General features: G+C 47.0%; 5 protein-coding genes and 1 long non-coding RNA gene across 9 annotated transcripts; 4 read left to right on the top strand and 2 right to left on the bottom strand.

Moving 5' to 3' along the window:
- The first annotated feature begins 9,541 nt into the window (after window positions 1–9,541).
- ZSCAN23 (zinc finger and SCAN domain containing 23) lies at window positions 9,542–11,988 on the top strand. Its single transcript, XM_032847834.1, has 3 exons — window positions 9,542–10,131; window positions 10,351–10,521; window positions 10,810–11,988. Exons 1-3 carry the CDS (start codon window positions 9,703–9,705, stop codon window positions 11,494–11,496), a joined length of 1,287 nt encoding a protein of 428 aa, XP_032703725.1. The 5' UTR covers window positions 9,542–9,702; the 3' UTR covers window positions 11,497–11,988.
- A 6,138-nt stretch (window positions 11,989–18,126) lies between these two features.
- On the top strand, window positions 18,127–20,812 carry LOC116861275. The gene is made up of 2 exons (XR_004381458.1): window positions 18,127–18,598; window positions 20,572–20,812. It is a non-coding gene; the product is annotated as an uncharacterized LOC116861275 (long non-coding RNA).
- A 4,167-nt stretch (window positions 20,813–24,979) lies between these two features.
- On the top strand, window positions 24,980–39,327 carry ZSCAN12 (zinc finger and SCAN domain containing 12). 2 transcript variants are annotated; one of them, XM_032847813.1, is made up of 4 exons: window positions 24,980–25,542; window positions 28,699–28,846; window positions 30,382–31,507; window positions 38,041–39,327. In XM_032847813.1, exons 1-4 carry the CDS (start codon window positions 25,138–25,140, stop codon window positions 38,168–38,170), a joined length of 1,809 nt encoding a protein of 602 aa, XP_032703704.1. In that variant the 5' UTR covers window positions 24,980–25,137; the 3' UTR covers window positions 38,171–39,327. The 2 variants fall into 2 exon arrangements, with proteins under 2 accessions (XP_032703704.1, XP_032703703.1); XM_032847812.1 differs by lacking the exon at window positions 38,041–39,327 and adding an exon at window positions 31,776–33,102 and having other exon boundaries at window positions 30,382–31,611.
- Window positions 39,328–65,003: 25,676 nt separating this feature from the next.
- ZSCAN31 (zinc finger and SCAN domain containing 31) lies at window positions 65,004–115,220 on the top strand. 3 transcript variants are annotated; one of them, XR_004381455.1, is made up of 5 exons: window positions 65,004–65,166; window positions 89,708–90,179; window positions 91,040–91,190; window positions 91,672–92,770; window positions 114,944–115,220. XR_004381455.1 is itself a non-coding variant. In XM_032847818.1 (4 exons), the coding sequence occupies exons 2-4, from the start codon at window positions 89,799–89,801 to the stop codon at window positions 92,469–92,471; spliced, it is 1,332 nt and encodes a 443-aa protein (XP_032703709.1). In that variant the 5' UTR covers window positions 79,280–79,465; window positions 89,708–89,798; the 3' UTR covers window positions 92,472–92,820. The 3 variants fall into 3 exon arrangements, 1 of the variants encoding a protein (XP_032703709.1); XR_004381456.1 differs by lacking the exon at window positions 65,004–65,166 and adding an exon at window positions 79,795–79,893; XM_032847818.1 differs by lacking the exons at window positions 65,004–65,166; window positions 114,944–115,220 and adding an exon at window positions 79,280–79,465 and having other exon boundaries at window positions 91,672–92,820.
- Window positions 68,119–72,657, bottom strand: LOC116861272 (zinc finger protein with KRAB and SCAN domains 3-like). Its single transcript, XM_032847825.1, has 3 exons — window positions 72,186–72,657; window positions 70,734–70,877; window positions 68,119–68,331 (listed from the first exon to the last, which is right to left on the bottom strand). The coding sequence occupies exons 1-2, from the start codon at window positions 72,594–72,596 to the stop codon at window positions 70,806–70,808; spliced, it is 483 nt and encodes a 160-aa protein (XP_032703716.1). The 5' UTR covers window positions 72,597–72,657; the 3' UTR covers window positions 68,119–68,331; window positions 70,734–70,805.
- On the bottom strand, window positions 112,560–131,592 carry PGBD1 (piggyBac transposable element derived 1). Its single transcript, XM_032847826.1, has 5 exons — window positions 131,552–131,592; window positions 130,249–130,650; window positions 118,127–118,256; window positions 117,298–117,394; window positions 112,560–114,267 (listed from the first exon to the last, which is right to left on the bottom strand). Exons 1-5 carry the CDS (start codon window positions 131,570–131,572, stop codon window positions 112,713–112,715), a joined length of 2,205 nt encoding a protein of 734 aa, XP_032703717.1. The 5' UTR covers window positions 131,573–131,592; the 3' UTR covers window positions 112,560–112,712.
- Window positions 131,593–141,035: the final 9,443 nt, after the last annotated feature.

Here is a 141,035-nt window from a genome sequence, read left to right as displayed (position 1 = left end):
ACTTGTGCTCCATCCCTCCTTCCTGTTGTGACTTCCAACACCAGATATTAGTCTTCCCAGTTTGAACTTTATGTAAATGAAGTCACGAAGCATGTGTCTTTTTGTGTCTGCCTTCTTTCGCTATTATGTTTGTGAAATTTATCACTGTGGCTTGTAGCTGTAGTCCATTTTGATTGTTGCATAGTATTCCATTGTATGAATAAACTTAATTTTTTTAGTTTTTTAAAGATTTTTAAAAAATCTTTTTAAAAAGATTTTATTTATTTGTGATTTTTTAAAGATTTAAAGATGTTTAAAGATTCTTTAAATCTTTTTTTTAAAGATTTTTTTTATTTATTTGACAGAGAGAGATATCACAAGTAGGCAGAGAGGCAGGCAGAGAGAGAGGGGGAAGCAGGCTCCCCACTGAGCAGGGAGCCCAATGTGGGGCTCAATCCCAGACCCTGAGATCATGACCTGAGCCGAAGGCAGAGGCTTAACCCACTGAGCCACGCAGGCACCCCTAAAGATTTTTTAAATCTTAAAAGATTTTCCTAATCTTTTAAAAAAGATTTTATTTATTTATTTGGGAGAGAGAGCGTGCACACAAGCAGGGGGAATGGCAGGCAGAGGGAGAAGCAGACTCCCCACTGAGCAAAGAGCCCGATGCGGGACTTGATCTGAGGACCCAGGGATCATGACCTAAGCTGAAGGCAGATGCTTAACTGAATGAGCCAACCAGGCATCCCTAAACTTAAGTTTTTGAATCTATCCTACTGTTAATGGTCATTTGGGTTGTTTCCACTTTAGAGCTATGAAAATGCTGTATGCACATGACTTTAGATGCAAATATATATTCATTTCTGATGGCTATCTCTAAAAGTAAAACTCCTGGTCGTAGAATACGCATGTGTTTAGCTTTGGAGATATGCCAAAGACTTTCCCCAAAATAATATTACCAATTTACACTCTCATCAACAACGTATGGAAGTTCTCATTGTTCCATAATCCTTGCTAACATGTGGCACTGTGGATCCATTTTTTAAATATCTATGAGTGAACACAGGCTGCTTCCGTATCTTGGCTGTTTTAAATAATGCTACAGTAAACATAACGGTGCATTTATCTTTTTGAATTAATGTTTTTGTTTTCTTTGGGAAGATATCCAAGTGTGGAAAACTGGGTCCTAAGGTAATTCTATTAATTTTTTGAGGAACTTCATGCTGTTTCCCACAGTGGTGGCACCAATTTACATTCCCACTGACAATGCATGGAGAGTTCCTCTTCCCTGCATCCTCACCAACAATTGTTACTTCTTTCTTTTTGGTCTTGGCCATTCTGACAGGTGTGACATGATATTGTGGTTTTGATGTGCATTTTCCTGATAATCAGTGATGTTGAGCATCTTTTCATGTGTTGTTGGCCATGGGTATGTCTTCTGTGGAAAAATGTCTATTCCTGTCTTCTGCCCTTTTTGGAATTGTATTATTTGGGGGCTCTTTGGTGCTGAGCTGTATAAATTCTTTATATATTTTGGATATTAGCCCCTTATTGGATACGTCACTTGCAAATATCTTCTCCCATTTAGTATTTTGTCTTGCTTTTTTTTTTTAAAGATTTTATTTATTTATTTGACAGAGAGAGAGAGACCACAATTAGGCAGAGAGGCAGGCAGAGAGAGAGGAGGAAGCAGGCTCCCCGCAGAGCAGAGAGCCCGATGCGGGGCTCAATCCCAGGACCCTGGGATCATGACCCGAGCTGAAGGCAGAGGCTTTAACCCACTGAGCCACCCAGGCGCCCCTTGTCTTGCTTTTTGTTGATGTTTTCCTTTCCTGTGCAAAAGCTGTTTATTTTGGTGTAGTCTTGGTAGTTTAATTTTGCTTTTATTTCCCTTGCCTGAGGAGGTATATCTAGAAAAATGTTGCTTGGTCCAATGTCAAGAAATTACTATGTTTTCTCCTAGGAGTTTTGTGGTATTGAGTCTCAAATTTAGGATTTTAACCCATTAGTTCATTTTTGTGTGTGGTGTGAGAATGCGGTCCAGTTTCATTCTTCTGCATGTAGCAGCTCCGTTTTCCCAGCACCATTCATTGAAGAGACTGTCTTTTCCCCATTGGATATTCTTGCCTCCTTCCTCAAAGATAAGTTGACGACATATGTGTGGGTTTATTTCTGGGTTGTGTATTCTGTTTCATTGATCTGTGTGTCCATCTTTGTGCCAGGACCATACCATTTTGATTACGAGACGTTTGTAGGATACCTTGAGATCTGTTGGATACCTCCAGCTTTGTTCTTTTTCAAGATTGCTTTGGCTATTCAAGGTCTGTTGTGGTTCCATACAAATTTTAGTACTATTTATTCTAATTTTATGAAAAATGTTGTTGGTATTTCGATAGAGATTGTATTGAATCAGTAGATTGCATTGGGTAGTATGGACATTTTAACAACATCAGTCCTTCCAATTCACAAGCATGGAATATCTGCATCTGTTTGTGCCATCTTCAATTTCTTCCACCAGTATTTTACAGTTTTTGAAATATACATGAATCCATTTTTAACAGGGATTTCAGCATTGGGGTTTTGGTTGCTTAAGAAATACCTAATGGCCTGTCCTATCGTCAACGTTCAAAAGCCTGAAAACGTAGAGCTGGGGAGGCTGTGTGAAAACAGGCATTCTCATACTCTGCTGTTGAGAGTGTAAAATAATACAATGCTTGCAAAGGTACTTTCCTTTCTCTCTTCCCTCCTCTTTCTTCATTGTTCATTGTAGCATTACTTGTTAAAACAAAATACTGGAAACAATCCAAATACCCTCCCTTACAGACTGGTTGGGAAAATTCTGGTATGGCCACATGTTGGAGTACTATGCCACGGCAAGCAAGCAAGCAATAAGTAGATAGATAGGTAGATAAATAGAAGGATATTCCAATGAACACATAATTTCCAGGTTATTTTAGTAAGTGATAAAGCAAGGTGCCAAAGAATGTATATAATATGATAATTCATAGCAGTAAAGAAGGTAAATGCTTAAATTTGTGAGAAAAGAGAGTAGAGAAGAAAGGAAAGACGGAAAAGAGGAAGGAAAGACAGGATAAATTAAAACTAATGAAAATGGGGCGTGAATATACAGTTGACCCTTGAACAATGCAGGGGTTGGAGTACTGACCCCCACGCAGTGAAAAATCCGTGTATAACTATTGATGCCTCCAAACTGAACTACTAACAGGTTACTCTTAACTGGAAGTCTTACCAATAACATAATTAGTAGATTTATAGACACTTGGTATGTTACATGTATCACATACTGTATTCTTTTTTTTTTAAGATTTTATTTATTTGACAGACAGAGATCACAAGTAGAGAGAGAGGAGGAAGCAGGCTCCCCACCGAGCAAAGAGCCCCATGTGGGGCTCGATCCCAAGACCCTGGGATCATGACCAGAGCCAAAGGCAGAGGCTTTAACCCACTGAGCCACCCAGGCGCCCCAATATACTGTATTCTTATAGTACAGTAAGCTAGAGAAAATAAAATGTTAAGGAAATTATAAGGAGGGGGCCTGGGTGGCTCAGTGGGTTAAGCCTCTACCTTCGGCTCAGGTCATGATCTCAGGGTCCTGGGATTGAACCCCGCATCAGGTTCTCTGCTCAATGGGGAGTCTGCTTCCCCTTCTCTCTCTGTCTGTCTCTCTGCCTACTTGTCATCTCTGTCTGTCAAATAAATAAATAAAATATTTTTAAGAAATAAATTAATTAAATAAATAAAACCTTTAAAAAAGGAAGTCATAAGGAAAATACATTTATAGAACTGTACTATATTTAATGAAAAAATCTGTGTATAAGTGAACCTGCACAGTTCAAACCCATGGTGTTCCAGGGTCAACCGTATATAGAGTAAAGGAGTTAGGGATGGAAACAGAACTCTGGATATATCCTTTTATATCATTTAGATTTTGAACTATGTGTTTTGCATGTTCATAAAGGAAATGAAAAGGGATGAAAGGAAAACAAACCCTGAAATAGAAAAACAAACAGAAACAAATGATCCTAACTGTATATCAAGCTTATAACAAAAAGAGAAAAGAATTCAAATTAATGTATGTATACAGTACTCCGACTGAACTCCCCCTAATGGGATATATTTCAAGAACCAATAAACAAGCAAAGCAAGCAAAGAAATTCTGAACTCCACACAGCAGGTATACTGTTGCTAGTGACACGGGCACTGAGAATTTGAAACTATTTTGTTTACATTGCAAGACAGAGCAAATTGGGGGAATATATATGGAGCTGTTAGGAACCAGGTTTTCGGGAAAAACAGAAAGGAAAAGGAAAAACAAACTGAATTTGTATTTGAATTGGAGACAATCTATACAATTCCGATGAAAATATAATTGTGGATAAGGCCTAAAGCAAAGCTGTATCCCGGTGCCAGTGAGAGGATCCGTTGGTTTCTGTACACCGTCCTCCGCTGAAAGGAACCCGAGCTTCGTGGAACAAGGGTGGGTTCTAGGTCTAGAGTAGGAAAAGCGTAAAAGGAGCCTGAAATATCTTGAATAAATGCACAAAAACTGTTTCTTTGCAGGAATGACACTAAGAAAGGCGGAAGGAATGCACGTCAGTTTCCTCATTTGTTGCATGGGGATAATTGCGCCGAACTTACAGCGTTGCTATTTAGAATGAATGAGTCAATCAATACGTGCAAAACTCTAAGTTGGCCGTTACTGCACTTGCCGGCCTGGGAGACACTACGCCTCCCCTCGCCTCACTCCACTGGGGAGGAGATTCGCGAGGCGATCACAGAGGCGTGAGACCTCCGGGCCTGCTAGAAGGAATGCTGTCGGAAGCGCTGTCCCCGGGAGGCGGTCCGCGTGACGCACTTCCGGCCTTTGTAGCCCAGCTCTCCTCAGCGGCGGTTGTCAAGGACTCGGAGGGGGTGCGGTCTGGCCGGGTGGCCTCCTCCTCCCACGGATGCCGGGTGAGCTTCGCAGTCCGGCTCCGCCGAGGGCCGTTAAAGGGGCTGGTGTGTGCGCGGCGCCCGGCCTGGGTGGGGGAGGCGGCCCGGACCCGCCCCCGTCACCCTGCCGGCCTCCGCCGACCTCTTCCGGCGTCCGGCGGCCGCTGCTGGGGGCCGATTGAGCGAGGAGCAGGAGTCGCGTTACAACGCGCCGCGGCCTCTCGTAGTCTGCTCCACCGACGGCGGAGGCTCTTGCCTTGTCTTGATTTTCCCCTTTTTAGCAAATGCTTAAATAGCCGTTGTTTTGTTCGGGCAGGCGTCGTGGAAGGCACTTTCCAAGTACTAACTTAGTCCCTTGTCAGGACTCTGGGAGGCCCGCGCTGCTGTCACGTGAGCTCCCCTCCTTCCCCCTTTTCTAACGTGGAGAGAGGAGGAGGTCAGGACCGTCCCAGGGCCAAGCAGCTGCCGTCGTAGGACGCGCCTCCGGGCTGCCCGGCTCCGGGGTCCGTCTGCCGTGCGGACTCTGCGTCAGCCTTACAGACTCAACCCAGGTCGGTTCTTCTCTCACTGGAGTCTCATCCTCCACTTTTCGGACCTCAGTTGTCCTGGGCTTCTAGTGAGGATTTGAGATGGGAGAAGAACAGACCTGATCGGGTGTGTGTCCGCTGTTTTAGTTGTGTGTTCACCTGTGCGTTGCATGTTTCCCCGCCCACTTACCCACCCTGTGCTTTGGGCCGCAGAAAACACGACCCTCTTGGCGCCGAGGGGAGGTAGCAGCGTTTCATTTAGCCACCTTAAGCCAAAAATTGCACATTATCTCTTGAGAAGGTGGTTAATTTGCAAGCTTAGTAAGTGCCAGGCTTCATGCAAAACCAGTTTATATACGTCGTCTCATTTACTGTCCTTGACAACTTTGCAAAGTAGCTGTCCTCGTTTCGTTAATTAGATTGAGGGTCAGGAAAATCAGGTAACTCGCCCAAGATCACACTGCTAGTAGGTCAGCATTCACAACTAGATCTGCCGCCTCATACTACCTTCTAGGTACTGCAGATTAATAGGGAGGGTAAGAGCTGGGTTTTGTGCATGTGGGTGAAGCGCACTCCTGTGCCTGAGATTAAAGATGGACAGAGAAAGTCTGAAAGGGTCCGTTCTAATCTTTAACAATGTCTACTTCTGATGAAGGAATTCTTTATCCTGTACGTTTTGGATTTTTTTTTTATATGAGAAGTAACCACAGGATAGATTGTGACTGAAGTAAAAGGTGGGGCTCGTGATCTAAGAGCTGGAAGGAGGAAGAGGGTGATGGAATGGATGAGGAAGACCTCAGAGGACGTGAGAGTCAATCAAGGTGCAGAGACTGGGTGGGGTTTGCATAAGTGCCGAAGGCAAGACCACAGGCATGGAACACGGATGAGGAAAGCCTGATGAAAGAATAGTGAGAAGAAAGGCCCAAGTGGAACTGGCAGTTTTTGCATGTGGAATAGAGGAAAACAAGAGTGGGGCCCCACAGTTGAAGCTGGAGATGTGACTAGCCCTGAACCAGGCTTGGGAATGTGGGGATGTGTCCGATAAGTCGTGGGGGGCCTTAGATGGTGACACCTGAGGAGAATGTGGGGATACATTATGATAAAGACACGTTTGTATCTCATGCTGCTTGGTCTTCCCCTACCTGCCTATCCTTGGTGAAGAGCATTTCTCCCTGAGTCATGGTAGATTTGGGGGTATTGAGCTTGCTGGGGTTCTAAGAGAATCCAGCTTTAAAATGCAAATTTTGTTTGTTTGTTTTCTAAGTGCAAGCGATTATTATGCTAATTATATACCTGGCATATTCAGATGGTCCCCAACAAGAAGGGATGATTTTTCAGCTTAACGATGATGGGAAGGTGATTCATGTTCAGTGCTACAAATTTCGAGTTTTGGTCTTTTCTCCAGAAAAACTTACAAGAAACAGCTGATATATATTGATATATACAGCCGTTCTGTGCCCATACAGCCGTTCTGCTTCTCACTTTAAGTACAATACGCAGTAAAGTACATGAGACTTTCAACACTTCACTACAAAATGGGATTTGTGTTAGGGGATTTTGCCCGACTGGAGCCTAGCATAAGTGTTCTGAGCATATTTAAGGTAGGTGAGGCTAATCCGTGATGTTTGGTGGGTGAGGTACATTCAGTGCACTTTCAGTGTGTGTTGTTTTCAACTTGTGATGGGTTGGTTCATGAGGCCATAACCCCAGTGTAAGTCGAGGAAGATCTTAGAGTGGGGTGGTGAACCTAAAAGAGCTTAAGAACTGTTTGTGAAGGGCACCTGGGTGGCTCAGTGGGTTAAAGCCTCTGCTTTCGGCTCAGGTCATGATCCCAGGGTCCTGGGATCGAGCCCCGCATCGGGCTCTCTGCTCAGCAGGAGGCCTGCTTCTCTTTCTCTGTCTCTGCCTGCCTCTTTGCCTACTTGTGATCTCTGTCTGTCAAATAAATAAATAAAATCTTTAAAAAAAAAAAAAAACTGTTTGTGACCGGGAGGGCAGAGTTGTAAAACACTTGGGAAGCATTTTACAGGCACTGGGTTCAAAGAGGAGCTACGATGTGCTGGCGTGAGGCCGTGGGATTTTAGGCCACCAGGCAGAAGAAGCAAGAGCAGGAGAGGAAAGCAAAAGGGAGCCCCTAGGCTATACAGAGAATAGAGGGGATTGATTGTAGTGAAACTGAGTGAAGATTTGAAACACCATATAGCAGAATGACTTTCTATGAGCAGAGCGCAAAGCTTCAGATTCATTTTCTGTGAATAGAAAATCTTTGACTTAAAACCAAAGTGGAAGGGCGCCTGGATGGCTCAGTTGGTTATGCCACTGCCTTTGGCTCAGGTCATGTTCCTGGATTCCCGGGATTGAGTCCCGCATTGGGCTCCCAGCTCTGGGAAGCCTGCGTCTCCTCTCTCATGCTCTCTCTTACTCTCCCTCAAATAAATAAATAAAATCTTTTAAAAATATATTTTTAATATATTATAATTAATATATAATATATACTATAATATAGTATTATATAATATATAATATATACACAATATTAATAATTGTTTTTAATAAAATTAATAATTGAATTATATAATTATATAAGTATTAAAATTATAAAATTATAAAATTATATAAGTATTATATAATATATATACACAATATTAATAATTGTTTTTTAATAAAATTAATAATTTAATAAAATCAATAATTTAACAAAATTAATAATTGCTTTTATATGATATTAATAATATTGTGTATATATTATATATTATAGTATAATATATAATTATATGATATACTATTTGTACATATTATATATAATATAAATATGTAATATACTGTAATTATAGTATAATTGTACAAAATTATATATAATATATAATATATAATTATACTATAATTATACCATAATTAATTATGGTATAATAATTATACCATATATACACACACTATAATATGTACTATTTTATGCTGTTTAACATCTATTTCATTATTGTCTGTGCCTGCTGGCTCCTTCCTTCATCCTTTTCCCTTCTTCCTGTCCACTTATAGGAGAGACAGTGGGGTGGTTGTTGAGCCTGTGAATTCTGAAGTAGATTTTTGGAAAGGCAGCTTCACTGTTTCCTGTGTGTGAGACCTTGGGCAAGTGACTCCAGCTCTTTGGGCCTCCGTTTTCTCATCTGTCCATATGTGGGTAGTAGCAAACCCTTAGGGTTGTTTCGAGGAGTCCGTGAGTTGACGCCTGTGAAACATCTAGTACAAAGCCTGGTACCTTGAAAGCAAGAGAAGTGTCAGCTGCTATCGGTACTGTGCTTAGAATGTGAGTTCCATCAAGGTGGGGACTTTGTTTTGTTAGGGCCCCTTGTCTAGTGCCGAGAGCAGTATTGGAATGAGTACTGCCAGATGTATGAGTGGCATGTGAGAAGTTTTGAAAGAAGATAATGTGGATCTCAAAGTGACAGTGAGTGAGCATCAAGAAAAGTGGGGGAGGGGGGAATAAAAGCTCAGGGATCCTTGTCTTTGGAGGGGGAAACCCTCTCGACTCTTCCTGGAGTGGTGACTCTAGAGAGGTCGGTGAAGCCAGAAGTGGTAGACATTTGTGGAGGGGGTTATGTTTGCATCCACAAGCATGCTTCCCCACCCCAGTGGTTCTTCCCTCCTTGAGAAGCAGAACTAATAGTGGCAATATGGATTTAACTTTTCTCCTAGTTGTAGTGTGAGCTGTGTTCAGAACTTAAATACACTGTTCCTAGTTTTTATTTTGCAATGCATGCCAATACCCAAGAATAGTGTTGGGTTACATTTACAGTGAATTGTAATTCTTTTACTTAAATTTAGAAACTTTTTAAAGCTATAGGTCATGATTCGTATGTGAATCATGAAGTCCTTATGGTAGGCTATGACCAGGGTTTTTTGTTTTGGGGTTTAAAAAGCAAGATTTTAAAAATAATAGTGTGTGTCACATAATTCAGGATACATAGTGTTTTGTGAAATTATTATTTCAGTTACTTGTGTAGGTGTGTATCTCACGCACAAACATAACATTCATACGTACATGTATATGCGTGTTCTGAGTCTCAATATAAAATGTGACAGTGACTGCTTTTGTTACAGATACTCCTGTGTCTGCCAGCAGAGAAGATTTTTAACATTTTAGTATTTTTTCTCTGCAATTACTTTTTAGATTTTGGGATTTCCAGAAGCAAAGATCAAAGAGGAATCATCGAGAATAGACTCTCTCTGAAGAGTTAAGTCTAAGATGGCCACAGCCTTGGTCCTACAGACTTCAGAGATGCAGGAAGGACTTCAGGCAGTAAAGGTAGAAGAGAAAGAGGGGGATTGTGGCTGTGGGCAGGAATCTGGCCTGCGGAGAGAGAACCCTCACACCAGAGAGATCTTTCGGAGACGCTTCCGGCAGTTCTGCTACCAGGAGACCCCGGGGCCCCGCGAAGCTCTTCGAAGACTCCGGGAGCTCTGCCGCCAGTGGCTGCGGCCCGAGACGCACAGCAAGGAGCAGATCGTGGAGCTGCTGGTGCTGGAGCAGTTCCTGACCATCCTGCCCGAGGAGCTGCAGGCCTGGGTGCGGGAGCGCCGCCCTGAGAGCGGGGAGCAGGCGGTGGCCGCGCTGGAGGACCTGGAGAGGGAGCTGGATGAGCCAGGAGAGCTGGTGGAAGATGGGAGCACAGAGGTTTGTACCTGCAGGAGCAAGCGTGGGGTTTTCATGTAGCAAGAGGTAGGGGAGGAAGGCCTTTTGTGCCTGATGTGGTGTGTTGTGGGCTCTCCATCCCTCTGCCTCTCTCTTGTTGCCAGTTTCTTGGGCCGCCTTTTCCTATACGGCGGACCAGGGGAGATCCCCTTACAGGGTGCCTCTCACATTTGATTCCTAACCATCCGTAATTTCCGCCAGGTCCCAAGCTATGCTTGTGAACAGGGAGAGTTTGCGAAGGAGAAAGCAGCTCGGGGACCAGCCCAGGAGTTGCCAGGTGGCCGGCTCCAGCCCTCGGAAGAGCTGCATTGGTGCGGTGCACGCGAGCTGTGCCCGGTTCCGATCGGTGAGGATCGGGATTTTTCTCAGGAGGCCTCCCTCACTCCCTAAGTGCCGCCCCCCCGTTCAGCACATCTGTTCCGCATCTGCTGGGCACCAGGTGCTGCGGTTGGTCCTGGGGAGACCATGCCAAGCGAGGTAGACGCGCCCCTGCCCTCAGGAAGACTGTGGCCCCCCGGGGCCGGCGGCAGCTGACCGCGCAGTTACAGTTCAGCCCGTCTTCTCCCTGAGGGCAAAGGAGAAGTGAACAGAAGCTGCGCTTGTTCGTCCCCTCCCACCCCCTCTCCTGGCTGGTTTCCCCCTTCCCCTTTGGACACCTGACACCCGCATGCTCCCCTTGCTGTTTCAGGTGGTGAGGCCGGGACTTGGAACGTGGAGTTAGGCCTAGAGAGGGAGCTTTCTACAGAGACGAGGCCTCTTGTGGAAGCACTGGAGAAACCGAACAGTGATGCTGCTCAGGTGACTGAGCGCGGAGACCCCTGTGAGCGGGACGGCAGGCTGGAGAGGCAGCGGCCAAGCTCTTCCGTGGAGAGACCCTATGTCTGTGGTGCATGTGGGAAGAGCTTCACCCAGAATTCCATCCTTATCGAGCACCAGAGGACGCACACGGGGGAGAAGCCCTACGAGTGCGAGGAGTGTGGGCGCGCCTTCGGCCAGCGCTCAGGCCTGTTCCAGCACCAGAGGCTCCACACCGGGGAGAAGCGCTACCAGTGCGGCATCTGCGGGAAGGCCTTCAGCCAGAACGCCGGGCTCTTCCATCACCTCCGGATCCACACAGGGGAGAAGCCCTTCCAGTGCGGCCAGTGCAGCAAGAGCTTTAGCCGACGCTCTGTCCTCATTAAGCATCAGAGAATTCACACCGGGGAGAGGCCTTACAAGTGTGAGGAGTGCGGCAAGAACTTCATTTACCACTGCAACCTCGTTCAGCATCGCAAGGTCCACTCCGGGCTCGGGCCGGCCGGCCCCCTGGAGCAGGTGGCGCCGCGTGTCCTGCCGTCGGACCACTAGCGCGGTCGCAGGGTAGGTTCTTACTTTGTCCCTGAGCAAGGTAATGGGAAAAACTAGTGTAATCCTCTTGAGGAGGAAGCTCCAAGGAGAGCCAGTGAAATTGTCCACGTTTTCATGCTGAGAGAAGCATATCTTAAGTTCATCTGTCAAGTTCTCTGGGGGTTCGGCATCCCCGCTGTGCGATACTGAATCTTGTGTTGACTTTATCTGCGTGGTCTCCAGCCTCACACACACCTGTGCAAAAAGTTTTCTACGTGTATTTCAGGGAAACTTCTTCATCCCAGTTTTAAGAAACTTTTAAAAAAGTTTTTAAAAATCATACGCTGCCTAAACACAAAATTATGTTAAATGCTGAGCTCACCGAGTATTTAAAAATTAATTTAAAAATAATCGCAGTAAAACCTGTAATGTAAACGATTTGACTCTTTTTGTTTTCGTAAGATATGATAATTTGCTTTTGATCTACAACAGGGGGCAGATGAATCCTCCCATAAATACACAAAGGCTTTTCCCTATGGGAGAACTCCGCAGGGTTCCAGTAACTCAGCCTCCGGTTTGGATCCAAGGAATTGAAGCAAGCTGAGGAATTGAAGCAAGCTCGTGTAGCTCAGTGGCTAGACGCGGTAGATACTGCTCAAGATTTTAAATTTGTCTAGGCCAAGAAATGTAGCTAAAAATCTGATATCTCACTTCTAATCTTTGTTATGAAAATATGGGCCTCTTTGCACTTCACCTGTGACTTAAAAGCATTTTCAGTTTTTTCTTTCTTTAACCCTTAGTTATGGAAATTTTCAAACACAAAAGTAGAAAAGTATGATCAGTCTTCATGTTGCTTTTGTAAGTGCCTTGCTTCTTGGCATTACCTGTTGATTACCGCCAAGGTCATGCGTAAAAAAAAGTTTCTTTCCCTCAACAGTAATTGAGTGTTTGCTTTATACTAAGCCCAGCACACACAGAAATGGAAAATGTCTGGTGTTGACAATCTGGATCAGAGTACACAATAGTAGAAACCCTGTAAGGGACCTTAAGGATCACTTCTCTGTCTCCTTCCGTAATTGATGCAGAAACGGAGGCTTTGGAAAGTAGCTGTAAGATCCCACAGACAGCTAGTTAATGGAGCTGGAGCTAGATCCCTGTCTTCTAATTCCGAGTTCTCTTTCTGGTAAGCCACTGAAAGCAGTTTATCTCCAAATAGAAATTACTAGCATATGGAACTTAGAAGATTTAGAAGGCCCTGAGGTTTTGCTTTTTAGCTCAACAGGGCCTCCTATCTATGTGCAATAAATGCACAGCTCAGGGCGCCTTGGTGGCTCAGTGGGTTAAAGCCTCTGCCTTCGGCTCAGGTCATGATCCCAGGGTCCTGGGATCAAGCCCCACATCGGGCTCTCTGCTCAGCAGGGAGCCTGCTTCCCCCTCCTTATCTGCCTGCTGCTCTGCCTACTTGTGATCTCTGTCAAATAAATAAATAAAATCTTTAAAAAAAAAAGAATATATGTAAAAAAATAAAAATAAAAATAAATAAATGCACAGCTCCTCTGTTCAATTTACAGTGGAGTTGCAGGAAAGACTCACCACTTATCCCTCATTTGGGGCATCTCATTTTATTTTTAAGCAATCTCTCCACCCAGCGTGGGGCTCGAACTCACAACCGCAAGATCAAGAGTTGCACGCTCCACCAACGGAGCCAGCCAGGCAACCCGGTTATTTTTAACCTTTAAATTTTAATTTACTTAGAGAGGCTTTTCAAGAAAGAGAACTCATTCTTCATCTGATTCAAGTATCAGAACAACCTTAAAAAGGGAGTCTATCTTTTTTTCCCCTTAGAGGTAGCCATTTTTCTACTATTTCATGTATCTTCGGTGTTTCTTTATGTAAATACAAGAAAACGTGAATACATGTCGCCTCATTTCCTGTGTTACACAGAAAGATGGCCTACTGCTTACACTCTTCTGCACCTGGCTGTGCTCCTGAAACAGTGCGGTCTTTAGAGTAACAGAGCTTCCTCGTTCTGTTTACAGGTGGACGGTATTTAATTTGGTGGTGCTCCACAGTCTTTAACACTCTCCTGTAGGTGCGCAGTCAGTACTTGAAAAGGTCATAAATTGTTTCATTCTTCTTCCAAGTGTGGTTCAAGCCAAATTCTATTTAAAATAATAACTTCCGCATGAGCTAGGAAACAGGGTTTGGGCAACTAGACTTGCACCTCATTCTTTCCCGGAGTAATGCAGAAGTGCTGGGGGTGGTTTTCAGTCTTGTGTATTTGGTTCTATTATACATCCTTAGTCATAACATTTCAAACCGTTTCCGTTACCATTTGTGGCAAATTGTAGGTCTTATCAAAACTCTTAAATTTTCTCAAGAGTGTATTGTCTTGAGGTTAAACTGTTTCCAAAAGAAATACATGCGGATTTTCAAGTGAAGTTAAGGAAAATATAGTAGACTCGAGTCTGAAATAAAATCAACTTCTCCAGTAAATATGTATTCCACATAGTAATGTAATACATATGCTCTTATAACCTGAGCCCATAAGTGTCTCAGACGCCTCTGCATGTGCCGAAGCAGCATGCTTGGATAATTCTGTATGTCGGCACTTGGAAGATTTAAAATACGAACAGATCAGGATTTTAAAGGATGTATTTCTAATGGACTGGTTTCACACCTGCAGTTGAAGATAGGATGTTTGTTTTGTGCTTGTCTTTTTGTTTTGTTTTGTTCACAGCTTCTCAAAAATTCTAAATTTTCTCAGCAACTGATGAAATGCCAAGGAACAAAAGATGTTATATATGCTGTAGAGACATATGCCACTTAGAGTGCAGTGATGGTTCACGTGATTAAACGACCTCCAGTTCACCGGACTGACTACTTGTTCTGTGATACTAACGGCTCTGCTTCGTTCAGCTAATTCTCTCATGTGCGACGAGCAGCTGTCATGGGTTGAGCAGTGCTGTTGCGCTGGCCTGTGGCCTGTGGGCTGTTTCTTCCTCAGTTGTTTCCCTTTCACATTCCTACATTACACTCACTTCTCTCTTTGCTGTTTCTACCCTGCCTCCTCTTATTCAACCCATGAAGTCTCTGGCATTGAGCTCCTTTCAGGTGCTCTGCAAACCAGTAATCATCCCTTTCTGTGCCTTTGAAAGTCTGGTTTGAAAGAGTAGTTCTTTTATGGCCCAGCAAGGTGTAAGAAATACTGATTCAAATCCAATTAAAAAGCTTTATTGGTTCTTGAGGGATAGTCCAACACCCCTCTGAGCACAGTTAGGAGATCTGTCAAGAAATGGCTGAGAATTTTGGAACCAAAACCTGTCTAGATCTGTATGTAAGAGCCCTGAAGACTGTCTTTCACTGTAATTTTTATTTGAAGGTCAGGACTCAAGGAGAACCAAGTCTCTGTCCACATTTTGTATTTGGAAATGACTCCTATTTTCTATATCTGACAATACCTTTTCTTTAAGAAATATAATTTTATTATATTATCATAAATATAAATATAATTTAATATATAAAATAATATAATTAATATAATTGATAATATGGTATCAATAATTATAATTGAGATATGATTCATAAAAATATAATTTATAGTGGAAGATTGTTTTATATTTTTCCTATAAGACAAAAATTATCTCTGAGGATATTTTATTTATTTATTTATTTTAGACATTTAAAAAATATTTATTTATTTGAAAGAGAATGTGAGAGAGAGAGAGAGAGAGAGAGAGCATGACAGTGGGGAGAGTCAGAGAGGGGAAACACTCTCTGGGGATATTTTAAAATAAAGGTATATCTAAAGTCCGGGTGCCTGGGTGGCTCAGTCAGTTAAACATCTGCCTTCAGCTCAGGCCATGAGTCTAGGATCCTGGGGTGAGCCCCGTGTTGGGCTTCTTGCTCTCCCTCTCCGACTACCCCTACCCCTACTCATGCTTGCTCACTTTCTCAAATAAATAAGATCTTTAAAAAAAAGTAATTCTGAAGTCAAAATATAAAATACTAAGTACTTTCTCAGGAGCAATTTTACAATATAAAATCTATACCAGTATACATGTGTGTTATTGGTTAAATGTTGGGTTAGAAGTTGAGAGAGAAGTAGATTACTTGTAGAAGGAGATGGAGGATAGAGGAAAGGGTTTTAGCAGAGGGATCAGGATGAGGATGTCCCAACTAAGATATGCTCAAGAGCCATGAGTTTTCCAGTTTGACAGGTTGTGGAACTCCTACAAGGAAGTGCAGGAGTGGGGGCCAGATTGAGAGGTCCTTGGACACTTTTCCTGTGGGTTTGGTCTTTGGTAAGGGATCATTGAAAGTATTTTGTTGTGCTATAGGGGCTTTTTAACACAGAGTAAGAGTGTTAGCTTTAGGAAGAAATTTTGAGTTTACCCATTTCATATGTACATGAGAAAAGCGAAGCCCAAAGTGCTTAAACACTTGTAGTGATCTATTTTTCCATTGCATTAAAATTTTTAAAAACAATGAACAAAGATCATTGTGAATTATATGTAGTTTCATAGACACTTAGACTTGGGGGCCGGGACACATTTTAGGCATCTGAAAACAGCAGCAACAAAATGGGAGGGAAAGAGAAAAGGGACGAACAAAGTGTGAGAACATAAAAAGGACTCAGACAGACAAAATTACATGTTAAGACTGTATTAGACCAAGAAATGGTGACCAAAGACAAGGAAAAATAAAAAGATGCAGAGACAGTTACCAAGAAATGTGCTTTATCTTTATAATAGCTGTTATTAGAGATCTGTCTCTCATTTGGTCCATGTGTCCTAGCAGTGGAAACAGTCCCACTGCTCTTCATTCCAAACCCATTTCATTGCTTTACATAAAAAGAAGAAGGAGAAGAGCACAGTATATACATTACTGATTTTTGTTTTTAGGTCTCTGTGGACCTGCACCCAGTTTTCCATGCGAACTTTTCCGCTCTATGATGAAGCCACTGTTTCTGAATATATACCTGTGTCAGAATCACCTGTGCTGTTTGAACGCCACGGCTTCCTGGGCACTACCCAGACTGGCTGGATGTTTCTGAGGGCAGAACCTGGGAATCTGCATTTTAGCCAGCTTGTCAGTGGTTCTCAGATAAAAGGTAACTATATAGAATTTATTGCCCAATCTGGGACACTTGAGCATAAAAGAGACTGGCATTAATAATTACACCCAGACTAGAGGCATCACAGGATGGGTGGTCTTCCACTTAGGACTTTTCCAGCTGAGGAGAGAGAAGACCAGATAGAGTAAGAAAGAATACAATGTTCTCATGAAAACTAAGGTAGGACATCTATGAAGGAAGCTGTGGGAGATTTAGTGTAGCCACCACCTGCCTGGTTTGAAATAATTCCTGTTAACTTGTCTATTGGATTAGCTCAGCAAGGGTGGGTTGTCTACAAAAACCACACTCCTCCTAAAAGGATCCCCCAAACCATGAAACAGTTAAGATAGTTACCGAATGTGAACCTGTTGAGATCATGGTTTACCAGACAAGATGAATGACCTATCAGAAGCTTAAGGAGCGGCTCCGTGTACCGGGACTGATGAACTAGTGTGGGATGCTCACTTGTAAAACTGTGGAGGAAAAGTGGGAGTATAGGGCACTAGAGGAGAAACTTAGGAGACTAAGGCAGAGTGTGAGCCATCTTAAGCAAGTAGGATGGATGAGGACCAGATCCGGTGCCAGGTAACTTTTACTGATCGAGCTACTTCACTGGCTGTGGAACCGGGGCTGTGTCCCCGCATTCCCGGAGCTTTCTGCTGACCCAGCGCAGGAGTGCGAGTGGTTTCCTTCCACAGAAGGACGGGACTTGAAACAGTGGAGAGCAAGCCCACGTGCCGCTTTGCTCAGGGTGGTGCTGGTTATTGCCTCTGACCGGGGGGGCCCAGCGCACAGCAGGATCTGCACGAGGGGGATCTGCAGGGACCCTGCAGGCTGGGACCCGGGACGACCAGGGTCCTGGGAAGCGGAGGGTTGCGCGGCATTGTGTGACAGCGGACAGGCGTCCTCGGTGCGATAGAGAGCTGGGGGCCCAGATAGAGTGCCCGGGGGCACCAGGAGGATCCGCCTGCACCAGGAGCACCCGCCTGCTTAAGCCGCTCACAGGCTGCGGCGCTCGCGGCGGCCTGCGGGAGGTTGGAGCCGACCCACCACCGAGATGATGGGTCTTCCAGGCTTCCTAGAGAGGCGGCGGGCTGCTGGTGGAGGCGCTCCCGGACGTCGTGACGCACTTTCGGCTGCGGTCGCGGGCGTTAGCGGCTGCCTCGTGCTTGCTCCGAAGCGAGGCTTCCCCGCCGGGCTCGGCGCCGCTTCCTTGCGTGGGTCCCCGGAATCCGCCCCCCCCCCCGTGTCGGCGCTCGCGGGCACAAGCGCTGCGCCGAGCGGGGGTCAGCGGGCGCGGTGTAGCCGCGGGGAGGCCCGCCGCATGGACGCGGCCTTGAGGCCGGCAGGTGGTGGTCTGTTCCCTGCGCGGGCCTTCTATGGTCGCGGCCTGGAGGCGTGTCCTTCTGAAATGCGGTAACGTGGTCCGCGCAAGCGCCGTGTGCGTTTCCGTGGCGAGGAAAACCGAAGTCAGCGCCTGGGTCAAGCACACACTGGGGCACGTGTGCGCCGGTGCCTAGGGCTTAGCGTGGGAGGAAGTCGGCCAGAAGGGGCGCCCTTCGCCGTGCAGACCCCTGCAGCACCGCGTAAGCGCCTCGGGAAGTCGGCTTCACCCTTGCGCGGGCCTTTGGAGGTGGGTGGCGAGTTAGAGGCGGTAGGAGGCTGAGCGAGTATGAGGCAGAGCGAGGAGGGAAGGGACCCTGGGACCGCAGAACACCGCGACGGAGGGGACGTGGGCAAGTCCGTAATTCCGGGGATGTTCCAAGGAACTTGGACATTAAAGGCGCTGTGCGTCTCCATTTTTAACGTAACAGCTCGTTCAGAAAATGACTGCGTGCACACTGCCTTGCAGAAGACACCGGCCGGCGCGGGCTTCGGCTCTCCCAGCTCTGCTTGCCCACGTCCGTAGCTGAGTTGGACAGGCTGGCACCTAGTGAACTGCGGCATCGCGCAGGAGACGGGAAGGGCTACTCCACAGAGCGGCGGTATCCGTCTTTAAGCAGGGAGGTAATGCAATCCTAGACTTCTGAAAAAATGGTAAATGCATGGGAAGGGGGCAAGAGTGGATGCAAGACAGAAGAGAGGTGCGGTTGTCACGGAAAGAACCAGTATTATAAGTTGGTGAAAGTAACGTGGTGGCTGTGGAAATGAAGAGGCGTGGAATGGAATTTTGTGGGAAAGGCAGATTGAACTAGGCTTGATGACTAAAGACTAAAAAGTGCTGAGTACAGGGGCGCCTGGGTGGCTCGGTGGGTTAAGCCGCTGCCTTCGGCTCAGGTCATGATCTCGGAGTCCTGGGATCGAGCCCCGCATCGGGCTCTCTGCTCAGCAGGGAGCCTGCTTCCTCCTCTCTCTCTGCCTGCCTCTCTGCCTGCTTGTGATCTCTCTATCAAATAAATAAATAACATCTTTAAAAAAAAAAGTGCTGAGTACAGGGCATGGCATATAGTAAGTACTACAGACTTCAAAAAAAATACATAGGGCAGGTCCCCTGGTTGGCTCAGTGGATTGAGCCTTGGAGCATCTGATGCTTGATTTCGGCTGAAGTCATGATCTCAGGGTTGTGGGGTCCAGCTTCGAGAAGAGCTCTGCGCTCAATGTGCAGTCCACTTGTCACTCTCCCTCTGCTCCTCCCCTACTCTCTCTCAAATAAAGAAAATTTTTTCAGGGGCGCCTGGGTGGCTCAGTGGGTTAAGCCTCTGCCTTCCACTCAGGTCATGATCTCAGGGTCCTGGGATTGAGCCCCGCATTGGGCTCTCTGCTCAACAGGGAGCCTTCTTCCTCCTCTCTCTCTGCCTGCCTCTCTGCCTACTTGTGATCTCTCAAATAAATAAAATCTTTTAAGAAAATCTTTTCAAAAAATAAAATATAGTCAGGGATAGGTTTTTGGATTAGATGATTAGATGAATGAATGTGCGGGGTTTTTTTGTTTGTTTGTTTTGTTTTTTGTTTTTTTAAGTAGGCTCCATGAACCCAGTGCAGGGCTTGAACTCACAACCCTGAAATCAATACCTGAGCTGAGATCAGAATTTGGATGCTTAACTGACTGAGCCAGGTGCCCCATAAATGTGCTATTTTAAAAGAAATGGGTTAAAAAAAAAAAAAAAACAACCAGGAAGTTTTGGAGGAGGCATTGATTGTGAGGGGAAAATGAGTTAATTTTTGGTGGTGTTGAGATGCTTTTAAGACATGCAGGTGGAAGGGTCCAATACACCATTGGACTATGTAATGGTCTGCAGCAGCTCCAAGTTAAAATTTGGATAAGAGAATCAGATTGAGGAGTTCTTGGGTGACAATATCTCAGTTCTCAGATGCTACTGAATGGACAAGGTTGCACAGAATGAATGTGGAATGAGAAGGCTGGGTCTCAGCTTAGGGTATCTAGACATTTCTTGACAAACTGAAGAAGAGCCATAAAGTAGACTTAAGAATGAGCTGTTTGACAAGCCCTCATATAATACTACCTGAGCATCAGGCATTGGTCTAAGCACTTTACAAAAACCAACTCATGGAAAACAGCCAGAAGATTGTAGTTCTTATAAGACTGGGAGTGGCTAGCAGTGTTAGATGCTGCAGGGACATCTGGTAAGCAAAGGACTGAAAAGTGCTCACTGGGTTTGCATACAAAGCAGACCTTGGTTAATGACTTGGGATCCCTGACTCAAAAATGGGACACACTGACCCACAGACTGTTCTTTTCTGAAATTAAAAACACCGTTGAAAGTATCTAGCACAATTCTTGGCACAGAGAAGTTGATTTGTAAATACAACTGACTTGATCTGTGACATGCAATTTAAGCAGGCAAAAGCTGTTTACATTGTTTTTCTTCATTATCTGAATATTTCACATTATCTGAATATGTCACTGAAGTTTCTAGATCTACAAGCTAATAGTATTGTTCTTTAATCCTAAAGTAACTGAATTGTGTTTTCCTTAATTTTATATTATCCTAATGACATTTTGTGTTTGTCTTTTACAGAGCATCCTTACCTTCAAATCATTGGCCTGGCCACAGCGATTCACTCTGACTAAATATGTTCTTAGTTTGGAATTGATCTCTGTTAATAGTGATGTGTTACGTGTTATCATGAGCCTTAAACTCTCCCTGCTGTTGTAACGAGCCAGTCTTCTGAGCTGTTGTGCCCAGGAATGGATTCAGTCCAGCCCTTTTGGGCTGCAGAACAGAAGGAATGTCAACTAGTTACAGAATCTAGGCTGCACAAAAATAGTGCTTCTGACAGGAGTTCTTCAGAAAAAACTTAAGGCAGTTCTGCTGGGAGGATTCCCTTGGGCCTCAGAAGTCCAACTCTAGGCTCTCTGTCGTCAGTGGCTGCGGCCCGAGACCCAACAAGGAGCAGATCGTGGAGCTGCTGGTACCCGAGCAGTTCCTGACCATCCTGCCCGAGGAGCTGCAGGCCCGGGTGCGGGAGCAGCCCAGAGTACAGGGAGGAGGCTGTTTCTGGACTTGGAGGGCTTGTCCAGGAAGCTGAATATCCCCGAGGAAAGGTGAGATGAGGAAGAAATGATCTATCCTCAGAAGGCAGGTGCTCTCTCTAGAGAGAGATAAGAGAGTTGAGATCTCCTCTCGTGTAGTGAGGGAAATGGCCAAGATATACTGGCCAGAGTTGTATCCCCTTCCCTGTCCTTTTTATTTCCTGCCCTTGCAGGTCAAGGGAAACTCTGCTTTCTGTCCAGCTGTTCTATGTTCCCCATTAATACTGGGATCGAAGTTCTAGACCTTTCAGCATATATCACCCTGGTCAAATTTATTTCATTGTCCGTGGGTCCTAGTCCTGCTATAGGGACAGGAAGGGCCCCAGGAGCAGATAGCTGATCTGGCAGCAGCACCTCTGCTGCTCCAGGGGTCCAGGACTCAACAGGGGTCCAGCTCCAGCCAGAATGGGTCAATTCAATTCTGAACCTTGGGAGCTGCCCTTTGTTCAGGAGAAAGGTGAGGAGATTCCACTGGGGGAAAAGACAGGAAATGTCTTCTTGTGTTTGTCCAAATGAACCTCATCACTAAAATTTTTGTCTACCTTTCCCTTGATCTTTTGTTCTACCTTTTAACCTAACTGAGCCACCCAGGTGCCCCAGGCATTGCAACCACTGTAAACATAATGATCTTTTCATACTTTTGAGTATCGTACCGTTGACCCTTGAACAACATGGGTGTTGGGCCACTGATCCCCTTCACAGTCAAAAATCTGAGTATAACTTGACTTAACCACTGACAGCCTACTGTTGAGCAGAGACTTACTGATAACAAACAGTTGATTAACACATATTCCATATGTTACATGCATCATATACTGTATACAAAGAAAATATATTTTTAGGATATTTTAAAAAGTAATCTCTACCCCCAATGTTGGGCTCAAACTCAACTACTCTGAGATCAAAAGTCACATACAAGGGGCCCCAAGAAAATGTAAAGAAAATCATAAAATACATTTACAGAGGGCCCCTGGGTGGCTCAGTCAGTTAAGTGTCCGACTTTTGATTTCAGCCCAGGTCATAACCTCAGGGTCCTAGGATCTAGCCCTGGGAAGGGCCGTGCTCAGTGTGGAGTCTGCTTGTCCCTCTCTGCTCCCTGCCACTCGCTCCGTCTCTTGTCTCTCAGGTAAATAAAATCTTAGAAGAGAAAATACATTTATGGTACTGTAGTGTATGGGAAAATGTCCATGTATAAGTAACTTGCAAAATTCAAGCCCTTTGTTGTTCAAGGATCCAGTGTATTCAGTAGTTAATCAGTTAGATACAAATTGGTTTAAAAAAACAAAACAAAAAAAACACCTGGTTGTGAACCTGAGGAACTCAGGAGCATTAGGCATTTTATCTTTTAAGTAACATTTTGTAGAACTATTTGTCGAAGTATTTGAGTTGCCCAGAGCCAACCCCCCCACCCCGACTTTCCTTACACCTCTCATTGCCTCTGCATTGGGTCTATAAACAGCCTTTGTCTCCTCTCCACCTTTGGTGGGAGGATGAGAGGCAGTCCTGGCTGAGACAGTCATGCCCTGGCAAGGTGGCCACCGCAGAATTTCACTGCTAACCCACCAGTTTCTTGTCCTTTTGGGGAGGTCAAAGTCGGCCCCCACTTGGCTTGAAGGGACATTTTCAGAATTTTCTTCTGTCACTGGGATATCTCTGCCTCTCTTAGTTCCCTTATAAACTCAACTTTTAAAAAAAATGTAGCGTGTCCTCAACACCACTTTCTGGTTAGAAGTCAAGAAATCAATTACAAATTTAAAATTCCTTGTAGACTATACCATCTAATCTAAGGAAATTTAGTATCTTCAGGGACTAGCGTAACCAAATTGTTACAGTAACATATATTGATGCATAAAAAGTTACCCAAAAATGAAGGCTTAGAATAACCATCCCATGATGTTTTCTGCCAGGAATCTGGGGAGGGCTCAGCCTAAAGGGTCTTCCATTTCATGTGGCATCTTCTGGATTTGCCTAGAAAATCCCAAGACAGCTGCCCTGCCATGCCCAGTGCCTTGGGGCAAAGATAGCTAGAGGGGTGGGCTTAGGGCTTCCTTATGTGATCTTTCCAGCAGGGCAGTCAGCCTGTTTCTGTGATGGCTCAGGGCTCCCAGAGCAGTTGTTCCAAAAAACAAAAAGTGAAAGCTGCTGCTCTCTAAAGGCTCAGGCTGGAAAACTCAAACAGCATCATTTTTGCTGTATTTTATCAGAGGAGTCATCAAATCCACTCAGACTCAAGGGGAAACGACATGGAACCCCACCTCGTAATGGGAAAAGTGCTAAAGAATTTGTAGCCATCTTTAGTTTTCCAAAACACCCTTGTCCACCCAGATTTAAAGCCTGGGTACACATAAAGTTCTTTTTGGATTTTCTTTTCCTAAATAATCGTTCAATTTTTTTTTTCTCCTTTCTTGCCTCCTTTTCAACTTCCCTAAATACACCCAACATTATTATAAGCTAATCAAGTGTATATATAGGTTTATTTTTTATACACAAAGTAACAGTGATCTTCTGACATTACAGTTTCAGCATGTCTTTCTTGAGTCCTGGCTCTCAAAGTCTTTTTTTTTTTTTTTCGCTTGATTTTAGAAGTACTTAGAAGGTTTATCAAAATATCACAAGAAAAAAAAAAGTCACATTCTTTTTTTAAAATGTTGGAGTTACCTGGTGTATAAAATGGCCAAGTGTTATCAATGAGCTTGGACAAAAAGTATGAGAAAGGAGTTTTCCAGAGATCCATGTTTACCTTTGCTGTCTGTTCCGTATCCCTACATCCCCGAGTTTCCCCCGAGCAGACGATGAGGCAAATGCCGTTCCTGGGCCTGCCCTGTGTCTTGGGTGCTCTGTGCTTGGATGCTCTTTTCTGTGGCTGCCTTGCACCTGTGACCGAGGCGGACTGCTTCCCCTTGGCCCGTTATTCTGGTGCTGGCTGACTCCTTCAACGTCAGCCTTCCGCAGGAAGCCGCGCGTCGTAGGGCCAACATTACCCGAAGACATTTCAGAAAGGAAAACTACCGGCCAGTGTGTCCCCCGAGCAGAGATGCAAAACCCCCAACAAAACACCGGCAAGTTGACGCTAATTACTTATAAAGAGACGTTCAGGACAAAGTGGCACCTACTGCAGGTGTTGCCAGGCCTCGCCCACAGTGGGGCGGGAACAGCGGGGGGGAGGGGGAGGCAGGAGCTGGGGATAGGGACCTACCGCACCTGCCCTCTCGCGCGTCTATTCCACCGCAGTGTCCAACTCCTCCCTGCGGCTGTGGCTGCAGCTACCGCAGCCGTGCGCGCCCGCGTACCCGCCTAACTCTCGCGACCTAGCGGAGCCGAGCGGGAACTGCCCGGCCAGCGTTCGGCCCTCCCTGCGGCTGCGGCGGAAGTGCGCGGGCGCCGAGCCCGCTCGCTTCCGGCCTTTGTGGGGCGCTGTCGGCGGGTCAGGCTGTGGGCGGTCTGCAGGCCGCGGCCTTTCGTACCTCCGGAGGGACCCTTATGCAGGCCTCCGCGGGCAGCGGGGGAGCGAGCGTGCGGCCCTGTGCCGCCTTCGGAGAGCCGTGGGACGCGGCGGGCCTGCCGCGGGGGAAGGAGCGGAGACAGCGCGCGAGGGGCTGGGGTCCTGCGGCGGCTGCGCCGCCGACGGCAGCGTTTCCGCCGGACGTGCGGCTGCTGCAGGAGAGGCGACCGAGCGAGGGTGTCCCGACGCCTTGAGACGATCCGTTTGCTCCAAGTGTTGGTGTATTCCTGTTGGTTGCCCTTCGTTCTAGGACTCCATGCGGGGGTTTCCTGCCGGGCGGTGCTGTTGGTTTGTAAAATCCTCAGGCCTCTTGGTACCTTTTACTCAGTCTCTTTAGATTAGTCTGTTCTTAACTCTTGTAATCGGAGTATTTCCCGGAGTAGTTCCTGGAGGTGGCTTGCAAAGCACGGAAGTAAATTCTTAGAATTTGCAATTTTTGCCTGTGGTGTAGCTTGTGTTAGAAGTGGCGGCTTCTCCCTCAGGTCCACCCAGGGAGATCTTAACGGGGAATCTTGCTTGCAGCACTGATAAAGCTTTTGCACAGCTATCATGGCATCTACTTGGGCTCTCCAGGCCCACGAGGACCAGGATGACCTTTTGGAGGTAAAGATTGAGGAGGAGGAGAAGGACACCCCCAGACAGCATCAGATCCTGCAAAAGAACAACACCCACAGTAGGGAGGTCTTCCGACAGTACTTCCGGCAGTTCTGCTATCAGGAGACCTCTGGACCCCGAGAGGCGCTGAGCCGGCTGCGGGAGCTCTGCCGCCAGTGGCTGCGGCCGGAGACGCACAGCAAGGAGCAGATCGTGGAGCTGCTGGTGCTGGAGCAGTTCCTGACCATCCTGCCCGAGGAGCTGCAGGCCTGGGTGCGGGAGCAGCAGCCGGAGAGCGGGGAGCAGGCGGTGGCCGCCCTGGAGGACCTGGAGAGGGAGCTGGATGAGCCAGGAGAACAGGTGAGAAAAAGAGATCTGTTTTGTGATGGAGAGAAAATGAATTATGGATTTCTAGGCCAGTGTGTTCTTGACACATGGGTGTATCAGGCTCTATCTAGCCTCATGGAAACTTGATTAATGTAGTCCTAACTTATTTACAGCTTCTCTGCGGAGGGATCATGTGCTTCTGTACTAGGCCTACAGAGTCCTGTTTGAGGAAATGCTGCTCAAAAACATTAGAAGATTCTAAGAGCAAATGTTAGGTCATGGTAAGGGAGTGGGCAGCAGTCTCTTCAAAGGGACATCGCTCTCTTGCACAACAGTGTGTCCACTGCCCTTTCTCCATTAAAGGATTAAACGAAGGAGAAATCACAGTGACCACCTTGGAGGGGTGGGAGGTATGAGCGGAGTGGACGGTTAGGAGGGAGGGGCCGGGCTGGGGTGGGAGTTACTGGGAGTAGTAGAAAGCTCAGGGTGGGTTGGACAGGTGAGTTGTGAATAGGGATTGAAAACAGAGTCCAGGACCTTGAATACCACCCCTGGAATTTAGATTTTATTCTGTAGGACACAAGCTTCCAACATTTGCTCTTTGAGTCTCAATGAGCTTCACTAACCCGAGGATGTAACAAGTATGTAGGATCTTGTTCTGTTCTGTTCTGTTTCAGGCCTGATACTGGTTCTCAACCAGTGGCTGTTTTGTGCCCTAGCGGCCTCGGGCGATGTCTTGGGACATTTTTGGTTGTCAGATGGGGCGAGGTGCTACCGACATCTAGTGGCTGATGGGCCAGGGACATTACCCGGGTAGGACAGCATCCTACAACAAAGAATTATCTGACCAGCTGGTCAGTAGAGGCAAGGCTGGGAAGTCTCTGTCGGAAGGCTGTAAAATGGAAAAACAAGAAGGGTAGCCCAGCACAGGGGGCATGAAACACTGGAGGGGAGGAACCTGTGGCAGAAAGACATGAGTTTGAGAGAGAGTTGTGACAGTGAGACTTCAAAGGAGGAAGCATGTCTTAGGTAAGTGTTCGTTGGAAATGACGACAGATGAGTGGATGAAAAAGGAAGGATGAAGGGAAAGCTCTGCAGGGAGCGATCTCTTCCAGGCTGAGCACTGGGGACTTCCGGCTTGAGAGACTGGCGGGATCCGGGTGCTCCTAACAGTTCAAAGGGGGTAGGGGAAGGTGGATTGGGGAAAGCTCATTTGTTCAGGAGACATTTACTAATGTGGGTTTTGGTACTAGGCACCATTCAGGGCACTGGAAACCTAGCCATGAACAAAGCGCAGAAGCTGCTGTTGTCTCCCAGCTGGAGTCTAGTCTAATAAGGAGGCAGACAATAAACGGGGTGCTGAGTCACCGGAGAGTTGAACAGAAGAGAGGTTTAACCTGACCTAAATTGTACAAATAATCACTCCAGCCACTCTGTTGGAAGAGTTGTACACGGGGCCTGGGTGGGGGCGCGGGGTAGGGAGGTCGAGAGGTCAAATGCAGAAGCCGGGAGACAGGCTCAGCACCGATCCAGGAAACAGGTGCTGGTGGCTTGGACTAGGGCAGTAGCTGTGGAAGTGGTGAGATGCGGTTGGATCCTGCCTGTTCTGGAGGTGACACTTGACAGGATTTATTTTTCTGTAGGATGTGGGATATGAGAGAAGGTTCAGGGTTCAGCTAAGGTTTTTGTTCTGAACGTTATGACTCATGGATTCATCATTCACAAAGATGGTAAAGGCTGGGAGAGAGGAAGGTTTTGGGTCAGGACAGGGATCAAGGGTTACTGGGTTTTTGGATGTGTCAATTTTGAGATTCCTATTAGAATCCACCTGGAAAAGTTGGGCAAGCAGCTGAATATAACAAGCTGGGATTCGATGGAGGGATCCGTGCTAGAGATGCAAAACTGGAACTTGTCAGGTTATGGATGATATTTAAGGCTTTGAGATGAAAGGAGGTCATCAGGGCAGTGGAAATGGAGGAGTGGCCAAGGAGACAGGAAGAGAACCAAAAGAAAGAAGGGATTCTCGAGTGCAGGCAGAAGTAATGTGGTTTTAAATGTGTTGAGTTTGTGCTTTCCCCTGATTAAAAAACAGAACAAAATGAAACATGTTGCATTTGTTTTGCAAGCCAACCCCTTCCCTTGAAGCATGCTGGGGGCAGCTAACAGAGTTTAAACTCGATTTCTGAGCCTTGCCAGAGATCCACAGATGGAAGACACAGACACTGTACTGGCTTTTTTCTCCCTCCACATTTGAAGTTGAAACATCTTTTTCTGTCCATCTCAGCATCCTTCTGATTCTGGCTCTTATTCTGGGGGCAGAGATTGCACAATGAAACTGTCAGAATAGAGGCAGTGTGCGGTGATTTCTTATTTACAGAGTGTAGCCACTGTAGGGGATTGGGGAGCAGTTTGAGGGCCTGCTGTGGCAATGCCCCCTGCAATGTGCTTTGTGTACACGGTGCCATGTAGTCGAGGTAACCAGCCCCTGCTCCCAGAGTTCCTGAACTAAGACACAGATTTAGGAACAAGAGTGGTCTCAGATCCCAGCATTTCACACCCTGCTGGGGAAACGTGGTATTTTCGAATACAAGGGGAATGCTTCCCTGCAGGCACAGAAATTACAGAATGGCTTAAACTGCTAAATAAATGAGTTCGTTGCTGGAGCAGGGGTCAGGGGTGCAGTAAGGGATGGGGTTGAAGGCAAGAGTGGAGACCTACGCACCTTGAAGAGAAAAGGCTTCTTCCTTTAAGTGGAAGGGAAGAAGGGGGGGCGCGGGGGTGATGAAATGAATGGTGGGTGGCCTCTCATGTGACCATGACCTTGGGCAAGGAGAAAATAAGGTCCTGTCTTGGAAGGAGGTGGAGTGGGGCCTGGGGAAGGCTGGCTGTAGGGAACAGCTTCCGGAGCCTATGGGGAAGAGATTTCTCCTCCGTCCTCCACCCTCTGTCACTCCTTCATTTCCTTCTGCCTTTCTCCAGGCATAAACAGTGAAGGTGACACAACCAGCAGTGTTTAGCTGTGAAGAACAGGAGCAGGGAAGGTTTCCCAGAGGAGGCGCCGTGGGGAGGGTTACAGCAGGCTGGTGTCTGGGAGAAAGTTGAGGTGTCAGAGAGCTGGACGTCACCGCCGCGGATCGTGTACTCTTATTTGCTGTTCACAGACTGTGTGAGCTGTTTATCTTGCCGCAGGTCTCAGTCCACACCGAGGAACAAGGCCAGCCCTTGCAGGAGATGGCCCCTCTGGGAACAGAACAGGAGCCCGGTGTGTCCCTCCCACCCCTGATGGCACAGCTCAAGTGTGAGTCTCCAGAACCTGAAGCCCCGCTGGAGGAGCCGGGTAAGGCAGACAGACCCGTCTGGGGGGAGAGGGAGGACGGGCCAGCACGGAGCAGCAGGACGCCCTAGTACTCCGCACTGTTCCTGATCATCAGAGTCACGAAGTCTCTCATGCACACTCTCAGCCACACTCTCAGCCACAACTGAAGAGTTTCTCGCTCTTCAGGTGTTCTCTTCTCTTTATATTTAAATATTTTTCGAATTCTTGCACTGTTTTATTTGAGATCACTTAATTTAGTCTTTCTGGTAGTTGTTTTCCATTGTACTGGTCTTGCTCTTTCTAGCCTTTATCCTGTCAGACGGTACTACTGTCTTCACTTCGGCTGTATCCTTCCTCCTTCATAAACAAGCCTCTGCCCCACGATGACCGCATTTTTCAGATGGTTCAGGAAAAAGTATACATATGTGTACGCTTACAAAGAGAGGAACAATAAAGCAGACGTGGCAGGATATTAAAAGTTGGTGATGGATGAAAGACTCCATTAACTTCCTTATCTCTGCTTCGTTTTATTTATTCTTTTTTTTTTTCTTTTTTAAAGGTTTTATTTATTTATTTGACACAGAGAGAGAGACAGCAAGAGAGAGAACACAAGCAGGGGGAGTGGGAGAGGGAGAAGCAGCTTCCCATGGAGCAGGGAGCCTGATTCGGGGCTCCATCCCATGATCTTGAGATCATGACTTGAGCCAATGGCAGATGCTTAATGACTGAGCCACCCAGGCGCCCCTATATTTATTCTTTTCCATTTAGTTTTTTAAAGTAGGTAAAAATTCATCTAGTTCAAAGACAAAAATTTTAAATTATCTAGTGAAAAGTTTTCATTCCACTTCATTCCCTCTGCCTTCTGGTCTTCCAGCCCTGAAATAGGTTGTCAGTGTTTTAAGTTCTTGTGTGTCCTTCCCTAGAAATATATATGTTTTCATATTCAAACAAGTACTTTTTCTTCTCTTTATCACTAAGATGGTAAAAGCTTGCATTTTTTATTTCTTAACAGCAACTTAGTAATAAAATGTATGGATGAACCACACAGTTACCTTACCCACCCCCCAAGTTGTCCCCAGTGTTTTATTCTAACAGGTGGTGCTGTGGTGAACTGCAGGATAAATTCCTATTTGTGGAATTACTAAGCCAAAGTTTAAGTACTTTTGTAATTTTGACGGATGTTGTCAAATTGCCCTCTATAAGGCCTGGGTCAGTTTACACTCCCACTGGCAATGTGTGACACTTATTTCATGAACATGGCAGGATGATGGGTGGAAATTGTGCCTCAGTATTGTTTAAATCTGCTTTTCCCTTATTTTGAGGTGGAGCATCTTACGTTTAAGAACTATTGTATTAATTTTTCTGGAGACAATTTTTCCTTTGCCCAGTTTCTATTGGGTTACTGGTCTTTTCCGTAACAATTTTTGGAGTTTTACGTATTATGTCCATCCTGTGTTCTTATGCCATTTCATAGTCCTTCAGAAACTCTAGGTTCTTAGTGTTTTTCACCAATGAATCTTAGGTTGGAAACTCGTTGACTCGGTGATCCATTGCAGTTTCAGGTGTTGAGACTGGGAACGAGTGCAGGAATTTAAAGCAAGAAATTTCTGAAGAAATGGAACCACATGAGAACATGTCTGCATTTAAACGTGAAGTGTTCTGGCCTGCTCAGTGCAGAGAAGCTGACAATCCTGAAGCAAAACCAGAAGAGTCTTCTGGACACTCCAGGGAAGGTGAACAACCTACAGGTGAAGAAAGCAGAGTCCGTCTGGGTGAACAGCAGAGGTTCTGTCCGGGAGGAAAACCTCACGAGTGCGAGGAGTGTGGGAAAGCCTTCAGTCAGCACTCGCGCCTTGTAGAACATCAGAGGGTCCATACTGGAGACAGGCCTTACAAGTGCGAGGAATGTGGAAAAACATTCCGTGGGAGAACTGTGCTTATCCGGCACAAAATAATCCACACTGGTGAGAAACCGTATAAGTGTAACGAGTGTGACAAAGCCTTTGGCCGGTGGTCAGCTCTTAACCAACATCAGAGACTTCACACAGGAGAGAAGCACTACCACTGTAATGAGTGCGGCAAAGCCTTCAGCCAGAAAGCAGGCCTCTTTCACCATCTCAAGATCCACACAAGAGACAAACCATACCATTGTACTCAGTGTAATAAGAGTTTCAGTCGGCGCTCGATACTTACTCAGCATCAAGGAGTTCACACTGGGGCAAAGCCCTATGAGTGCAGCGAGTGTGGAAAAGCCTTTGTGTATAACTCATCCCTGGTTTCCCACCAGGAGATCCATCACAAAGAAAAGTGCCATCAGTGTAAGGAATGTGGGAAATCCTTCAGCCAGAGCGGCCTTGTTCAGCACCAGAGGATCCACACTGGGGAAAAACCTTACAAGTGTGATGTATGTGGAAAAGCCTTTATTCAGAGGACGAGTCTTGTAGAACATCAGCGAATTCACACTGGGGAGAGACCTTATAAATGTGATGAGTGTGGGAAGGCTTTCACGCAGAGATCTGTCCTCACGGAACATCAGAGAATCCACACTGGAGAGAGGCCCTACAAGTGCGACGAGTGTGGGAATGCCTTCCGAGGAATCACGAGCCTCATCCAGCACCAGAGAATCCACACCGGGGAGAAACCCTACCAATGTGATGAATGTGGCAAAGCCTTCAGACAGAGGTCAGATCTTAGTAAACACCAGAGAACCCATGCTAGAGGTGGTCCTTGTACATGTAAAGAGTGTGGGGAGTCGTTCAGGCAGACCTCAGCTCTTACTCAACACCAGACTACCCACAGAGGAGAAAAACTGCAGGGCGGCTGTGTCCCAGAGTGCAAGCTTTGAAATCCTTTAGGGCAGAACGCCAGTCACTGTTGCTATAAGGAAGCCTCAGATATTGATAAAGAAGTCCCTGTGTGCCGCCCATTCTGTCAGGTGCTGTGGAGATCAAGAAGCAGAACAGCACATTCCTCTTCTCCGAAGTTGATGGTTTAGTTGGGGATAGCTAAGATCTGCATGTGAGGTTAGGTGAGACCGCAGCAGGACAGGAGAAATGACACAGGTCCTGGTCTTGGAAGTGGCTCGTGGCACACAGTAAGTGCTGTCCATCCGGGAGGACGGACCGCCGGTGCCTCGGGGGGTCAGGAAAGATCTTACTGACACTAAGGGTTGGGTGGGCGGAATTGGAGGGCAAAATGGAAAGGATTTAGGGTGAAGGAAATGTAGGCAGAGGCAAGAGTGCTCGTGGTTTGGAAGCACGTGAGTCGACCTGAGGTACAGGGTCTGTTCAGTTGGGCAGTTGTTGGCGGTACGTTGGCAACAGAGCTTGGGGACAGACTGGGAGGGCAAGAATGCCTCTTTGACTTCATTCCTAAAATATCTCTAAAATTATTGGCCGTTGGAAAGGTGAGGACACTCTTGCGTACAGAGACGGTGATGTAGCTACAGTGTCACAAGGGAAAGCCCAGCCACTGAAGTGTAGGTCTCTGACCTCAAGTCCTGTCTGTTGCTCTAGGGATCCCTCCACTTCACTGAGGAAAACGCCCGAGTCCCACTCACAGACCTTCTGCCTCACTGCATTGAATCCCAGCTGCCTTCATGGTTGCCTGTGGAGTGTGGACATGTGAACACTTTCCCGTAAGCAGGCACCGCTGCTGGTTCAGAGCATAAGGGAAGCCCAACAGCGGACAGGTGCCAGCAGGACCATAGAGAGCACAGGGAACCTGACCACCATCCCGCCGTAAGGGCTTCAGGCTGGCCTTTCCACTTCTTCAAATTTAAGGGCGTCAAAATAGGAGACTGACCTACATTCGAAGGCTCCTGGGGTCGTCTGAGCACAAGGCTTCGCGGTTAGTTAGGGCGCTAGGGTTCTCTGCCTCCTAACCTCTCTTTTCCCCAGTTATGTAGTTCTCATGTTCTCAGTTCCCTGACAACTGCTCCGCAGAACTGGTTTACAATTTCTTGGTTTGTATACCTTCTTGAGCACATCAAAGAGCCAAAGATTAGTGACTCTGTCCCTTGGGACTCGTGAGAACAGATGAGCTGGTTGGCTCTGCTCCTGTTCTACTGGGTGAGCAGTTCTGTCTGGGACGACTGCCTGGGGCCATTATTGGTGGTAGCCCGCAGCCACAGAGAGACACACGTGGCTCCTGGTCTGTTTGTCTTCTTTACAGAGGATTTTTGACCTTCACTGAGCTGTCCTTTGATTTCCTTCCCTTGCTACCTTGGCATGGCCGACTCTGCGGTTTCTGAGATTAACCCTTCACCCCGCCCACCTCACCCCACACAACTCCAGGGTCCTCTCACCCCTCACCTCTAGCCGGTGAGTGGGTCTGAAGTGGTGAGGAAAGGGGGAGGGGAGAAACAGATAATTACCCTCCTTTAACTACTCCTGACTGCCGTTGTACCTAGCCCCGAGTCTCCATCCCATCTCCTCCTGGCTCCTGTAATGCACTCTGCCGCCTCTCCCTACGGCCCCTATCTCTGGTCTCTCCATCTGTCGCCCTGTCCAGAACACAAGAGTATTATCACTGGTTTGGAACCAGAAGAGTCCCTGGGGAAATAGTGATGTCGCTTCTGAGCTGTAAATGGGAGCACATTTTCCCATAAAAATAACAATTGGTGTTAGTGCTGTAACAGGCATTTATGACATGTGTCAGATTTGCTTTGGGATTGGAATTTACATGACCATGGGAGAACATTCTGAGTTCACAACAGAGCAAAGCCCATGAACATGTGAAAACTCAGTCACAAGTTGAGGACTCTTTATTTAGGTGTTTTTCCTGAGACCAGCCTGGGAGCTGCACACATGAGACACTGAGGCAGCTGGGGTTGGGAACTAACGCTTTTTTACATCCAGGAAACAAGTTTGTTGCCCCGAGTGAGCCTGAGAGCTCCGAGCTGTGTGTGTTCCTATTCTCTTTCCCAGCTTGGCCTGCTTGGCATCTCTCACTCCCACAAGCTCCTTGGTGCTTAGTAACGAGAACCTGTAGGAGCATGTCTCGTCACCGGATCGGACTTCAGACATGGTGGCCAAACTGAAGTCACTCCTAGGAGTCCCGTTGAGTCTTTCGAAGCCTGCTGCTCATGGGAACACGGTTCTTTTTTATTTTTTTATTTTTAAAAGATTTTATTTATTTGACAGAGATCACAAGTAGGCAGAGAGGCAGGCAGTGACGGGGGAAGCAGGCTCCCCACTGAACAGAGACCCTGACGTGGGGCTCGATCCCAGGACCCTGAGATCATGACCTGAGCCAAAGGCAGAGGCTTAACCCACAGAGCCACCCAGGCGCCCCCATGATTCTTATTTTAAACTTGGCTTTCTGTTCACAGCGCTCTTATTTACATCCTCTGCTGAACACGTTCTCAGTGCAGACGCATTTGTCCATTTGCCTCTAACGCCTTTAATTGCCTAATACCAAGGAGCCATAGACAGAGACCCAGAACATCGGGATACGCCTGTGCCTAGCTTGCAGTTCATAACTCATCAAGGTGGGGTTTGTTCTGGCTGACTTGTACTTAAATTTTATCGTTGCAGTACCAAGAAGGGGGGGTGGCGTGGCGTTTCCACGTAGGCAGCAAAGGGGTCAAAGTATCCAGGATGAGGGGAAACCGTATAACAACTGCAGCCGAATTGGCAACATGGAAGTGGAAGACCCGGGGGCACGTGGAGGACAGGACAGGTTAGACACAGAATGGGGAGATGCGGCGAACAGAATGACGAAGTGATGAAGCCCAGAGTACATCTTTATGGATGAAAGGTAGATACGGTCTAACAGGGACAGGATCTAGGAGATCAGGGTCCTCTGAAGCAGCTAACCTTTGTGGATTTTGAAACCATCAGCGATAACAGGCAGCAGGATAGAAAAGAAAAACGTGAAATGGAAGCAAGTCCAAGGTAGAAATGATGTCAGTCAAGGGTAGTGACGAGCAGCCAGGTTGAGGCACTGGTGTAACACTCGATTCACAAAGCAGTTACTTAGAAATAATATTAAGGATGAGAGTGAGATCGAGCTTCTTCTCTCATTGATTCAAGGTGAACAAGATACTGAGTGTTTAAGACAAAAAGCTGGAGAGGTTGGGGGGAGAATCAAATTCCCTAAAGCGATAAAAAGTGAAGGGGGCTTTGAATGAAGAGTAACCTGACAAACGGGTTGCAGGGGTATAACGGACTGCAAAGGGAAGAAAGCCGGCCCCCCTCCAAAAAACCCCCAGGTGTATGAAGAGGTTCCTGGAATTTTCGGTGTGAGATAAAGTTATTGAGGAAAGAGAATGGGATTGAGCAGGCTCTGAATTGAGAACTGTCAGTTGCGGGGTGAGGCCAGCAGTGGAGAGCAGGTCCACACTACTATGCTCTGAACAGAAGTAGCCTCTTGTTATCTCCCCTAGATTATTTATTAGAGTTCTCATGCTCAAAGCCCTTATTGGCCATCTTTGGGAGTCGCGAATAAAATTTGTTAAAAATATGTAACATATATAGTTTACTAAGGGCCAGGCCTTACTAGGTGCATTATTTTATTTTTAGCATTGAAGCTGCCTGAGGTCACAAAGTTAGTATATGGGGCCCAGCTTTGAACCCAAGCAGCCCAATTCCAGAGCCCACACTTCCGGTTTCAGTTAAAGGAACCCTGTGTTGCAGTGGTGATTGATGTCTGTGGAAACTTTTCTACTCCTGTCACTCTTTTTTTAAAAGATACTTCAGAAACCTCAGAATCCTAGGTCCAAGCACCCAAGGTAATAATATCACCACCCTTTCTGCTCGCCCGATTGTGGATGAGGTTTGGTCAGTGGAATGTGAACCCTAATGCTTGTTGCTGACACAGGGAGGGTGTCCACAGGAGACATTCCACTAAAAATGGGCTCTTTATAGGAAAGGATCACCCTCCATTCTGACAGAATATGGGATTTTTGGCAGTCTTCAGTAAATCATAAAGATGTAGATTATAATGTCCCATTATAGATCTGTCCAGTAACCGATATGGATCTATTCTTGATGAGGGTTTTATATTTGTAGCTAGTAATCATGGCTAGGATTAAAGGAAACATAATTATATAAAATAGTTCTTTCAGGTGCCTGTCCTGACTCCACAAGCCCAGAATTTATTTGGGCAACAAATTGTCCTATTCAGCTTAGGGATAATCATCTGATAACCTTTAGTTAAATATTCTCAACTTCCATCCTTTCACACTTAGAAGTTCTCATATCACAATCCCTGTAGCAGTTCATTTTTTTTTTTTAAGATTTTATTCATTTATTTGACAGATCACAAGTAGGCAGAGAGGCAGGCAGCAGAGGGTGAGATGGGGGGAAGCAGGCTCCCCACCCAGCAGAGATCCCGATGCTGGGCTCAATTCCAGGACCCTGAGATCATGACTGGAGTGGAAGGCAGAGGCTCAACCCACTGAGCCACCCAGGCACCCGTAGCAGTTCATTTTATTGGAATTTCTTTGGGTCTTCTCTCATGCCAAATGTTTTTGGGTGTAATTGGTAAGGAGTCCTTCCACATTTTTATATATGTATAGTATTCTATATATATATATAGAGAGAGAGAGAGAGAATATATGTTTGACTGTATTCTATAAAAATGTGTTGTATGTAGGTTTTATTTTATACATATAATTTGATTTTGACAAAGCCATTCATGATAAGTAAACTCAGTTGAGTAGCTCCTTGGCTCACATTGTAAGACCATCGTGGAGAGCCAGTGGTTTTCCCTTGATTTCGTGGAAACCACTGACTCCTCGCTCACACTTCCAGGTCTGAAAGCCCATCGGTCAAGGCTCCCAGAGCTTTTTGCCCAGCTCAGCTGAAGGTGATCTTTGGGGGATACATGTTTGTTCCACGGATCAGCTTAGCCCAGATAGCCTGGTCCTGGGTATCCCCAGAAGGACCTCTTAAGTGGCCGTTATTTGTGCATGTGAATTACGACGGTTAGATCTTACTGATCCCTCTTGGGCTCGATACGCGGACCTGACTTTTTGATCTAGTGCCTCACTTGTGCCTACTCCAGTGATCTCATCATTTCACACCCTCCAAAAAACGTGAGTTTTCTGTAGTCAAACTGAATTCGGGCGAGTGATTTACCCTATGGGGTCTCGGTTTCCCCACAGGGTAAGTGGTAACAGGAGGAGCCACCGACTGGGCGTTCTGTGGGGTAGATGGGTTGTCTACACCACGCTTCGCGCCTGTGTGCAGCCCCGTGCGCGCCGCAGCCACAGGTCACTGGGATCGCGTGCAGTGTCCCCAGGACCTTTTCGTGGGGCGCCGCCGCGGTCCGCGGGAACTCCTCTTCCTCGGGGACAGACCTCGCCCCCGGCCTTATCTCAGCGCAGCCCAGGTTCGCGCGCTCTTTGTCCTGGGCGCCCGCTCAACTGCGGGCGCCGCCGGAGGCTGTGCGGGGCGGGGACGCAGCCAGGCAACCACAGAGAGGAGAACCTCCAGATTCCTAGAGGAGACGGAACGGCGCGGCGGCGGGGGCTGCAGCCGGCCCGGAAGCGCGAGCCCGCGAGACTCGGCGCGCACCTGTGCGGGGGCGGGGCTCGGCCTACGTTCCTGCACTCCGCCGCCTCTGCGGGTCGGGTGTGGGAGGGTGGGACCCGAGCTCCGAGAGTTGCAGGGGGAGTCAGGGACAGCTTCCGAGGTTTGGGTTGTGTTGGGCTACCTGGGCTCTTGGGAAGAGGAGAGTCTGGGGTCCCGGTTTTGTAAACGGAAGGTGGGGCTGGTCGGGGAGAGCATCTACGTCCTGACCCTTCCTGCAGTAGGGGAGGCGACGCTGCAGTGCGGAAGGTCAGAGGCCACTCATTGGTGGTAGCAAATGACTTATCTCTGTACCACGGAATCGTTCAACTGCCAGTGGGCTTATAACAGTACCCACTTAAACGAGTAAAGGTGTAGAACTTTAAATAAATATGAACTGTTATTTTCTCATTTCTGATGTTATTTTCTCTACGGTCTATTCGGCATTCTCTGAAGGGGGGAACACAAGGGAGGAGGGTCACGGCCTATCAAGTTTTATTAACAAACATTTAGGAAGTAAAAGATTTTAGCACATGGTGCTAATTAAGGATTTGCAAATTCCCTCCCACTTCCTTAATTTTTTTAGCTTCCTGACGAAGTTCCTTTTTCTTTCAGTGCCTTGTCTGGCTAGTGAGTTCTTGAGTCAAGGAGCTAAACAAAAATTAGAGTTTCTGTTAACAGTGTTCTTTTGTGTCACAGGAAGAAGACTAGCTACAAGGAAATACTTCTGAAAAACCGGTGTGGACCCCAGGCTGGTGTGAATCTTCTCCTGAGTGCGCTCATTCCAGAATGGCGGTCCTCCTGCAGGAAGGTCCCTGATGGTGACTGATGGCAGAGGGAGAGGGCCGTGCCTGGGACCACTCTGGCAAAGAAGTCGCAGATAGTCCCTCAGACTTTAAGTTGCTACTATCAGGTGATAGCTACCTGGGGCTCCCAGGGCTGTCAGAAGACTGAGAGAGCTTCGCCCACGGTTGCTGAGACCAGAAGCGGACCAAGGAGCAGGCGCTGAAGTCGGTCCTGACACCTCGCTGGGAAGCTGCAGATTCAGGCAGGGATAGTACCCAGAAGGTGGAGAAGAGGTATCACTTATGTTAGAAAAGTTGGAGACAGCTTGGAGGAAAACCATCAGTGGGAAGGGTTGGCATAATCACATATGTTATGGCTTGAGTAGTGAAAGTCTTCTGGAATAGCAGAGAAAGCAGTAAAACCAAACTTAGGATCCACCACATGTCTCTGCAGCCCAAACCCAGCACCTCCCTCATGGGCTTTAATTCCCCTTGGTATTCGTGTGCACCTCTGGGAAGTTTTTCTGTATTGGGTTGTTGTTTGGGCGACTTCAAATCCAGTTTTCCAAGACCACCTTCATCCCGTTGCCTTTAGGGCCCAGGCCAAAGAACAGCACAAGAAGTGCTTATAGCACAGACAGTGCGTTGGAATCCAGGGTTTTAAGTGCAGCCTGTTAAGCCCCTGTCATAGTTTGAGCATTATCGCCTTTTGGAATGGAAAGCTGATGAGAAAAGGTATCTGCGAGATCCTTGAAAGGAAGCATTTTAGAACTCTCAATAACGTCCTTTCCCTTGAATACTTGTCTCTACCCATCTCCTTATTATTTGCCCAATTCTTGAGGTAGAAGCTCTCAGCCATATCTGTGAGGAGTTTTGTTTGGTTTACTTTGACCTGTTCAACTCCTTTAACTTCAAAGTGCAGCTTTCTTCCTATGTTTTAGTCCTGACATTACTGAAAAAGTTATTTTCTCCATTTTAGTTTTTCCATTTCAAAACTGTGTGTATTTTGAAACAGTTCTAGCTGTTGCTTGACGTTAGCTGTTATCGTAGACCACTGTTCATTGATTGACTCAATAAATATTTACTTGTGGAGCATTTGCTTGTCTGTAGTAGTGGCCTAGGTACATATCAGTTGGTATAAATGGTCCTTTTTTCTTTTTTTAGATTTTACTTATTTATTTGACAGAGATCACAAGCAGGCAGAGAGGCAGACAGAGGGAGAGAGGGAAAGCAGGCTCCCCACTGAGCAGAGAGCCCGATGCGGGGCTCGATCCCAGGACCCTGAGATCAGGACCTGAGCCAAAGGCAGAGGCTTAACCCACTAAGCCACCTAGGCGCCCCTAAATGATCCTTTTAACTTGTACTGGCAAATTAAAATTTCTCTTGATTTCATGATACTCCATTTTTCATCTCTGGATTCAAACTTATCTCTTCTTAACTTTTTTGATTATACCTTCCTGATTCATTGTCTCATTTTGTGAGAAAATCCTCCATGTTCTTCCAAACTTTCCCCCCAGCTGTCTCTTCTCCCTCAAACTGGAACTTTGCGTGCCTTTTTGGGCACTTGGCCAAATTGAGATGACAGTTCAGATGCACAGTAATGGCATACACTTTAGGTAAAACTGGGTTTTATTTTTATCACTGTTCTTCATCTTAAGTCTCATCTCAGCAGAGAGACGACCGACATCTGAATTTTTTGCATTTTTTTTTAGATGGTGTTACTGGGAATGAAAATAAAGACTTGTCTCCAACACAAAAAATTATGAAGATGCTAAATCATGCAGTGGGGTCTCTGTAGAAATGCAGCACCTATGCAGTAAGCGCAGGAAAGGTTTTAGTCACTGGTGAGTCCTTATTCAGCTTTAGGGAGTCCAGAGACCGAAGAGAATCTCTTTGAGAACAAGTTTGGAAAGGCTTTGGTTTAGAGTGGGTTCCTCTTTTCCCACCGGAGATCCACCACATGGAAAAGTGCTCAGTGTAAGGAATGTGGGAAAGCTTTCAGTTACCATGGCCTCATTGTACATCAGAGAATCACATGAACGAGAGACTGCAGAGATGTAATGACCACGAGGAAGCCTTCGTGCAGCACTGACACCTTACAGAAACTTACGTGGAGGACAAAGGAGCGCCTTTACCCACAAGTCAGGATGACTGTGCACCAGAGAATCTGCACAGCAGAGGAATCGTATAAACGTGATGAATGTGGAAATGCTTTGCATGGAGTCACTGGCTGTATTCAGCCTTGGAGAGTTCTCACTATGGGAAACCCAGACAGTGCGATGAGTACAGACATGGTTGGACCTCGGTAACCATACTTGAATCCATATCACAGACGTTCTTATAAACGAGAGGATTATGGGAAGTTGAGTGGATGGAGACCAAGTCTCCACAACAGAATCTCCACAGTCCTGGGAAATTAAATAGTGTAAATGGGCAGGATTTATGGGGAATGGGTATTCTTGATTGCCCAGTTTAGCCAGTAAAAACATTGAAGGCCTCAGGTCAAGAAAAGAAAAGGCCAGCAGTTCTTTCTAGAGGAGTCTATAGATGTAAGCACACAGGACTTTTGAAATAAGTTGCTTCCCTGCACCCCAGGGCTTGTGATTTTGTCCCCTGGATGACTGTGCATCCATGTTTCCGCCAGGCCTGCTCCCATAGCTTTAATTCATTCAACAAGAGTAGATTATTGTCTGCGGTTACATTTTATTTTCTTTATGAGCTAAATAGGCTTGTCTGTACCAGGACACGAAAATCACATTTATGAAGTTTTAGTACATGTAATGAAAGAAACCCCATCATTCATTTGTTGGACACTTTCCTAAATTTGAGACTGCTTCCGTGTTCTCCAGCATAAGGTCATGTAAGTGTCCTTCGGAGAATATAGATTTCCCAGCTTTGGTTTGATTGTTTTTCTTAAGATAGTGAAAGATAATTAACATACAGTCTATTGATAGATAATGATGGAGATATTTTCCCTTACAGATAATACATAATATAATGTTGTGAAGGCTAAGACTTTAACTAACTTGCTTATTCTTTTAAGTTCTAAAACAGGTGAAAAGAATCTTTAGAAGCTCTTCAGCAAGTTGTTCTTATAGCCCAATCTCTGTGAGAGAGAATGAGGCTTACGTAATTTATGGTAGGTCACTGAATATAGGAAACACAGATTTTAAAACTTTGCAGTGATTATTCCTAAGTTTTTTTCCTAAGTTTTTTTGAGTCAGTATTACTGGGGTGCCTGGGTGGTTCAGCCAGTTAAGCATCTTGATTTCGGCTTAGGTCATGATCTCAGGGTGGTGAGATCGAGTCCCATGTCAAGCTCAGTGCTGGACACGGAGCCAGGTTAAGATTCTCTGTTCCTCTCTCTCTGCCGCTCCCCTGCCCTGTGTGCTCTCTTTCTCTCTCAAAGGGAAAAAAAAAAAAAAAAAAGAATAGGTATTACAGTCATTTTAGAAGATGGACTGCAGAGGTGCCTGGGTGGTTCAGTCAGTTAAGGATCTGCCTTTGGCTTAGGTCATGATCCCAGAGTCCTGGGATCAAGTCCCACATTGGGCTCCCTGCTCAGCGGGGAGTCTGCTTCTCCCTCTCCTTTAGCCTCTCCCCACAGCTCATGCTCTTTCTTGCTTGCTCTCTCTAATAAATAAAAATCTTTAAAAAATTATCTTTCTTAAAAAAAGAAGAAGATAGGCTGCATTCAGGGCACCGGCATGCCTCAGTTCAGCATTCGCCTTCTGCTTAGGTCATGATCCTGGGGTCCTGGGATTGAGCCTACGTCAGGCTCTGTACTCTTTGGGGAGTCTGCTCCCTCTCCCTCTGTGCCCCCTAACTTGTGCTCTCTCGCTCACGCTCTCAAAATCTTAACGAAAAGGAAGAATGACTGCATTCTGTAAAAGGCCTTTAGAGCATCTGTAGAAATCACAGGGGTTTTTTCCTTAACTTTATTACTATCTTGTAGTTATGGGGAAGGATTTTCTGATATCGAACCAGCCTTACATTCCTGCAATGAGTCTTGCTTAGACAGGGCATGTTCTGTTCTTAATATGATAATGAGTTTAACTGCTCATATTTTGTTTCATACATTTTTCTTCAATGTTTGTATGAAATTGTTCTGTAACTTTCTTTCTTTTTATTTTTTTGTACTATATTTTCCAGGTTTTAGGTTTCAACATTTTAATTGCATCGTGAAAGCAATTACATTTTTGTTCATTTTTAATACTCTAGAACAATTTATAGGATACTGGAATTAGCTGGTCTTTGAAGGTTGAATTCTGATGTAAAACCATCTGGGCTGGGTGCTTTCCTGTGATAGTTCTGTGGTAACTTTTTCTGTTTCTTCTACAAAACCAGTCTGTTTAGGCTTTCTGTTTATAATGGGGGTCAATTTTAGTAATATATTGTTTGCCTAGAAAATTACCCATTTCATCTAGATTTTTAAATTTATTTGCCTTGAATCTGTAATATAATCAGCTACGGTTTTTAAACAGTTTTACCGAAGGAAATTGATATGCAGTAAACTGCAGAAGTATACAGTTGTACATGTTTTAACATGTGCACACCTGTGAAATAATCACCACCATCAGTACAACGAACGTATCGATCCCCCCAAAATGGTAATGTGTGTGCCTCGATAATTCCTCCCTCCACACCGCTCTCATCTCCAGGCAACATCTGCTGGGCTTCCTGTTACTATAGACTTAGTTCGCATTTTTTAGGATTGGATACGAATGGAATACAGTATGTTCCATCCTTGTCTGGTCTGGCTTCTTTCATTCCGCACAATTATTTGGAGGTTCATGCATGTCTTCGCAAGTATCAGTAATCCCTTCTTTTTCTTGTCAAGTGTTCAAGAAACTGGATATACACGGTTTGTACATTTACCTGTGATAGACATTTGGGTTCTTTTCATTTGGAGTCTCTTAAAAATTAAGCTGGTGGGGCGCCTGGGTGGCTCAGTTGTTAAGCGTCTGCCTTTGGCTCAGGTTATGATCCCAGGGTCCCAGGATCGAGCCCCCGCATTGGGCTCCCTGCTCATCAGGAAGCCAGCTTCTCCCTCTCCCACTCCCCCTGTTTGTGTTCCTCTCTCACTGTGTCTCTGTCTGTGTGTGTCAATTAAATAAATAAAATCTTTTTTAAAAAAATGAAGTTGGTATGGACATTTGTGTACAAGTCTTCGTATAGACATACTTTCATTTCTCTTCAGTAAATACCTAAGAGTAGGATGGTTGGCTCTACCTGCTAAGACTATTTTTGACTTTTAAGAGACTCAGATTATTCTCTAATATTTCTTCTCTGTCACATCCCTACCAGCAGTGTATGAGCTTTCCTTCACTATGCATTCTTGCCAACATTTGGTAAGGTCAGTCTTTCATTTTAGACAACCTAATAGGTGTGTAACTTACTGTAATTTTAATTTACATTTCCTAATGACTAATGACATTGAGCATCTTTTTTGGGGATTATTTGTCATTCCTACAAAGCCTTTTGCTGAATTATCTGTTCAAGACTTTGCCCATTTTTTCCCTTGGGCTGTTTGTTTTCTATGCCAGTCCTTTATCAGTGCAATGATGTGTGAATATTTCTTCCAGTCTGTGGGCTGTCTTCACTTTCTTAATAGTGTACTTTGAAGATAGAATTTTAAATATTCATGAATTACAATTTTTTTTTTAATGGTCATGTTGGTGATATGGCTGAGAAATCTTTGTCTAAGCCAAGGTCACAAATGTTTTATAATTGCTTTTAGATGCTGTGTAATTTTTAGTTTTTTTTTCCTCCACTGAATTGCCTTCAAATGTTTGCTAAAACATTCATATTCACGTGAGTCTATTTCTGGACTTGGTGTTCTGTTCAAATGATCTATTTGTCTACCTTTACTCCAGTACCTTTCTCTTGATTACTAATATCTTTACAGTAATTCTTGAAATAAGGTGTATCAGCCCTTCAACCTTTACAAATTTGTTTTGGCTATTGTAGGTCATTTCCATTTCTATATGAATTTTGGAAACAGCTTGTCAATTTCTACCAAAAATTCTGGGATTTTACTTTGGATTCCATTGAATATATAAATCATTTTGGGGAGAACTGACATCCTAATATTACTGAATATTCTAATACATGACCGTGGTATATTTCTCCCACTTATTTAGATCTTTTTGAACTTATCTCAGCAGCATTCAGTGAATAGGGTACACATATAAACAGGTCTTAATTTGTAGCTTAACTAAAAAATCTTTTATTAGGTTCATTCACATTTTTTGATATGATTTGACATATTTTAATCCCAACTGTCAATTTATTTTTTAATGTTTATTATGTCATGTTTGCTATATTTATTTCTTGTGTATATTTTGCTCTTTAGAAGTATTCTTGGTATTTAGAAAGATATGCAGTTTTATTACAATGGTAACATTTATATTTATAATATTTTAATGCCCTTAGTCATCTATTTTCTTTTCCAGCCTTTTACTATTGATTTTGTCAGTTTTTGTTTCCTTCACCTTCAGTCCATTGCCTGTACAACAGTCAGTGAGCTTATTCTCCTTTCTCCCATTTTTTCTAAAGGTTTTTTTTTCCCCTAGTAATCTCTGTGCCCCGTGTGGAGCTCGAACTCAATACACCAAGAGTCTCATGCTTGGGGCGCCTGGGTGGCTCAGTGGGTTGAGCCTCTGCCTTCGGCTCAGGTCACGATCTCAGGGACCTGGGATCGAGCCCCGCGTCAGGCTCTCTGCTCATTGGGGAGCGTTCTTCCCTCTCTCTCTCTGCCTTCCTTTGCCTACTTGTGATCTCTGTCTGTCAAATAAATAAATAAAGTCTTTAAAAAAAAAAAAAAAGAGTCTCATACTTTTCTGACTGAGCCAGCCAGGCACCCCCTTCCTTTCTCCCATTTTATAGATGTATTATTTCTACTTCGTCACAATATACAGTATTTATGCATTTTTACTTCTATCCTTGATGCTCCTTTTGTTTTAATTTTAGATCTACAGTAACATATATTAAAATATTCTTGATTATTTTGGAGTATTCCAAGTCTTATGGTTGAATAAAGCCTGTTTCCAGGTGATTTCTCCAGAAAGACTCATGGATTCAGAAATCCCTAAGTTCTTCTAGATCTCAAACTATTTGTCTAATCTTGATACTTGAAGGACAGCTGAGCTGAAAATTAAATTCCTGAGTTGTACTTTAAAAAACATTTTTGTGGGGGGTGCTCCTAGGTGCTTAAGCCTCCTGGTTAAGCCGCTGCCTTTGGATCAGGTCATGATCTCAGGGTCCTGGGATCGAGCCCCACATCGGGCTCTGCTCAGCAGGGAGCCTGCTTCCCCCTGTCTCTCTGCCTGCTTCTCGGCCTACTTGTGATCTCTTTCTGTCAAATAAATAATTTAAAAAATTTTGTTTTAATTAAGCTTCACACCCAGCGAGTATCCAGCCTCAGGGATAGAACTCACGACCCTGAGATTAAGACATGAGCTGAGACAGGGTCGGACACTTAATGGACTGAGACACCCAGGCACCCCTTGGGTCACACATTTTTTTTTTAAGATTTTATTTATTTAATTTTCAGAGTATAAGCAGAGGGAGAAGGAGGCTCCTCGCTGAGCAGGGAGGCTGATGTGGGACTCGGTCCCAGGACCCTGGGATCTTCACCTGAGCCAAAAGCAGACATTTAATCGGCTGAGCCACCCAGAGGTCCCGGGTCATACCTTTCTTGATTGAATTAAATATATATATACACACAGGGAGAGAGTGTGTTTCCTGTCCCAGGATAATCTTCCCAGGTATCCTGTGAGCTCTTTGCATATGCAGGTCTTGTTTTCAGTGATTCAGTGTGAAGTTTTCTTGGATTATGGGTTTTAATACTAATTTTGTTTCATTGTTTTATTTATCAGGGACTTCATTGGCCTAGCTTCCATTTTAGTCACTCCTTCCCGCTACTTTCCTCTTTCTTCCTTTCTTTCACTTTCATTCTCTTTGTTTTCCTGCCACAGTGCACTGTTTACAGTTTACGATTTACTCTTCGGGTTTTCTTCCCTAGGGGTCTTTTAATACAGCGTTTGTTTCTGAGGTGACTCTCTTCCATTTCTTTCCCGAGTTCAATCAGCCCTCTTTTCATTTCCTTCTAGTTTTTTGATCCATCTTTGCTTTTAATTTTTGAGTTTCTTTTTTTTTTAAATTTTTTTAAAAATTTGTTAGAGGAGAGAGAGAGCACAGGCAGACAGAGTGGTAGGCAGAGGCAGAGGGAGAAGCAGGCTCCCTGCTGAGCAAGGAGCCCGATGTGGGACTTGATCCCAGGACGCTGGGATCATGACCTGAGCTGAAGGTAGCCGCTTAACCAACTGAGCCACCCAGGCGTCCCAATTTTTGAGTTTCTGATTCAAGGTGTTTTTCGTATCCCCGATGCTTGTTTGAGATGTTCAGTTTACTTTGCAGTGCTGTTTCATTTTTCTTTTTCTTCAAGGATTTTTGGGGGAGTGGGCTAGGTGATTCTTACTAGTTGAGGTGCGTTGGTTCTGATTTTGTTTCCATGTAGTGCCTTTTCCTAGGTTTTTCCATGTTTTCTCCTATTTCCTAAACTTAGAGTGTGTACTGGATTCCTTTATCTATGGTCCCTTCTGTCCAAGTAACAAAATCCTGTTTCTTTAGTGCATTATTAAATGTGGACTCTGTGATTACTGGTTTTGGATTCTTCGTGTGTACATATCTTGAAGGAATCTGAAAATTTTCCTTTGTCACTCTGCATCCTTTTCAGTACATGTTTCCCCAAAAGTGATTTTTTTTCTTTACTCCTCTCCCTGCAAAAGTATGTCTTTTGAAGACTGCCACTTTGAATTACATACCTTTTTAAGCCCCTTGCTGTAGTTAGTGTTCTCATCTCCCAGTATATTTTTCCCAATTTTCACACTTAGGATACATTCATTTCACACTTAGCATACAATCATCCATCTGGTGGTGATTTTAGAGCAGTTTTTAGGGCCATTTCTCTCTTCTAGGACTTTCTCAGACTGTCCATTTCCTACCACAAAGGCTTGCCATGCATGTTTCTGCTGTTCTCTCACTTTATATTCCAGGTAATTTAAAGTTTAGGCACTTTCTGTTTTTGTGTAGTTTTGTTCTTCTTGTTCTACATCATTTTTGGAGGATGTTTGGTGACACAGGTGGAAGCAGCTGCATTATCCTCTATCAGTAGTGTAAGGTTTTATAGGCGAGATAAACACGACACCAGGCGAAGTGGGTGCAAGGCAAGATTTATTAAAGGCATTTCCGGCGAAGTTTCAGGGCTCAGGAGGAGGGGAGCCAGGAAAGTCGCGCTGGGAGGAGGTGGGCACCCTCGGGCAAGGTTCCACGACTCTGGAAAGCAGAGTGGGGGATGTCGCGCTGGGAGGGAGTCGGCGGGGGTCTTTTATCTGTTTCCTGCATAGGTATCGGGTTACCTATGGAGATGTGACCTGGGCATACATCCTTTTGGCGGGAGAGTCAAGGGTTAGGGAAAGGGGGTGGGAGGAGGTTGGAAGACGGCGGACCAGCGGTCGTTTGTATCGTTCCTCCTGACTCCCAGGGCCACCGACCCAGCAAGTAGGTTTTCCAAAAAATGAAATGGAAGCATTTAGAATAGAAAATACCAGAATTCACTCATAATGAGAATACTGTTTCATGATACTTTTGTTTCAGTATTCTGTACCTGTATGAGTAACTATCATTTGTAAACTTATCATTTGTATAGGTCATATTCAAAATAATTGAGAGAATGTTGTAGTAGATAGCCTCCTAAAGCCCTCCATACTTGTCCCCTCAGTGGTTTTGAACCCTCAGTCTTTACATGTTGTCTTTCAGCTTCCTTCTGGTGTATCCATCTCAAAGAGGTGCTGTTTTGTCAATCAACTTTGATAGGTGCATTGTGCTGGGTCAGGCATTTGTTAAAGGCAAAAGCCAAGTAGAAAAACTTGATCTTCTAACCTCCAGGGCACTTACTACTTGGGAAGAGAGAACTTTAAACCTCAAGAATACCTATGGAGCTACTGCCATCAGGTAGCAATGACCAACTGTCCCTCACTCCATACATCCCTTCATGAGACAGTTTTCTCCACTGGTCTGTAGATGTGAAGGAAATCCATGATCTGGAGCCCTGACATTTTATTCAGTCATTTCTTTCTACTGTTTTTACCCTACAAAATAGAATAATGATGTCTCCTCATAAGAGTCTTCCCTTGTTTGGAAGAAAGGATAGTAATGCATGGGCAATGCTGTAAGGCATAACAGAAGATGTAGAGGGGTGATATTTCATTTGACTAAATGCTAAAAATGGGGTGACTTAGATTTTTTTAAAAGGCCTTTTAAATTCCTTTTTAAAAAAGATTTTACTTGAGAGAGAGTGTGCATGCGAAAAGCCAGGGGATGGGCAGAAGGACAGGGAGAAGCAGACTCCTTGCTGAGCAGGGAGCCCAAGACCCCGAGATCATGACCTGAGCCCAAGGCAGATGCTTAAACGACTGAGCCACCCAGGCACCCCAAAGTCTTTTTAATTCTTAAAGATTACTCATTCATTTATTTATTTGAGAGAGAGCACAAGTGTGTGTGCATGGGATGGGGGCTGGGGGTGGAGGGAGAGGGAAAAGCTGACTCGGCACCGCATGGCCCTTGATCCAAGGACGCGAGACCATGACCCCAGCTGAAACCAGGTTGGGGACTCAGCCAACTGAGCCACCCAGGCACCCTGGTAACTTAGATTTCATGTGGACTATGAGATTTTGAAAGGTCGGGGAAAAGGGTGATTTGGACTGGTTGGGGGCTAGGAGTTGCCATGAGAAGAAAATGGGAAAAGACTATATGAACAAGGTCTTCAAAATGTTTTCAAATATCTCAAGTAGGCTTGGTTTAAATTAGTGCTTCTCAACCAGGGTGACTTTGTCCCCCAGGAAACGTTTGACCATGTCAAGAGACTTGTGGTTTCATAGCTGGCAAGGAGGTGGGAGGGGCAGGTTGGAAAGGAAGGAGCTACTGGAAGCTAGTGAGTGGAGGTCGGGAATGCTGTAATCCTATAATGCACAGGACCGCCTCACAACAAAGTTATGCAGCCCATAGCGTCAGTAGTGCTGAAGTTGAGAGACTCTTGTTGAAATGAAGGAAAGTGACAAGAAATGGAAGTAGGAAATACACGTTTTTGTTGGGCTGGCAGAAAGGGCTACTTAAGATGGCGAAAGTTCCCGCCACAAGACCTGAGCTTGGACAGGAGAACAAAGGCCCAAGCAGGAATCTGAGACCCCTGCCCCGGGCTCCTATGGACCAATGGGACCCCGACGAGCAGGCGAAATATCCAAATAAGGGAAACTTGCCAAAAGACCCCTGAGCTCCCCTCGAGACCCCTTAAAAGCCCCCTCCTCCCTGCCTTAGGCGCGACTTCCGCCACTCTGCTTTCCAGAGTCGTGGAACCTTGCCCGAGGGTGCCCACCTCCTCCCGGCGGCGCAACTTTCCTGGCTCCCCTTCTCCTGAGCCCTGAAACTTCGCGGAGATGCCTTTAATAAATCTTGCCTTGCACCCACTTTGCCTGGTGTCATGTTTACCTCGCCGGAAAAACTTTACAGTTTTCTTGATTGAAATTGTAGTACATTTCAAGCTTTTTAAAGGTATTACCTGATTCCTTAGGCTGCATTCTCTTGACCAGGAAATAAAGGACGGAAACAATCATCCTCTGATTCATGTCCCCACCATTATTGAATGAAGGTTTTTATGTTGGGAGTTTGTGTTCTCAGTAAGGTATATTAACAACAGAAAGAGGGCGTGTTTCAGAACCGGGACTGGATCCTGACAAGAACCAAGCAGCACTCAGAGACCTTGAGGATAGGAGGTTTATTTATTGCCAGCGGGCTCAGAGGAGAGTCATCTCTCAAGGTCTGATCCCCCAGCACAAGCAAAGGGGGTAGTTTACATGCTTTTACTTCCGTATCTGTGCCACTCTTGTGCCCGCAGCCAGCGGGGCAGGGGCAGAAACCCAGAATGGCCCTGTGGCCAGGACTGGGATTTCCCTGCTGGATTGGCCCACTCCCTTAGCACACAGATTTCCCTCATCAGGAGGAGAAAGGAGAAGATGCAGGAGAGGAGGAGGAAAAAGAATCAGCAGTTCAGCCCACCCACATTTCCTACAAGCAAGAGCCTTCCCTTGGATCGTGTTCACTGGCAGCAGAGATAGTCCCATTGCAACGGCTGCCTGTGTGGCTTAGTGCCAGCCCTAACAGGTGCATCTGGAAGTACCGATTTCCTAGACTCCCAAACTGTCTTTGGATTGCTGGGGGACGACCTAGTGTTTTTCTGAGCCCAGCACGGGACACTGATCATTTCAGTCCTAGATGCCCGACAGAACAGGTTAGTTTCTTCAGACATCTGCCCTGGTGCTGCTTTCTGAGGTCGGACACTAACTCTCTGTACTAAGATTACTCTTTCCGTACTGTTTTAGGGAAACTAGTCTACCCACGTTTACCCCGTAACTTTCCTCCTTTGACTTCATCTGGGCCCTGCGGTTAGAAACAAAGACCAGGCTGGCCGGTGGTCAAAGGCAGGACAGATGAGTATCAGGCCAGTAGGGGTAAGGCACTATTTATCGAGCAAATACAAAAGCCCTGACTTACGCCAGGCCCATATATAACAGGTCTGGGCAAGTCGGCAACAACCCTGTAAGGGAAGTGTCTGAATTTTACAGACAAAGGGAGGGTGACTCCACGCGCATAACCACCACTAAGACTGGTGGGCGGCCCGCCGGGCGGAAGCGGTGCGGAGCACCGGGAGGGAGGGCCGGCCAGGAGAACGCGACCACGTTGCCGGCTGGACCCAGCCAGCAGCTCCCTTCCATGGGTTCACAGCAGCCACAGAGTTTGAGGACCTTCCTGCGATCCTAGAGCGGCCCCGGAAGTGCATCCGGCCGGTGAAGTCCCGGCAGCCGCCGCGGCGGGGGCGGGGCATGCGCCAGTTCCTCTTGGCGGGCAGGGCAGGTAGGGCTTGGAGCATGGTGGGTCGCGCAGTGGAGGCTGTGGGCAGGGGGCGAGGGGCCGGGGGGCGGGGCGGGGGGTCCTCCGTCGCGGGTCCTTTCTGTTGGCGCAGGGCAGGACCGGCTTCTCTGAGGGCACTCGGGTCAGCTCAGGGACCCCTGTCTGAACCGCCGTGTTTACGTCTACAGCTCTTGCCACCCCACGTGTTGTAAGTCCACTTTGTTTTCGTCTGTTCGTCTCAAACCCCAGCTCGCTTCTACCGTGACAGTAGTAGCGGCTCCTCCAGGGCAGACGTTTGTGTCTGTTTTGTTGAACTGGTAACAGTTGCAGATTGCCCACAGCTGTGCCTGGCGGGGGTTAACGATACGTGTTGGCTGTTACTTTGTCTGCAGCACCCGAGGGGCCTAAAACAGGCCTGGCACGTGGCAGGAACTCATTGCTTCTTGAATGGATGGATGGATGGATGGACGGACGAAGGAATGAATGAATGAGTGGCGTTCTTGCCAGAATCTTATAACAAAGAAGGGGAACCTTTTTCTGTCTTTAGCTAAGCTGTCAGTAAATGCTTCTCTGTAGGGCACTGAGCTGGGCTCTGGAGATAAAGAGATTTCTAGCAGAGAGAGGCTTCTAGAGCTACAGGGGGAAAAGATAGCAGTTTTAAAAACTATATTATAGATCGCAAATAACCACATGGCTAACAGTGACAGAAAGTGCTAATGTCGTCATTCTGGTTCTCACCGGTAGGCACTGGAGGTTATTTTATAATGCTAATTGATAACTGGCATCCAGTTTCAGCACCACTGACATCAGTGGCCAAATGACTTTAGGTTACATTGACTTTTTCAGTGAATATAGAGCTAGAAAAATGCAGCACTCCGTTCCCTGGAAATAATGCAGGTAGAAATTAAAATGTGAAGTGAAAAGGAAAAGTAAGTGTTTATGACCTCATTGAGAATGCTGTGGTATACATGCTTCGCTTGTAGGTTTTTGTTTTTTGGGTATATTTGCTGGTTGGTTGTTTTGCTTTTGTATGAATCGTTGGGACTTAGTTGGATATAAGCTATGAGATATTTGCTGTTGGACATGGAATGAGACAAATGGGATTAACAATTTCTATTTCCTGACATTTTCCAACTCAGTTTTAATGCTCTATCACTTTGTTACAGTGTTATTTGCCAAAGAATTCTACATACATATCATCCTTAATCACTTAAAAGAACACATCTTTTAGCGATGGAAGAAAGCAGTAATTATACAGGATTATTGCTGGGGCATAATCTTTTCTATTCACAGGAATAAATCCAGTTACTCTGAGGTATCCACTAAATAATTTGAGAGCTTAAAATAATACATACCTACTGAATTGAACACATTCAAATAAGGAAGTATAATTTAGCCCAAGGCTCGGTCACTTATTAATGTCATTTAAAATTTACTACCTCCAAAATTGTATTTATTTGGGGCCTGGATGTCAATGTTTTACATTCTGTCTCTGTATGGGTAAAAACTCCTGTAAAAGGTGGCTTTTAGGGCAGAAGACATATCCTTGTTGGTTTGTTTATTCAGGGTATCTGTAAAAGTCTGACCTTATATGCATACATATCTCAAACTTTGGAGCGCCTTTTATGGATTTTCTTTTTAGATTCATTTGTTGCCTTTCAGTTTTATGCTGATAAAATTTTGTGTGCATAACCTTTTTTTTTTTTTTTTTTTAATTCTATTTCCTGGGGCACGTGGTGGCTCAGTCGCAAAGTGTCTACCTTCCACTTGCGTTATGGTCCCAGGGTCCTGGGATGGAGCCCTACATTGGGCTCCCTGCTCTGCAGGAAGCCTGCTTCTCCCTTTCCCCCTTCTCCTGCTTGTGTTCCCTCTCTTGCTTGTGTCTCTGTCAAATAAATAAATACAATCTTTAAAAAGAAATTCTATTTCCCTTGGGGTACCTGGGTGGCTCAGTTAAGTGTCTGCTGTGGGCTCAGGTCATGGTCTCAGGGATTGAGCCCTGTGTCAGGCTTCCTGCTCAGTGGGGAGTCTGCTTCTCCCTCTCCCTCTGCCGCTCCCCTCCACTCAAACTCTCCCCCTTCCCAAATAAATAAATAAATAATAAGTAAAAATATTTTTTAAAATTCCGTTTCCCTCAAAATACATGCATATATAGGTGTAGGAGACCAGCACTCACAATGACCACCTTTTAACTCTTGCCCTGCTTTTACCATTTGAAGGACGGCCATCTTGCTCATCTAGCACCCATCTGCCTTTTCCACTCCCTTTTCCTCTTTACTCCTGTATCTAGTTATTCCTAAATGATAGTCCTCACTGCGTACCACAGCTGCTTTCTTCCCTTCCGTTATTTGCCCTGAAGTAGTGAAAGCCATATGAATTTTGGAGTTGGAGACCTACATTTAAATAAAAAACTTTATAGTTTCTTCCTTTTTTCTTTTTCTTTTTTTTTTTTTGAACTGGAGACAGAGAAGTATTCTTTTCATTTGTCAAAAGGTTGCTGTTGGAAACCTTGTAAAGAACAAATAATCCAATTAAAAATTGGGCAGAAGACATTTTGAACAAACATTTCTCCAAAGAAGACATCCAAAGGGCCAACAGACACAAGTTTTATGAAACATTAATATCTAATAGTGCAAGTTCACTTTCCTCTTTATAAAAATTCCATCATCTATTTTCATCTACTTATTTTTTACCATGAAATTTCCACATTTTCTTTAAAATATACCAAAACAAACCCTACAATGAAATAACAAAATATGAATCTTCTAAGATAGAAGGTGGCTGGTTACAAAATAAGTAAAAATTCCCTACATATATATACAAGAAGATGTTTAAACAGAGCCTTAGTTATACATATAGAAGTTAAAATAATAATTTGGGAGAAAGGCTGATGTAATGTGTTATCGCTGAATGTATACATCAGTGCAAAATTTCTGTAGAGATTTTTTTGAATTACCCTTCAAACTATTAAGTGCTCAAAATTTTGATTACATATATATAATATATAATAAAATAATATAATAAATATATAACTATAACTATATATATATCTTGCTGACAGCCCAAAGGTGCCTATTGAAATATTATTTGTGACAATAAAGTCCAAGAGATTCATCAGAAATGATTTTTTTGTTTTGTTTTGTTTTGTTTTGTTTTTTTAAATTTTATTTTTTATAAACATATATTTTTTTTTCCCCCAGGGGTACAGGTCTGTGAATCGCCAGGTTTACACACTTCCCCACACTCATCATAGTACATACCCTCCCCAATGTCCATAATAACCCCACCCCCCCAACCCCCCTCCCCCCAGCAACCCTCAGTTTGTTTTGTGAGATTAAGAGTCACTTATGGTTTATCTCCCTCCCAATCCCATCTTGCTTCATTTACTCTTCTCCTACCCCCTTAACCCCCCATGTTGCATCTCCTCTCCCTCATATCAGGGAGATCATATGATAGTTGTCTTTCTCCGATTGACTTATTTCGCTAAGCATGATACCCTCTAGTTCCATCCACGTCGTCACAAATGGCAAGATTTCATTTCTTTTGATGGCTGCATAGTATTCCATTGTGTATATATACCACATCTTCTTTATCCATTCATCTGTTGATGGACATCTAGGTTCTTTCCATAGTTTGGCTATTGTAGACATTGCTGCTATAAACATTCGGGTGCATGTGCCCCTTCGGATCACTACGTTTGTATCTTTGGGGTAAATACCCAGCAGTGCAATTGCTGGGTCATAGGGTAGTTCTATTTTCAACATTTTGAGGAACCTCCATGCTGTTTTCCAGAGTGGTTGCACCAGCTTGCATTCCCACCAACAGTGTAGGAGGGTTCCCCTTTCTCCGCATCCTCTCCAGCATCTGTCATTTCCTGACTTGTTAATTTTAGCCATTCTGACTGGTGTGAGGTGGTATCTCATTGTGGTTTTGATTTGTATTTCCCTGATGCCAAGTGATATGGAACACTTTTTCATGTGTCTGTTGGCCATCTGGATGTCTTCTTTGCAGAAATGTCTGTTCATGTCTTCTGTCCATTTCTTGATTGGATTATTCGTTCTTTGGGTGTTGAGTTTGCTAAGTTCTTTATAGATTCTGGACACTAGCCCTTTATCTGATATGTTGTTTGCAAATATCTTCTCCCATTCTGTCAGTTGTCTTTTGGTTTTGTTAACTGTTTCCTTTGCTGTGCAAAAGCTTTTGATCTTGATAAAATCCCAATAGTTCATTTTTGCCCTTGCTTCCCTTGCCTTTGGCGATGTTCCTAGGAAGATGTTGCTGTGGCTGAGGTCGAAGAGGTTGCTGCCTGTGTTCTCCTCAAGGATTCTGATGGATTCCTTTCTCACATTGAGGTCCTTCATCCATTTTGAGTCTATTTTCGTGTGTGGTGTAAGGAAATGATCCAATTTCATTTTTCTGCATGTGGCTGTCCAATTTTCCCAACACCATTTATTGAAGAGGCTGTCTTTTTTCCATTGGACATTCTTTCCTGCTTTGTCGAAGATTAGTTGACCATAGAGTTCAGGGTCTATTTCTGGGCTCTCTATTCTGTTCCATTGATCTATGTGTCTGTTTTTGTGCCAGTACCATGCTGTCTTGATGATGACAGCTTTGTAGTAGAGCTTGAAGTCTGGAATTGTGATGCCACCAACTTTGGCTTTCTTTTTCAATATTCCTTTGGCTATTCGCGGTCTTTTCTGGTTCCATATAAATTTTAGGATTATTTGTTCCATTTCTTTGAAAAAAATGGATGGCACTTTGATAGGAATTGCATTAAATGTGTAGATTGCTTTAGGTAGCATAGACATTTTCACAATATTTATTCTTCCAATCCAAGAGCATGGAACATTTTTCCATTTCTTTGTGTCTTCCTCAATTTCTTTCATGAGTACTTTATAGTTTTCTGTGTATAGATTCTTAGTCTCTTTGGTTAGGTTTATTCCTAGGTATCTTATAGTTTTGGGTGCAATTGTAAATGGGATTAACTCCTTAATTTCTCTTTCTTCTGTCTTGTTGTTGGTGTAGAGAAATGCAACTGATTTCTGTGCATTGATTTTATATCCTGACACTTTACTGAATTCCTGTACCAGTTCTAGCAGTTTTGGAGTGGAGTCTTTTGGGTTTTCCACATATAGTATCATATCATCTGCGAAGAGTGATAGTTTGACTTCTTCTTTGCCGATTTGGATGCCTTTAATTTCTTTTTGTTGTCTGATTGCTGAGGCTAGGACTTCTAGTACTATGTTGAATAGCAGTGGTGATAACGGACATCCCTGCTGTGTTCCTGACCTTAGCGGAAATGCTTTCAGTTTTTCTCCATTGAGAATGATATTTGCGATGGGTTTTTCATAGATGGCTTTGATAATATTGAGGTATGTGCCCTCTATCCCTACACTTTGAAGAGTTTTGATCAGGAAGGGATGCTGTACTTTGTCAAATGCTTTTTCAGCATCTATGGATAGTATCATATGGTTCTTGTTCTTTCTTTTATTAATGTGTTGTACTACATTGATTGATTTACGGATGTTGAACCAACCTTGCAGCCCTGGAATAAATCCCACTTGGTCATGGTGAATAATCCTTTTAATGTACTGTTGAATCCTATTGGCTAGTATTTTGGTGAGAATTTTTGCATCTGTGTTCATCAAGGATATTGGTCTGTAGTTCTCTTTTTTGATGGGATCCTTGTCTGGTTTTGGGATCAAGGTGATGCTGGCCTCATAAAATGAGTTTGGAAGTTTTCCTTCCATTTCTATTTTTTTGGGAACAATTTCAGGAGAATAGGAATTAGTTCTTCCTTAAATGTTTGGTAGAATTCCCCCGGGAAGCCGTCTGGCCCTGGGCTTTTGTTTGTTTGGAGATTTTTGATGACTGTTTCAATCTCCTTACTGGTTATGGGTCTGTTCAGGCTTTCTATTTCTTCCTGGTTCAGTTGTGGTAGTTTATATGTCTCTAGGAATGCATCCATTTCTTCCAGATTGTCAAATTTGTTGGCATAGAGTTGCTCATAATATGTTCTTATAATTGTCTGTATTTCTTTGGTGTTCGTTGTGATCTCTCCTCTTTCATTCATGATTTTATTGATTTGGGTCCTTTCTCTTTTCTTTTTGATAAGTCTGGCCAGGGGTTTATCAATCTTATTAATTCTTTCAAAGAACCAGCTCCTAGTTTCGTTGATTTGTTCTATTGTTTTTTTGGTTTCTATTTCATTGATTTCTGCTCTGATCTTTATGATTTCTCCTGCTGGGTTTAGGGTTTCTTTCTTGTTCTTTCTCCAGCTCCTTTAGTTTTAGTGTTAGGTTGTGTACCTGAGACCTTTCTTGTTTCTTGAGAAAGGCTTGTACCGCTATATATTTTCCTCTCAGGACTGCCTTTGTTGTGTCCCACAGATTTTGAACCATTGTATTTTCATTATCATTTGTTTCCATGACTCTTTTCAATTCTTCTTTAGTTTCCTGGTTGACCCATTCATTCTTTAGAAGGATGCTGTTTAGTCGCCATGTATTTGGGTTCTTTCCAAATTTCCTCTTTTGATTGAGTTCTAGCTTCAGAGCATTGTGGTCTGAAAATATGCAGGGAATGATCCCAATCTTTTGATACTGGTTGAGACCTGATTTAGGACCCAGGATGTGATCTATTCTGGAGAATGTTCCATGGGCACTAGAGAAGAATGTGTATTCTGTTGCTTTGGGATGAAATGTTCTGAATATATCTGTGATATCCATCTGGTCCAGTGTGTCATTTAAGGCCTTTATTTCCTTGTTGATCTTTTGCTTGGATGATCTGTCCATTTCAGTGAGGGGAGTGTTAAAGTCCCCTACTATTATTGTATTATTGTTGATGTGTTTCTTTGATTTTGTTATTAATTGGTTTATATAGTTGGCTGCTCCCACGTTAGGGGCATAGATATTTAAAATTGTTAGATCTTCTTGTTGGACAGATCCTTTGAGTATGATGTAGTGTCCTTCCTCATCTCTTATTATAGTCTTTGGCTTAAAATCTAATTTATCTGATATAAGGATTGCCACTCCTGCTTTCTTCTGATGTCCATTAGCATGGTAAATTCTTTTCCACCCCCTCACTTTAAATCTGAAGGTGTCTTCGGGTTTCAAATGAGTTTCTTGTAGGCAACATATAGATGGTTTTTTTTTTTTTTTTATCCATTCTGATACCCTATGTCTTTTGATTGGGGCATTTAGCCCATTTACATTCAGGGTAACTATTGAGAGATAGGAATTTAGTGCCATTGTATTGCCTGTAAGGTGACTGTTACTGTATATTGTTTCTGTTCCTTTCTGATCTACTAGTTTTAGGGTCTCTCTTTGCTTAGAGGACCCCTTTCAATATTTCCTGTAGAGCTGGTTTGGTGTTTGCAAATTCTTTCAGTTTTTGTTTGTCCTGGAAGCTTTTAATCTCTCCTTCTATTTTCAGTGATAGCCTAGCTGGATATAGTATTCTTGGCTGCATGTTTTTCTCGTTTAGTACTCTGAATATATCATGCCAGCTCTTTCTGGCCTGCCAGGTCTCTGTGGATAAGTCTGCTGCCAATCTAATATTTTTACCATTGTATGTTACAGACTTCTTTTCCCGGGCTGCTTTCAGGATTTTCTCTTTGTCACTAAGACTTGTAAATTTGACTATTAGGTGACGGGGTGTGGACCTATTCTTATTGATTTTGAGGGGGGTTCTCTGAAGCTCCTGGATTTTGATGCTTGTTCCCTTTGCCATATTGGGGAAATTCTCTCCAATAATTCTCTCCAATATACCTTCTGCTCCCCTCTCTCTTTCTTCTTCTTCTGGAATCCCAATTATTCTAATGTTGTTTCGTCTTATGGTGTCACTTATCTCTCGAATTCTGCCCTCGTGGTCCAGTAGCTGTTTGTCCCTCTTTTGCTCAGCTTCTTTATTTTCTGTCATTTGGTCTTCTATATCACTAATTCTTTCTTCTGCCTCATTTATCCTAGCAGTGAGAGCCTCCATTTTTGATTGCACCTCATTAATAGCTTTTTTTATTTCAACTTGATTAGATTTTAGTTCTTTTATTTCTCCAGAAAGGGCTTTTATATCTCCCGAGAGGGTTTCTCTAATATCTTCCATGCCTTTTTCGAGCCCGGCTAGAACCTTGAGAATCGTCATTCTGAACTCTAGATCTGACATATTACCAATGTCTGTATTGATTAGGTCCCTAGCCTTTGGTACTGCCTCTTGTTCTTTTTTTTGTGGTGAATTTTTCCTCCTTGTCATTTTGTCCAGATAAGAGTATATGAAGGAGTAAGTAAAATACTAAAAGGGTGGCAACAACCCCAGGAAAATATGCTTTAGCCAAATCAGAAGAGATCCCAAATCGTGAGGGGGGGGGAAGGGGATATAAAGAGGTTTAGAAAGAAAAGAAAAAAAAAAGAAAAAGAAAAAAGAAACAAATAAAAAAAGAAAACCAATAATGAAAAAATATAAAAAGGAAAAAAATATATATATTAGATGAACTAGTTAAAAAACGTTAAAAAAGAAAAGGGTAAAAGTTAAAAAAATTTAGCAGAAGAAGAGAAAAAAAATTGAAAAAGAAAAAAAAATTGAAAAAGAAAAAAAAATTGAAAAAGAAAAATTTAGCAGAAGAAGAGAAAAAAAATTGAAAAAGAAAATTCTTTAGCAAGGCTAAAGAATCATGGGGAGAAAGCCATGAGTTCCGTGCTTTGCTTTCTCCTCCTCTGGAATTCCGCTGCTCTCCTTGGTGTTGAAACTGCACTCCTCGGTAGGTGAACTTGGTCCCGGCTGGGTTTCTTGTTGATCTTCTGGGGGAGGGGCCTGTTGTAGTGATTCTCATGTGTTATTGCCCCAGGCGGAGTTGCACTGCCCTTACCAGGAGCCGGGCTGAGTAATCCGCTCGGGTTTGCTTTCGGGAGCTTTTGTTCCCTGAGCACTTTCCGAAGAGTCCGAAGGACGGGAATGAAGATGGCGGCCTCCCCGTCTCCGGCCCGGAGGAGCCGAGAGTCTGGGGCCCCACTCCTCAGTGCGCCCTCAGAGAACAGCGCCCAATTGCTTCCTTCACCCTGGCCTCCGGCCGTGCTCCGAGTTGACGGAGCCTGAGACCGGTTCAAGGTAAACCCAAGCTTAGAGCTCACTCCTCGGCTCTGTCTCTGTAGCCGGCCTCCTGGTTCCAATACCTGTAAGCTCTGCGACACTCAGACACCCCCGATCCTTCTGTGACCCTGCGGGACCTGAGGCCACGCTGACCCCGGGTGCGCTTCACCCCAGTTAAGCCTCTGGAGCGATGTCCCTCAGTGGAACAGACTTTTAAAAGTCCTGATTTTGTGCTCCGTGGCTCTGCCGCTTGCCGGGAGCCGGCCCCTCCCCCCGCGGTCTATCTTCCCGTTGCTTTGGATTCACTTCTCCGCCAGTCCTACCTTTCAGAAAGTGGTTGATTTTCTGTTTCTAGAATTGCTGTTCTTCTTCTCTTCGATCTCCCGTTGGATTTGTAGGTGTTTGCAATTGTTAGATAAGCTATCTAGCTGATCTCCTGCTACCTGAAGTAGTCTCAGCTGCTACTTCTCCGCCATCTTGACTCCTCCCCCCTAGTTTCTTCCTTTTTTCTTACATATGCCCCTGAGCTATTCTGAACTTGAATTCCCTCATTTGTAAACAGATTATAATCCCCAAATCAGACATTTGTAGGAACTAGATCATCAATATAAGCACCATGTATATAAGCCCAGCACAGTGCCTGCCACATCGAGGATATTTGGTAAATATTAGTACTTGACTCTTCATCTGCTTTCCATCCCATTAGATGTCTAGCAGCACCCAACCTTTACCAATGGCTGTTTTTTTAACATGTTACCTAAAGGTCATCTAGGTCAAATCTAGCTTTGGCTCACTACTCTCGGACATAACGCAAACTTCAAGATTCATCCTTTGAGTAGGTTGGCTTTTAGCCCCCTTTAGTGCTCATTTAGGAACTAGAAACTCCTCCCACATGATAAAGCATATCCAGTGGTCCTTGAACTGTCAGTGGTAGATAGAGATGTCTCTTAAAAACATTGGCAGGTCCCAATGCAATCTCTGTCAAAATACCAGCAGCATTTTTCACAGAGCTACAACAAATCTAAAATTCGTATGAAGTCACAGAAGACCCTGAAAGCCATAGCAACCTTGAAAAAAGAAAAACAAAGCTGGAGACATCACAGTTCTGGACTTTAAGTTCTATTACAAAGCTGTGATCATCAAAACAGTATGGTACTGGCACAAAAATAGACACATAGCTCAATAGACCAGAACAGAAAACCCAGAAATAAAACCATAACTCTATGGTCAATTAATCTTCAACAATGCAGGAAAGAATGTCCAATGGAAAAAGTTTGTCAACAGTCAAGGGAAAGCTGGAGAGCCACATGCAGAAGAATGAAACCGAACCACTTTCTTACACCGCACCCAGAAATCTGTGCAAAATAGATTCAGGATCTTTGGCCCACACCCCTTCTGTGGTGTTCTTTTTCTTTCTTTTTTTTTTTTTCCCCCTTCTGGTCATTAAAATTTGTGGCTTTATTTGTCTTTCTTTGAAACCCATGCAAACATGTGTTCTTTTTCAATTTCTTTGTTCCACTTCCACAGCAGGCAAAGTATTACCAGTGATTTTCAAAAATGAGTGTAATCAAATCACTTGGGTATCAGGTTAAATGTGTGTTCAGATTCTATAGGTCTGGGTTTTAATTTTTAATAATTTCCCAGGTGATGCCTATAATGTTACTTGTATTTATTTCCTATTGCCACCTTAACAGATTATCACAAACTCCCAGTGGTTTAAAACAACATAAATTTATTATTTCACAGTTCTTTAAGTCAGAAATCCCAGTTAACTCAGCTTGTTTCTCTACTCCAGGTTCCACAAGGCCACAATGAAAGTGTTAGCCATTTGGGTTCTTCTTTGTAGGCACTTAGAACCTGATTCCATGCTCATTCCAGTTATTGTTGTAATTCAGTTCAGAACTGAGTTGCCCATATCCCGATGAGAGAAAGCAAAGATTTGAATCAATGGAGGCACACAGTGTTCATGGATTAGAAGACACAACACAGTAAAGATATCAGTTCTCTCTACACTGATTTTTGGCTTAATACAGATTCTCTCAAAATCTCACCAGAAATTTTTTGTAGATATAAACTTATTCTAAGATTTATATGGAAAGGCAAGGGACCTAGGAAAAACTAAAGCTTGAAAAAGAATAAAGTGGGAAGAATCACTTTGGCTGATGTTAGGGCTACGGTCTATCTACAGTGCTCAAGAGAACGTGGTGTAGACACAGAGTTCAGACTGGAGAACCCAGAAGCAGATCCACACAAAAATGCCCAACAGATTCTTCACAAAGGTGCAGAAACAGTTTAGAGGAGGAAGGATAGTCTTTTCAGAAAATGGTGCTGGCACAGTTGGGTATCCATGGGCAAAATAAAATAAAAATAGCCTAAACTTCACACCTTATACAAAAATCAGCTCAAAATGAGTCATGGACTACAACATAAGATCTAAAACTATAAAATGTTTAAAAGAAAAGCTGGGAAATCATCAGGACCTACATTTAGACAAAGATTCTTAGAATTGGTGTCAAAACCGTGGTTGCTTAAAGGAAAAATTAATAATTTGGTTTTGATCAAAATTTAAAAGTGTTGTTCTGTGAAAGACTTAAGGATTGAAAGCCAAGCTCCAGATAGGGGAAGATACTTGCAAACCATATCTCTAACAGAGGACTTGTGTCTGGAATATAGAACATGTCAGATTGCAAGCAGCAGCTCTGGGCAGAAGTCCATCAGACACTTGCCAGCAGAACAGCCCGCAACGGGCATTCACGCCATTGACGCCGCAGCCATGTCGCCTCCTGGGCACCTGCACTCACAGGGTTGCTTTAACTTTCTTCTCCTCGTTGCAGGTTTTTCTCAGATTCCGTCTGATGAATTTAGACACGTTTCTCTCCAACAGAAATACCAAGACAGGTGAAGGGCTACAGCTGCCAGGGGAGGACACTGTGTGACTCACTGGCAGCTCAGGGAGCACAGGAGTAGTGTGGATGAGTCCACCGCAGTGGCAGCCGGAGCACCGGGGAGCCTTCCTTCCTTCCCCGAGGTGCGGCTGGGGTGCAGGGCAGGGAAGGATCAGCTCCACACTCGTAAGCCTAGATTGATGCTGACTATCATTTTTAAGTGGCCATCTACTCAGCCTCAGGAGACAGACTTTTACTTCCGGTTATGTCATGGGGCACCTGGCTCCCGTCCTGCCTTTGGAGACAGGCTGTGAACGTTCATTGGCAGGTAGCACGTGCCCCCTGTACCCTGTAACTTAGCAAGTGTGGTTACAGGTGCAGGAGCGGGAAGACCCTTGCTGTATCTCTCACCCACTACATAGTCAAGAGCATGTGCTCCCAGATCCCAGGAATTCTTACCTGTTCTGTGTGGCCACCGTCTTCAGAAAGGGCACTGTGGCCTTAACAGCCCCAGGTTTGGCACCAGCTTTTTTTTAAAAGAAAGGCTGACAGATTTGGTCAGAAAACAAACAGCCCTTTTTAGATTGAAGCAATATTTTAAAAAATGTTTTAAAGATTTATTTATTTGAAAGAGAAAGACAGAGCATGTAAACGGGGAGGGGCGGAGGGAGAGGGAATCTCAAGCAGACTCCACACTGAGTGCGGAGCCCAGTGTGGGGCTGAATCTCACAACCCTGGGATCGTGACCTGAGCCACGATGGAGTCGGCTGCTTAGCCGATTGGGCTGCCCAGGCGCCCTGGCAGTTTTTAAATCTGTGTAAACAACAAGCAGGGATACGCAGATGTGTTTGCTCCCTGTGTCCTGTGTCCCGCAGGATGGCACCCAAAGAAGCCATGTGTCAGCAGCGCGTGTGGTAGAACGTCCTGCTGCAGAGGAGCTGCTGTGGTGCTGCAGCCGAGCGAGCCCCCCTCTGCAGGGGAGGAGACTGCCCCGCGACGTCGCCATGCGGGCCAGGGGGCGTGGCAGGCGGCCTTGGACAGGCTGCGCACCGTGCTCGCCCAGTCCCACATTCTGGGGGGACCACAGGCCTACGCAGCTGCTCTTGAACCCTGGTCTGTGCGGCTCCTGCGTGTGGACACGGGCTGTCAGGCAGACTCACAGAACGAGGACAGACACGGACGGAACATCTTAGGAGAGAGTTCAGTTCTCCTGCTCTTCGAAGGGGAGAAAACTGCTCATCTTCGGTTCCTTAGTGTGTGACCTAACACTGTGAGATTTGCTGCCTGAATGGTTGTAAACACAGGGTTTAGCAATAGGAAAGAAAAGTTTACTTCCGGAAGTGGGAATGTGAACACTGTGGTCTCTAGCACGAGGGAATTTGTGTTAACAGGAGAGAGCGAGCAGAATCAACCCAGCTTTAGAATCATCCGTTCGTCAGGCTTGCCTGGTGCTGAGCGAACAGTACTGAGCCCGTCATTTATCTCTGTCTCTCAGCTTCGTACCAGCCCTTCTCTGTCTTGATCTGGAAGCAGGGGAGGGGAGGGAGGCACAAACATTATTTCCTAGGTTCTTACTATCAGTTGTAATAACTGGAAATCAAAATGAGGGGGGCGTGGGGAGGAGCATGGTTAAGGTTTAATTCTGTAGTGAATACTCGGTATTGGAATGGTCAGTTTTATGGGTCAACATGATCAGAGCACAGGGTGCCCAGACATGGGGTCACGCATTGTTCTGGGCATGACTGAGGACGTTTTGGGAGGACACTAACATCTGAGCTGGTATATGCATAAAGCAGAATCTTTTCCCTACTGCGGATGGCCCTCATTCAGATAGCTGAAGGCCTGAACAGCACAAAAGTGCTGACCCTACCTTGATAAGGGGGAACTCCTCTTGCCTGACTGCCTTAAGCTGGGACATCAGTCTTTTCCTACCTTCAGACTCAGACCGTCCTTCTTAGTTCTCAAGCCTGCTGGCTTTTGGACTGGAACTCTCACCATGGGCTTTCCTGCTTCACAGGCCTTAGGACTTGGACCGAACTACAGCATTAGCTCTGCTGGGTCCAGGTTGCCAACGACACATCTTGAGACTTCCCAGCCTTCACAGTCATGTGAGCAAGTTCCGTATATATAATAAATCTCTTTGTATATATTTATATCCTAGTAAATATGTTTTTCTGGTGGACCCTAATACATAGGTATAAAGAAACTTTAGAAATCATGCATTTTTATTGGTTTAAGAATTCACTCAGAGAAAATAACCATATAGTTTTTACTGTAATATAAACAATTTACTTTAGGATTTGTTAGATTTGTGTCCCCTAGATCCCTCAAAACTTTGGAGTACCAGGCCTTGAAAGCTGGCCTTGGAGCCGGGACTTGGACAGGTCTGCAAGGGATTTTGGATAAGCGGGGGACAATCTGTCACAATGACAAAACCATTAACTGGGCAAGGTGACCAGAGAACCTTGCTATATTTGAATTCCAGAGTCTTGGACTGCTAATAATAAATGGGGAAGTAGCTGTTGGTGCCAGAAACCAAGTGAGAAGTGTGGGCAGATGCAAACACAAAAGTGTATTTCTCCAGTAAGTTTGCAGGAAGGCAGTCATCCTGGAATGCTCTTGTAGAAGCAACTCCATTTGAAATATACATAATACTACAATTGACCCTTGAACAACACGGGGTTAGGGGCAGCAGCCCCCCACCCAGTTGAAAATCTACATATAATTTTTGACTCCCCTTAAACTTAATTACTAATAGCCTACTGTTGACCAGGAACCTTACCAGTAAAGTTAACATGTATTTTTTATTATATGCATATACACTAAATACTTAAAGTAAACTAGAAAAAAAGTTATTAATAATAAGAGAAGATATACTTTTAGTACTGCATTTGTTGAAAAAATCTACATATAGGTGGGCCTGTGCAGTTCAAACTAGTGTTGTTCAACGGTCCCTGTTCTGTAATGGTGACTGAAAATTTTCTCACAAAACTGAAATTTTGACTATCATGAGGGGAAAAAAAGGATGGTCTACAAAGTGTGCTTAAGGAAAGTAAATAGCACGGCACCTAGGTGGCTCAGTTGGGTAAGTGTCTGACTCTTAGCTTCAGCCTAGGTCATGATCTCAGGGTCCTGGATTGAGCCCCACGTTGGGCGCCACACTCAGCAGAGTCTGCTTGAGAGTCTCCCTCTCCCTCTGCCCCTCCTGCTCATGTTCTCTTTCTCAAATAAATAAATCCTTAAAAAAAAAAAAAAAGGAAAGAAAAGTAGATAGTCTGTGGAATTAACTTAATGGCTAAAACTGTCATCATGAACAGTTGAAGAGATGGTACCACACTGGTGACTTGGAAATTAACATGCAAGAGGACAAAGATGGGGGCAGCTGGGTGGCTCAGTCGGTTTGGCTCAGGTCATGATCTCTGGGTCCTGGGGTCAAGCCCACGTCGTGCTCCCTGCTCGAGGGGAGTCTGCTTCTCCCTCTCCCTCTGCCTCTCCCCACCAGCTTATGTGCTCTCTCTCTCACTTTTTCTTTCTCAAATAAGCAAAATCTTTAAAATAAAGTAAGATAAAACCTTAAAAAAAAAAAGATGACCAAGATGGTTGCACACTAGTAATGGAGTTTTGAAACCAAAAGTGATACTTGCTTTAATATTTGGTATAAGTTTACCGACCTGAAGGAAGTTGGAACTTGCGTAAGTCGTGACTGACAGTCTACTCTACTTCCTGGTGGAGTGAGTCGTGGGCAGGATAGCGTCTGGGGCTTTGAGAACACGTGGTTAGGCCCAAGAGGACTAGAACCTGAGAACAAGATGCTAAGTGGTACCAGATTTATCATTTTATTTTGATCGGATTAATTTTTACACGGCGCATAGGGATGTTGTCTCTGCAAAGAGCAGCGGTGTGGAAGAATGGCATTCCCTGCTGGCATACATTCACAGTGATTTCATGACGAAGAACCTGAGGCTTTCACCCTGGAAAGCCCAGTCTGGTCAGGAAGTTTGGATTCTTTCTGTCACAGTAACCTCAACCTGCCAGTCCTATGTGGTCTGCAGAAATGTACTGGATTAACTCGGAATCAGACACAAGCTCAAATGGCTGTGGTGAGAAGTGCCTCGGAAATCTGGAGGATACCATACCCAGAGCTATAGGTCATCTCACGGTTATAGTTAATGAGTGTTTACTAGCACCTGTTCAAGCCACAGCAGGGAGTGTGAGATGTCACGGATCTGACCAGCTGATGGAGGATTCCTTACAGGCAGAGCCGTCTGCGCAGGAGACGTCATGAGGTGCTGGCCGGAGGTGCTTAGCCAGTCTGGAAGCCCATTTCAGTCCAGTAGGTGAGAATAAATATTTCGGGTCTTACCCCTTCCAGACAACTCTCCCGTAGCCTCCTATCAAACAAGCTGTTCCTCAGCCACCTTCTAGGATGTAGAAGAGAATCCATCTCAGCCAGACTCTGTGACTTCTGCCACAAGATGATGGGAAGTGGTAGGTCAAGCCCAGCTTTACCGAGCTGAAACAGGATGCTGGATGCTCGGAGAACTGGGCGGAAGGCAGCAGGAAGCAGGCAAACGTAAGGACTTAATGACACGTTCTGTAAGAAACGGGGCAAGCGGGAACCAAGAAACTGATCCGCAGTCAGGGATACGAGCGGTCACTCTGACCCCAGACAGGGACCAGCTTCGCTGCTGACAGAGCTGAGCTGGCACTGCCACTGCACACCACAGAGCCGTGAGCTCTGACGAGTCCGGCTGTTGCCCTGTGTCCTGATCTCTAGGTCACCTCTGCCGTCCCTTCCGGGTCATTTCTTGCTCTCACACTCTACGGTCCCGTGGCCCATCTCCTGAGGAGGACTCAGTCTCCTGTCGAGGCTGGCAGTGGGCGGGGGATCAACACTGACTGCGCACCTGCTGCGAGCGAGGCTGGGGATTGCGTCTGCTGCATCCCACGTCCCCTGCCCAGAATGCTGGCAGAACAGGAAGGAGGCGGCGTCACGGGGGTTAAGGAGCTGGTCGCGCTGCGGTTAGGAGCGGGTTCAGAATCGGTGGCTCTGGATGCAAACAGCTCAGACAGCTTCTCGCAGCCCAGCAGCTTCTGACCGACAAGGGGAGCCACGAGACCCTAGCAGAGACCAGCACCCATGTCTTACCCAGGGGAGTCAGGCCGCCACAGTTCTCCTGCCTTTCCTCTCCGTGGAAGCTCCTCCAAGATGAATCCAGCTGTGTCCACGCAAGGGAGGAAGCCAGGGCCACGGCTTCCGTCTTCAGCAAGCCCTGAAACAGCACACGGTACCACCTAGTTCCTCTGCCCCAAAGTCCTGCCCACAGCTGGGCACAGGAGACTCAGTGTCCCCTCCAACGGCTGTGCCGACCACGCCAGCGCAGCCACTAATACCCGCCTCACCGGTCAGCAGAACAGCACGGAAGTAAAGAACGAGAGAACCCATGAGGGTGTGTTCGTCAGTGTCTAGACAAAATAACGGCCAAGCCAGTGAAAGGCCTGGAACCAACGGAAACATCTCACGAGATTTCTGGTGTGATTTTCAGCAAGGTAGTGAGGGGGGCTCATTGACATGAATGATTATTAAAATATAATGAAATGAGGGGCGCCTGGGTGGCTCAGTCATCAAGCGTCTGCCTCCAGCTCAGAACATGATCCCAGGATCCTGGGATCGAGCCCCACATTGGGCTTCCTGCTCAGCAGGGGGTCTGCTTCTCCCTCTCCCACCCCCCTGCTGTGTTCCCTCTCTCGCTGTCTCTGCCAATATAAATAAAATCTTAAAAAGAATAAAATACAAAGAATGTAGGTCTGAGGTGAGGACAGTCAGGGAAGAAAGTGCGACTACAGAATCTCGAGGACATGAGGAACTGGATGAGAAAGTAAAATCCACGTTAAGTAAAGCTTGCTCAGATTGTACTATTAGTTGAGAAAAATGGACATGCCTCACCTTCCTCTCAACTTTTAAGTTCCATGAGAGCCAGAGACTGTGTGTTTATACCCTAGTCATGGCATTTAAAAAAAAAACAAAACACACAAAACTTGGGGCACCTGGGTGGCTCAGTCCATTAAGCCTCTAACTTTGGCTCAGGTCATGATCTCAGGGTCTGGGATGGAGCCCTGTGTCAGGCTCCTTGCTCAGGGGGGAGTCTGCTTCCGCCTCTGCCCCTCCCCGCTCTCGTGCTCACTCTCTCTCTCTCTCAAATAAAATCTTAAAAAAAAAAAAATCCCACTTCAGAACAAAAGCACCATCATGACAAAAGCTTCCGCTTGCATTTGCGGAATTGTACTTATTGAAGAAAATCCCACTGAAGAAGGGGCTGACCAGAGAGACAGAGCAGGGAGGGTGTGGAAGCACAGACAGCACCCAGGCGAGTCATAAAATAGGAAAAGACTCCTCTGCAGGCACCAGAAGGTTAGACCATGACAAGTGACACTGGCATGCATGAGAAACTTAAAATCCCACCTAGGACTTGGGTGGGTGTAGGATGTAGGGCAGGAGGGAGAGACCGGCAAAGGATGCACAGCAGGGGGCTCCAGCTTACCTGGGGCTATGGGGGCAGCCTGGCAGTCACCACTGCGTGTCCTCTGCGCCGCCCTCCAGGGGCAAGCCCAGGAACCTGGAGGACTAAGAAGGAAAGATGCTCTGGATGAGATGGACCCTGGCACCCAGCTTTCCTGGCCTGTGGATTCCAAGCTCAAAAACTGGGCCAGGAAATTCCCCAGAAAATTTATACACAATGTGCTCCTTTCCCCTGTGCCTGGTCCTGCCAGCTCCAGCCCTAGGGCCTAGAGAGGCGTGGTGTGCTGTCCTGCTGTCCGTATACAAAAGTACACAGAAGGGTTGGGATCCTTGGAAGGAAAAGTGCGTTTAAGAAACATAAAACAAGCTTTTCATCTGAAGATCCTCTGAATTTTGCTTGGGAGGGAGAGTAAAATTAAGATTTTGGTTAAACTGCCATTTGTGGTTGTTAGGGGCCTAACCAGCGAAGGCCAGAACTAGAAATGCACAGGCCTCTAGTTGTACAGAACTTGCTCAGAGTCAAGAGACAAAAGCAAGAACTTCAAGTTGCCCTGTAAGAGGTAAACTTTAAAAGGGGCACAGAATAGTGGATTTAAGCTAGAACCTGTGTTGAGAAGTAAAGACTGGGTGTGGCGGCTGGCGTGTCTCGGGGCTGTGTCCTGGGAACCTGCACACACGTTCCGGACATACAGCCTCATCCTTGGGGGGGATTCATGCTATTCTAGTAACAGAGCCAGGGTTTAGAGCATTTCTAGTCTCATTTGCAATAGTCCTGTAATCTGTTCGGTATTCCGACTGGCTTGACAGATTCTGTCATTTTCTTCTTGGCACTTCTCCCCGTCTCAAGCTGTATCACTCTGCTTGTCTGCTGCCGTCCCCACCAGACCCATGGGCTACCACTTAGAGGCCTCCATGGTTACGTGTGAAATGAACAGAGAACCAATTCTTTCCAAACCAAGTTTCACTTGTCTATCTTTGTATTATGTCCGGGCTTGATTAGGAATGCTTTCCACCACTGTTTAAAATTTCCCTTTTAGTCTCAAAGTACAGTCAGTCAATGATGGCCAGTGTAGCGGTCAGTGGACCTATCAGGTGATCCTTAATGAAGCTGGATGAAGGCTGTCGAATTCAAGCTGCCCAGGAGACAACACTCACCTCTGTCTGCTGAGGCCTGGGATCCCAGAGATTCGCGCTTGAGCAGACCTTCTTTGGCTGCAACTCGGTACTCTAGGGCCTCTGAGCTGGTGTCAGCACCGCCATCTTGCAACAGAGCAGCTGCGTCTGGTCACCACCGAGGACCTGGAAGTTTCACTTACTGATTCATCAGAACCTCTAGTATGCTTTCTCTGTGCTAGTACTTTCTGTTTTCTAGGCAATAGTTCTAAGAACCTTATGAATCGTGATTCACTGAATGCAGGCAGCAACAGCTCTATGAGCGAGGAACTACTATTATCTGTGCTTTTGTGCTGAGGTAATGGAGGCCCAGAGTTGAAGCAACTTGTCCAAGGTCACCCAGCTAATCAGTGGTGATGCTAGTGTGGGGGGTCAGGCAGAGAGACCCCAGAGCCCATGCTCTTAGCCACTATCGCGTGCTCCCTCGTTACATACATTGTGCTCTTATGAAGACTTTGGGAGCTAGTGTTAAGTTTCCAGAATACTCCTGTCTTTTTGTATCTGAAAAGTTGAGGGCAACATTTCTTGCTTACAGGGCTTTGGGACCAATAAGGTGACAGTATGTACAATCACCTAACTCAGAACACTGTACGTGGTTTGTCCCCACAAAAAGCAGGCTTCCTTTCAGAAATTTATAAACAACCGTTTTCTAGTTACTTTCGCCCATGGAGCTCAGACTTAACCACTTCTTTGGAGAATGAGGAGCCTGAAGCTAAGACCCTTGAAACGACTTCACTGCTCAAGGCTGGCAGGCAGCAGATCCCAGGCCACAGCCCTGGGCACCGGGTCAGTGCCTGTAGGGTTCTGCCACGTGTCCTCTGAAGGAACATCCACAAGTCGGCGTATGGAGGACACAAGCTCATAGAAGACGCAGGGCTGTTTTTGAGCGTGAGATTCTTGAACTCCCACTCAAGTAGTCCAGAAAAAAGCATTTTAATGCTTCCTAGCCTCTAAGAGAAATTCAGCATTTCCTTCCATTTTAAATGGAAGCAACAAACCAATGTGGTGTTAAGCCATAGGACTTAGTCACCAATAGAAAGTACAGATGTTTTCATACCACATCACAGCCAGGCAGACATTGTCAAAGTCATTCATGCTTAAAAAAACTTGGAAACTCTTTCAGTTACTGGGCCTGTCCCTTGGTCTTACTATTAATTAATTAATTTTAAAGAGCATTAATGCATTAATTTTAAAGAGCACATAGATAATTTTATCACTGAATTGTTTCACGCTTGGTTAACTGTGTTACAATACAATTGAGTTCTTTTCTAATTCTTCATGTTCTTAAAAATACCAGTACTCCGAAGGGGCAAAGAGGTTTATGATATGAAGAGACTGAGAACTTCTGGGTCTTCCAGAAACGCCCCTCACTCCGATGTTGAGACTTCAGGAAGAGACAGAGCTCGTCTCAGACACTAAGCCCTTCGCCTCTACCTGCGGCCCTGGCTCCTCCAGATGCCTCTGCAAATACTCCAGGAGCACCACCACCTCGTCCCCGCTCTCCGGCTGCTGCTCCCGCACCCGGGCCTGCAGCTCCTCGGGCAGGATGGTCAGGAACTGCTCCAGCACCAGCAGCTCCACGATCTGCTCCTTGCTGTGCGTCTCGGGCCGCAGCCAGCGTCGGCAGAGCTCCCGCAGCCGGCTCAGCGCCTCGCGGGGCCCCTCGGCCTCGGGGTAGCGGAAGCCCCGGAAGCACCAGCGGGAGTTTTCTGAACACTGCACAGGGTTGGCCTCCCCCACCATGGCAGAGGCCTCTTCCTCTTCCACCTTTACGACCAGAAGCCCAATCTGGTTCTCTGCAGATTGGCCGTCCAGGGCTGTGCCTTCCTTCAATTCTCGAGACATCCTGGGCCAAGGCAGGGACTTGGGCCTCACACTAGTGGGCAGCTGTACTTCTGCAGAAGATTCCTGCACATGGGAAAGCGGTATTAACCAGTAAAGTGTTAGCAGTCCCTCATCTCCCTTGTGCCCAGGGCTCAAGGACATTGCTAGGGAGCTCTGGGGGCACTGTTAACATCAACAAATCTTGCCAAAGTCAGTGAATCTGAGTCTCATCAAGTCTCTAGATCCAAATACCAGCAAACAGGTGAAATACAGAAGCAAATTAAATGAAGGTTTTTCAAATTTGCTACATATTAGAATAATTAGAGAACTTTAAAAATATCCTGATACCTGCCTTGGGTGAACCAAGATCAATTACATCAGTCTGCGGGGGTGGGGGGAACCTGGGCATTTAATAACTTAAATTTTTTTAGATGATTCCAATGTGTAGCTGAGTTTGAAAACTAGTAAGTTAAAGATACTAAAATAAGCAATCAGCTAAGAGTGTGAGACATTTTATAGGACAGAAGACTGAAATTGTTCCATAAATAATTTTTTTTTTTAAAGGAGGAGGGGGTAAGGAAAACTGTCATAGATAAAAGGAACTGAGTTGGAGCACCTACGTGGCTCAGTTGGTTAAGCATCTGCCTTCGGCTCAGATCATGATCTCAGGCCCTGGAATCTCAGGGTCCTGGAATCGAGCCCTGGGTTGGGCTCCACCCTCAGCCCAGAATCTGCTTGTCCCTCTTCTTTGCTCCTCCTTGCCTCCCCAGCTCATACTTTCTCTAAGATAAATAAAATATTTAAAATAAATAAATAAGAGACTTAGTAGACAAGTCAACTGAATGCAAGTGGTAAGTTATTTTCGGATCCTATAAGGAAAAACATCTGTAAAAAAGACCTATTTCAGGGGCACCTGGCTGGCTCAGTCAGTAGAACATGCAACTCTTGATCTCAGAGTCATGGGTTTGAGACCCACTTTGAGTATAGAGATTACTTAAAAATAAATCTTAAAAAAATCATTTCAAATAATTAGGAAAACTTGAACACAGTGATATTTAGGAATTACTGTTGAGTTTGTTGAGTCTAATAACACTAAGATTACATTAAGGTCCTTGTTAGAAATTCACACTGAAGTATTTGTATTAATTGGTAAACAGATAAGATTGTCACTGGGTTTTCTTTACTAAAAGAAAGGAGAATGAGAGAAAGATGAAAGTTGGGGAGAGAAGGGAAGGGGAGAGAAAGAGGAGAGGGAGGGGATAGAAGAATGAAAGAAAATGGCCAAAAGACAGTGGTTATTGAAGGTTCATCTGAAATGTTTGAAATCCACCCCCTCCCACATTTATTTTTTTTTTTTAAAGATTTTATTTATTTATTTCACAGACAGAGATCACAAGTAGGCAGAGAGGCAGGCAGAGAGAGAGAGGAGGAAGCAGGCTCCCCACCGAGCAGAGAGCCCGACGTGGGACTCGATCCCAGGACCCCGGGATCACGACCCGAGCCGAAGACAGAGGCCCAACCCACTGAGCCACCCAGGCGCCCCCCCCTCCCACATTTAAAAACCAAGTCCTACCTTCCTACTTTCCTTCCTGAATTAACAGTGTAAAAGCATTTAGGTGGGGTCATGGGAGGTGGGCGCCCACTTTGGGGGCCACTTTGGAGCCTATGTAGTGTGAGGAGGGTGTCATGGGGGTGGGGGAGGCAGGAATGGCAGGAGAACTACCACCACCTATTTCACATCCCTATTCACGTGTCACCGCCTATCCTATTTGGGGCTTTAGCCAAGGGAACAGAGTGAGAAGGCACTGGATTGAGAAACTTGTTAAAAAGAGGCAGTGTTGGTCAAGTAAGGAAACGTATGGAGGGTAATGCGAGCAAAGTTGCTCATTATCAGAGAAGAGAATGACAAATCCAGAAAAAAACCAATCTGGTATGAACCCTGTAATTTGGATTGGAGTTAGCAGTGTTAATATGAATTCAATTTCCCACCCTTAAGTAACAACACAGAAACACAGAAGGCCTGTACTGAAGTACATCAGGCCAGGATTCAGGACTCTCCTGGAGCTCAGACACTGGCACATGTCCAGCACTGGGCCAGACCCTCATTCCTAATACATGAGGCCCTATACCTTCACTATTAAAAATCATTCTTGCTCCTGCTGAATCCAGGTGGCCCCAAGGAAAAGGCATCCCCAAACTGTTAACGCCTTGGGGATCGTAAGCATCACAACACAAACCAGTTTGGGTCTTTGCTTAGGGACAGATTCTTCTGTATTTTACTTCTCCCTCTTAAAATAGAGACATCATCCATTACAAAGAGAACTGACAGAAGATAAGGTTTAAAGAAACGTCAGAAACGCCAAGACGACTCACGAGAGAGAATGCGCTGTCATAATTAGAAATAACCACAGTAATAACCATGGCAAATCTTTAAGCCGTTCTTACTCCGTGCCTGTCACTGTCTTAGGGGCCTTATGCACCGTAACTCGCGGGTCACTCACAAGCCCGTGGGTTAGGTGACCTCATTCTCCCCACTTTACAGAGCAGTCCACTGAGGCACAGAATCTACACAAATGTAGGTTCAGTTCTCTAGGTAAGAGATTCTGAGATGTATGTGCAAGACTTTTATTGAGTGCTGTAGAGAAGCACTGTTGGGTGGAGAGGGAGGTTGAAAAGAGACATCAACAAATTCTACAAAGAGCTCTGGAATCAGAGCAATTGTCCTTCGGAGTGTCTTGCCTCAAAGCAAGGAGTCAATGTTGCACAAATCCCTCAGAAGTCAGTGGCTGCTGAATGTGACGGGCCGTGTTTGGGGACATGATCTTGAGCTATGGAGTTGTCATTGTGCCCGAATGATGTGTATCCAGAGCTTCTCATTCACTGAAGCAGCGGGCGGAATGTGTGCCTCAGTTGTGACAGAAGGAGCTGACCACCAACCAATAGATTCACTGCAAGAATCAATGACTGAAGTCTAACATCCCACATTTAGAGAGTGAAATGATACAGATAGGATCCACAATGGAAACGATGCAGTCAACAACCAGGTAGAAAACTGTGAGAGGGAGACTGGTGCCCCAAAGAAGAGTGTGTTTCAAGGAAGAAGGAGTATTAAAAAACGGGAAACATTGCCAAGAGGCTAGGGTGACACTTTATCACTAGAGTTGGTGAACTTGGAAATCACGAAATTCAGTGGAATGGCAAGGACAAAAACAAAAAAGATTTCGGTTGGTTAATAAAAGAAGGGGTATTTTCCCATTTCTGAAACATGAGCTTAATTATTCAGACCCACTCTCTTCATGAAGACAACCCATGTGGCATGCATTATTTAGAAGTAACTTCTTAAAAGCGTTGCAGAGCTCCTAAGATAGTAAGATTCTCTATGTAAAATCTAAGTAGAAGTGAAAGTTCAGAGAGGTGAGCAAGTACTTAGGCTGCTTTTCATCCTAAGACCTTTTGCCAAACAACAATTTAATCTTCAGTCTGATGGTCTTTTTTTTTTTTTTTAAGATTTTATTTATTTGACAGAGAAATCACAAGCAGGCAGAGAGGAGGCAGGCAGAGAGAGGGAGGAAGCAGGCTCCCCGCTGAGCAGAGAGCCCAATGCGGGGGTTCGATCCCACAACCCTGAGAACGTGACTTGAGCCGAAGGCGGAGGCTTAACCCACTGAGGCCTCCAGCCGCCCCCAGTCCGACGCTCTTGAAAGTATAAGACAAAGCTGCAAGCCTGCCTAAGGTAAGCATCTGCTCAGAGACCCTCCTTTGATAAACGCAGCTTCCACGGGGCAGATGCAGCCATGGACCCCAAGTAACCCGACTCCTTCCCACATCTACCTGCCGCAGACTGGAAAGGAAGTTGCCTCCTTATGAAGAGAACAAAACAGTGCCTGAGAATTGTAACTACAAGGTCGCTCTTGCACGGATTTGCCTCCCAAATTCACAAAACCGAGATGGGCCAAAAAGTCTTGAATCATGCATTCGGTTTTAAAGTTATTCACCTCTTACCTGACAGAGGCAAATGCGAATCCTCTTAGGAGTACCCACTGTTCTCCTTGCTTTGAGTTTATGATACATATTCTTCTATATTCCATGTATAGATACATATCTCTATATTCTGTATATATTCTGTATCTATATACGTATGTACATACATGCTTATATATTCTACTTGCTTCGGGTTTAGTTCTTTATCTAGCTTCTTATGCTGAGAGGATAGGCTATTGATCTGAGATCTTTCTTTTTTGATACAGGTGCTTACAGCTGTCCGTTTCCTGCTAAGCATGGCTTTAGCTACGTCCCATACATTTTGGTATACTGTCATTTTGTTATCAGTCATCTCAAAGTATTTTCTAATTTCCCTTGAAGTTTCATCTCTGACTTATTGATGACTTAGGAGTGTGTTGCCCAATTTCCAAATATATGTGAATTCCCCAAATTTCCTCTGATTATTGATTTCTAATTTCATCCCAGTGTGGTTGGAGAACGTACTCTGTATGATTTTAATCACTTGAAATTTGCTGAGGCTTGTTTTATGACTTACCATAAGTCTGTCTTTGAGAATGTTCCATGTGCATTTTAGATCTCCATGGTTTTTACTTCTTTCCTTGTTTGTTTAATACCATTGTGATTGCCGTACAGTGTTATATTAGTTATGTTAGTTTATAAGCTAATATAACACTGCTGTACAGTGTTATATTAGTTTCAGATGTACAATGTGTGGCTCAACAATTCTGTACATTATCACAGTGTTTCCTTAATCCCCTTCACCTGCTTCACCCATCCTCCCACCCACTGTATATTTAAGAATGTGGTTTTTTTGTCTCTGTTATTACTTTGATCATTTGTTTTGTTTCTTAAATTCCACACATGAGTGTGAAGTCAGGGGCGCCTGGGTGGATCAGTTGTTAGGGGTCTGTCTTCAGCTCTGGTCATGGTCCTGGGGTCCTGGGATCGAGCCCCACATCGGGCTCCCTGCTTGGTGGGAAGCCTGCTTCTCCCTCTCCCACTCCCCCTGCTTGTGTTCCCTCTTTCTCTATGTCTCTCTCTGTCAAATAAATAAATAAGATCTTAAAAAGAAATCATATGGTATTTGTGTTTCTGATTTTTTTTCACTTAACATTATACCCTCTAGGTCCATCCATATCCTTGCAAATGGCAAGATTTCATTCTTTGTTATGGTCTTTGTTATGGTTGAGCAATACTCTGTTCCATTTATATATATGAATATACCATTCTTCTTTAACCACTCATCTATCAATGGACACATGAGCTGCTTCCATATATTTGCTGTTGTAAATAATGCTGCTATGAACATAAGGGTGAATATATCTTTTTGAATTACTGTTTTCATTTACTTTGGACAAATACCCAGTAGTGGAGTTATGAGATTATATGGTAGTTCTGTTTTTAATTTTTCAAGGAGCCTCCATATTGTTTTCCACAGTGACTGTGCCAGTTTACATTCCCACCAGCAGAGCACAAGGGTTCCTTTTCTCCACAATCTCGCCAACATTTGTTGTTTCTTATGTTTTTGAGTTTCGCCATTCTGACAGGTATGACATGACATCTCATTGTGGTTTTGATTTGCATTTCTCTGATGATGAGTGATGTTGGGGATCTTTTTAGGTGTATGTTAGCCATTGGCATGTCTTCTTTGGAGAAATATCCATTCATGTCTAATGCCCATTTTTATTTTATTATTTTTTTATTTTTATTTTTATTTTTTTTAAAGATTTTATTTATTTATTTGACAGAGATCACAAGCAGGCAGAGAGGCAGGCAGAGAGAGAGAGGAGGAAGCAGGCTCCCTGCTGAGCAGAGAGCCCGATGCGGGGCTCGATCCCAGGACCCTGGGATCATGACCTGAGCCAAAGGCAGAGGCCTTAACCCACTGAGCCACCCAAGCGCCCCTTATTATTTTTTTAAAGATTTATTTATTTGAGAGAGAGAGAGGGAGTGCTTGTGGGGGGAGGGGCAGAGGGAGAGAATCTCCAGCAGACTCCCCACTGAGCAGGGAGCCCCATGCAGGCCTCGATGCCATGATCCATGAGATCATGACCTAAGCCAAAACCAGGAGTAGAGGCTCAAGCAGTTGAGCCATCCAGGCGCCCCTGGAAGAAACTTGCTGAAGGTTTACCCAAATATCAACAAATATAAAATGTGTTTGATGGGGCACCTGGGAGGTTCAGTCTGTTAAGCGTCTGACTCTTGATTTCAGCTCAGGTCATGATCTCAGGGTTATGAGATTGAGCCCCCCACCCCGTGGGACTCCCCGGATGCTCCGGTGCTCCGCCCCTCCCTGTCCCCGCCCCTCCCCCCATGCTCCCGGGCGCTCCTCCCCCATCCTCCTTCAAAGCTCCCAGGCCCTCCGCTGATGCTCCCATGGTGGTCCGCCAGTTCTCCCCCGCCTTCTCGGCCGCCCGTTCGGCTTAACACGGGTGCCTGTGTTCTACGTGCACAGCGGTGACTGTGCCGTAATCGACTCAAACGCGTGTTTCATTTCACCTACACGTCAGCTTTATGTAGTTACTTGTGCACCTGTCCGCGTCTCATCCTCGGCTCCTTGACTCCAGATGACAATCGCAGCAAAACCCTGCATTCTCAGCCTCACAACCGCCGTCTCTTGTTGTGCTGCCAACACCAGGGGCGAGCACTGGAACTGGAGGGACCGCCGCGTTTCTGAGGCCGCCTGAGCGCAAAGAACTGGCCCTCCGCGGCGGGAGCCGGAGCGAGGTGGCCACCGAGACGCAGAGCCCTTCGGCGTCCTAGAGGGGACAGGAAAGCTCTTGGAGGGCGACGGGGCTCAGGCTGCTGACGCACTTCCGGCCTTCGTGGCCGCTGGGTTGCCGGGCTGCTGCTCCCGGCCGGGGCTCCGGGGCGTCCCTGGATGGGAGGTGAGTTTCGGGCCCCGGGAAGAGTGAGGGTTCGCGCCTTGGACTAGGCGGAAGGAGCCGTGGGCGCTGGCCTGGCCCCCGGACGCCTTCTGCAGCCGAGAGGAGTGGGAGAGACCCCCGCGGGCGGGGCTCCGTGGCGGCGCGGGAGTGTGGGGCGGGGGTCGCCCGGCTGGACTGCGCCCCGTGGGCAGCCGCACCCCCATATCCACCCGCTTTGTTTAGCCGGTGTTCGCATTATGAAGTGTTCTTTTCTGCAGATATTTCAGAGGAAGTAACAAGCCTCAGGAATGGGCATTCTGAAGTAGTTCCGAGTGTGTATCTTCCAAAATTGGCGTCTTGTGGCCGCGAATCGTGCCGGCAGTACCGTCAGCGCACGTGTGGGAGCGCCCGGAGAGCCGCCCAACGCCTAGTCCTGTTCCCCTCGTCGTGTGAGTCTCTGCGGCTGGTTCGCACCGAGTAGGACCCAGCTACAGACCATTCGCTGCGGGTAGCTGCGTGTGAGCTTAGAATCGGCCTCCTGCCCCGTCTCGTCCCCGTCCATTGCCTCGTCGCGGGGAAGACCGGCCCGTCCCCTGGTAGAGGACTGCCGCTTCCGGACTTGCCCGTTTCCTCGTGATGTTAAGTGGTTCCTCCACTTACTTGTCACTGTAACTTGGTTATGCTTTGGGGTTTATTTTACGACACACGGTGGTTTACGGTTTTCGGTATTTCTCTTGTTGCTAATACGGGGAAGCTAGTAAGAAAAATGCTCTTCTAGGCTTTTCCTTCTTGATTTTAGTTAAGTAACAGGACGCCCCGTTATCAAATTCTGCAGTTCTGTCACCTTTATCATGTGTTTGCTGGCTGACACCCAGCAGGCACTGAGCATCTGTGAAGTGAATTCTTTTGTGGGTGACAGGTAATGCACAGAAACAATATAGGATTCAGGATGAGCACTCCCGCTTCCTTCAGGAGTGTACCGAACTCGCCTCCAACATTATGACTTCTGTTTCACCAGGTTGTAATTCTTTCCTGCCCCCTCCGTGAGCTACAAACTCCTGTGCATACCCAGCTCATAGCACAGCTCCAGAAACATCTGTGCGAAGACTGAAGCACTTTTTTACAAAGATTAAGCTGTTTTGCTTTTGTTAGTATCTTTCAAAGTTAAATTAACTTGAATGCAGTAATGTTATACATATGTGGCAGTCTTTCCGGATCCAGTGCAATATCCTCTACCCCCTTCTTTCAGCTCTTCTTTCCACTCTGGGCTTTTCTGCTTCCACGGCTGCCTCCACCCTCAGCTCATTCACCGTCCAGGAGCAGGACTTCTTGACACATCAATCCAGTCCTTTCACTTCCCTTCTTAAAAGCCTTCCATGACTTTTGCACTTAAAATCCAGGCTCCTGGGCCCTGCATGATCAGGCTTGTCTTGCCAGCCTCATTTTTTACCACCTTCTCTCACTTGTCTGGATCCACTCCAGGCTCTTTTCATTTGTTTGACCACACCTCTTCTACCTCAGGGCCTTTGAACAGAGTCGGGTGCTCTTCCTGTCCCCACTTCTGCTGGTTGCATGGGTCACTCCTTTTCGCTCTTAAGGCCTCCACCTAGATGTTACGTCACTTCCCACCACTTTCTCTTCACAGGTCCTCCATTTATTTGATACCTCAGGGTCTGGTGGGTTTTCCTCACAGTACTTCTGTCACCGAGTCCTTATTTAATTTGCCTGGCTCCTTAACCACTTTTGTTGTTGATGTTACTTTTAGTTTGTCTTTTCTATTGGAATGTAAGTGCCAGCAAAACAGAGAGGGGTCCTCTCTTTTTCACCGTCGTATCACTAGTGCCTCCCAAAGTGGCCTGGTATGTCACAGGTGCTCAGGGACCATCTGTTGAGTAAAATGAGTGAATAAATGGCGACGGTATCTGTCTTAGAACACAGTCAGGAACCAGGATATCAAGAGAAATCAAGTAGGGAAACTTTGAGTGTGTAATATAAACTGCACCAAATCTATGCAGTATGTTTAAAAAACACAAGAATCTTAAAGTCGTAAGTTGTCAAAATTCAATTTCTTGTGGTTGTAGGATTGAAGTTCCTGGTAGAACTTAGGTCCCCCTCATGCCTCGGCTTCTAGAGGCGGCCTGCATTCCTCTACCTGAGGCTCCCTCTTGCATTGACAAGCTAGAAGGTGTGCCTCAGATCCTCCTCATGCTTCGAATCTGATGCGCTCTTCTGCCACCAGCCCAAGAATCCTCTACTGTTAAAGAAATGATGCAAGTAGTTTGGCCCCACCCAGAGATCTGTCTTGCTGTCATAAAGTTAACTAATAAGTAATCTTAATTATATTGCTGGTGAACTTGGGAGACCCCAGGCCCTGAGGCTTTGACTTAGCTGGTCCCAAAGATATCGCCAAAGGGTCTTGTCTCGTGACAAAGAATTTAAGGACAGACACAGCACAGTAATGACACCTTCTCAGAGATGTGAGAGCGCCAGTGCATTGTTGCCTACTGAGGTTTGGGTCTTTTTTACTGACAATTGTCAGTAAGGGGGTGGAATATTCATTACTTGGGGCGGGGATTTCTTGGAAGCAGGGTTTTGTGCTAGTTAGATTTGGCTTCTTTTGGCTTTGTTTTGGAGTACTGCCAGGATGGGCCTCTGACCTTCCCCACAGCTGGCCTTGAGCTCCTCCTTACTGGCCTCCGGGCATCCTGTTAGAGCCTCACTGACTGCCTACTCTGACAATTAGATCTTAATTATACCTTTTGCCATGGAAACAAACAGTCAAAAGAGAAATACTGGAGGACAGAGATCATGGGGCCATCTTTGAATTCTGCCTACCGCAGTCCTACTATTTATTTATTAGGCACTTGATGGCATTTGGGTTGTTTCTACTTTGGAGTTACTGTGAGTAAATCTGCTCTGAACATGTATTTAGCTTTTAGAGGAGTGAACACTCGTTTCTTTAGGATCTGTATCCAGGAGTGGAATTACTTAGTAACACCTGTGTTCCACTTGTTTAAAAATGATGACACTATCACTCAGTATCTGAAACTCAAAGAGCTGAAGACGTATGCTGTCTGGGTAAAGTCCTGAACAGAAGAGATTGCTGATCTTCTCTAGGCGTTTTGAGATTGATTGATTGACTTGCAGACATATGTTCTCCGAAGTGAATTGTTGAAATGATTGAACAAACCACATCTGGGCTACTTGACACCATGGGTACAGACCAAGCAGTCTTTTCCTAAGAATGAGCAATTTTTTTTCATTCTAAAGCCTTTTTTTTTTTTTTAAGTCTTTATTTATTTATTTGACACGGAGAGAGGTCACAGGTAGACGGAGAGGCAGGCAGAGAGAGGGGGAAGCAGGCTCCCCGCTGAGCAGAGAGCCCGATGTGGGGCTCAATTCCAGGACCCTGAGATCATGACTGGAAGGCAGAGGCTTAACCCACTGAGCCACCCAGGCGCCCCTCATTCTAAAGCTTTAGTAGATAATTCTAAAGAATTTTCCAGGGACACCGGGGTGGCTCAGTCAGTTAAGCATCTGCCTTGGTCTCAGGTCATGGTCTGCAGGTCCTGGGATTGAACCTCTGTTGGGCTTCCTGCTCAGCAGGGAGCCTGCTTCTCCCTCGGCCCCTCCCCCCAGCTTGTGCTCTCTCACTTGCTCTCTCGAGTAAATAAATAAAATCTTTTAAAAAAAAGAATTTTCCAAAGTGGTATATACCTTGAACTGTCAGCATTCACAGCTGAGCGCTCCATTCGTTCCCTTATGCTTGTGATTCACCCTTAAATTATAAGAAATGTATTCACTTTTTGAATTTTTTAAATGAAGTGTGTCATTGTTTGGTATTTCCATTCTCCTGACAACAGGGAGCTTAACACACTAACATTGAACTGAACATGCACCGCATCTTGTCATTATACGTTAGAATTTTAATTTCATACCCTTCCCCTTTTGTGTAGGAAAACATTCCTATGTAAAAACCAAAATGTGAGGAAGGATAGCCTTTGAGAAATTGCAGGTCACCCCTGCCCCAACACTCCTCTTCCATCCCAAAGACAAATAATGTTGCTTGGGAATTCAAATATATTCTTCCTTTTTAGTACAAATGTTAGCATGTTAGTCACACTCATTCTTCAGCTTCCTCTCTTCAGTTAACTGTCTTGGCAGCCCTTTCATATCTGTCATAAAGAGCTTTCTCCTTTTTTAAAACTGCATCGTATTGCAATAAACCAGCTACTGCAGTCTGCGGAAGCAGTGCCCCGCGGGCCCACGTTCGTGTTGTTCCTGTCGCAAAGCGGGGCTTCAGTGGTAACCTTGTATGTACGGCACTTTATGTATGACTGAATATATTACTTTTTAGGCATTTTTTTGGTCATAATCGTTTAAATTTATTTTCAGATTTTGTCAGTTCTTGGGCTTCCGTTTTTTCTTGTTTCACACCTTCTCTCTGATTTCACTTGTATTTGCTGTGCTGCTCCCTTGACTTTACGAGGGGCCCGTGGGTGGCATGTGACTTCGCTGTGCCCACTGCTTACTTCTCTCTGGCTGCGGGCGGGTTCCGCGTTGTTCGTCCTCCTGCGCACTCTGCTTGTGTTCTGGACTCCGGTTCTGTTCGTCAGGGGTCTGTTTCCCTTGTAGGTCATCCGGCTCTTCCTCTGGAAGCTTTTAAGATCGTCTCTTTGTCCGCAACAGCTGCCGCTTCACTGTATTCTGTCTCCGTGTGTACTCTTGATCGGAGAAGTCACGCCTTCAGTTCTGGAAAATTCTTAGTCTTATTATCATCAGTGATATATTTCTCAGCCATTCAGTACTTTCTCGTCTTCCGAAGCTCGTGTATCAAAGTCGTTATTCTCTCAGCACAGGTCATTTCACCTGAATTGCCCCGTAGTTCCCGTTTCCTGCTGCATTCGGGGTGAAGTCTTTAGTGTCGTCAGATACTGAACAGTCACAAACTTCTGTTACTCTTCAGCTGTGTCACTTCTGTGGCGTATCCTCTAGTGTATTTTCAGTGTCAACGTTTTTTCTATTCTAAGATTTCGAATTCTTTTTTATATCTACCTGATGTTATATTTTACCTGTTTTGGTTTCACTGTAGTTTTCAAAATCACTTACTCTAAAAATTTCTTGGACTATGGATAGAATAAATTTCATCCCAAGTGAATTTCTGTCTTTCTTTTTTTTTATTTTTAAAGATTTTATTTATTTGACAGAGAGAGACACAGTGAGAGAGAGAACACAAGCGGGGAGTGGGAGAGGGAGAAGCAGGCTTCCCACCAAGCAGGGAGCCCGATGCGGGGCTCTATCCCAGGACACTGGGATCATGACCTGAGCTGAAGGCAGACACTTAACAACTGAGCCACCCAGGCGCCCCCCCCCCCCCGAAAAGTGAATTTCTATTTGAATTGTTGATTGTCTTTCTTAGGGTTAAAGTTTCGCATGTTTTGGAATTTCTTTGGAATGGGAAAGCGTTCTAGATTTCTCTTACTTTATCCAGCATTACATCTAAGACCCTTTCTGGGTCTTATGCCTAGGGCTTTCATGTTGCTGCCCTGAGCGGTTATCAGGTGGGCAGACCTGGTACAGGGCCAGCAGCTCGCAGCGTTGGTTACTGCAAATGAGGCTGGTCCTGTCGCTGGGCCCCTGGCCCGTAGCTCCCGATAAAACCATAGGCCAAGTCAGCAGCAGAGTCATTTTTTCCCTGCCGCACCCCTCACCCCCATGAGTGTGGAACTCCCTTGATGCTCCTGGCGTCAGAAAGTGAGCCTGGATGCCTGCACTCTGTCACACAGCACCGTCACCTCGAATCTTTAATCCCTCCAGAGCTGAATTCTAGGCTGGCGCCGGCTGCTTACAGACCCATTAGCCTGTAGCTTTACTGCACTTGCTGCTCTTTGTGTCTGTTTCTGGTCCACTGTCATTTTTATCTTGTATTTATGGCTGGCCATGTCCTTTTCTTCATTTTTTTTTAACATATCATCTCCTAATGTTTGGAGCCAGTTGGTAATCAGAGGTAACCAGCTGTGCCATGTTACTCTGGAAATCTGAATCCAACCTTCAGATTGTTGCTTTTAAGCTGCCATTGGGATTTTCAGGGTTATGTCCCTCTTGGGATCTAGAGGTAGGCTTCAGCACACATATGGAAGGTCACTGCAGGTCATTTAGTCTGTCTTGACCATTCTTGAATATTTCTTCCAGGATTTTCAATTACCTCCTGAATATTGGCCTATGTATTCAATGTTTTATTTTGTTTGTCCTATTTCCTCTATAAAAGAGGATATTCAACTCATTAATACTGCTTTACTAAGAATACCAGGTAATTAGTAATTAGTTTAGCAGTTGCTGTGGGCCAGATACTATGCTGAGCTTTTTTTTTTCTTTCTTTTCAGCGTAACAGGTGTGCTGAGCTTTTAATATGCATTTCGTTATATAATTATCACAACAGTCTTCTTTTTTTAAAAATTATTTTTATTAACATATAATGTATTATTTGCCCCAGGGGTACAGGTCTGTGAATCGCCAGGCTTACACACTTCACAGCACTCATCATAGCACATACCCTCCCCAATGTCCATAACCCAACCACCCTCTCCCGACCCCCCTTCCCCCAGCAACCATCAGTTTGTTTTTTGAGATTAAGAGTCTCTTATGGTTTGTCTCCCTCCTGATCCCATCTTGTTTCATTTTGTCCTTCCCTACCCCCCAAACCCTCTGCCCTGCCTCTCAAATTCCTCATATCAGGGAGTTCATATCATAATTGTCTTTCTCTGATTGACTTATTTCACTTAGCATAATACCCTCTAGTTCCATCCACGTCGTTGCAAATGGCAAGATTTCATTTCTTTTGATGGCTGCGTAGTATTCCATAGTATATATATACCACATCTTCTTTATCCATTCATCTGTTGATGGACATCTAGGTTCTTTCCATAGTTTGGCTATTTGTGAACATTGCTGCTACAAACATTTGGGTGCACGTGCCCCTTCGGATCACTACATTTGTATCTTCAGGGTAAATACCCAGTATTTACTGGGTATTTGTGGGTGATTGCTGGGTCGTAGGGTAGCTCTATTTTCAACTTTTTGAGGAACCTCCATGCTGTTTTCCAGAGTGGTTGCACCAGCTTGCATTCCCACCAACAGTGTAGGAGGGTTCCCCTTTCTCTGCATCCTCGCCAGCATCTGTCATTTCCTGACTTGTTAATTTTAGCCATTCTGACTGGTGTGAGGTGGGATCTCACTGTGGTTTTGATTTGTATTTCCCTGATGCTGAGTGATGTGGAGCACTTTTTCATGTGTCTGTTGGCCATCTGGATGTCGTCTTTGCCGAAATGACTGTTTATGTCCTCTGCCCATTTCTTGATTGGATTCTTTGTTCTTTGGGTGTTGAGTTTGCTAAGTTCTTTATAGATTTTGGACACTAGCCCTTTATCTGATATGTCATTTGCGAATATCTTCTCCCACTCTGTCAGTTGTCTTTGGTTTTGTTGACTGTTTCCTTTGCTGTGCAAAAGCTTTTGATCTTGATGAAGCCCCAATAGTTCATTTTTGCCCGTGCTTCCCTTGCCTTTGATGATGTTTCTAGGAAGAAGTTGCTGTGGCTGAGGTCGAAGAGGTTGCTGCCTGTGTTCTCCTCAAGGAGTTTGATGGATTCCTATCTCACATTGAGGTCCTTTATCCATTTTGAGTCTTTTTTTGTGTTTGGTGTAAGGAAATGGTCCAGTTTCATTCTTCTGCAGTCACAACAGTCTTCTGAGAGGGGTGCTTTGGTCAGTCCCACTTGAGAGAGGCTGTATGATTTGAACATTGCTGTGCAGCACTGTTTCTCTAAAGACGATTTTAAAGAATTTATTCCATTTGGTTCACCAGAGGATGCCAAATTGCACATAATTGAATTGATCAGGTAAATAAAACATTGAGAAAGATTCATTCATAATTTCGTGGCAAATCTAAACTTGTAAATCCTCTAGGTGTTTGTCATGAGAGGTATTTGGGATCTGTAGCAGGTTGGGACCTGGTTGGAGTGGAGACAGACAGGGGAGGACTGGTTAGGAGCACTGGGTGACGCATGCAGATCCTGGGAGCAGCGGAGGCGTGGGGAGAACAGAGAAAGTCTGCCTGCCCATTCTTCTTCCCTTCCCTTCCCTTGCCACAGCTTGATGAAATGATGATTCAGTTACTGATCCTGAGAACATCCCTGGAGCGCTTGCATTGGGTGGCACCGTGCTGGGATCTAGGGTAAAGACAGGGCTCACAGTGGCACAGACCAGGAGGTCAGTCCTAAGCCCAGCAGCTGTGGGGGAGCAGCACAGCAGCTAGAGGCCACCCCGCCCGTGGCAGTGGGGCTGTGAGGAGCCTGCCTTGTGGTGCTCCGTGGTTTGTCGGGAGCAGAAGTTGTGGCCTCATAATCAATCACATGACAGTTCGTGCCTGTAAATCTAACCCCACGGGAAGACACACTTCCAATAATAACAAAATTCAGTGCAAGCTCATAGTTAGGGATTCTCAGATTTACAGGCTTCCTGAACTGAAGACTCAAAAACCCTGACACGCAGATTCTGCGGTAATGAGTGAAAACGGTGCGGTTGTTGGCCTTGGACACTGGCAAAGAGCAGGCTCCACAATCTTGATTAACTCTCCTTGCTCTCAACTCTGTAACCTAATTTTACGTGAACATTGCACGAACGTTTGTCTCTCCTCCTGGAAATGCCAGGACGGCAAGGGCCGGGTCTGCTTCCTCTCGCTGCTGTGGCCAAGGCACCCCACACTGTGCCGGGCGTCTGCTGGACACACAGCATTTGCCTGAATGGAATGAAGACATTTTCCCACAATGGAGCATCACTGAAAAACTTCTAAATTCTCTCAGACATTAATAATTTATTAACACAGGCTGAAGTCATATATGAAACGCAAATTCTACCATAAAAGTGAACTACGAGTGTAGCCACCATTCAGCCTCCCAATGTCAGCGCCACAGCCCTGCCTATACTCCTCCCATTTCCTCTCGGAATCGCACTGTCTCTCGTACAGATCTACTGCGGGACAGTGAAATACAAGCCTCACTGCCCCTCACTTTACGGTAGTGTCAAGTCTGAGCAGCTCAGCCCGGCGTTCGAGGCTGTTTGCTGGTTCGGCGTATCTTTCTTCACCTGACTTCCACACGCTTCTGCCTGCACCCGGCCGTCTGCAGTTCGGCCCCCAGGACCCCTGTGCGGTGTGACCGTAAATAGCCAAGGTCTGTCGTTTGCTTGGCCTGTCGTGTTGAGTCCCCTCCCAGCACCCTGGCCTTGCCTGAGAAGTTCCCGTTCTTGCGGGCGTCGTTCACACGTGCCTGCTCCCAAGCACCAGTCGTTCCCTGCTCCGAACCCAGTCGGAATTACTTTTTCTACTCCGCGGGCTCGACACCTGGCTGAGTGCTCTCTGATAGCGCTCGTCGTCTGATCGAACCGCTGGTCGTGTGTGTCCGGTTCCCTACCTGATGCCTTTTCAATCACTGCTATTTCTTTGTTTCCTTTCTATAAGTATTTCAAATGGTACAAAAATGAGAAAAAGTACAGAGAGTTTTCTGTGAAGGTAAATTGCCTTTTCTCTCTTCTGCACTTACCTACTCCCCAGGGGCCGCCCCTGTGCCGTCAGTTTTCGTTGCCCTGATGGCATGGCGTAACAAACAGCCATAAATCTCTGGTGGCCTGCAGCAGTCGGTGCTTCTTTCTTTCTTTTTTAAATTTAATTTAATTTAATTTAATTCCTTCAGTGTTTAGCACATGAATCTGTGGGGTTCAGCTGACCTGCGCAGGACTTACTTGTGTATCTGCAGTGTCCTGTGGGTCTGCCAGGCAGTTCTGCAGACCTCATCCGGGCTCGCTCATGTTCCTGGGGCTGAGCAGAGGGGACTCCCCATCTGCCCTGCTGGGGTGTTGGGTCCTGTCCCACACGCCTTGTCCATCAGGAAGCAGATGCTCCTTGCAGTTGTGGAGGGCAAAGGGCAAGGCAGCTACCGAGTCACACGAGTACTTCCCAAGGCTTTGCTTGTGTGACATTTGCTGGTGTCACCCTGGCCAAATCCGGTCACGTGCTTGAGCGCAGACTCACGGGGGTGGGGGGGTGGTGTACAAGAAGGAGGGAAGGATGGGGGCAGCTGGTGGATGCTGCCATTCACTTTTCTCCAGATGCTACACACGTAACCTAGATGAGAGTGTGAGTCATTGTTCTGTCCTTCACTTTTCCCCACTTTTTAATTTCCATTAACACGTGATGTTTCATCATCAGGTGTGTCCTCTAAAGAAGAACACATCAGGAAATCTTAAATGAGGTTCCTCTTGGCCCCCGGCTGGAGTGAACCTTCTGAATTCACCCTAGAATGGCTTCAGCAGGGGAGCAGGAGGGACTGAAGATTGTGAAGGTGGAGGAAGACGCGATCTGGGACCAGGAAACCTGCCTTCAAGAGAACAGCTTTTCTACCCAGGAGGCCTCCCGCCAACTTTTTAGGCACTTTTGTTACCAAGAGACCCCGGGGCCCCGCGAGGCGCTGAGCCGGCTGCGGGAGCTCTGCCGCCAGTGGCTGCGGCCTGAGACACGAAGCAAGGAGCAGATCCTCGAGCTGCTGGTGCTGGAGCAGTTCCTGACCATCCTGCCCGAGGAGCTGCAGGCCCGGGTGCGGGAGCAGCAGGCGGAGAGCGGGGAGCAGGCGGTGGCTGTGGTCGAAGATCTGGAACGGGAGCTTAGTGAGCCCGAGAACCAGGTGAGAGGGGGACACGGGCTCCCAGACACTTCCCAGACACGGAACAGGGCGAGGTTTGCGGACGCAGGAGGGTGGCTGCGGCCAGTTCTCGGGTGCCTTGGAACCGTCTGCCTCCAGCCTGCACGGCTTAAAACCCGCAAGCATTGTCTCGTATTAGGAAGCCAGTTAGGGGCTCTCTCCTGAGGTTGCGGTGATGATTTTTTTTTAACTTGAAGTCTCTCTTTACCAGTCCTGTGGGGGTGGGGTGATCTAATCCACTCTCCTGAGGTGGGGCGGGAAACTGAGGCACAGAGCAGCAGGGCCCTACAGGGAGTCAGGACCCAGACGCCGTGAGGGGGTGCAGCGCTGGGGTAGCAGGGCTCCCCTCCTCCATGGACGCGGGCAGGGGCCGCAGCGCTCACCGGCTGTCGGCAGGGGGCTTTGTTCTCTGCCATGTGCGTGTGCGCTCAGGGCTCACTGAGTGTCCTCGCGCGTCCGCAGGCTTCCCTGAGAGAGACAGAGGGAGAGGGAGGAGGAGGAGGGAGCCCCGGCGCTCCGTAGGACTTGGTCTCTGAGGTTGTGGACCGTTGCTTCTGCCCCAGGTTCTCCTCTGTAGAAATGAGTCGCTAAGCTGCTTCCTCTCCAGAGGGGAGTCAGGGTCCGCCTTTCTAAAGGAAGGCGCGTCCAGCAACTTAGGACAGCACTTTCGAGCAGTGTCAGCACGCCAGGCCACTGTCGGCATGTGGGGTCGTCCTCTGGGCCTCTCCCTGTGCCGTTCCTCTAGAGTGTTTCCCGTGGTTGCATGCGATGTCCTTCACTGAGCGTTAGCCGGGGCTCCTGGGTCCCATCTCATGAACGCAAATGTCCCCACCTGCCTTCAGGTCCTGGCTCACGAGCATGGCCCTTCTGAGATGCTCTCAGAGGATGTGCCGCATTTGAAGGCCAAGCAGGACTCGGTAGCCATCCAGCTTCAGTCCATGGTGACACAGCTCCAGGGTGAATCTTTGGGTCCCCACAGACTCGGAGAACGAGGTAAGGACGTGGCTGGGTCCCCTCGGGATCTCTGGTGGCTCTGCAGAGGGCACCAGTTACGGCTGTGGACTCTGGGGTCAGATGGCCTGGGCTGGCCCTTAAACACTGCGGCTTAGTAGCTCTGCGACATCGGGCAGGTCAGGTAGCCTCCCTGCACCCTCAGCTTGCGTGTCCATGGGACGGAGAGTCACAGTCCCTGAGTCACAGAGTCGTGTGGACGTGTCAGAAGTTATCACAGGTGAAGCGGGAACGGCGCCTGCTCACACATGTGCTCTCGGGAGCCTCGGCCCCAGCCATGCCCACGGTGCTGCCGGCCTTGCTCTGGCCCCGGTCTCCTCGTGTAGCCTGTCTGTCCTTCCCACCTCCAGTGTTGTGTTCTGGGAACGTGTGTGTGTCTCGGGGCTCCCTGGGCCCCGTCCTGTGGTTGAGCTCTTTTCTGAAGGGAGAGAGATGGTGGAGTTCAGCGCGTGCATTCTCCCAGGTTGTGAACCTGTACCTGAGCGCCAGGAGCTGGCATCGACGCAGGAAGTCTTGAAGGGAGTGGAACGCTTTGGAAACCGCAGACTCCTAAGAGATGCCCCCATAGATTGTAAGTACAGAGAACCTTGTGCGCCGCAGAGCAGAGCGGAAAAGCAGAGGGGACAGGCGGCCGGAGAGAGACGGCACAGGTGCAGTGAGTGTGGGAAAGGCTTTACTCAGAGCTCAGTCCTCGTCCAGCACCGGAGAACCCACACGGGGGAGAAGCCCTACGAGTGCGAAGAATGCGGGAAGACCTTCAGCCAGAGGTCGGGCCTGATCGAGCACCAGCGGAGCCACACTGGAGAGAAACCCTACAAGTGTAAGGAGTGTGGCAAAGCCTTCAGCGCCAGCAACGGCCTCATCAGACACAGGAGGATCCACACGGGGGAGAAGCCGTACGAGTGCGAGGCGTGCGGGAAGGCCTTCCGCCTGAGCTCGTACCTCGCGCAGCACCAGAGGATCCACACCGGGGAGAAGCGCTACCGCTGCCCCGAGTGCGGGAAGGCCTTCAGCCAGAACGCGGGGCTCTTCCAGCACCTGCGCGTGCACACGGGGGAGAAGCCCTACCCATGCGGCCAGTGCGGCAAGTGCTTCAGCCGGAGAACGCTGCTCGTCAAGCACCAGAGGAGCCACACCGGCGAGCGGCCGTTTGCCTGCGAGCAGTGCGGGAAGGCCTTCGGCCACCACTGCAACCTCGTTCGGCATTTCAGAACCCACACCGTTGCCAAGCTGGCCTCATTCCGTGCACCCCCAGACCCTTGAGTGGGGCCATCTAGGAAAGGAAGATTTTTGGGCGGCGTATTTTGTTTTTACCAACTTTATTCTGCTCTGGAACGAGGAGCTCGTCTGCATCCTGGGCTGCGTTTCCGCGGTGACTGTGGGTGTGGCGGTTGCCTGGCAGCCTCGTCCTCCCCGTCCCTCGCTTCATTTCTGAGGATCCTCCTAAAAAGGGACCAAAACTTACCTGGAAATAAATTGGTACGGAGGGGCTGTTCTTGAGTGATACTGAGCACTGTGCAGCTCTGTGGGACTGGTATCTGTGCGTACTTTTCAAAGGCCGGGTGAGTTCAAGGGATATTCAGATGGGAGGCTTTCTCTCCCCCCTGTAAAAGTTAACTTTTTTTTTTTTTAAGATTTTATTTATTAATTTGACAGAGACACAGCGAGAGAGGGAACACAGGCAGGGTGAGTGGGAGAGGGAGAAGCAGGCTTCCTGTGGAGGCTCGGGGCTCGATTCCAGGACCTGAGATCATGACCTGAGCCAAAGGCAGATGCTTAACAGCTGAGCCACCCAGGCGCCCCAAAAGTTAACATTTTCAACACACTGAAGTTCTGGGAGTAAGAATCCTTGCCTTTTGCATGGGGGACCATCGCCAGGGTCTCCCCAAGGACTGTGGTAGATGATCTGTCCCGTGCGTCCATCGGAAGGGGTGGCAGCATGGCCTTACCTGAGCTGGGACACCTCCATCCTGGCAGTTTGGAGTGGCAAGCCCTTGCTATCCAAGTGCAGGTCATTACTGTGCTGAAGGCCTCTGGTTTGTTACAGATGATAAGGGGACACTTGAAAACGAGCACACTCTAAAACGCTTTCATTCATAGCCTTTCTGCCCCCATCATCCCCCCCTCCCCGCCCCCGCCGCGGCCCTTTTGGAGGTTAGTCGGGGGCCCTTGTAGGCAGCGTCCTGCGACTCCGTGAGTAGGAGCAGCTGCGGAGACCACCAGGCCTGGGCCATGAACTGTCAGAGTGACACACGGGCTCTGGCACCAGACAGTCTGGGTTCAGATCCTGCCCCTCCACGTGTGAGCCGGGCGACTTTGCATGACTTTGCATGACTTTGCATGTCGTGCATCTCCCCCTCTGTACCGGGGGTGATTACCTGTGCCCTTCTCACAGGGCGCTTGAATTAGAGATTTCAGCTATTTTAATAAGAAAGCTAATTTAAACAGATATTAAATTAATGCAAACTTTAAAACATTTACAGCAGCGCTCCGCAAACGTGCACTTGGATTTATGAAGAGATGGGCCCGTCTGAGGAGTGGAGGAGGAGTTGCTGGGACTGGCTAGGGTAGTAAGTGTCTCGGCTCATATACTTTTCCCGGCGCCAAAATCCAAAGCTGGACTTCCTGAGAGAGGAGATAAAAGTTCAGCTTAGAAGTGTACTGTGCTAAACCTTTATCATTGGAGTTTATAAAAAGTTAGAAGAGTGCGTGTGCATGTATGTATATATGGCTTTCCTTAGACTTTAGGGACCACAGCAAAAAAACCTCTTTAATATTCCTTGACTGTTTTATTTGTGAATAGAACAACTAGCTAAATTCAGATTATTTGGAATATGTATCAGATTTTAGAGTAGCTACAAATCAGTTGGGTTCTTAAAACAGAGGCGAATTCAGAAGCTCAGAACGGAGGCCAGGACGCTGCGTTTTCGGCCAGCTCCCCGTGCCGCCGCTGCTGCTGATTCCAGAGGCGCTCAGAGCGTCAGCACCACCTGCAGCCCTGGACGCAGATGTGGTGCTTCAGCTGTGCGTGCCTCTTCCCAGCAACCGCCCCCCTTACCCCCGCATCCTCCAGGAGCAGCAGCGTGGAACCCCTGAACCCATGCTCCCTGCAGGAGGACGAGGGAGCTGCTCCGGATTGCAGTGGGCGCGTGGGTTTGAGAAACAGCGGCAGCTACTTGTCCTCTCCGTGCGGGGGCTGGGAGGAGGGGTGGGCGGGGCAGGGGGGCGGCACTGCCCCCTGCTTCTGACCACACTGCAGACCCGCGGGCCTCCCCCACGGCCCTCCCTGGGGCTGGCCGCCATTCAGGACGTGCGGTCTCTGCTGCGGTGTCCTTCCCCGCGGTGACACTCAGCTCCAGCTCGGTCCCTCCGGGCACTCAGCCCCCAGTGCTCGCGCAGCTGCTTCCCTTCTCCCCTCCTCACCGAGGGCGGAGCAGCCACAAGAGGCCAGAGGGGTAAAGAAGTAGAGCAGAGGGAGGAGAGGCCTCCCAGTGGGGTGGGGTGGGGCGGGCTAGGGGAAGAAAGGCCTGAAGGGGCAGTCCTGCCACGAGGAGAAAATTGAAGGGGGAATTTGGGAATGTTTTATTTATTTTTATGGATTCTGTTCCAGCGATCTGGTTCAGATGTTGCCTGGTGAACTGGGGAGACTGGGGGCTGTGGGGTCTCAACTCAGCACACCCCAAAGATGTCACTAGAGGCTCTTGGTCTCCTTGTGAGGAAGAATTCAAGGACAGACATGCAGCACAGCAGATGAGCGTGACACAAACAGGAAAGTTTAGTAAAGCAGAGTCCACTCGAGACCTGCGAGCAGGCCGGCTTGAGAGAAAGAGCTGCCCTCCTGGGTTGGAGTTTTACCTTTTATTTACCCTTAAGGGAGGGAGATACTCATTATTGGAGGTGGGGATTTCTTGCTAGCAGGATTTTGTGCCTTTTTCTTATTTGACCAGAGGTTTCCAGTCGTGGCGCCATGTGGGCATGTCTGGTGGGATCCGGCTTCTTGCAGATACTGCCTGGATGGGCCTCTGACTCCCCACAGCTGGCCATGGCCGCCTCCTTGGGATGTGCTGAGTTGAGACCCCAGGGCCCCTGGTCTCCCTGCTGGCCTCCGGGCGTCTGTGTGGAGCCTCATTAACTGCTGCTCTAACAGTTTCACTAGTATTTGTGAAGAAAACATTAAAGACTCAATTTCCATATATCCCCTTTATTAAAATTAGTTATAAGATAACACTATAATTTATGAATCTATTAATTAGTTATTTTCCATTTTCCAATTAGAACATGGCCTGTTTGGTGCAAAGATACCAAAAGCTACAGCAGAAACAAACCAAATGAAACCCAGAGTATCTTTGTGAGTGTTCGTTCCTCCCCAAAGTTGGGGGCTTTCCTGATTGCTTAGTCTTAGAGCTGGCTTTCTCTCATGGTGTGCACAAAAGATACTCGGACGTGACGAAAGAACGCCACCTGGGCCGTCTGAGACTCAGGTTATCTGTAAATTAGGAAGTACTTGCACATAAAAGCATGTATGCATTGTTCAGAAAGCCTGCCGTGGTTCTCTGGGCAGTTGTTGCTTTTCCAGTGGTTTTGAAACATGGTTCCCTGTTCCTTTTAGTCTCCGTTTCAGTTGTAGACTAGGCTTGAGTCAGATCTAAGGATATTAGATGTGGATCAAGAGAGTGCTGCACGTCTGTCTCTTACGTGCCTTGGTTTTTCCCAGCAAGGCCCAAGACCACCAAAGGTGCTCACTACACTGATGGCCTGTCCTTATGTGTGCATCCCCGGGCAAACCAATCCTTCGTTGCCTTTGAGGTGGGAAATCCTGTGGGAGAGCTCGGCATCTCGAGGAGTATCCTCAGACACTTCCTCGAGGCTCTCAGTCGCCTGAAAGCACCATGTGCCTAGAAGGAGCAGGTGTCCCTTCTCTTCTCATTTGAATGATTCAGTCTTTCATTTTTCCAGCCAGAAAATTTTATTCCAGCCTTATATTAATAACATCAATTAGATAACACCAAATTAAGACAAACGACCCATAAACTACCTCCCAGATTAGTCCCACCTAGAGAACATTACCAGTAACCCTCAACAGCTGAAGTCAGAGTCAGGCCTGGATGTCCGGAGAGTTCAGCAGGTACACCTGTGAGGGGCTGAGGTTAGAGGGGCGTGAGGGGCCATGCTGGTCCCAAGCACCCATTTCCAGATGACCCCCCGGTGTTGGTAGGCAAGTGACTCAGATCCTACAGCTGTGCCAAGAGATGTTGATGCAAAATGAACAAACCTTTTAGAATTTCTTTTAAAAAGGGAGAGTTTTTAATTCAAACCCAAGTTAGGGCTACTGCCCAGAATACCGTGTGCATGACGAAAGGAGTGCTCTGGTGAGGGGGCACTTGGTGTAGGGCCAGATTCAGTTTTTACAGAAGTTACAAATCATTAGACAAAGGGCATTTCAGCAAGCCGCAGGGCTTATGTTCCTCTTCTAGTGTCCGCAGGCTGCCTGACTCACAGCAACCAGGGACATCCATGCCTTTTGTTCAGAATGCTCCTTTTTGGTTATTTTCTGCAGGGAGGCAGATGTACAGACTGCTGGGGCTAGAAAAAGAGCCCGCGGCCCGAGGTTTGAACGAGTCTTCTGACCTGGGTAAATGTTGGTGTAGAACTTCCCCAGAGCCCAGGGGCAGGGCCACACGCAGGGACCGGTGGACACTTGGGGTGCACCTCCCAGCAAAGGGATCAGGCTGGGCGAAGGCCCTGAGGGAAGGGACGACACAGCCGCCTGCTGAGCTTGTGCACTGATCCGCACAGTCCCTGCGAGAGGAAGGCGTGCGTGTTTCCCGCTGGCCGTCAGAGCCGCGGCCTCGCTTTCCTGCGGCGGATACACGGCGCGCTGGGAGCCCTCGTCTCCTGTTTCCTGCTCGGTGCGTGGAGAGTTGGCGTCTTACTCCCGCTCACAGGAGGCTGTGCAGCGTCGGGGGCCGGCGGAGGACCGCGCCAGCGCCCGCGTGCCGCCGCCGGAAGACAGCGGTGCGGTGCCCCCGACTTACGGACTCATTCTCCCGGCGTGGAAGGCGGACAAAGGCCGCGCGGGTCTCCGGCAGGAAGTCCCGTTCTGGGCAGGCGGACGCGGGGCAGGAGGTATTTCTAGGTCTGGGCTGGGCCGCGAGCCCGGAGGCCAGAAAAGGCGGAGCAGCCGCGGGGCCTCCCGCAGAGTGCCCCGCGCCGGGAGGGGGTCAGTGAAGCCTCGGCGGACGGGGTGCGGCGTTCTCGCGGTGCGCGCTCGGCGGGAGCCCCCTTCGGCCGGCGTGAGTGCGGTCTCGGTTCTGCGGTGACGGCGCCGAGCGCGGGGGACCCGGGAAGGTAAGCCCCGCATCTCGGGCCTGGTCACGACCCTGCTGCTGCCGGTGCCTGGCGCTGTGCTGGCTGCTGACCACGGCCTAAACCCTTGTGCTTCTGAGTCCGCTTCCGTGAGAAGCGGGGTGAGTTCGCGGCGGGACTGGCACCGGCCCCGGTTAGCGCCGCGTCGGTGGGCCGCGGAGCCCGTGCGCATCAGGGTGTAGTCCCGAGCACGGCCACAGGGCGGCGCCCGCCCACCATCCCGGCGCAGGCACAGGTCTTCCGGGGCCACGAGGTGAGCAGTCCCGGCTCCGCGCCCACAGTGCACCCGCCTCGCTGACGCGCCTCACGGGTCGTGCGTTGGTTCTGTGGGTCGTCTCGCACTTTCGTCTCTTAGATCACGTCCTTCCCTGTGCGGAAGCCTCTGTGTCCACGTAGCCCCGGGGGCCGACTTCTGCTTTTGTTTCCCGGTCTTTGCGAGGCAGGTGCAGCAGCAGGTTCTGCCGCGGGGCCGGGGGCTGCGGCCCGGGGTCTCCCGTCGGGTAGGGAAGGCTTCCTGCCGCAGCCCTCAGTCCTCCATCTGGGGCTGGTTGTCGTCAGTGCTGAGCGGAGCGGTCCGGTTCCGTCCCTTCACTGGCTGTCCCGCTGTCCCGCCAACACTGCTCAAGGGGCGTTTTCGCACTGCGCAGTCGCGCCTCCTTTGTCGAAGGCTGATTAACCACAAACCTGGGGCTTCCTTCCGGGACGCGTGTGACCACGTGCTGCGTGTGCGCCAGTCACCGCCGTGCGGAGTGCGGCTGGAAACCCCGGCCTGCGACGCCTCCGAGCCCGCTCGTTCTCCAGGTTGCTTCGGCTGTTCGCAAGCGTCTGCGCCTGCGCGCGAATTTTACAATTATTTGTTCCAGGTCTGTGAAGAAGGCTGTTGGCGTTTTCATGAAGATTCTGTTTGGGGCACCTGGGTGGTTTATTGGTTTGAGTGTTTGCTTTTGCCATGGGTCATGATCCACGTCCTGGGATAGAGGTTTGAGTGGGGCTCCCAGCTGCAGGGAGCCTGCTTCTCCCTCTGCCCTCCTCCCACTCGTTCTCTCAATCCATCTCTCCCTCCAATAAACAATTTTTTTTTTTTTTTTTTTTTTTTTTTTTTAGTCACTTGAGAGAGAGCTCACGCACACAGTCATACACAGCACGGTGGGCTGGGAGCCATAGAGGGAAAGGGAAAATCAGACTCCCCGCTAAGCAGGGAGTAGGACAGAGGGCTCTATCCCAGGACCCTGAGATCATGACCTAAGCCGAAGGCAGACACTTAACCGTTTAACCTACCGAGCCACCCAGGCTCCCCATTGGGGTTTTGTTAGATGGCTAGATTGCGTTGGGTAGTATGGACATTTTAAGGATAATTGTTCTCCCACTGCATGAGCATGGAATGTGTCAAATTGTGTCATCACCAGTTTCTTTCACAGTGTTTTATAGTTTTCACAGTACAAGTCTTTCACCTCCTTGATTAAGTTTGTTCCTGGGTATTTCATTATATTTGGTGCACCTGTAAATGGGACTTTTCTTAATTTCTCTTTCTTACTTTATTATAAGTGTACAGAAATACAGCAGTTTCTGTGTATTGATTGTTTTCTGTGACTTCACTGAATTTATCAGTTCTCATGGTTTTCTGGTGGTCCTTAAGAGTTTTCTCTATGTAGTGTCATGTCATCTGCAAATAGTGAGTTTCCTTCTTCCTAACCAATTTAGATGCCTTTCTTTTTCTGTTCTGGTTGCTGGGACTGGGATTTCCAGTACTATATTGAATAAAGATGGCGACAGTGGATCCTCCTCTTGTTCCTGACCTAAGGAGAAAAGCTCTGATTTTTTTCACCATTGAGTGTGATGTTCACTGTGGTTTTTCATATATGGCTTTCATTATGTTGAGGTATTGCCCCTAAACCTTCTTTGTCGAAGGTTTGTATCATGAATGGATGTTGTACTTTGTCATATACTTTCTCTGCATATATTGAAAAGATGTGGTTGTTACTTTTTGTCTTGTTGATATGAGGTTTCCTGTTGATTGATTTGCAAATATCAAACCACACTTGCTTCTGAGGGATGAATCCCACTTGATGGGATTGATGCATGCTTTTTAAAGTACGTTCTTTTGTATATACTTCTATATACGGTGTATATAAAGTGACACAGACTTTTTAAAATGTACTTTTGGATTCAGTTTGCTAATATTTTGTTAAGGATTTTTGCATCTGTGTTTGTCAGGGATATTGGCTTGTGCTTCTTTTTTTGTGGGGTCTTTATATGGTTTTGGTCTCTGGGTAATGCTGGCCTCATAGAATGATGTTGGAAGCCTTCCTTCCTCTTCTTTTTTGGGTGGTGGTGGTGGTGGCATTTGAGAAGAACAGGTGTTAACTCTTCTCTAAATGGTAGGTGCGCCTGGGAGCTCAGTGGGTTAAGTGTCCAAATCATGATTTCAGCTCAGGTCATGATCTCAGGGTCCTGGGATGGAGCCCCAAGGCAGGCTCTGAACTCAGTCCAGAATCTGCTTGAGATTCCCTCTCCCTCAGCCCCGCCCCACCTGCACACTCTCTCTAAAATAAGTAAATCTCTCTCTAAAAAAAAATTGATTTTTGGTAGAATCCACCCATGAAGCCATCTAATCCTGGTTGGTTTGTTTTTGGGGAGTTTTTTAAATCACTGACTCACTTTCATTGCTAGTAATCAGTCTGTTCTATTTTCTGTCTTCCTAATTCGCCTTTGGAAGATTATGTTTCTAGAAATTAATGCATTTCTTCTAGGTTGTCCAGTCTGTTGGCATATAATTCTTAATTGTATCCTCATAATCCTTTGTATTTCTGTGGTGTTGAGTGTTGGTAATCTTTTTTTCTATCACTTGTTGTGAGTCTCTTGACTGATTTTTATAGATATACTTAATTTTACTGCTTTTTTGCTTCCTCCTTTATTTACTCTTATGGTCTTTCTCTTCCACTAACGGAGTCCCCCATCACCACTTCTGATAAGGCTGGTTTAGTGGTGATGAATTCCTTTAACTTTTTTTGTCTCGGAAACTTTTTATCTTCTTTTATTCTGAATGATAGCCTTTCTGGATAGAATATTGTGGGATGCAGGGTTTATTTCAGCATTTTGAACATATCTTGCCGCTCCCTTCTGGACTACAGTTCCTGTTGAAAACTCAGTTGATAGCCTTATGGGTTTCTGTTGTGTGTAACTTTTCCTTCCATTACTTTTAAAATTGTCTTTATCTTTTTTAAAAAATTATTTTTATTAACATATAATGTATTATTTGTCCCAGGGGTACAGGTGTGTGAATCATCAGGCTTACACATTTCACAGCACTCACCATAGCACAGTGTCCATCACCCAACCACCTTCTCCCTGACTCCCCTCCCTCCAGCAACCCTCAGTTTGTTTTGTGAGATTAAGAGTCTCTTATGGTTTGTCTCCCTCCTGATCCCATCCTGCCTCTCAAATTTTTCATCAGAGAGATCATATGATAATTGTCTTTCTCTGATTGACTTATTTCGCTCAGTGCAATACCCTCTAGTTCCATTAACATTGTTGCAAATGGCAAGATTTCATTTCTTTTGATGGCTGCATAGTATTCCATTGTATATATACACCACACCTTCTTTATCCATCTGTTGATGGACATCTAGGTTCTTTCTATAGTTTGGCTACTGTGGACATTGCTGCTATAAACATTTGGGTGCATGTGCCCCTTTGGATCACTATGTCTGTATCTTTGGGTTAAAAACCTAGTAATGCGATTGCTGGGTCATAGGGTAGCTCTATTTTACACTTTTTGAGGAACCTCCATGCTGTTTTCCAGAGTGGCTGCACCAGCTTGCATTCCCACCAACAGGGTAGGAGGGTTCCCCTTTCTCTGTATCCTCGGCAAAATCTGTCCTTTCCTGACTTGTTAATTGTAGCCATTCTGACTGGTGTGAGGTGGGATCTCACTGTAGTTTTGGTTTGTATTTCTCTGATGCTGAGTGATGGGGAGCACTTTTTCGTGTGTCTGTTGGCCATCTGGATGTCTTCTTTGCAGAAATGTCTGTTCATGTTTTCTGCCCATTTCTTGATTGGATTCTTTGTTCTTTGGGTGTTGAGTTTGATAAGTTCTATATAGATTTTGGATACTAGCCCTTTAACTGATATGTCATTTGTGAATATCTTCTCCCATTCTGTCAGTTGTCTTTGGTTTTGTTGACTGTTTCCTTTGCTGTGCAAAAATGTTTGATCTTGATAAATTCCCTTCCGGGGTCCAGCCTCGGCATGTCCAGGTGTCCCCAAAGGATGGACCATGTCAGTGAGAGGAATGAGAGAGCCACACAGAGAGTTCTGGTCAGTAGTCAGGCATCTCTATTTTATTCTGATTTTAGAGCTTCTTATGTAGGCAGTTTGCTTGGGGTAGGGGGTTACATTCATGCAAAGGACATCAAAGGACTCAAGCACAAAGATAATTTCTCTTTGTTCAGCACATGTTATTCTAGTTAAGCTATAATGGGTAAAGACTGGCGCCAGGGATGGGGGACAGGGTCTTGCTTCTTGGGTAATATTGTCCCTCAGAAAACCACGGGAGGTAGCACAAATGTGTGCTTTTTGGTAACTTACTCTGGAGTCTGCAGGAAAACAGAACATAAGTTAATGGAAAACGAGAAGATTTAGGGATGAATTAGATAGTAAGGAACTGCAGGAAAACAGGATATGGGTTAATGGAAAACGAGAAGCTTTTTGGAGAAACTAAGTATATAAGAGAGAAGTAGGAACGAGAAGGCATTCCCTTTGCAGGAGGCAGGGTGTATTTTAATGGCTCGGCTTGTGAAATCCTTGGACAAACATCAACTTAGGGAGGAATCCGTCTATCTCGGCTACATACCTAAAGCTTTCTAGTGTCCTAGGTACAGAATAATTTACCTCCTTGAAGTTGCTCCGGCCCACAAGCCTCAGAGATGTTTGCAGCAGATTAGTAAGGGGCTCTTTATTTGAGAGAGATAGGGGGATCAGAGAAAAAAGCAAGAGACTATCAGACCATGCTTATCTGTGGGGTGATCTGGCCCTTGGCAGGATTAGGCCTGCATCAGTTCAAACCTTAACCTACTGGGGCAATGCCCTTGACCAGGCCTCATGGCTCCCAAGAAGTCCCAGTAGCTCATTTTTGCCCTTGCTTCCCTTGTGTTTGGCGATGTTTCTAGGAAGAAGTTGCTGCAGCTGAGGTCGAAGAGGTTGCTGCCTGTGTTCTTAAGAATTTTGATGGATTCCTGTCTCACATTGAGGTCTTTCATCCGTTTTGAGTCTATTTTTTTGTGTGGTGTAAGGACATGGTCCAGTTTCATTCTTCTACATGTGGCTGTCCAATTTTCCCAACAACATTTGTTGAAGAGACTTTTTTTCCATTGGACATTCTTTCCTGCTTTGTTGAAGATTAGTTGACCATAGAGTTGAGGGTCCATTTCTGGGCTCTCTATCCTGTTCCATTGATCTACGTGTCTGTTTTTGTGCCAGTACCATACTGTCTTGATGACCACAGCTTTGTAAAGGAGCTTGAAGTCTGGAATTGTGATGCCACCCACTTTGGCTTTCTTTTTCAATATTCCTCTGGCTATTCGGGGTCTTTTCTGGTTCCATATAAATTTTAGGATTATTTGTTCCATTTCTTTGGAAAAAATTGATGGGATTTTGATAGGGATTGCATTAAATGTATAGCTTGCTTTAGGGAGCATAGACATTTTCACAATATTTGTTTTTCTAATCCATGAGCATGGAACATTTTTCCATTTCTTTATGTCTCCCTCAGTTTCTTTCATGACTACTTTATAGTTTTCTGAGTACAGATTCTTTGCCTCTTTGGTTAGGTTTATTCCTAGGTATCTTATGGTTTTGGGTGCAATTGTAAATGGGATCAACTCCTTAGTTTCTCTTTCTTCTGTCTTGCTGTTGGTGTGTAGAAATGCAACTGATTTTAGTGCATTGATTTTATATCCTGACACTTTACTGAATTCCTCTATGAGTTCTAGCAATTATGGAGTGGAGTCTTTTGGGTTTTCCACATAAAGTATCATATCACCTGCAAAGAGTGATAGTTTGACTTATTCTTTGCTGCTTTGGATGCCTTTAATCTTTTTGTTGTCTGATTGCTGAGGCTAGGACTTCTAGTACTATGTTGAATAGCAGTGGTGATAATGGACAGCCCTGCTGTGTTCTTGACCTTAGGGAAAAGCTCTCAGTTTTTCCCCATGGAGAATGATATTCAGGGTGGGTTTTTCGTGGATGGCTTTTATGATATTGAGATGTGTACCCTATATACCAACACTGTGAGGAGTTTTGATCAAGAAAGGATGCTGTACTTTTTCAAATGCTTTTTCAGCATCTGTTGAGAGTATCGTATGGTTCTTATTCTTTTATTAATGTATTGTATCACATTGATTGATTTGCGGATGTTGAACCAACCTTGCAGGCCAGGAATAAATCCCACTTGGTCATGGTGAATAATCCTTTGAATGTACTGTTGGATCCTATTGGCTAGTATTTTGGTGAGAATTTTCACATCCATGTTCATTAAGGATATTAGTCTATAATTCTCCTTTTTGATGGGGTCTTTGTCTGGTTTTGGGATCAAGGTAATGCTGGCCTCATAAAATGAGTTTGGAAGTTTCCCTCCCATCTCTATTTTTTGGAACAGTTTCAAGAGAATAGGTATTAATTCTTCTTTAAATGTTTGGTAGAATTCCCCCTGGGAAGCCGTGTGGCCCTGGGCTTCTGTTTGTTTGGAGATTTTTGATGACTGCTTCAATCTCCTTACTGTCTCTAGGAATGCATCCATTTCTTCCAGATTGTCAAATTTGCTGGCATATAGTTGCTCATAATATGTTCTTATAATTGTTTGTATTTCTTTGGTGTTGGTTGTGATCTCTCCTCTTTCATTCATGATTTTATTTATTTGGGTCCTTTCTCTTTTCTTTTTGATAAATCTGGCCAGGGGTTAATGAATTCTTTCAAAGAACCAGCTCCTAGTTTCATTGATTTGTTGTTCTTTTGGTTTCTATTTCATTGATTTCTTCTCTGATCTTTATGATTTCTCTTCTACTGTGGGTTTAGGCTTTCTTTGCTGTTCTTTCTCCAGCTCCTTTAGGTGTAGGGTTAGGTTGTGAACTTGAGACCTTTCTTGTTTCTTGAGAAAGGTGTGTACTGCTATATACTTTCCTCTCAGGACCGCCTTTGCTGTGTCCCAAAGATTTGAACAGTTGTGTTTTCATTTTCATTTGTTTCCATGAATTTTTTAAATTCTTCTTTAATTTCCTGGTTGACCATTCATTCTTTAGCAGGATACTCTTTAGCTCCGTGTATTTGAGTCCTTTCCAACTTTCCTCTTGTGATTGAGTTCTAGCTTCAGAGCATTGTGGTCTGAAAATATGCTGGGAATGATCACAGTTAAGACCTGATTTGTGCCCCAGGATGTGATCTCTTCTGGAGAATGTTCCTTGTGCACTAGAGAAGAATGTGTATTCTGTTGTTTTGGGATGGAATGTTCTGAATATATCTGTGATGTCCGTCTGGTCCACTGTGTCATTTAAAGCCTTTATTTCCTTGTTGATCTTTGGTTAGATGATCTGTCCATTTCAGTCAGGTGGTGTTAAAGTCCCCCACAATTACTGTATTATTGTCGATGTGTTTCTTTGATTTTGTTATTTTTTTAAAAGATTTATTTATTTGACAGAGATCACAAGTAGGCAGAGAGGCAGGCAGAGTGAGAGGGGGGAAGCAGGCTCGCTGCTGAGCAGAGAGCCCAATGTGGGGCTCGATCCCAGGACCCTGGGATCATGACCTGAGCTGAAGGCAGAAGCTTTAATCCACTGAGCCACCCAGGTGCCCCTGATTTTGTTATTAATTGGTTTATATAATTGGCTGTCCCATGTTAGGGGCATAGATATTTAAAATTGTTAGATCTTCTTGTTGGACGGACCCTTTAAGTATGATATAGTGTCTTTCCTCATCTCTTATTATAGTCTCTGGCTTAAAAATCTAATTTGTCTGATATAAAGATTGCCACCCCAGCTTTCTTTTGATGTCCATTAGCATGGTAAATTGTTTTCCACCCCCCTCACTTTAAATCTGGAGGTGTCTTTGGGTCTAAAATGAGTTCTTGTAGACAGCATATTGATGGGTCTTGTTTTTTTAATCCATTCTGTTACCCTTTGTCTTTTGTTTGGAGCCATTTAGCCTATTTACATTCAGGGTGGCTATTGAACGATATGAATTTAGTGCCACTGTATTGCCTGTAAAGTGACCGTTACTGTATATTGTCTCTGTTCCTTTCTGGTGTATGTTACCTTTAGGCTCTCTCTTGGCTTAGAGGACCCCTTTCAATATTTCCTGTAGGGCTGGTTTGGTGTTTGCAAATTCTTTTAGTTTTTGTTTGTCCTGGAAGCTTTTTATCTCTCCTTCTATTTCCAGTGACAGCCTAGCTGGATATAGTATTCTTGGCTGCATATTTTTCTCATTTAGTGCTCTGAATATATCATGTCAGTCCTTTCTGGCCTTTCAGGTCTCTGTGGATAAGTCTACTGTCAATCTAATATTTCTACCATTGTATGTTACACACTTCTTTCCCTAAGCTGGTTTCAGGAATTTCTCTTTGTCACAAAGACTTGTAAGTTTTACTATTAGATGACGGAGTGTGGGCCTGTTTTTACTGATTTTGAGGGGGGTTCTCTATGCCTCCTGGATTTTGATGCTTGTCCCCCTTGCCATATTAGGGTAATTCTCTATTATAATTTGCTCCAAAATACCTTCTGCCCCCCTCTCTCTTTCTTCTTCTGGGATCCCAATTATTCTGATATTGTTTCATCTTATGATATCACTTATCTCTCAAATTCTCCCCTCGTGGTCCAGTAGTTGTCTCTCTTCTGATCAGCTTCTTTATTCTCCATCATTTGGTCTTTTATATCACTAATTCTCTCTTCTGCCTCATTTATCATAGCAGTAAGAGCCTCCATTTTTTATTGCACCTCATTAATAGCTTTTTTAAAAAATTTCAACTTGGGGGGTGCCTGGGTGGCTCAGTGGGTTAAAGCCTCTGCTTTTGGCTCAGGTCATGATCCCAGGGTCCTGGGATCGAGCCCCACGTCGGGCTCTCTGCTCAGTGGGGAGCCTGCTTCCCCCTCTCTCTGCCTGCCTCTCTGCCTGCTTGTGTTCTCTCTCTGTCAAATAAATAAATAAAATATTTGAATTAATAAATAAATAAATATTTCAACTTGGTTAGATTTTAGTTTTTTTTTCGCCAGAAAGGGATTTTACTTCTCCAGAAAGAGATTCTCTAATATCTTCCATGCTTTTTCAAGCCCTGCTTCCACCTTGAGAATCGTCATTCTGAACTCTAGTTCTGACATATTACCAGTGTTTGTATTGATTAGGTCCCTAGCCCTTGGTACTGCGTCTTGTTCTTTTTTTTGTGGTGAGTTTTTCTGCCTTGTAATATTATCCAGATAAGAATATATGAATGAGAGAGTAAAATACTAAAAGGATGGCAAAGACCCCAGATAAATATACGCTAACCAAACCAGAAGAGACCTGAAACTGTGGGGAGAAGAATGGAGGAAAAAATAAGAAAATACATATATATTAGACTGGTGAATAGAACACAGCCACCCACTTGATTTTGGGTGTATTCTGGTCTCTTAGAAGAAACTACCTTCCAAAATTTTAAAGAAAAGTAAACTTACATATACAAAAATAAGGGTAAACATGGTGAAGGGATGTAATATGACTGTAAAGATGAAAATTTAAAAAGATTCTAAAAAAGGGATTGATAAGTTGGTTGGAAAAAGAAGGGGAAAAAGGAGAGAATATGATCAGGATGGAGCTAGATTTAGGGTATATTTTGATTAAAACCTATAAGTATATAAAAAATAAGGTTAAATGCAATGAAGGGATAAAATATGACTATAACAATGAAAATTTTAAAAGGTTTTTTTTAAAGGTATTGATAAAATAGTTTATAAAAACATTAAAAGAGGAAAGAGGAAAAGTTAAAAAAATAGAACAAGACAAAAATAAATTTAAAAAATTTAACTTTGTGGGCGCCTGAGTGGCTCAGTGGGTTAAGCCTCTGCCATTGGCTCAGGTCTTGATCTCGGGGTCCTGGGATTGAGCCCCGCATCGGGCTCTCTGCTCAGCGAGGAGCCTGCTTCCCTTCCTCTCTCTCTGCCTGCCTCCCTGCCTATATGTGATCTCTGTCAAATAAATAAATAAAATCTTAAAAAAAAATTAACTTTGCAAGACTAAAGGATCTTGGGGAAAAAGCCATGAATTCTATGCGTTGCCTTCCCTTAGCTCTGGAGTTCCACTGTTCTCCTTGATCGGTGAGCTTGGTCTTGGCTGGATGTTCTTGCTCATCTTCTGGGGGAGGGGCCTGTTGCCATGATTCTCAAATGTCTGCTCGAGGTGGAACTGCACTGCCCTTGCCAGGGTCCAGGCTAAGTAATCTGCTTGGGTTCACTCTTGGGAGCTTTTGTTCCCTGAATGCTTTCCATGGATCTCTGGAGGATGGTAATGAAGACAGCAGCCTCCCTATCTCTGGCCCAGAGGAGCCAAGAGCTCGGGGCCCCACTCCTCAGTGCGCCCTCGGAGAAAAGCGCTCAGTCTCTCCCGTCTCCCTGGTCTCCGGCCACGCTCTGAGCACTCTGACTGAGCATTTCTATCTCTGGCATGTGGCCCCGTTTGGAGTCTCCAATCCTAGCAGATTCCTGCTGCGCTGCTCCCTTATGCCGTTCTTCCCAGAGGAGGAAGAAGGGGGTCTCCCCGGATCTGCCATTTGTGGGGTCCCTGCTCGAAGAGCAGTGGCCTGAGTGTCTCTCGCATCACGGTTTAAGGTAAGCCCGAACTGAGAGCTCACTCCTTGGCTCTGTCTCTGTATTTGGCTTCCCCACTCTGATGCCTGGGGGCTCTACCACATTCAGGCACCTCCAGTCTTTCTTTGATCCCATGGGACCTGAGACCACACTGTCCCCCAGAGTCCCCTAGAGGCTCCACCCCCACTTAGCCTCTGGAGTGATGTCCCTCAGTGGAACAGACTTGTAGAAGTTCTGATTTTGTGCTCTGTTGCTCTGCCGCTTGCTGGGGCTGGTCCCTCCCCACCGCGGTCTATCTTCCCGTCGCTTCGGTTTCACTACTCTGCACATCCCACCTTCCTGAAAGTAGTGATTTTGTTCCTAGAATTGCTGCTCTTCTGTCTCCTGTTGAGTTTTTAGGTGTTCAGAGTGGTTTGATAACTATCTAGCTGATCTCCTGGGACCTGATGCTGTTTCAGTCTCCTACTCCTCCACCATCTTGCTTCCTCCCTTGGGGGCGAGAGCTGACATTTTATCTTGACTTTGGCCATTTTAATTAGTATGTGTCTTGATGTGGACTCCCTTGGGTTTAAGAGGGTTCCCCTTTCTCTGCTTTCTTGCCAACACTTGTTTCTTGTGTTGTTGATTTTAGCCATTCTGAGGTGTGAGGCAGTGTCTCATTGTGGTTTTGATTTGTATTTCCCTGATGCCGAGTGATGGGGAGCATCTTGTCATGTGTCTGTTCACCATCTGGATGTCTTCTCTGAAGAAATGTCTGTACACATCTTCTGCCCACGTTTTAATTGGAGTATTTGTTTTGTTGGTGTTGAGCCAAATAAGTTCTTTAAGTTGGCTACTAACCCTTTATCTGATATGTCATTTGCAAATACATTTTTCCATTCCATAGGTTGCCTCTCACTTTTCTTGTTTCCTTTGCTGTGGAGAAGCTTTCTATTTTGATGGAGTCCCAGTGGTTTATTTTGGCTTTTATTTCCTTTGTGTCAGGAGAATAATGTTGCTATTGATGATCAGTGTCAGAGAAATCACTGCCTGTGTGCTCCTCAAAGATTTTTAGGGTTTCAGATCTCACATTTAGGTCTTTAATCCATTTTGAGTTTATTTTTGTGTGTGGTGAAAGAAAGCGTTATGGGGCTTCTGGCTGGCTCAGTCAGTAGAGCATGTGGCTTTTGATCTTGGGTTGTGAGTTCAAGCCCCACACTGGATATAGACATTACTTGAAAATAAAAGCTTTTAAAAATAATTTAAAAAAAAATACAAAGTAAATAAGTAGAAATACAAAGTGATCAGAGAGAGAGTGTGAGTGTGTGTGTGTGTGTGTGTGTGTGTATTTTAAGCAATGTCTATACCCAAGCAGTTTTCCCAACACCATTTGTTGGAGAGACTCCCATTGTATATTCGTTCCTCCTTTGTCAGATTGACTATAACTGTGGAGTTATTTCTGGATTTTGTGTTCTCTTTGATAGATCTGTGTGTCTGTTCTTATGTAGTACCATACAATTTTAGTTACTACTACTTTGTAATATAACTTGATATCTGCAATTGTGCTATTTCCCATTTTGTTCTTTTTCAAAACTGCTCTGGCTATTTGGGGTCTTTTGTTTAGGAGACTTTAGGATTTTTTCTAGTTCTGTGAAAAATGCTATTCGTGTTTTTTTTTTTTTAAAGATTTTATTTATTTATTTGACAGAGAGAGAGAGATCACAAGTACACAGAGAAGCAGGCAGAAGAGAGGGGGAAGCAGGCTCCCCGCTGAGCAGAGAGCCCGATGTGGGGCTCGATCCCAGGACCCTGAGATCATGACCTGAGCCGAAGGCGGAGGCTTTAACCCACTGAGCCACCCAGGCGCCCCAAAATGCTATTCGTGTTTTGATAGGGATTGCGTGACATCTGTAGGTTGCTTTGCGTAGTATAGATGTTTTAACACTATTTGTTTTTCCAACCCATGAGCATGGTATGCCTTTCATTTGTGTTGTCTTGAGTTTCCTTCATCAGTGTTCCATTATTTTCTGAGTACAGGTCTTTCACCTCCATGGTAACATTTGTTCCTAGGTATTATTTTTGGTGCCCCTGCAGGGCTATTTTCTTAGTTTCTCTGTTAGTTCATTACAACTATATAGAAATGCAGTGGGTTTCTGCTTACCGATTTTGTGTCCTGCCTCCTTATGAATTTATTTCTCAGCTAAAGAAGTTTTTTGGAGTCTCTAGGGTTTTCTATATATAGTATCATATATCTATAAACCGGGAGAGTTTTATTAATGCCTTACCAATGTGTATGCCTTTTCTTTATGTTTAATTTCTGCGGTGAGGACTTCTAGTACTGTGGTGAATAAAAGTGATGAGAGTGGAATTCTTTGTCTTGTTCCTGATCTTAGGAGAAAAACTATGTTTTTCACCACTGAGTATGCTGGCTGTGGATTTTTCATTTTAGGCCTTAATTATGTCGAGATATGTTCCTTCTGGACCTATTTTGCAGAGGGTTTCTGTCATGAATGGATGTTGTATTTTGTCAAATGTTTTTTCTGCATCTATTGAAATGATCATACGGTTTTAGTGCTTTCCCTTAATAATTTGATAGATCATGTTGATTGTTTTGCGAATATTGAACCACCCTTGTGTCTGGGAAATTAATCTCACTTGATAGTAGTGTATGATTTTTTTTAATATACTGTTGGATTCAGTTTGCTGATATTTTGTTGAGGATTTTTGCATCCTATGCATCATGACCTACTTACTGCACAAAGGAGGCTAGCTAGGGACCTCCCTCTCCTACCGGTTCCTGCAAGATATGCCCCAAGGTCTCATGAGAGTTGGGCTGGGATTTCATGAGATTTGCCCCAAGATTATATGAGATCTGGGAATAGAAAGAGGTGGCTTGGTTTTGGGAGTACAAGCCCCAGACAGATCGCCCTCAAGTCGGCAGCCTGGGAGAGCCCTCGGGCGATGCGCCCGTGTTCTCAGTCCAGCCAGCTCGCGTGCACATTGCTCCATCCTGCAAGGACTGCCCTCCTGTTTCTGTCACCTCTGCTCCACTGTGAGTAAGGGACCACCAGGCCCATTCATCCCTATTTCTGTGCTGTAGCCTCTAGTTCCTTTTTTTTTGTGGTGTCTTTATCTGGTTTTGGTATCATGGAATGATTTGGAAGTTTTCCTTCCTCTTTTTTTGGAATATTCTGGGGGTAGAATTGGTTATTAACTGTTCTTTAAATGCTTGGTGGGATTCTCCTGTGAAGCCATCTGGTCCTGGATTTTTGTTTGTTGGAGATTTTTGATTACTGATTTAATTTCTTTGCTGGTTATGGGCATGTTTGAAGTTTTCTATTTTTTCCTGATTTTTTTTTCTTTTTAAGATTTTATTTATATATTTAACAGAGAGAGATCACAAGTAGGCAGAGAGGCAGGCAGGGGGTGGGGAGCAGGCTCCCTGCTGAGCAGAGAGCCCGATGTGGTGCTTGATCCCAGGAACCTGGGATCATGACCTGAGCCAAAGGCAGAGGCTTAACCCACTGAGCCATCCAGGTGCCCCTGTTCCTGATTTAGTTTTGATAGTTTGTGCTTTGAGGAATTTATCCATTTCTTCTAGGCTGTTCAATTCAACATACAGCTTTTTCTCCATGGGCTTTATGTCCACTTTACCCTGCTGGTGACTTCTCCTTTCCTCCCCTGAAGATGCTGTTGTTACTTGATTTGCTTCCTGTTTCCTCAGTTTTCTTTACTCTTAGCTGCTTCTGCCAGCCCCGAGTCCCAGCAGCACAGAGCTTTCATTTCAGCCTCCAGAGGCACTGCTTCCCCCGTTTCTCCTTTACAGTACCCCCTGCCAGTGCGCCGGCCTGGCCCTCCTCTCCTGCCCACCATCTGGTCCAGTTTTATAGCAGCACTGAGGTTTTCAGCCTCTTATCACCTAAGGTCTTTCTTAGATCATCTTTACGTCATGGGCTCTGCCTGGATTTTCAACTGCAGATTCAGCACCATCCTGTGGTTACTATGACAGCGTTTGCATTTTTAAAAAATCTCCACAAAAAATTAATTTGTGCACTGAAAGAATGAAACTGTACCTCTTTATTCAATTCAACAAATGGTTTCCCATATCTCACATCAAAAACTAGTCATAGAAAAAGGTAACACTCAAGTTCAACATTTTTTTTTAAAAATTACTTGTTACAGTAGTCTTTGAAACTCTACAGAGATGCTTGGCTTTTTAAAATATTTACTTAATAATTCCATTACATGGAATGTTTGCTTTGGAAGGGTACAATCTGATTTGTACCTGTGATATTTTTGTCCTGTTAATATTGGTATCGTGTTCATTTTTTCTGCCTTAATCTGACAGATTAGCATTGTGTTCCAAGTAGAAATGTGCGATGTATCTCCGAAACTCTAGGAGGTCTAGAGCGGTGCCCGGGTTACAGGCTCTGTGTAGCTGCCAGGCGTTGTTCATGGCTACATCAATTACGTAGCTCACCAAAATTGAGTACCATTTCTTGCTTCTTATTCTCACCCTGTACTTGGAAATGATTTGATCCATTTTAGCGACACCTTCCCTGCACTCACCATACAGTTTCACTATGGCCGGCTGAGCTCCCTGGTGGACGTCCTCCTCATTAGCAGAACACCTGAGCTCCCTGGCTGGTGCTATGCCCACAGCGTTGGAGCACAGGCTGATAATGCCATCACCATGCCAACGACACAAAATTATCTCCTCATTCTCTTCTACTCGGAAATCAAAATATCCCTTCTTCATTTTCCTCATATGTTCTGCATTCATGAGGGGACATTTTTCAGTCCTGTTCTCTCGAATTGTTCCTGTTGCCCTCAGTCCTTTTTTCTTCAAGGCTGACACCAATTTGATACTCGTAAAGAAGCTATCAAAACACAGGTGATAGGGATACTGGCCTCTCTCTAGAAGAACATCAGCAAAATGCAGCACTAGATTCCCACCTAAACCCAGATCGACATTCTTACCCACTATCACTGCTGAGTCTTCTTGATAGGGCTCAAACCACACCAGATAACCCTGTGTGGTTGTGCCACACCAGATTTTATAGCCAATTCTAAGAGGTTTCCCATTCAGGAACTGGTCACTGTCAAAGCATTCACACATTGTCTTACCAAAATAATAGTACTCTTCCAGGGGAGCATACAGGAGGAAATTTCTATTCATTTGCTTTATGAGAGGCCTCAACTTTGTAAACTTATCTTTTTGATCTAGGTGGCTATTATCTGCAAAATGTAGGTATGAGAAAATCAATTCAAATCTGTCCCTTCTAATTGCATCTCTAACCAGGTTCTGGTCAGCATCGGAGATGTCCCAGTACATTCCCCTTCGGGGACGCCTCACAAATCCACTCAAAAGCAAGATACCCAAGACACACCTTATTTCCGGAACTGTGACTTCCAGGTTGACATTTTTCTGAGATGCGTAATTATTGGTTTCATTGACAATCATGTTGAATATTTCATCATCAAAAAATAACTCAAAGAGCTCTACTGGGTTCAGCTTCTCACTCTTAAGATTCAAAAGTCCAGAATCCAGTGCTGACCAGCTTGGGAAGTTGGGTTTAATGTCTCTTTTGGCCCAGTTCTTCTCGGGTACATCTGATATCTTTAGCTTCTTTTGAGCGTGGTGGGCCTCAAGCTTGTTATCTTCTTCCACATCTGAGTCCCCAGAGAATGCAAGGCCTTGGAGCAGTTCACTCACCCGAGCTCTGTCCTTTCTCCTCCCCTTGCGGGTCATGTCTCCTGCAGCATATTCCAAGGAGGAGATGTGCATTCGGGCCCACAAGTCACCCGGGTAACGGTCCTTCAGGGTGTTCAAATGTGCAACTGTCCTGTCAGTAGGGACAGAAGTACAAGGTGGCTGGAGCATGCCATCTCTGGAATGAAAAAAGAAAACAACACAAAAATCCTTAGTCTCACTATGACATGAATCCTGCGAGATTACCTGCTTCTCACTCCTAGGACCTGAGTCTGGAAGGAGGAGCTGGGCATCTCTGTGCAGCAACTCCCTCTTCGGGACCAGGTGGCAGATGTCCCAAGCTCCTTTTGGCCCCAAGTTGTACCAGGCAGGCCTGTGTAGGGGGAGGTCTGCTGGGGGGCTCCTTTTCTAGCCAAGCTTCTGTTGGTAATGAAGTTGAGGTTTCCAGAATTATCTTTTTTACTCCTGTATCTCCATCAGTTCGTCTAAAACTTGGACAAGGAAGGGGGTTGTTGTTTACTGGGCTCCCTCACGCCTCTTTCAGCACTTCTGAATGTGGAAGGATTAAGTTTCTCCCAGCTCTACGTTCAGCTGGGGGACACACTGTTCTGGGGAGAAACTTAAGAGAAATTAAAACTTAACTGCTGTTGAGCTGGTTTTTACGGGGTTTAAAGGAAGGAAGCTAATGTCACCAAGATGAGAAACATTCTACACAAGCTTTTTTTTTTTTAATCTGAGAAGTTTGGATTTCCCCCACTCGTGTCCTCTTGGTAAAGAAACAGTCTAGACTAAGGGGGAAAAGACACTGAAAAGAATATGTTATAACTTACGCTGCATGTATTGTTTGCTTACAGCATTTATCCTGGGTGTCTCCAGTGCGCACGCGTGGCCCATATGGCGTTGCCTAATGTTCCTGCTGCGGGGACCCTGTGCGGAGGCCGCCGTCGTGCCGCGTCTTTTCGTCTCGCCGCCCCACGCCTCTGCCCTCCCATCTCACGGGCCCCTCCCTGCCCAGTCAGCTGACCCCGCGGTCCGCAACCTCAGCCCCTCTCTGGCCAGGATCGTCCCCGAGCACCTGCCCAGGGACCTTCTGCAGCCCAACTTCAGCGCCAAATGAGGCCGCCATTGGGGCTTCTCCGGTCCTGGCTCCCACATGGGCGCCGCTCCCTGCTCACCGTGTCGGTCTCCGAGACTGTCTGGAGTCCTGCTCCCTAGCCCCTCGCTCCCTGCTCCCCACACTTAACCTCTTCATCCTCAAAACTTCAGTCCCACAGCCTCACGCTCTGCTCCAGAGAAGCCCCAGAATGGCTCAGGCAGAAAGTGCCAATGACCCGGCCACCTGCTGTGGCTCCTGCCACTCCCCCCCCCACCCCCCCCCCCCCCCCCCCCACCAGCTCTCGACCCTCTTGGGCGCCGGCGTGGTCCCTCCTCGGCCTCTCTCCTTCCCACCTCATCTGCAGCCCCAGACCCCGGCCCGGCCCCAAGTCCCGTCCAGACGGCCCCTTCCCTGCCCCACGCTGTGTCCCGCACTGTGCCCTCCCAGGACTGTGCACGGCAGGGACAAGGCGCTTCCTGACCGGGTGGAGCCAAGGGAAACCAGCTGGAAAGCCGGAGCGTAAGCACAGCGGCTAGAAGACAGTCCTCCAGCACAGCTCTTCCTCCGCCTCTCCCATCAGCTCATCACTGATCTTGGATCCACACCTGTCTAGCTCATCGTGGCCTGTGACAGAAACCCAAGGAGCTTTCCCAGACCATCTGCTTGGGGACAGTGGCAGGCTGCGACTGTCCTGCCAGCAGTCCGTGCCTCTTAAGTCAGCTCGTCAGAAAGCCCGGGATACTGGAGGCAGCCACGGTCCAGTAAAGGCCAGAACCCGGTCCACGCCAGTCCTTCCAATCCCGTTCCCTTCTAGATACTCGGTGCCACCAGCCTTTTTCCGCCAGACGTCCCTGGAGTCCCTTTCAGCCAGTAAGAAACGGGAAGCCGGGCGTGGCCTCCGGGAAGCCGTCTGCGCTCTCGGTCCTGGGAGGGCACATGCGTAGAGGCAGCCTCCTGCCCGCTGTAGACCTAGTACTTGGCGCCGCAGGGACCCTCCTGCAGTCACCGGGGCCAGAACTGGGTAATGACACTTGCTGGCGAGTAGGAGCCTCTTCCCGCTGGTCTGAGCACAGGCGGAGCTTCTCTCTGCGAGTCCAGGCGGCTATACCGCGCAGAAGTGAACGAAGACACATCCTCGGACTCTGCCATCCTGCGGCCCGTGGTCTGGCCGGGAGAAGTCCCCCACGAGGGCGTGGAGCGGAGTCAGCCGCCCGCAGCGGTGTCCCTGCCAAGGGCCCGCGGGCTCCGTGGTGGCTGTGAGTACTTGGGAGACACGCGCAGGTCTGAAAGTGTGTATTTTATACAAACAGATATTGATGATGGACGTGCCTCATGGAGGAGGAAAGGGGAGCGAGTAGCAGGAAAAGGAGGTAAAGCAACTGTGGCTGCCAGGGCCACAGCGGGTGGAGACGCGGGGAGTCAGGTTCCTGGGTTCTGAGGCCAAGCGCCCCCGGCAGACGCCACCGGATCCCCACTGCACACGCACGAGGACTCACAGCATCATCTCGTTCGGTGGACCTTGGCTCAGGCCTCTGGACTTTATGAACAATTTCACTTTTCTTAGGTTTTAAGACATTTCCGCTCTCAGCTGGGGTTCGGAGTGCTCCCCACCGCTGCCCTGAGGCAGGCTAATTACCCCACACGGTGTCCTTTCTCCTCTTCTCCTCACCTCCAAGGGGCTCATGGCCTCACCTGAACGCAGCCCTCTGCCTCTGACCAGGTGCCTCCTGTCCTGCGTGAGGAGTCCCCGTGCTCCATTCCCACAGCCAGCACCAAGTACCCGCTGCTGTCTTTACTTCCTTCGCCACCAGCCACTTTGCTAACGCAAGGTCTCTCCACCGCCACGACAGGCCTCGCTCTTGTCTAAATTCTCTGCCTTCTCTGGCTCATCTGTGGTTCCACAAAGACCTAAGGGCACTCAGGGAAGGGGGACCAGGAAAGGTAAACGGAGTCAGGATGGGATTCTTGGAGGCAACTCTGCGCCAACTGAAGGTTTTGTGTAATGCGGGTGCTGGTAGGTCACCGTGACTCAGGCCTCCTGTGGTGACAGAAGTGAGAGTTACTGGTCCTGCACTATCCCAGGGAAGCAGCTTTGGACCAGTGGACACTCACCTACTGGCTGTTCCTGGGGCCTCAGCAGTGTGCTCCATTTCTTGAGAAGTTTCTTTCTTTGCATTAAATAACCCATCTTCAGTTACAACTTCTTCAGCTAAAATAATACAATTTATAGGTCATCTGTTGCCTGAATTAAGAAAGAGGAAAAAAAAATTTCCAGAGTAGGGAACAGAATTTTCTTTTTCAGGGAGCTCTACGGCCAAGGTGGGGTTCAGACTCACAACCTGAGATCGGGAGTCGCCTGCTCTACTGACAGAGCCGGTGAGGTGCCCTGGGAATAGGATTTTCAAATTAACATAATCGTCAGGGATGCTGTCCCGCAGCCCTACAAAGTCTGGCACAGTTTGGGAAGATAATGAGAAAGGTCAGTTAGCTGGGGAGAGGGTCTAGCAAGATAAAGCACATTTAAAGAAAATTATATGAATAGGACAATAGTCTTTTTGGAGCGTGAAGAGAGCTTCTCTGTGGTAAAGAAGGGATCAGGCAGAGGCGTGTGTGCGGTTTCCGGACTGGAGGTGTCTCAACCGGACACTTACATGGAATCCTTTATAGGAAAGAAAACGGGAAGCAGAGGAGTCGTGAGGGGGTCAGGGAGTACGGAGGGATGAGCGAGAAGGTGACAAGAGTCAGTAAGCGGAGTGATGAGTGACAGAAGAAAATGGGAGGGATGTGAAAGGGCAAGGGCTGGGACAAGTCCGCAGGCAGAGGACAGAGAAGGGGAAGGGAGTTGATGGGCTGTCGGGAATGTTGGCTCACAAGGGTCATTCAGAGCTAATGACAGGAGAAGGTGCGCACAGACACGGGACCGGCCAGAGGCTGCCCTCACCCATCAGACAGACGTCCGGAACGTTCTCCTGAGCCGACTTCCCACAGGGGCTCCTGGGGGTCCGACTCGGTGGTGGCTGCTGCTCTGTGACAAGGGCCTGGGTGGCTTCTTCCTCAGTCTTCACTGATGTCTGAAAAGGCAAAAGACGGCCTCTTAGTCTTCCCTGTGGTAAAGCTGGGGGTCCTGTTGTGAAGGGCGTGTCCCCCACTCTGGGGGCAGTGGCGCAGCCCCGCCTGCAGGGCCGTGCTCTTGCTGAGGGTCTTGGGGGGGAGGGTCATCCTTGCCCCCCTCCTGGCTGCTGGTGGTTGGCAGGAATCCGCATTCTCTGGCTTGTAGATGCGTCCCTCCCATTTGCCTTCACAGACCTTCTCCTAAGGACAGCACCAGACCTGCGCCTGCCCTGCTATGGGACGACCGCATCTCACCTGCATCCCGTTTCCAAAAGTGTCTTTCTGATAAGCTCACGTTCACAGGTACCTACAGTGCTAGGGCTGCACTGTACCTTCAGGGGGACACAGTGCGACCCACAGCATTAACTACTGATTTAAAAACATGTACAGATGACTTCTTTTCTGTACATTTATTTTCCTAAAGATAAAATATTTGTTAAGAATAGATGGCGCAAAAACTAATTAGAAGCCACAAGAAAGGACCAAGGGAGGAGAGGACTCCACATGACTGTGTTTTGAGAAAACTGATTCAGCGACACAGGCCTTAATGGAAGACTTAATTATTAAGTAAACGACTAGGAAAATGATTGAACCACTGAGAGACTAAGGGGTTGTGAAGTTTTGAGTTACCATCGTTACTGTCCTGAAGGTCAGGTCTGTGCCAGAACACCAAGAACGGGAAGGAAGAATCCCGGAGGCCCCCAAGATAAGCGCACACAGGGGTATGCCTCTTCCCTCTCACATTGAGATGTGGCTGTGCCTCCTGAACACGGCGCAGACTAGGGCACAAGCAGGTCATCCACACGGGCCCTGCAGGAGGCATCCGTGCCCTGACCCCTGTCACAAGCTGCTTGAGAAGCTCCCCACCCCCCCGCCCCGTGAGGGCCTCCAGCCTGACAAGGGCAAGGAGGAGATGGCGGGAAAGCGAGCTGCCACCCACCACGCTGCCATGAGCCAGGCACCCTGCTCACCTGGGACCCTGCTGCGTCCTTGCCTCTGGCTGGTCGCGGGGGAGCAGGCCTTGTGGGGGAGGAGATGGGTGTCCTGTCTGAGCCACCAGAGCCTGTAGCAGCACCCTCTGTGCAGGGGGGGGCGGGGGGCTGCACAGCCTCTGACATGCCTGAAACTGAGGTGGCGTGCCACAACTGTCCCCACTCTGTCCAGAACCTAGTTCTAAAACTGCAGGGTCCCCCACTCGCACGACTGAGTGTTTGCGAACTCTTCAAGTGCTTTATAGTGGTGCCCTGTCACATAAAGCAAATTTTAAAGTCACAGATGAAAATAAGCAGGAGGAAGAAGCTAGTGCTCCAGGGAAACCTGAGCCGAGAGGGGAGGGCCCGGCAAAGGGGAGACAGGACAGCAGGAGAGCTGTGGGAGTGGGAGTGGACAGCAGCGGCGGCTGTGTGCCGGGGGGGCTCTCTGGGGGAAGAAAACCCTCCCACAGACGAAGCCACTGTAGGCAGGAGGTGGAAAGGCGGTCAGTCTGCCTCGTTGGAAGCTGCCGATCTGAAAGGGACCCACAGTGATCAAACAGGAAGGAGGACTGCACGGGGCCAGGCACCGCGCTGCTGCTTGAAAAGAGGATTTCCCGTGCAGAATAATCCCAAGTCCAGATCCTCATCTCCATTTATCCTCGCAGGTTCAGGGGAATTGGAGCGAAGTGCAGTGACACGGGAAAGTCGAGAGCCATCCAGGGGAGACGGGGCAGCAGGGTGCACTGAGCTCACCTGGTCCCGTGGGTACAATGAGGTTGCACCCGCTTCAGCGCACAATGGCCCAGAAAATGCTGCAGAGACTGGCAGGACAGACTCTCGCAAGCGAAATGCAGAGAAGCGGCCACGTGAGAGAAGACAGGAGGGTGGAGGTGTGATCAGGAGGCAGATGGACCCTCGCCACTGTCTGTGGGTGGGGGATGGGGGCACCCTGGGCGCCAAGAGGGGAGAGCAGCAGACCCCGCCCGGCCTGGGAGCCGCACGGGGAGATGAAGCCCAGAGCCTCCAGCTTTGGAAACAGCGGCCGGGTTCCCCAAGGGCATCCGATCAGGGGTGCTTCAGCGGGGACTTTAAAGATCCGCTGCTGAGCTCTGGGTAGGGCAGGCGGGAGGAGACGGGAGGCCCCCGCTGTCTGCCGCCAGGAGACGCAGAGCAGCAGCAGTGTGAGAAATGCCCGCGGTCTGCGGGCGCGAGCTTTGTGTGCCGCCCTCCAAGCGTCTGCGACAGGGACGGGAGTGTTGGGTTTCTCCAACAGCAGACGCCAGCAGCCTCTACTTCCTCTCCTGCACCCCAGCCTGGACCCGCAGAGGGTGGGGGCCGGGCCAGTGCCGTGCTCCCCGCAAGCCTCTGCCCCACATTTGCCTCCGGCCACAGTCCCTCTGAAGCAGTTCTGGGCGCTCCAGTGCCCTCCTGCCCGGGACCTGGACAGCCCTTCCACACCACATGCCACACCACAAGCCACACCACACGGCGCGTCCACACGCTCAGGGGCCTCCCCATCTGGCTTGTGGCAAGAGTTTTCTAAAGGGGCTCCTGGCCACCCCTCATGGCCAGCCTTACCCACAAGCTGCCAATGCCACAGCCCTGCCACCTCCTGGGGGGCCAGCCTCACTCTCCCCCGTGCCTCCTGCCCCAGGGAGCAGGTGAGGTACCCACATGCCCCAGGCTGACTCGGCCCCCGGGGCAGAGCAGGGCAGACATCTGCTCTGAAGCTGCGCAGGGGCCGACACGGGGCACCCCGCGACTCGGTGCCACTGCCTCTTTGGCAAACACTGGGGCTGTCTCAGCTCGAGCCCGAGGCAGCCTCAGACCGGCTCACAGGGACCAAACGTGGATCCAGCAGGCCGAGGGAGCTGTCCAGAGGGCCGCCCGGAGGGCAAGCGCAGCTCCCCGACAGCCCTAGGGCGCACACAACACAGACCCCCCCACGCACGTGTCCTGATGAGTGGGGCACGTTGCCCTGCAGGCGGAACTCTCCACAAGGCCGCTGCTTAGAAGAGCCACAGATTCAGCTGACTGTCTTAACACCGAAAGAGAGACAAAATGAGACTGAGGAACGCGTCCCAGGGGAGACGGGTAAGTAACGTGCCGACAGCATTTCAAGGTCATCACTGGACTTCAGAGCGGAAGATCTCCGTGAGACCCTTAGAGACAGGAAAGATAAGAGGAGAAGAACAAATTAAAAATACACGAGAGGGAATAAAGAGTAGACAAGGAAGCAGAAAAATGGATCCATAACCTGGAGGATAGAGGAACAGGAAGTAATCAAGCTGAACAGAAAGAACAAAGATTAATAAATGATGAAAATAGATCAAGCATGATAACTGACATTAGAGGAATCCCATATGTGAGGAGAAAAGGGGGGGGGCAGAAAATTTCCTTAATAGCTCAATATCTCCCCAATCTGGAAAAGGAAACAGGATTCCAGATCTAGAGGCACAGAGAGCCCTCAATAAAGTCAACCCAAAGGAGGTCTGCACCAGCACACACGGTAATCAGGAGCACCTGGGTGGCTTAGTCAGTTAAGCCTTGGCCTTCAGCTCTGGTCATGATCTCAGGGTCCTGGGATGGAGTCCTGAAGTGGGCTTCCTGCTCAGTGGGGAGGAGCCTGCTTTTTCCTTTACCCTTCCCCGTAGCTTGTGCTCGTTCTTCCTCTCTCAAATAAATAAATAAAATAGTTAATTAAAATCTCTGGGGGATAAAAAGACACATAGTAATTAAAATGGCAAAAATTCACGAAGAGAAACTTTTAAAAGCAGCAAAAGGAAAACTATTGCATACAAAGAAAAACCCCATAAGGGTATCAGCTGGTTTTTCAGGATAAACTACACAGGCCAAAAGGGAGTAGTGAGTTACATTCAAAATGCTTAAAGAAAACAACCTGCCACCCAAAATATTCTATGCAGAAATGCTATCACTCAGAATGGGAGGAGAGGAAGAGCTGCTGAGACAAACAAAAGTTACAGGAACTCGCCACTAAACCAGCTTTAGGAGAAACGGTAGAGGGGACTCTTGATTGGGAAGGGAAGACCATACTCAGAAATAAGGACAGCGGGGAGGACACAAGCAGAAAAATCAAGTGTATCTGCAAAAGTCAACCAAGGAATCCACAAAACAGAAGGATGTGAAATATGAAACCACATACCAAAACCGCAGAGGGGGAGGAGTAAAGAAAGGGTTTAAACATAAGCAGCATCGACTTAACCCAGACTGCCGGTGTGGATACTATGCACAAGCCTAATGGTAACCACAGATCAAAACGGTGAATTGCAAAAAAACCCGCAGGAATCCAAGTAATCTTACTGAAGAAACTCAACACACCATGAGCCCCTTTCTGCCCCTGGCTCCCCTTTGCTCCAGCTGAGGCCAAGGAAAGACCAAATAGCCATCCCATTTGACTAAGAAGATAACAAGTCTTTGCTCCTGCTGAGATGGGAAAAAGACCACGGTGCCCAGTCCTGTTTAAATAAGAAAAGAAAGAGAAACAGCCCCCTAGGTGATTTAGCACTCTCTTCACTTACCTCAGATTATACTTGCAAGTGAAAGGGCCATTTGGCCTTGAGAGACCTCAAAAACACCATTACCATCCCCCATTGCCTGTATCCATAAAAACTCACCCCTAACCCTGTCAGGTGCTCAGTCTTTGGGAACGATCCCACTGGGCCCGCTAGTGTTAATAAAGCTGTGTTCTCCCATCTCGCCGCGTGCCTGAGTTTCCTCAGTCACCTGGGATTTTCCACAACAAGCAGAAAAGAACTTTAAAAAACATAAAAGAGTAACAAAATGGCTCTAGGCTCTGTGTACATACCTGTCAATAAATTTTTGACTGTAAAAGGAATAAATGCTCCAATCAAAACACAAATGATGGAATGGACAGAAAAGCAAGACCCGGCTCTATGCTGCCCACAAGAGACTTCAGCCCTAAGTCCCAGGCAGATGGGAAATGAAGAGACAGAAAAGCAGTCATCGGGCAAATGGAAGTGAAAGGAAACGTGGGTAGCAACACCTCTATCAGACAGAATATACTTCAAAACAGAGACAAACAAGAGACAAAGACATATTACATAATAGGAACAATCCAACAGTAAGACATACCATTTGTAAATATTTATGTATCCAACATGGGAGCACCTAGATGTATAAAATAGTTAATAACAAACATGACGAAACTGCAAGTGATGCAGTAACAGCAGGATACTTGAACACCCCGTGACATCCACGGACAGATCATCCAAACAGAACATCAACAAGGGAACAGTGGCTTTGGAGGGACACTCTGGACCAGACGGATCTAACAGAATCAGAACATTTCATACTAACGCAGCAGAATACACATTCTTTTGAAGTGCACACAGAACATTCTCTAGAATGGATCACATATTAGGCCATAAAACAAGTCTTACAAATTCAAAAAGACTGAAATCATTGTTTCAATAAATGCAGAAAAAAAAACTTGACAAAGTACAACATTCAGTCGTGATACAAACCCTCAAGAAGGTTTAGAGAGGATATACTTCAACCTACTAAAGGCCATATATGAAAAAAATCAAAGCCATCATCACAGTCAGTGGTGAAAACTAACTTTCCCCCTAATCAGGAACAAGACAGGAATTTCCACTCTTACCACTTTTATTCAACATAATACTGGAAGTCCTTGCCACAGCAATCAGGACAGGGAAAGAAATCAGAGGCATCCAAATTGGTATGGAAGAGGGAGAACTATTTGCAGTGACATGATACTCTATAGAGAAAACTCTAGAGACCGCCAGGAACCTATGAGAACTAGTAAATGAATTCAGTAAGGTCACAAGATACAAAATCAGTACACAAAAGTCCACTGCATTTCTATACATACTTTTTTTGTCAAAAAGTAGCAGAAGGAGAAATTAACCAAACAGTCCTATTTACCACTGCACCAAAAATAATGAAATCCTGGGAACAAAATTAAAGAGGTGAAAGACCTGTACTCCGCAAACTACAAACCCTGGGTGAAAGAAGCGGACAATGACCCAATCAGAAAGATACTCCTCGGGGCGCCTGGGTGGCTCAGCGGGTTAAGCTGCTGCCTTCGGCTCGGGTCATGATCCCAGGGTCCTGGGATCAAGCCCCGCGTCGGGCTCTCTGCTCAGCAGGGAGCCTGCTTCTTCCTCTCTCTGCCTGCCTCTCTGCCTACTTGTGATCTCTGTCAAATAAATAAATAAAATCTTAAAAAAAAAAAAAAGAAAGATACTTCTCCTCATATAGTGGAAGAAGAGTAACTGGTAAAATATCCTTACTATGCAAAGAAACCTACAGATTTAATGCAATCCCTATCTAAGTACCAATAGTATTTTTCACAGAACTAGAACAAATAGTCCTAAAATTTGTGTGGAACCACAAAAGTTCCCAAATAGCCAAAGCGATCTTTAAAAAGAACAAAGCTGGAGGTGTTACAATCTCTGATTTCAAGCTCTACTCCACAGACACAGTAACTAAGTAAGATACTGGCACAGAAATAAACACACACGTCACCAGAGCGGCTAGAGAGCCCAGAAATAAGCCTGTGATTTTATGGTCAATTAATTTTCGACCAAGTAGGTAGAAAATGCAATGGGGAAAAGGCAGTCTCTTCACAAGTGGTGCTGGGAGAACTGGACAGCCACACAGAAGATGAAACTGCCATACTTTCTGACACCATACACAAAAACTGTAGACAAGGGCACAGGCAGTAATGTGTCTGAAATCGTCCATAACATTTTTTTATATGTCCCCAGAGGCCAGGGAAACAAAAGCAAAAATAAACTATTGGGGCTTCATCAAAATAAAAAGCTTCAGCACAGTAAAGGATACAATCAGCAAAACTAAAAACCTACCGAATGGCAGAAGATATTTGCAAATGACATCCAAAACATATAAGGAACTTAACACCAACAAAATAAATAATCTAACTACAAACTGGGCAGAAGACACAAGCTGGCATTTCTCCGAAGACGACATACAGATGGCAAACAGAACCGTGAGACATGCTCAGCATCACTCAGCGCCAGGGAAATGCAGATCCAAACTAGGAGATACCACCTCGCACCGGTCTGAATGGCTACAACCAAAAACTCAAGAAACAAGTGTTGGTGAGGATATGGAAAAAAGTAACCTTTCTGCACTGGTGGTGGGAATACAAATTGGTACAGCCACTGTGGACAACAGTATGAAGTTTCCTCAAAAAATTAAAACCAGACCTACCCTACAATCCAGAAATCCCTCCCTACAATCCAGAAATCCCTCTACTGTGTATTTATCCAAAGAATATGAAAATGCTAATTCAAAAGGATATAGGCACCACTGTGTTTATAGCAACATCATAGTAGCCAAATTATGGAAGCAAAGTGTTCCTCCACAGATGAATGGATAAAGATATGGTATATTTCTACAGTGGAATATTACTTGGCCATAAAAAAGAATGAAATCTTGCCATCTGCAACAACATGGAAGGATATCTAGATCAGTATGATGCTAAGTGAAATAATTCACAGAAAGACAAATGCCATATGATTTCACTCACATGCAGAATTTAGAAAATAAAACAAAAAAGAAATCAAAAACAGACTCTTGGAGTGCCTGGGTGGCTTCGTTGGTCTAAACATCCGCCTTTGGCTCAGGTCATGATCCCAAGGTTTTGGGATCAAGCCCTGCACTGGGCTTCTTGCTCAGCGGGGTGTCTGCTTCTCCCTTTCCCCTTGCCCCTTTCCCCTCACTCTGCTCATGCTCCCTGTTGCTCTCTCAAATAAATAAAACCTTACACAGGAGGCAAGAGATCCCCCCAAAAGATCAAACTAAGGAAGTCCACACCAACACATAGTAATTAAAATGGCAAAAGGACATCATAAGGAGAGAATTTATTTTTTTAAAGATTTATTTATTTGAAAGAGCATGACTGGGAGAGGGGCAGAGGGAGAGAGAGAAGCAGACTTCTAGCTAAGCGGGGAGCCCAGTGTGGGGCTCAATTCCAGGACCCCGAGATCATGACCTGAGCTGGGGGCAGAGATGCAGCATCTCTGACTGAGCCACCCAACATGCACCTGTTTAATGAGAGTCCAAACTTTAACAACCCTGTGAGATGTTTCCTCATGATCTCCCCATTCCTCCCTCACATTCCTGCTAAACAAACCCTACCCTTTTGCCATGCAGGTTGACTTACTATCCCTTGAAAATACCAGCACAGGAAAAAGGATGCCAGTAGCCTGGGAAATGGTCTTCAGTTCACGTGGTCTCAAGTAACCTGGAGAAATGTGCTGGGATTATAACTGGTAGGCCTTTAGCTAGAGTCTCTAGAATATTGAGGAGGAGCTAAAAGGATATATAATTTTTAAAAAGCACTTGAAAATGACAAGGCTTGCTTCCTGAGGGCCCAAAGAGCATTCTCATCCCGATCCCACACACCATAGCAATGGTGCCTCCCTGCAGGGATGCGGGAAACCACAGCAGGCCACCACTCTGCCTAGATCACCGCTGGCATCTGGCTCTGTGAGCCATCTCGGGCAGCTTCTAAGAATTCACGTACCTGAGACTGTCTCTTCAATAAATGGTGCTGGGAAATTGGACAGCTAAGTATAGAAGAATGAAACTCGACCATTCTCTCACACCATACACAAAGATAAACTTGAAATGGATGAAAGACCTCTATGTGAGGCAGGAATCTATCAAAATCCTAGAGGAGAACATAGGCAGTAGCCTCTTTGACATCGGCCACAGCAACTTCTTTCAAGATATGTCTCCAAAGGCAAAGGAAACAAAAGTGAAAATGAACTTTTGGGATTTCATCAAGATCAAAAGCTTCTGCACAGCAAAGGAAACAGTCAACAAAACAAAGAGGCAACCCATGGAATGGGAGAAGATATTTGCAAATCACACTACAGACAAAGGGCTGATATCCAGGATCTATAAAGAACTCCTCAATCTCAACACAAAACAGGTAATGTCAAAAAATGGGCAGAAGACATGAACAGACACTTCTCCAATGAAGACATACAAAGGGCTAACAGACACATGAAAAAATGTTCATCATCACTAGCCATCAGAGAGATTCAAATCAAAACCACATTGAGATACCACCTTACACCAGTTAGAATGGCCAAAATCAACAAGACAGGAAACGTGTGTTGGAGAGAATGTGGGGAAAGGGCAACCCTCTTACACTGTTGGTGGGAATGCAAGTTGGTGCAGCCTCTTTGGAAAAACAGTGTAGAGCTTCCTCAAGAAATTAAAAATAGAGCTTCCCTATGACCCTGCAATTATACTACTAGGTATTTACCCCAAAGATACAGATGTAGTGAAAAGAAGGGCCATCTGTACCCCAATGTGCATAGCACTAATGGCCACGGTCGCCAAACTGTGGAAAGAGTCAAGATGCCCTTCAACAGACAAATTTATCAAGAAGATATAGTCCATATACACTATGGAGTATTATGCCTCCATCAGAAAGGATGAATACCCAACTTTTGCATCAACATGGACGGGACTGGAAGAGATTATGCTGAGTGAAATAAGTCAAGCAGAGAGAGTCAATTATCATATGGTTTCACTTACTTGTGGAGCATAAGGAATAACAAGGAGGACACTGGGAGAAGGAGAAGAGAAGTGAGTTGGGGGAAGTCGGAGGAGGAGATGAACTATGAGAGACTGTGGACTCTAAACAAACTGAGTGTTTTGGAGGGGTCGGGGGTGGGAGGTTGGGTGAGCCTGGTGGTGGGTGTTAAGGAGGGCACGGATTGCATGGAGCCATGGGTGAGGTGCATAATGAATCTCAGAACACTGAAAAAATTAAATTAAAAAAATAAATAAAATCATTGAGAAAAAAAATAATTCACTTACATGAAAGAATCTCACATCCTATGATCGCTGTTATCTTTTGGTCAGTCATCCTCACCATTCTGACAACTACCCACCTCCATTTATTCCCCCGCTCCTATCTCCAGTGAAAGTGAAACTGCTTCCAGCAGATGAACGTTCTCCCAGGTAAGTGGTAATGTCTACCCACTGTGGGGCTCCCTACTACCTCTCAACTTCTTCACGTAAACCATTCTGGGGCTTTATTGTAATGCTGGCTTTTCGTAGCTGAGGAAATAATATAGAACCATCAACCATGGGGGCACCTGGGTGGCTCAGTCATTAAACATCTGCCTTTGGCTCAGTTTGTGATCTCAGGGTCCTGGGATCGAGCCCCACATCGGGCTCCCTGCTCAGCAGGAAGCCTGCTTTCCCTCTCCCACTCCCCCTACTTGTGTTCCCTCTCTCACTGTGTCTCTTGTCAAATAAATAAATAAAATCTTTAAAAAAAAAAAAAAAGAAAGAAAAAGAACCGTTAGCCATGTAAGTAGGGAAATATCAAGGCCTATTTATGCTGTATGCTGTGGGTAAACACCACAAGCAATGTGAGCCCGATACATTCTCCTCTCCCTCTGATGACATTATTACATGAACCATTTACTCTACACTTACTGTCAAAATACCAATATTCACAGATTATCACTTCTTGGGGGTTCTTCTGGCAGAGATCTGGAGGTTCACACTTCAAGGCGGTTACCCTGGGCAGGAGCTGGAGGCTCTGACTCTCCAAAGAGGCTCCTTGATACTCTGACACCAGTGGGTATATGTCCTGTCCCTGAGTACAGACACAAGCCTGAGGACAAAAGGTTCACCTTGAAAAGGCATCCGGGTGGGAAGCAGACTGCACAGCACTTAGGGACATCTTGCAGAGGGCCAGATGAGCCGCTGTCCTCTCCTAAAGCAGCAGCGAGTAAGACAGAGGAGCAACACAGAAACAGTCATCCGTGCGGTAGACAAGGACTGCACATGCACCAGGACTTGGACTTTGTTCCACACGCGGAGCTTGTGGTGGCAGAGCAGAGGCAAGGCCCACCCAGAATCGCCGCCCAGGAAGGCAGGAGAACAAACGCGGATGGGTGTTTACGCTAGTGGGTGGGACTTTAATGAGGTATGTGCCGGATCTCAAACCTCTCCCAAGGGTTACTTACGAATTATAAGGGGGAGATGGTCACTTTACACTGCAGACATCTGACAGACCCCCCTTAGCCTCATCAGTAATGAGACAACCCATCACCTTGTGCCTCCTGACGGGACGCGCCAAGGAGAACACGGAGCTTCTGGGGGTTCTGGCCTAAATGCACAAGTGGGATTCTATTGTGAGAAAAGTAGAAGACAATCCCAGATTTATGAGCATCCTATAATGTAACTGGTTTGTCCTCTTCAAAAATATTAGTATCATGACAAAAGAAGACCAGGCAGCTATTCCAGGTTCAAGGAGACGAAAGCGACCAAATGCAGCATGTGAGGCTGGACTGTATCCTGGGAGCAGGATGAAAATGGCCAAAAACCACTCCTGGGAGGATACGGCAAAATGTGAACCAAGACTCCTCTGTAGATCATAGTACGTAACAATTTCAATTTTCTAAAACTTGATTTTTGTGTTCTGGTTACACAAAAGAGTGTGCTCGTGCTTTGGAAATCCGTATTGAACACGGAAGTGTTCCTACATAAACAAGTAAGGTGTCCCCGAGAACCCCGCTGGTTGAAGAAAACACAGCGTGAGTGTGTGTCATCCACACACTGTGCGTGCGCGGAGAGGATGGGGGCAGCTCCCGCACGCAAGGGGGCCCAGCGTTCACTGGTGAATCTGGGTGAAGAAGATACAGGAGTTCTGTGTGCTACCTTTCCAGATACTTCTGTCAGTTATAAATTATTTAAAAGTAGTAAGAGATGCCTGAGAGGCTCAGTCAGTCAAACATCTGCCTTCGGCCCAGGTCATGATCGCCGGGGTCCTGGGATCAAGTGCCACATCAGGCTCCCTGCTGGCTCCCTCTGCCTCCTGCTCCCCCTGCTTGTGCTCACTATGACAAATAAAAAAAAAATCTTCAAAAAAAAAAAAATTAAAAAGTTCAAAACTAAGAGTCAGGTATTCACCAACCTGCTTTCCTGGGTCTCCCGTGTCTTTCTCCAGGTCCTCCAGGGCGGCCACCGCCTGCTCCCCGCTCTCCGGCTGCTGCTCCCGCACCCGGGCCTGCAGCTCCTCGGGCAGGATGGTCAGGAACTGCTCCAGCACCAGCAGCTCCACGATCTGCTCCTTGCTGTGCGTCTCGGGCCGCAGCCAGCGTCGGCAGAGCTCCCGCAGCCGGCTCAGCGCCTCGCGGGGCCCCGGGGTCTCCTGGTAGCAGAACTGCCGGAAGCGCAGGCGGCAGAGCTCCTGAGCGCGGGGGCTGCTCTCCCGAGAGCCCCATGTCTGCTCCCAGGGGGGGTCCTCCTCCTTCACTTTCACAAGGCTGTCTCTGTTTTCAGGTGTGAGGCCTGGCAAAGCTTCATCCATGCCGAGCTTAAAGGAAAAGGTTCACTTAGCCCAGATCTACACTTTAAAAATGTTTTTTCCACATCCGAGGTGTAAGAATGGATCAGTAACGCATTAACAAGAGCTTCAGAACTCCGGAAACATGTATTTTTGTCCCCACCGTTTAAGTCATGCTCAGAAACAGAGCCTGCTTGCTTGTGTTACCAGTGACCATCAGAAATCTATCTTGAACCTGAGCCAGCAGGTAAGGGACGTAAAGGACGGGAGGCAGGAAGAATGCCCCAGCAGCCTCTGCCTCAGCTGGAGAGAGGAGAGAATTGTATCCACAGCAGAGCCAAACCTACTCGTCTGTGTGCTTCCCACAGAATAGCCCACCTCAAATGCAGGGGAGATAGACTGTTTTTCAAGTCTCCTGACCCCTAGAATTTCTTAGGCTGAGATTTTGTCATGCCTTTCCTCAGGAGGTGGAGTCTGTTTCTTCTTCCCTTGAGTCTGTGCTGACCTACGACTTGCTTTGGCCAAGAGAACATCGCAAAAACAACTTTGCAAGAGAAAGCACATCGCAGCCCTTGGCACACCGCAGCAGGCCTGCTGCGCTCTGGGAAAGCCCGGACTGGCCGAGGACTGGACCCCAGAGGCCCCAGCTGAGGTCCAGCAGTGCCCAGCTCCCAGCTGATCACAACCACAGGTAATCCCACCAGTAGAAATGTCCAGTCAGCCCACAGAATCATGAAAAATAATAAGTTGAGTATGTTTTAAGACACTGTTTGGGGTTTCAACTAATTTTTTAACATAAGAATAGGAAATTGAAACACATGCTTCAAGGTTTTTTTCTCTCTGTCCTCTCTCCTTTTATGATCTCATTAATCCCAATTTCAGCACATCTCTATTCCAAGAATACACAAGTCTTTGGCTGACTCCAACTCACCTTTACGTTCCTGACGCACATCTTAAAATACCAGTAGGATGCCTTCCAGATTCTCCTGGGTCATAAACTCAACACATCAGAAGCTGAAATTGGAGTCTGTCAAAGCTGCACTCACTGTTCTCCCCATTTCCACTGGCATCACCACCATCCCGGATACGTTCAGGTTTAAAACCTGCCGCTTTCCATAAGCATTCTGAGTCCAGGGAATCCTCCAGAACACCTCTCACAGCCATTCCCTCCCTTTTATTCCCCATTACCACTGACATTCATGACTACAATAACGTTCTGTGTGGTATCCCTGCCCCACAGCTTGCTCTATCATCCCTGCATTAGTATTTCCTAAAGCACCATTCTGACCATGTTCAACACAACATCCCCACCAAAAACAGGGTTTCAACTCTTCCTCTGTGGACTGGATTCAAACTCCCCAGGATCTGACCTTCCGTGTTTTGTTTTGTTACTGGTTTGTCATTCAGTAAACTACCAAGCACATTATTTTACAGGCACAACGCTAACCCCAAATTAAAAGACAGTCCCTATTTCCTAGAAACCCCAAAATAAAAGACACAGTCCCTACCCCCTTTGGAGACTCCTCACGTCACTGCCATGCTGACCTGCTCGACTTTTTCCCACCCACTTTGTCCCTCATGGCCAGGATTGCCCTTATAGGAGGGCACATTTCCCAAGTACCAGTGCAAACGCCACCCTGCACCTCATATCCAATGCAGGAAACCCCTCTGTCCTCAAGGATATTCTCTCCTCAAGGAGATCCTGGATCTTTGTCCAGGATATTCCCTGAAGAGCCAGCCAACCCACCATCCAAATCCAGTCCCTCACCAGCTCCCCCCACCCCACCCATACGAGGACAGAGGCTCCTTCCAACAGCCCTTGCGAGCCTGGCTCCTGCCCCCCACCCCAAGTCAAAGGCCCCATCCACACAGCCACAGTGAGCCTGGCCCCCACCCCAAGAAGTCAGAGGCTCCATTCACACAGCCCCAGTGAGTCCGGCTCCCGCCCACCGAGGTCAGAGGCCCCGTCCACAAGCCCCAGAGAGCCCGGCTCCCATCCCTCAATAACAGAGGCCCCAGCCACACAGAATAGCAAGCCGGGCTCCCGTCCACCCCACCATCCCCTGAGGTCAGAGGCTCCGTCCACACAGCCCCAGGTAGCCCAGCTCCTGCCACCCTGAGGTCAGAGGCCCTGAGCACACAGCCCCAGCAAGATCAGCTCCTGCCCACCGGGATCACAGCCACGTCCACAAGCCACAGTGAGCCCGGCTCCCATGCCTTGATGACTGAGGCCCTGTCCACACAACCCCAGCAAGCCTGGATCCCACCCCACCGAGGTCAGAGGCCCTGTCCACAACCCCAGCAAGCCCGGCTCCCGCCCATTCCACCCCCCAATGTCAGAGGTCCTGTCCACACAATCCCAGGGAGCCCAGCTCCTGGCCTGTCCCTAAAGTCAGGCTGAGTCCGGACAGCCCCAGGGAGCCTTGCTACCACCCCCAAGGTCAAAGGCCCCATCAACTAGCCCCAGCAAGCCCGGCTCCCATCCCTCGATGACAAAGCCCCTTCGACACAGCCATAGGGAGCCCTGCTCCTGCCCCTTCTGTTCCCCCCACCCAGAGGTCAGAGGCCCCGTCCATACAGTCCCAGGGAACCCAGCTCCTGCCTTCCGAGGTCAGACGCTCTGTCCACACAGCTCCAGCGAGCCCAAATCCCACCCTCCGAGGTCAGACGCTCTGTCCACACAGCTCCAGCGAGCAAGGCGTCCGCTCCTGGAGCTCAGAGGTTCCATCCAGACAGCCCCAGCGAGCCCGGCTCCCTCACGACGACAGAGGCCCCGTCTACGGAGCCGTAGCGAGCCTGACTCCCACCCCTCCGGCCCCCAAAGTCAGAGGCTCCATCCACACAGGCCCAGGGAGCCTGGCTCCGCCCTCTGAGGTAAGAGGCTCCATCCACACAACCCCAGCGAATGCAGCTCCTGCTGAGGTCAGAGGCCCCGTCCACACAGTCAGAGCAAGCCCGGCTCCTGCCCACTGGGGTCAGAGCCATGTCCACACAGCCCCAGAGAGCCCGGCTCCCCCCACCCCACCCGAGGTCAGAGGCTGCATACACAAGCCCCAGCAACCCAGCTCCTGTCCCTCAAAGACAAAGGCCCCGTCCACAGAGCCCTAGCGAGCCCGGATCCTGCCCCCACCGCCCCAGCCCCCCAAGGTCAGAGGCCCCGTCCATACAGCCCCAGCAACCCCAGCTCCTGCCGCCCTGCCGAGGTCAGAGGCACCCTCCACGAGCCCCAGGGAGCCTGATTGCTGACCCCCGATGACATAGGCTGTGCATAAAACCCCAGCGACTCCTGCTCCTGCCCGCCCCCCACCCCCAGGTCAGAGGCTCTGTCCACATAGCCCCAGCGACCCCAGCACCCAACCACGGAGGTCAGAGGCCCCATCCACACAGCCGCAGCAAGCACGACTCCCGCCCCCGAGATCAGAGGCCCTATCCACACAGACCCAGGGAGCCCAGCTCAGGCCTTCCCAGGTCATAGGTCCCATCTGCAAATCCCAGCAAGGCCGGCTCCTGTCTTTCTATGAGGCCCCGTCCACACAGCCACAGCGAGCCTGGCTCCCCCCACCCCTCCCCAAGGTCAGACGCTCTGTCCATAAAGCCCCAGGCAGCGGGCTCCTGCCTTCTGAGGTCAGAGTCCCCGTCCACACAGTCCCAGGGAGCCTGGCTCCCACTGCGCCGTCGAGGTCAGAGGCCCCATCCACAAACCCCAGTGAGCCTGGCTCCCATCTGCCGCCGACAGGCTCTGTCCCCAGGACCCCAGCAAGCCCAGCCTCCACTCACCCAGGTCAGAGGCATGTCCACACAGCACCAGCAAGCCCAGCTCCCCCAACCCCACCCGAGGTCAGAGGCTCCGTATACATGCCCCAGTGAGCCCAGCTCCTGTCCCTTGACGACAGAGGCCCAGTCCACACAGACCTAGTGAGCCCAGCTCCTGCCTCCCTGCAACCCCGAGGTCAGAGGCCCCATCCACTCGCCCCCACTGATCCCAGCTCCCACCCATCAAGATCAGAGGCCTGTCCACACAGTCTCGGCAAGCCCAGCTACCGCCCACGGAGGTCAGAGGCCCTGTCCACACAGCTCCAGCGATCCCGAACCCCCACTCCCGGAGGTCACAGGCGCCGTCCGCCGAGCCCCAGCGGGCCGGGCTCCCACCCACCGAGGTCAAAAGCCCCATCCACACAGCCTCAGCAAGTCTGGCTCCCACCCACCGAGGTCAAAAGCCCCATCCACACAGCCTCGGCAAGTCTGGCTCTCACCCACCGAGGTCAGAGCCACGTCCACACAGCCTCCACGAGCCCGGCTCCCCAAGGACAGAGGCCCCGTCCACAAGCCCCATTAAGCCCAGCTTCCGTCCCTTGACAACAGAGTCCCCGTTCACACGGACCCAGGGAGCCTGGCTCCCACCTAATGATGTCAGAGGTCTCGTCCACACATCCTCCAAGAGCCTGTCTCCTGTCAAGCAAAGACAAAGGCCCCATCCACACATCCCTAGCGAGCCTGGCTCCCGCCCCTCCTGCCCCCCGAGATCAGAGGCTCCATCCACACAGCCCCAGGGAGCCCGACTCCCACCTTCCGAGGTCAGAGCCCCATCCACACAACCCCAGTGAGCCCGGCTCTGGCCCACCGAGGTCAGAGGTCCCGTCCACACACCCCCAGGGAGCCCGGCTCCCACCTTCCAAGCTCAGTTGCTCCGTCCACACAGCCGTAGCAAGCATGACTCCAGTCCCTGAGGTCAGAGGCCCCAGGGAGTCTGGGTCCCGCCCCCCCGAAGTCAGAGGCTGCGTCCACACAGCCCCAGGGAGGCCGGTTCTCGTGTTCCCAGGTCAGAGGTCCCATCCATACAGCCCCTGCGAGTAAGACTCCCACTTCCCCCGACCCCCGCCCAGGAGCTCAAAGATTCCGTCACCACAGCCACAGCGAGTGCAGCTCCCACCTTCCCAAGTCAGAGGCCCTGTCCACACAGCCCCAGCAAGCCCGGCTCCTGTCACCGGACGACAGAAACCCGGTCCACACAGCCCCAGTGAGTGCAGCTCCCGCCCTCCGAGGTCAGAGGCCCCCGTTCACACTGTCCTGGGGAGCCAGGCTCCCACCTTCCGAGGTCAGATGCCCCATCCACACAGCCCAGTAAGCCCAGCTCCTGCCCACTGAGGTCAGAAGCCCTGGCCGAACAGCCAAGTGAGCCCAGTTCCTGCCCACCAAGGTCAGACGCCCCATCCACAGAGCCCCAGGGAGCCCGGCCCCTGCCCCCAAAGTCAGAGGCCCTGTCCACACAGCCCCAGTGAGTGGCTCCCACCTTCTGAAGTCAGAGACCACATCCACACAGCCCCACCAAGCCTGGCTCCTGCCCACCAAGGTCCGCGGTACCCTCCACAAGGGCCAGGAGCCCGGCTCCCCTTACCCAACGACAGAGGCCCCATCCACACAGCTCCAGCGAGCCCAGCCCCCGGCCCCCAGAGGTCAGAGGTTCTGTCCATACGGCCCCAGCGAACCTGGCTTCCCTCACGACGACAGAGGCCCTATCCATACAGTCCTAGCGAGCCTGACTCCCGCCCCTCCCGCCCCCCGAAGTCAGAGGCTCCATCCACACAGACCAAGGGAGCCTGGCTTCCGCCTTCCGCGGCAGAGGCCCCGTCCACAAGCCCCAGCGAGCTCGGCTCCCGACCCTTAACGACAGAGGCTTTGCCCACACAGCCCTTGCGAGCCCGGCTCCTGCACCCTCCCCGCCCCCCGAGGTCAGAGGCCCCGTCCACACAGCCTTTGGGAGCGCATCTCCCATCTTCCGACATCAGAGCGCCGTCCACAACCCCAGCGAGCCCGGCTCCCGCCTTCCGAGGTCAGAAGCCCTGAGCCCCACCACAGCCAGCGTGACTCCCGCCCCCAAGATAAGAAGCCCCGTCCACACAGCCCCAAGGAGCCCGGCTCCCGCCCACCGAGGTCTGAGCCACGTCCACACAGCCCCAGCGAGCACGACTCCCGCCAACCAAGGTCAGAGGCCCCGAACACACAGCCCCGGCGAGAATAGCTCCTGTCACCCGACAACAGAGGCTCCGTCCACACAGCTCCAGTGAGCCCGGCTCCCGCCCCGACCCCCCAGGTCAGGGGCTCCGTCCACACACAATTTAAAAACAACAGCGAGCCCGGCTCCCATCACCCGACGACAAAGTCCCTGACCACAGAACCCCAGGGAGCCCGGCTTTCCTCACCGAAGAAAGAGGTCCCATCCACACAGCCCCAGCGAGCCCGGCTCCCGCCCCCCGCCCGAGGTCCGAGGTTCGGTCCACACAGCGCCAGCGAGCCCGGCTCCCGCCCCCCGCCCGAGGTCCGAGGTCCGAGGCCCGAGGTCTGAGGCCCGAGGTCCGAGGTCTGAGGCCCGAGGTCCGAGGTTCCGCCCACAAGCCCCGCGAGCCCGGCTCTCACCTGGCGTCCGGGCAGCACGGCGGTCGGAGGCGGCTGGCAGGGCACCTGCGGCGCCCGGAGCACCCCGGAGGCACCAGGCGGGCGCGCAATACCTGCGGGTCCGACTGCTGGTCAGCGGCCCAAAAGCTCAAGGAACACGTTCAGCAAAGACGCGGCGGCCCCGCCACACGCTCCAGGGGGCTGAGGGAGAAGGTTCTAAAGCGTCTCCTTCCGCCGCTCGCGCAGCCGAGTAGCGGCTTTTCTAGGAACGCGGTCCCGGCCTCTCTAGGATTGCGGTTGCCCTTCTCTCTAGTGCGCCCGGAGGACCCCCGCGGCCTCCCCGCGCACGCGCGTCTGAAGGACTCGAGCTTGCCCCTCAGCTCTGTAAACCGTTTCAATTAAAAACAAGATGGGGGTGGGGCACCTGGGGGGCTCAGTCGGTTGACTCTCTGCCTTTGGCTCAGGTCATGAACCCAGGGTCCTCAGATCGAGCCCCGCATCCGGGTCCCTACTCAGCGGGGTGTCTGCTTCTCCCTCTGCCTCTGCCGCTTCCCCTGCTTGTGCTCTTTCTCTGTCAAATTAATTTAAAAACAACAAGAACAAAACCCCTACAAGATGGCAAAGGCAAACCCGAGTCTCTCTTTTTAGGATACTCTCAGGTTGCTGGTTAGATGAGTGAACAATTACAATCTAGCAAGCAGCACAAATTCTTAAAATTTTTAAATATGCGGATTATACATGCCCAATAAAAATTAAAATTGCACAGAAACTATAAATTGAAAAGTACCTCATCCCCAAAGCTAACCATTGTTAATGGTTATTGGTTAATGGTTAATGGTATTCTGTGTATGTTTTCCCAGGACACTACCAGTCACATAGTAGCATTTAATAAACAATTGTTTAGTGAATATGTAAGCTATTTAAACACTTATGGGTTCACATGAATTTGCTCCTTAGCCTTTTCCGTTAAGATAGTTTGGATCTTTCCATATCAGCTTATTTTTTAACAGCCTAATAGTTTCCATTGTATGGATGCACCCCAATTTACCTAACTGTCCCTATTGTTGTATAGTACATGTGTATATATGTGTCTGTGTATATGTGCATACAGTAAGTAATGCTGCAGAGAACATTTCATATCTTCATGTATTTTTATAATTCCAGCTTAAATACTACATACTGGAATTGATCTGTCAAAGAGCATGTGCATTTAAAAAATTTTTTTAAAAGATTTTATTTATTTATTTGCCAGAGAGAGAGAAAGAGAGAGCGCGCACAGGCAGGCTGAGTGGCAGCAGAGGCAGAGGGAGAAGCAGGCTCCCCGCCGAGCAAGGAGCCCGATGTGGGACTCGATCCCAGGACACTGGGTTCATGACCTGAGCCGAAGGCAGCTGCTTAACCAAATGAACCACCCAGGCGTCCCTGCATTTAAAATTTTATATACAGCTCCCCTATTAATTTTTAAGGTACTGCTGTTTAAAAGTAAAAGAAAAATCTAACTGAAAAAAATCCAGAAAAATGTGAGCATGGCTGTTCACAAAATTAGAATTATAAATGACCAATTCACATGCAAGTAGATGTTCAACTTTGATAGCAAAAGTATTCTTTTATTTTTTCAAGACCCCATTCATTTGAGAGATAGAGAGCAGGAGCAGAGAAAGGAGCAGAGGGAGAGGGACAGACTCCCTGCTGAGCAGAGCACAAGACATAGAGCTCAATCCTAGGACCCTGGGAGCATGACCTGAGCCAAAGGCAGACACTTAACCGACTGAGCCACCTAGAAGCCCCATAAGTATTATTTTAAAATTGCTTTAAAAAAGGGACTCATCTCATATGCACCAGATTGTCAAATTTGCAAAAGAATAATTTCCATGTTTGATATGGTTATGGAAAAATGGGCATTTTCACAGACTGCTAACAGAAGGCACAGATTAGGATAACCTTTCTGGAGGGCAATTTGGCAAATGAATCCAAAGCCTTAGAAAATGTGCCTACCCCATAGTCCCATTCATTCTAGTTTTAGGAAATGAGTGAAGGAAAAGAGTTCTACAAAGTGAGCAAAGCTCTTATGTCCGAGGATGTTCACTGGAATGTTTGTGGTGACAAACTATAAACGACTAACAATGGGAAAATATACCATAGAATCATCTCCGGGACGCCTGGGTGGCTCAGTCAGTTAAGCAGCTATCTTCGGCCCAGGTCATCTCAGGGTCCTGAGGTCGAGCTCTACATCTGCTCCCTGCTCAGCCCGCAATCTGCTTCTCCCCCTCCCGCTGCTTGTACTCTTTTCCGCCCTCGCTCTGATCAATAAAATCTTTAAAATTTTTTTTTAATTAATGATCTTTCATGAAAACTTTTAGTTATCTGAGTGTCTTGATCAGGGACTTTTTTTTTTTTAATTGTTAGCAAGGTTCAGAAACCCAATCAAATGGACTTAAAAGAAATCTTTAGCAGAAGCAAACAAGGGTATTCCTTGGACTCCCGGGACCAGCTGGGAGTGTGGCCAACCTCAGCAGCAGGGCTGGAGTCGCTTCTCCTGAGTCTCTCTGGGCCTTCGTGGGTTCCAGCTTCAGGACTCCCTGCCTTCATTACTTCTCACTGGGCTGTTTTGTTTCCGTTTGGTTTTTATGTGACCACAAAAATGGTCCAGCTCTAGATTAGTTTCTTGTTCAAATGTCTAACAGAGACCAACCAGAGTCTGTGACCCGGTATCAACCATGTAGAGGTATCCAGATGACCAAGTCCGGCTTAGGGGTTCCTCACCCGAATCCAGTCCTCAGTGGTCAGAGAAGGGTTACATGGCAACTGCTCACCCAGATCATGGCAGAACTGGTCTAGAATGGACTGAGCAGATAGGCAAATGGACTGTCCTTCTCTTTTACAAGTCAAAACTGTTCATGAAATCCAGTAGAAAAGTAAAGTGTTTTTATGCATAAAAAAGATCAGTATCTCAAAATACATTATTAAGGGATTCTATCTGGACCACGAAGCAGAATGATTTGCTTTCTTTACATTTTTCAAGGTTTTTACAAAATATATGAATTTCTATCATAAACAAGAGTTAATTTATTAAGAATTTATGAAGATAAAACATGGACAATTATGTGAAAAATTAAGCAGAAATTATCAGTACTTACTAACCACCATTTGAGAGAGAGAGAGAGAGAGAGCATGTGTGTGTGTGCGCATTAAACAGTGATTATTTCTGACAGGTGAAAATTTAGGGTGCTTTATTTTTCTGTTTTTCCATACTATATTATAATGGCACCTTACTAATAACTTTATGTTTTTTAAACAGAAAGTGAGCAGGAAATGAAGACACACAAGGACCATCTTTCCTGAACATTACAGGATACTATCCCAACAGAAAAGCCAATCAGTAGGATACCTTGTGACACAGCTCATGCCTCCCGGTTGCTGCCCTCCCAACAGACTTTCGGCTTTCCTTCTAGAGCATCTAACATGGGTTGCATCACAAGCAAAACCTTCATCAAGATCTGCTATAACATTTTGCCCTCTGCTCAATGTTCCTATAACCTTCAAGAATAGAGAAGAAAGCATGTTATTAAAATATACCCGTATCCAGGGGCACCTGCTCTTGATTTCAGCTCAGCTCATGATCTCCGGGTCCTGGGTGTGGAGCCTGCTTGAGATTCTCTTGCCCCCCTCCTTCTTCCCCACCCCGTCCCCATGCTCACATTCAAAAAAATTAAAAAATAAAATATACCTGTTTCCAACACTTAACGTTCAAGTGGCTATGGGTATGCCCCCAGGGTACTGACGAGAACACCACTGACTTTGGGACTGTGTGAGGGATTAGGTTGGTTAAGGTGTCCATGAATTTAGAACACTTACAAATGCATGTACTACAGAATCATCATAAAGCAAGCTAAATTTTTCAGATATTTAAGAATATATCACTCTCGGGAGCCTGGGTGACTCAGTTGGTTAAGCAACTGCCTTCGGCTCAGGTCATGATCCCGGAGTCCCAGGATCAAGTCCCACATTGGGGTCCCTGCTCC

Source organism: Lontra canadensis, unplaced genomic scaffold (genome assembly GCF_010015895.1).
Source record: "Lontra canadensis isolate GAN:19392208 unplaced genomic scaffold, GSC_riverotter_1.0 scaffold194, whole genome shotgun sequence".
Classification (NCBI taxonomy): Eukaryota; Metazoa; Chordata; class Mammalia; order Carnivora; family Mustelidae; genus Lontra; species Lontra canadensis.
The sequence above is the reverse complement of the archived record's forward strand: the minus strand, read 5'-3'. Positions and strand labels throughout refer to the sequence as shown.

Coding starts and splice junctions, on each gene's coding strand:
- ZSCAN23 (XM_032847834.1), top strand. CDS start 9,703: ATGGCCACAGCCTTGGTCCTACAGACTTCAGAGATGCAGGAAGGACTT. Junction 10,132..10,350: donor TGGAAGATGGGAGCACAGAG/GTTTGTACCTGC, acceptor AATTTCCGCCAG/GTCCCAAGCTATGCTTGTGA. Junction 10,522..10,809: donor ATCGGGATTTTTCTCAGGAG/GCCTCCCTCACT, acceptor TTGGACACCTGA/CACCCGCATGCTCCCCTTGC.
- ZSCAN12 (XM_032847812.1), top strand. CDS start 25,138: ATGGCATCTACTTGGGCTCTCCAGGCCCACGAGGACCAGGATGACCTT. Junction 25,543..28,698: donor TGGATGAGCCAGGAGAACAG/GTGAGAAAAAGA, acceptor ATCTTGCCGCAG/GTCTCAGTCCACACCGAGGA. Junction 28,847..30,381: donor AGCCCCGCTGGAGGAGCCGG/GTAAGGCAGACA, acceptor GATCCATTGCAG/TTTCAGGTGTTGAGACTGGG.
- PGBD1 (XM_032847826.1), bottom strand. CDS start 131,572: ATGTGCGTCAGGAACGTAAAG. Junction 130,651..131,551: donor TGTGCGTCAGGAACGTAAAG/GTGAGTTGGAGT, acceptor TTTTCCTTTAAG/CTCGGCATGGATGAAGCTTT. Junction 114,268..117,297: donor GCCCCAGGAACAGCCAGTAG/GTGAGTGTCCAC, acceptor TTTTCATTCCAG/AGATGGCATGCTCCAGCCAC.
- ZSCAN31 (XM_032847818.1), top strand. CDS start 89,799: ATGGCTTCAGCAGGGGAGCAGGAGGGACTGAAGATTGTGAAGGTGGAG. Junction 90,180..91,039: donor TTAGTGAGCCCGAGAACCAG/GTGAGAGGGGGA, acceptor ACCTGCCTTCAG/GTCCTGGCTCACGAGCATGG. Junction 91,191..91,671: donor CCACAGACTCGGAGAACGAG/GTAAGGACGTGG, acceptor GCATTCTCCCAG/GTTGTGAACCTGTACCTGAG.
- LOC116861272 (XM_032847825.1), bottom strand. CDS start 72,596: ATGTCTCGAGAATTGAAGGAAGGCACAGCCCTGGACGGCCAATCTGCA. Junction 70,878..72,185: donor TGGAGGAGCCAGGGCCGCAG/GTAGAGGCGAAG, acceptor TGAAACTTCCAG/GTCCTCGGTGGTGACCAGAC.